We start from the raw sequence: 117,065 nt of genomic DNA, 5'->3' as shown, positions 1-117,065 counted from the left end.
GGCAGAGTATGTCAGGTGAGTGCTGGGCAGGCTGGCTGGGCTGGCCCCCAGCTGCCAAGGAAGAACATCTCTCTCAGCTCCAAGTGTCAGGTACCCCAGGGCTTAGACTTTCTCTCTCTCTCTCTCTCTCTCTCTCTCTCTCTCTCTCTCTCTCTCTGTGTGTGTGTGTCTCTCTCTCTCTCTTAGACTTTCTTTCTCTCTCTCTCTCTCTCTCTCTCTCTCTCTCTCTCTCTCTCTTGTCTTTTTGAGACAGGGTCTTGCTGTGCAGTTCAGACTGGCCTTGAACTCACTTTGTAGCCCAGGCTGGTCTCGGACTTGTAACAATCCTCCTACCTCAGTCTTCGGACTGCTGGCATTACAGGCATGCTAGACCTCCTTCTTGATCTCCTACCACTGTTCTCTTCCTGATCTCAGGTAGCCCAGAGCTCTAAATATCACCCAGCGTTGATGACTCCCAATTTTTTTCTGTATTTCTCTATCCACACCTTCCTCTGCACATAGTACACAGTGGTACTTCAGTTCACACACTTAATTCTGGTCTCAAACCAAGTTAAATAAGAACTAAATCAAGTAAAGTGGTTAGGGGCAACCCGCTCGGGACCCTTCTGTCTCTCTTCAGACAGAAGCTTCCTTTCTCTCAATAAGTATATTCTGCTCTTAACCTCCGTTGTTCCTAAATTTCATTCTTCGATTTTAGAGTACACGAGCTTGTACTGGAAATAGTAGGTTGGGCGTTTCATTCCCATGTATCATGTGGAGCTCTTCCACCGAGATCACTGGACAGAGGTGAAAGTTTGCTTTTCTTTCATACACTCTGGACTGGGACTCATTTAGGTAACAAATTTTTATGCTTCAAATTTTGCTTTGTCTTTGCCAGTTGTTTATAACTATTTGTGATAATTGCTTGCTGTTTGCCCATTGTTTTTAATTGCTTTGTCTCAGATAGTTTTATTAAAATAATGTGAATCTAAGTTAAAACATGAGAAATTTATAATGGTATTTCTTTAATGGTGTATTATAATTATTTTGTTCTTATACAAGTTAAATTTAAATTGGTTGCTAAAGTTACTGGTACTCCTTGCTTGACTGTATTTAGACAATAGCACTAGAGAAAAAATATTAGAACACCTCTCACAGGCTTTAATGTAAACTTTTAATGGAAATATCCTGAAGATTGATACCCAAAATAGTTCCCATCCCCCTAGGAAAGAATCACAGCTACGTAAGAATGCCCGCTTTCTACATGACTTGATTCCCCATTTGTCCCTAATGTAATCAGTTTTACCTGAACGATTGATCTTATTGGCTAACTATAGTTATGTCCCACCTTGAACCCATGCTTTTACTCTATAAAAGTCCTTGGAAAACACAGAGTCCTCGGCAACCCAATTGGGACCCCTATGTCTCTCTTCAGACAGATGCTTCCATTCCCTCAATAAATATATTTTAGGAGCTGGGGATTTAGCTCAGCGGCATAAGCGCCTGTCTTGCAAGTGTGCAGTTATGAGTTCGATTCTTGGTACCGATAAAAACGAAGAAGACAAATAAATAAATACATTCTACTCTTTTAAAAAAAATGCTTTTTCAGGGCTGGAGGTTTAGCTCAGCGGCATAAGCACCTGCCTTACAAGCAGATGGTCGTGAGTTCGATCCCCGGTACCGATAAAAATGAAAAAGACCAAAAAAAAAACGTTTTTTCAAAAAGTATGGTGATTAGGTTCAGTGTTGACATTATGGGAAAATTTGATTTATTCCTGGCCAATTTGGTATGCAATCAGAATCGTACAAAGAATTAAGCACATGAACCAAAGTACCACTCACTGTATTCAACTGCCCACCTAATAGGCCCAGAAATTTAGTGTATCCAAAGCTCCTGTTCTTCTACCCTCAAGCCGGCTCCTCCTAGACTTCTCTATCCCAGCTGGTGGGGGGTGCTAAGCAGCAAGATCTATCATCTGCTGAGGGTGTAGCTCAGTGGTAGAGCACTTGCCTAGCACGGGAAGGTCTGAGTTCAATATCCAGCATCACACAAACAAACAAAAACTGTTGTACAATTGGAGTGTCCAAATCCCGCGTTCACATCACTTATCATCCTGTGCTCCCAACTGGTCTACTGCTAACGGGGTATTTTCCCCGTTATGCAAGAAATGGGTGCTCAAAAATACCAGACCTTCCCAGTGTGCTACGTTAAAAAAATAAATAAATAAATAAATATATATATATATATATATATATATATATATATATATATATATATATATATCAGACCCAGGTGGTTAGAGGAGCAGTGCGCCTCCAGTGTTGCGCCCATGTCCTCTAACTACCACGCGCTGACCTGCGTGGCCTGCGTACTGATCAGGCTGTTGGAGAATGATTGCTCCTTCGGTACTGAACCAAACCCCAAAGCACCAGATGCTAAGAACCTGACACCTGGCTTCTCGTAAAATCCACTCAAAACCTTTGGGGAGAGCTAGGGACAGATCTCAGCGGTAGAGCGCTTGCCTCACATGTGTGAGGGGTAGGGTTCTATCCCCAGTGCTCCCTATACAGAGACAGAAAGAGAAAAAGTCTAGGCTCAGAAAATTAAGGTGTCTCGTCCAAGTTCAGTCATTAGGTTTTCTCGGTTTTTGTAATTGCAATGGCGCTTGCTGGTTGTCTGGCGAACGCCAAACTATGTTACAATGAGACCTGGAAGTCATTCACTGAGCCCAGGCGATGCGTCAGAAATGAAAACACAGTGGAAAGAACGCAGACGTCTTGCAATGGACGACGCTTCCGGCCTCCGCCGCTAGGCCTCTAGCGCATGCGCCGTGCTGCCCCAATTGCCCCTCCTCTGAGTCGCACGGTCTCCCTCCCATGGGATGCACCACTTCCGGTCTGGGACCCTCCACATCCGTAGGCCACAGTGGCTTCCCAACCCCCTCCCCTTCTTTTTCTTCTTTTTTTTTTGTCTTTTTTTTCCTTTTTATCTGTACCAGGGATCGAACTCACGACTGCCTGCTTGCAAGCTGAGCTAAATCCCCAGCCTCCACCCCCTCCCCATCTTTAGGAAAGAAATGAGGGCATTTGTCCTTCCACCTCCCACCGCCGGAATGCTAACTGCAGCCAGAAGAAGATGCCACAGCGGCACCATTTATCTACCAGAATAGTACAGTGGTCCTTCCTCTCATCACTGAGAGCAGCCAAATCCCATTCCCTAGGCAACTGATGTAAAACAAACTCTGCCTTCTTACCAACGCTCCCACGGCACCCCTGCCGCCCAGTGCCTCCCAGCCCCAGCCAGCTCTCTGAAAGTCCATATGCTAAGCCGCTGTGTAGACTGAGCACAGTTTACTCAAACAGTCCCCAGCTGCTGGGCAGATAGGTTGAGAAAACAAAAGGGCATTCATAAATAAGAAATGCCACAGCCAGGCTTGATGCCGCATGCCTGTAATCCCTGCACTCAGGAGGCTGTGACAGGAGGATCCTTGAGAGACTAGCCTGGGCTACAAAGTGAGTCCAAGGCCAGTCTGAACTGCACAGTGAGACCCTGTCTCAAAAAGACCAAAAAAAAAAAAAAAAAAAAAAGAGAGAGAGAGAGAAAGAAAAACCAGAATATGGGGAAACAAGCAAAAGCACTATTCAGGACCGCATAGTATATGAATTGTGCCATTCGAGGTGAGTGGGTTAGGCTGAAGTTTCTTCCACTGTTGTTCATGGCCCATACACAAGGAAGGCACACTGACTATGACTGTGTATCACTAGTTCAGAGAAAGATCAAAATTCCAAGGATGGTGCTAGCTGGAAATGGTGACATATGCTGTGATCTCAGCACTTGGGAGGCTGATACAGAAGGATCACTACGAGTTTAAGGCCAGCCTTGGCTACATAGTGAATTCAGTGTCAGCCTCAACTGATACCCTGCCTCAAAAACAGTAATAAAGGAATCAGGAGAAGCCAGGAATGGTGACGCATGTCTCTAATCTAGCACTTTAGGAGGCTGAAGCAGCAGGATGGCAAGTCTGAGCCCACCCTGGATAGCCTAGGAAGACCCTGCTTCAAAATAAAAAATAAAATGGGCTGGGGATGTAGCTCAGTGCAAGGCCCTGGGTTCAGTCCCCAGAAGCAGAATAGAAAAGAAAATAGCAGGAGAGAAAGTTCAGTTGGCAGATGAGTTAGGGACATCCACCACTCCCCCAGGTGGACAAGGTGGCTGAGGCCAGAGACCCAGATGATGGACCTCCCTGGTGCCGTGTCCCAGAACACAGAAGTTTCCATGAAATGAGAGCCCAGAGTGACTTTGCAGCTCTGCCCAACCCGACGTGTGCAGTTGAATTCTGCTTGTGAGGACCAGAAAGCGGGAGGGGGAGCAGAGGGCAGTTCAAGTAACATCCAGGTAACCTCATGTTCAAGTCACATCCAAAGTAGCTCATGACCTTAAAAAAAAAAATAATAATGCTTCAGGCCAAAGTCAGATGCCAAAAGGTCTTCCCACTCCCTGGGCAATTACTCCCGGCCCCTTTCCTGCTGTGGGCTCACGGTGATGAATTCCTGTGGCAGCCACAGAAATCATTGCTAATGAATTTCTAATGAACTCATTTGGTGTTAACGCGGTGTGTAATTCTGCAGGACACTCATTATAATTCAGCCTTATTAAGCCGTTAGTTATTGGAACTAGTATTGCTCTAAGCTCATAAACAGGAGAAATGTAATTACGTGGAGCAGGCAGTTCAATGACAGGATCTTCTGATGAGGCTAAGGAGTGGCTGTCCCTGTGCTTTTTGCTCTTCGGGGTGCGCTGCTCCACAGAGGTGAGTGAACTGTGCCGGGTCTTCAACCTCAAGTGCGGTGGGGTCAGAGCTCTGTAGGTCGTATCTGCATGCGGGGAATCTGAGCTCTGTCTCCAAGTGGTTTCCTCCTTGTAAGCTGCTAGAGTCTGAATTTCATAGGGATAGGTTCTTGCCCCAGGTGGGAAGGCGACTGCACCACACCTCAGGGTTCGGTTGGAGATAGGTAATCTCATCTGATCATCTGGGCACTGCAGGATCGTGATCGTCATTTAACTTGCTCGACAGATAAGGAGACTGAGGTTCACAGCAGTGAAGCAACTGATCTCCCAAGGTCACAGGATGCCACCCAGGCCAGTCCCCTTTCCGGCTCACCTCTCCTGTGTTGCTGGCTATGTTTCTTGTGCCTGTGTGACAAACACTTCCACCCACATCCAACATTTCTTGAGGCTGCAGCTTTTTCTGAGACCTTCTACATGCCTTGACTTGCCTTGAATGTTACTCTGTTTTCCACTGTTATAACAAAATACCTGAGGCTGAATAATTTAAAAGAAGTTTAGCTAGCTCATGATTTATATTTTATTACTTTTTAAAAATTTTAATACCAGGGGTAGGACCTATAACCCACACTTACCAGGCAAATGCTCAAGCTGCTAAGCTAAATCCCAGCCCTAGTTCATGATTTTAGAGGCCAGAAGTCCAAACAGTGTGACACCATCTTTGCAAGACCCCCCCCACCCCGTGCCTTGTGACAAATGATATAATGATGAGGATACATGAGACAGAAAGAGGTCATACGTGAACAGGAGTCCACTGAGCAGCAGAGGGTAGCCTCGCTCTCTTAAAACAAGGCATTCAACCGGGCATGACGGTGCACACCTGTAATCCCAGCAGTTAGGAAGCTGAGGCAGGAGGATTGCTACAAGCTTAAGGCCAGCCTAGGCTACATACTGAATTCAAAACCAGTATAGGGGCCGGGAATTTAGCTCAGCAGCATAAGTACCAGGTGCAAGGTCATGAGTTTGATCCCTGGTACAAAAAACAAAAAACAAAAAAATAAATAAATAAATAAAACCAGTGTGAACTACATAGGTCCTGTCTCAGTAAACAAACACATTCTCCAAAAAAACTACCTGAAGCGCCATGAGAACTACATTTGGCCCTTTCAAGAGTAGCACTCTCTAGGGGCTGGGGAGTTAGCTCAGCGGCATAAGCGCCTGCCTTGCAAGCAGGCAGTCGTGAGTTCGATCCCTGGTACCCGTAAAAAGGAAAAAGACAAAAAAAAAAAAAAAAAAAAAAAAAAAAAAACCAGTAAAAGGGGCTGGGGATTTAGCTCAGTAGCATAAGCACCTGCCTTGCAGGGGGTTGTGAGTTTGATCCCTGGTACCCATAAAAATGAAAAAGACAAAAAAAAAAAAAAAGAGTAGCACTCCCCAGCTCCCAACCGATCTGCTTGCCTGACACAAAGGTCCTCTTAATTTCCACCACACTGAGGACCCACACAGGAGCCTTGGGGAGATGCAGCCAGGCATGTGCAGTTTGGCTGTGCACGTGTGGGTTAGAAGCAGTCAATTCTGGTTGCTATTGGTGTCTCCAGTAAGCAGTGCTCTGTGAGCAAAATGCATACTGCTCATGTTCCTAGAATTATTCGTCCAAAGTGAGTGCACACATGGGAAGTGATGCGCACGCACCCGTGTGTTTGTGACTGCAGGAAGCTATTCTCTGTGTGTTCTTCTCTATGAGTCTTAGGGAGGTGTCATGGTGCATACGTCGGATACAGCACGAGCTCCTTCACGGAGGACAGCTGTGCCTTCCTGTGTGTGGCTCTGTTTCTGTTTGTATATAGAGACGTGGGCATGTGTGAGAGCCTGTGTTTACGCAAAGGAGGTGTCAGTTGGATGCCTTAGGCTACCAGTAAAAGAGAAAAAAAGAAGCCAGATGTGGTGGCACATGCCTGTCATCCCAGCACTCTGGGAGGCTGAGGCAAGAGGACAAAAGCCCGAGTCTAAAAAGTGGTAGAATGAAAACCTGGGGACACAGCTCAGAGTGAAGGCCCTGAGTTCAGCCCCTGGTACCGAAAACAAAACAGAAAAAAGGGGAAAGGGGAAAAAAACTTAGATCATAAATAAATAATTACCCTCTCACATGACTGAATCCCAGCGGTAGAAGGGGACTGACTGTGTGGATTAATTGTGTCATTACAAGTGTGCCTTCCGTTCCTCCACTCCTCTGTGGCTAATAACGCATCCTCTTTGCTTCCATGTCCTCATTCGCACACTACACTTTAATGCCAGAATGACTCTGCTTGTGGGGTGACTTTCCCAAAAGCGCCCCGCCAACATCCGCTGTGTCCCATTGGCTAGACCTGGTCACGACCAGAGCTAAACCACTCTCTCAAGGGGCTGAGATCACTGAGTTGCCTCGTATTTCTCAGCACTGTTTCTGAAGCTGAGAAGAGAATCAGGAGGGAGAATGTTTGTTTGTTTGTTTTGGTTCTTTGACTTTTGTTTTTCTGGGACAGGGTCTCACTGTGTAGTTCACGCTGGCCCTGAGCTCACCGTGTAGGCCGGGCTAGCCTAGAATTTGTGGTGGGATTTCAGGCATGCATCACCACTCTGCCTCGAATTGGCCTTTCAAAAGCATCCTGGAACATGAAGGGCTGAAGGTCAGCTGGCAGAGTTCCCTCAGGAAGGAAGGAAGGCAGACAGGCGGAATGGCTGCTGGATAGTGCTGACTTTGAAGGAACGTGTTCACTGGATCCAGGCCCAGCCACACCCAGCTTCCAGCCCATATTGTTAAAGGTTTATTTATGTTGTTTCATTTCATTTCATTCTGAGACAAGCTCTCACTAAATCGTTAAGTTGCCCAGGCTGGATTTGAATCTGTGACCCACTTGCCTTGACCTCCCAGATGCTGGAATTACAAGTATGTGCCACCACACCAAGCCTCAGCCCCAACCCATTCCGCTCTCTGTTTTTCGAGACAGGGTCTTGCTAAATCACTAATTGACCCAAATTGGGTTTAAACTTGCAATCCTCCTGCCTCAGCCTCTCCAGTCTGACATGGGACATGGCTGGCTTCCAAGAGAAAGGAAATAATAAGCAACTAGTCTTCTTCAAGTCATGGATCCGAAAGCTAAGAACATTTGTTTCCACCACAAAGAAGGGAAGAGACACTGAATTTCCTTTCTGCTAGATGGAGCGGGATAAAAGGACTGGACGGCAGCCATCCTGGAAGGTGTCCACTACAAAGGAGTGAGACTGAAAAAAGGATGGGTATGTGTGCACACACGGGTCCCCACCTGGGCTTTATGTGCGGCGCTGACTGTGGCGGGTGTATATGAGGGTCTGTGTGAGGTACCCGTGTCCATCTAAAACACAGGCCTACGTGGGCAGGAGGAATCTACACACACCAGGAAATGGACAGGGGACTACTGAGCTGAGCTGGGGGCTCCTGTGCTGGGAAATGGGGAGACGTTGGAGGGGCTGATCCTCCGCAGCTGTGATTTTCTGGGAATGACCCTGAGACACCAAGGTCTCGCTGAGGAGCCAGTCAGGACTGGCAACTTGTCCTTGTCCAGCTTGAGAGGTCGGAGTCTCCAGTCCCGAGCCAGGCAGAAACCTCGGCCACCAACATAACCTCACCAAAAGCGCTGTACCAGCGGCAGGGAGGAGATCACCACATTTAAAAAAAAAAAGTCCCTGAGAAACTTCTGGCCCAATGTTTCCTACCACTGGCCACCAAGTCAGTGGGAAACTTCACTGCCACAGCCTCCTTCATGGCCACTGCCCCTGCCCACGGTGCCTGTGAACTCCTAGGGCAAGAAGCAGAGATCAAGGCTGCCCAGCCCAGAGGCCTCTGAGACAGGAAGTCCTGAACACCCACTGGGCTTCTCCGACCTTCACAGCTTGTTTTCCGGAAAAAAAAAAAAAACATAGGTGAGTGTGGGGGCACACTCTTGTAACTCTATCACTTGGGAAACTGAGGCAGGAGGATCACAAGTTTGAGGCCAGGCTAAGATACCCAGCAAGACCTCATCTCAAAACAAATTTTAAAAAGAAAGGAAAATATGATTGGGGGGGGCAGACTGAGGAGGAGATGTGAGCATGGTACTCTCACGTCCCAGCTGCTAGGCGACCTCTGTGGCTCTTCAATCAGCTGCAAGGACTTGGTGTGTCTCTTAAAACAAAGAAGAACACAGAGCGTAGTGGCACACTCCTGTAATCCCAGCACTCAGGAGGCTGAGGCAGGAGGATTATTGCAAGTTTAAGGCCAGCCTGTGCTACAGAGTTCACAACCAGCTTGACTACATAGCAAGACCCTGTCTCCAAACACACACACATACACAAACACACACCAACACAAAGAATCAAAGATGGCCTACTGGTATGATGGCCACACGTGGAATCCCAGCACATGGATTTCTACAAGTTTTGTCAGCCTGGGCTACGTAGTGAATTCGAGGACAGCCTTAATGAATGGCATAGCGAGACCCTGTCCAAAAGATAAAACAAAAATACACAAAGAAACCCATCGTCCAAAGAAAAAAGAACTAAGGATGGCCTACCCTAGCATGTGCCAGGTCCTGGGTTGAATCTCTAGCACTACAATAGAAAGAATAAAGAAGACTTTTTTTGAGGCAGGGTCTCATCTTAAACTCACTATGTAGCCCATGCTGGCCTCGAACATGCAGCAATCTTCCTGCCTCTGCCTAACAAGTTCTCATTCTTTTCCCACCTAATATCTCGTGCTGAGTCTGCCATAGCGCACATAAGCACTCCCTACTAGAGGAACATGGAGGTCATCGAAAATTTTGTGTCACAAGAACTTCATCTGCGGTGGAAAATGCCATGCATTATTTTACCTCGCATCTGTAATGTCCTGTCTGTTGGACAAAATGCAGGGAAGCTGAGTAGCTGGGGCAGAGCTTTTGCTGGGTGCTGGTGGAGTATCCTCCACAGAGGTGCCAGCCTACCTCCTCCCAGCAAGGTCTGAGGAGTCCGCCTGTCTTTTTCACCCTGGGACTCCTGTTTGGTTTTTGTTTTAGAGACAGGGTCTCTCTGTGTATTCCAGACTGGCCTTGAACTGTGTTAACAAAGGCTGTCCTCGGGGGTGTGAATTTAGCTCAGTGGCACAGTGCCTACCACAGTTTAATTCTCGTACCAAAGAAATAAACAAAAGCAGGCCTTAAACTTGCGGCGACCCTCCTGCCTCAGCCTCCGAAGCGAGTGCTGGGATCACAGGCTCGCATCGCCATGCCAGCTCTGGGGCTCATTCCAAAACACAACGAGGGGCAGCCTTGCCAGGAGAAAGGTAGAACCATCCCAAGAGAAGTGGGGATGGGAAAACACAGACTCATTACCCGTGGATAGGCCTGGGTCTGTGCCGAGCAAGGGTCCAGCCGAGGTGGACTGCTCTGCCTGCTAGGGCAGGAAGGGCCGGGCTGGGAGGTCGCAGGTGGCCCTGGTGCAACCGGAGCTCTGGGCAATCAGGGCGCTGGCCAGAGAGGAACCAAAGGTGGGTAAGGCCGTGTGGCCCGGGACGCAAGGGCTGAGCGCCCTCTGCTGGCCGGCTCTGTATGCCGTGCCCAGAGGGGACAAGCCCGAGGGACCGGGATACCTCGACTCTGCAGCTGCTTGGGACCCACCGACCCGAGTGAGAACCGAAACACTGATGTCTCTCTACTCAAACACACTTTCTCAGCAGGTGTGATGGTGCAGACCTGTAATCCCTGTCCTTGGGAGGCTGAAACAGAAGAATCTCCAGGAGGCCAGCCTGCCCTTAAACCCTTTCTCAAAACAAATACTGGAGGCATGACACCCAGGTATGAGGAGGTCACCTTCAGGCTGGGTGGGCAGGGAATGTTGCTCTTTGTGTAGGAGCTCGGAGGGATCCGCGGTGAAGATGCAGCAGGGGCAGAAACTTGGGTGGGGACAGACAAGAAGGTCGGACTTAGAGGTGGACAAGAGAATGAGAAGAGCCAGGGTCCAGCAGGGTCCAGGGCACCGTGACCCGGGGTGTGGGCTGCACACACAGGACTGAGGCAGCTACTGGACTCTCCCAGGCTGGGCAGGGCAAGCCTTGATTTGTGTTGTCCAAGCCTCACACCGGCCTCTTGCTTCACGGGGGAGGCTGCCAGGGAGAGAGAGGCCGGAGCAGCGGGCACACAGGCTCAAGGGAGCGGGTGGGGCAGTCGATCCTGATGGAGCCTAAGGCACGTGGTGCAGGGCCTGCCGGGTCCCTAACCAGAAAGAGCAAGAACCAGAAATGCTAAGACCCCAGGCTCAGAAACTGACCCCGGCCCTGAGATGTTGCTGTCTCCTGCGCTGCAACCCCTGCCCGCGCCTCTTCTCTACCTTCCTCCTCCTCTCCGACACACATGCAGGCGACTGGCCTCTGGGACCCAGCCAGGGCTGACTCAGAGCTCATGGGAGATGCAGGCGCATTCCGGTGCACCCTCCGGCCCCGATGTTGCTTTTCTCTCCAGACCCCTGGCTCTCAACAGGGGGCGATGTTGTCACCTGGGGAGCTTTGGCAATTTCCAGACAGGCTGCTGGTCCGAGGGGGTGGGGCTAGCCAGGGGTGTGGTCTGACACCTTGCAAGGCAGCGGACAGCCCCACTACAAAGACCCAAGGCCACATTGCTGAGGTCAAAGCCATGCCTGGTGTCTGAAGCTGTAATTGCAGCATTTTGGGAGGCTGATGTCTCAGGACTACAAGTTCAAGCCCAGCCTAAGCAATTTAGTGAGATCTTATCACAACATAAAAAATAAGGCTGTTGGGGCCAGAAATATAGTTCAATGGCACAGCGCCTGCCTGGCAAGCAAGAGGTCCTGAATTTGATTCCCAGTATAAAATAAAATAAAATGGTTGTGGATGTAGCTCAGTGCAAAAGCCCTGGGTTCAATCACTATATGAGAAAAAGGTGCTGCCGCCTACAGCCTGCCCTGGGAGGGACTGTCCCCTTCCCTGAGGCCCTGATCAGCACAAGGCCAGGCCTCAGGCCTAGCTGCACTATCTCTCACCATCTTTTCTCGAGGTAAGCAGCACTATCCCACGCAAGGCCACACAGGAAGTGCTACGGGAGGTGAACTGGCCTCTGTATGCAAGGGTTTCCACAGCATTTCCAGCGTTGTTTGCAGTGGAACACAATGTTTCAAGTGGCATCTTACTGTGAAGTCCAACCTATGTTCTGTTTACTTTGAGACAGGGTCTCAATATGCAGTTCAGGCTGGCCTTGAACTCACTTTGTAGCCCAGGCTGGTCTCAGACTTGCAGGGATCCTCCTGCCTCAGCCTCCCCAGTACTGGGGTCATAGGTGTGGGCCACCACAGCCAGCTTGTCTGACCTCTGAAAGAGAAAGGGTAGCTACCTAGGCCGAACAGTGTGCAAGGGCAACCGAGCCTCACCCCTTCCCTGTCCACTAGGCCAGGGCCATGGAAAGGTTACACAGGTTGTATACTGCAAAACTCTCAAAATGCCATGCCTCTGGGCCACCTGTGTTAGGAGGGGTATGGCCGCCCTGCCTCGAAGCAGGGCCGGCAAGCAGGTTTTGTCACGGGTGTGAACGCGCTGCTTGGTGAAGTGCCAGGGTGGATGGGGTGCAGAGGAGCAGGCCGGGCGGTATCTGCCTTCCCCAGACACCTAGGAAACGGAATGTGGCCAGAGATGTCTTGCTCCTCCGGTTCTTGTGACTCAGTGGGGGCTGAAAAAGGAAGCTGTCAATCCCTCCTTGTTGGTAAAAAGAAAAAAGGCAAACCAGACCAGCAGCACACATTGATGCCCATCTCTAGGGAAGGACCTCACCGGCATCTTGCCGGGTTTCCTGAGGGTCCCCCACGCTGGGGCAGAGACAGCCTGAGATCTGTCCTCTTCTTACCCCCGTGGGGATCACAGGGGTCCTGGGTGAGTCCTTGAGGAGGGGGAAGCTGCCCTGCAGCTCAGGAATCCCTGGGACGGCAGGGCTGTCCTTCACTGTGTCCTCCAGAACTGCCCTGCAGCCAGGCGCTTCAACATGAGCCTAGTCATCCTGGTGAGGGCCCTCCTTGTCCTGTAGACAATGGCAGTGCTAGGTATTCCCTTCCCATAGTACTAAGCCCGAGTGCCCAGCCTGGAGGTGCAGGCTGCAGGCCTCCCCAGAGGGAGGGCACCTGGAGGAAGAGAGGCCAGGCTCAGTGGGCGCCTTTGTTCCTCCTGCAGTGCGCACCATCCAGGGCCCATTGAAGGAAAAATGTAAAATGAAAGGGAAATGAGTGGGTGTGGTAGACCGCCTGAGACCCCACCACTGCGGCAGGCAGGTGGAGGCTGGGCTATGTGTGTAGTTCAAGGCTGGCCTGGGCTACAGAACCAGAAGCTGCCTCAAAAAACCAGAGAGGAAGCTACACAGCTATAATCCCAGCACCTGGGAACTGTGCCTTCCCAGGTGAGACAGGGTCCCTTCAGGGTAGAATGGCCAGGGACCCCTTTGCTTCCTATCCAGGCAGCTAATACCCCCTGAGCCTCTACTGTGTACTTCTGACAGGACGGTGGCCGGTCCCTGTCCCTGCCATCCAGGGATGCCAGTCCCAGGGAGTGGTCTACCATGCTGGCAGAGCACTAGGACAGGGGTCGAAAGGGGCCTGGAGAAGCCCTCCAGGAGGATGGAGAGGCTGGGCTTGAAGACAGTAAAGCCTGAGGCTTGGTGAGCTGATAGAGGGAAGCAGGGATTCCTTTTCCTTCTTTTCTTCCTTCCTTTCTTTCTGTCTTCATTCTCTGCCCTCCTCCCCATTCTCCTTTTCTTCCGTGGAGTCTCTCTAAGTTACCCAAGCTGGCCTTAAACTCACACTCCTCCTGCCTCAGCTGCCGAGGAGCTAAGATCACAAGCAGGTACTGCAGCACGTGGTGCTGGAAACTGCTTATAGATTTCAGAGCCTGTCGCTGTCCTCAGCTCCAGCTCCCAGTAAGCCCAGGCTGTCCTTCAGCAGAGCCTGGACAGATACACAGGGCACCCCCAGCCGCAGGTCACTCCCCAGGGCAGGCAGCTTTGGCACCTTCCATCACGCTGTCCCTGGGCTTTTTCAGAGGAGAGACACCATAGGCCCTGGGCCCATTTCAGATCCATGTCTCCTTCCCTCTGGGCCAAAACTGCTGGCTCTGAGCAGCCTTCCACACCCCAATGTAATTAACCTTGGCTGCTGCCACCTGTCCCTGCACAGGGGTACAACATCGGTCTCTGAGAACCTGGAAAGCTGTCCTGGTACCGTCACCCAGTGAAACACAGGTGCCTCCTCCAACCTCCCTGCTGGGACACCAGCTACCCAGAGGCTCAGTGAGGCCCTCAGCCCAGCCCTGGAGCCAGGGGCAGCACCCTGAGAGGCCCAGGGCTGCTGCTGATTCTGGTCCAATTTCCCCAGAGTCCATAACTCATCTGAAGCCAGGAAGCACTCACTGCACCAGACCCAGCCAGCCCTGGGGCTGGGGAGAGAGCCCTGCTGCAATGGAGGAGACCGCGTAGACAGAACCTATGGGACAGGAATGACTGCTAGAAACCACCAAACCGGAAGTGGGGTAACAGGTGGGTGTCACCATGGCCGGGCTCCGGAAGAGCAAGAGGTCAGGTGAGGGTAGAAACACACTCAGGGGAGTTACAGGAACAGAAAAAAGCCACTAAGGCTAAGCAAAAAGTGTGAGGGCGTCAGGGGGTGCAGGGTAAAAAATGGGCAAGCAGCCCAGTGTAGTGGTGCACATCTGTAATCCCAGCACTTGGGAGGCTGAGGCGGGAGGATCCCTGTGAGTTCAAGGCCAGCCTGTGTACAGTGGGGGGAAAAAAGAAAGAGTAGCCTGCAGGTTTTACATTTTAATCTAAGGTTTAAGCTTTTATTCCAAAGCAATTAAGAACATTTCTAAGAGTCTCAGCTACTCCACTAGCTGAGACAGGAGGATTGCAAATTTAAGGCTTAGCAAGACTGTCAAAATAAAACAAAAAGAGGGCTGGGGACACAGCTCAGCGTAGGGATGAGGCAGGGTACCGTAGGGAAGGGAAGCATTGAGTGGAGGCCTCGTTGAGCTTTATTAAAAATGAATAAGGCACTTTTAACCCCTGCAGCCAGACTCCAGCAATTAGAAAGACAAAGGCAGCTGGACCCTGAGAAATTAGAAAGACAAAGGGAACTGAACTAAAGAAATCAGGGAGGCAAAGTCAGAGAACTCAGGACCAGGAAATTCCCAAATAGCGCAATTAACATAGGAATTGCAAACTTTCCCCCGACTTAATCCTTCCACCTAAACTAGCAGTCCGTGAGGCCCTACCCATAATTCTACCCTCCACCAAGGGACAGAGAAAGATTGCAGGGCCAGAAGAAATCCACGGATAGGGTGAAAGTGCTGGAATTACAGGCGTGCATCACCACAATTGGCCTTGATTTATACTTCTAAAAGCCTGGGAGGCTGAGGCAGGAGAATCATGGTAAATTGGAGACTAGCCTGGGCTACAATGTGAGCTCAAGGCCAGCTGCATAGAAAGACCATGTCTCAAAAAGACCAAAAAAAAAAAAAAAAAAAAAAAAACTGCATAGTGAGATCCTGTCTCAAAAAGAGAAAGAAAGAAAGATTAGGACAGGGTTGGAAATGGTAGCACACACCTGTAATCTCAGTACTCTGGAAAGCTGAGCCTAGAGTATAGCAAGTTAACCCGAACCTGGACTATTCGGCAATTTAGCAAGACCCTTTCTCAATATAAAAAATAAAAGTGTTAAGCATATAGCTTACTCAGAGACCCTGGGCTCCATTTTTAGTAGTATAACAAAAACACAAACAGCAGCAGCTCCCAAACAAAGGGCGCTCCGGCTTTCCCCTTCCTGTGTAAGGAATGGACTCCCCAAGCGGTCCCAAGGCTGCAGAAAAACACCGTCCGGTCAGCCAGACGGGTAAAGGGAGGAAGGCAGTCCCGCAGGGCTGCTGGGATCAGGACCTGTTCAACTGGTTACTCTGAAGTTCTCTGCGGAAGGGGCCGGATTTAGCTGAGGGTCAGGCTTACATCTGACTCCTTCCCAGATCTCTTTAGACTTCCCTTTCGTAAAGCAAAAACAAATGGTAGCTGAGCACAGAAGGTGTTAATCCACCAGCCCAGCCTGAGCAATGTACTGACTCAGCTTGACTCTTGTCTCAAGATATTAAAAAAGGGTTGAAGATAACAGCTCAGTGCAAAGGCCCTGGGTTCAATCCCCAGCACTACCCTCCCACTCAAAAAAAGAGCCAAGCATAGTGCATGCCTGTAATCCTGGCACGCAGGAGACTGAGGCAGGAGGATCACAGTGAATTCAAAGGCAGCCTGGGCTACAGGGTGGTTGCAAGGCCAGCCTGAACTACGTAGCAAGACCTTGTCTCAAAGAAAACAAAACAAAAAAATCACCCATGAGGTTACAGAATACTATTCTTTTTAAGGTCACAAAGTTGTATGGACTAAGCATTTCAGAGTTCATTCAAACAACAGGGGCCAGGAATATAGTTCAGTGGCATAGACGCCTGCCTGGCAAGCACAGGCCCTGAGTTCCATTCCTGATACCAAAAAACCCACAAAACTTCCCCTTGTTTCCAACACACATGGGCCATGTGATTGTCACGTTGGGAAGCAATTCTGGAAATCTTTTTTTTTTTTGCCTTTATGCTATCATGACTGCCTCAATGTCCTGAATTATTTTAAAATGTTTACCTTTCGCGGTGACCTAAACTTTGAGGAAGAGCCAAGTCTCCGAGCTGCCGGATCCAGCAAATAGGTGGGTGAGAACACAGCGTCATACTTCATAGGCCTACTTGCCTGGTGGATGCAGTAGGCAGTAATGTTCACTGTGTTTTTGTGTTTTGTTGTGTGTTTGAGTCAGCTCCCAAGCGCTGGGATTACACTCATGCACCACCCCACGCCCAGCCATTCACTGTATTTTTTATCAGTGCAGTAGATTAACTAATGGTCAGTCTGGAACACTGAGCTGAACTGAGTCAGCGTGGTGCTGGGGGAGGAAGGCCCACCTGAGGATTGTGGCCAACAGCATAAAAGGGGAACAGGAAGGGAAGAGGGTGTGCTGCTGATTCTGCTGGAGAAGCTTATCACACTGGCTTTCTGATATTAACTCAGCTTTCTCATCCTCAGAGGAGCTCAGGTCCCTGCAGGCACTGAGGATGGCAGCAGTTCTCTTTGGGGAAGCTCTGGTCCTTACCTTGAGCATCGCTTTCTGGCTCTAGAGCAGATCCCTCAGCTGCTGGCACAGATCTTTCATTCCACTGGCAAAGACTTTCTAGCTTCCACCACCAACCTTTGGGCCTTCCCGGGGCAGATTGCTGATACAGATTTGCATGAGAGACAGCGGTGGGCTCCAGACCTCCAGCTGGACGTGTGGAGGACACTGCTGTGGGATCCAGGGCCTCAGCCGGATTCTTAGTGTCTCCAGTGTGTGGACAGCTCTCCTGCACTTTTTGCATTTGATGCTTTGAGTACTGTACTAAGTATTTTCCCTAGTAAACCCCGACTACAACACACTTCCTAAAGACAGTCACAAAGAAGACTTCTAGAACTGCTTTCCGAAAGTGGCAAGAATGCTGGGAGTGGTGACACATGCCTGTAATTCTAGCTCTCTGGGAGGCTGAGGCAGGAGGAACACAAACCCAGAGCATAGCCTGGGCAATTTACTCACTTAGAAAGACTGTCTTTAAAAAAAACTAAACAGTGTGGGGGTGGGGGGAGTAGGAATACAATGCACTGAGGTCTTGGATTCAATCCCAAGCACATCAAGAAAACGATGACACAAACTTCATCGCCATAAACTGGTTTCCTGGGGACACGTTCACATTCGGTGCACCCCCTCCCTTTGGTTGTTTGAGACTGGGTCTTGCTAGGCAGCCCAGGCTGGCCTTTAACTCCCGGCAATCTTCCTGCCTCGGCCTCCCCGAGCTGGGATTACCTGTGTGGGCCATGGTGCGTGGCTTCAGGCTCATTCATTTGCATCTTATCCAAGGCCGCTTTTGCAACAATGGCAAGACAACAGTGGCAGCCCAGGACATTTGCTCTGCTGTAAACCAGAGCTGTCAGCGATGCAGCTCTGGGAGGAGGAGGAGGAAGAAGAGGAGGAAGAGGAGGCCAGGTGGATAAACCGCATGGGGGAGGGATGAGTTTCAAATACAGAACAGGCAGGCTCTGCAGGGACCACGCCGAGCAGAGCAGGAGGGACCTTGGAGAGCTCAAGGCCAGCCCTTCATGTTTTAGTGGGAAAAGCTAAGCCTGGGGATGGGGCAACCTGCCTGCAGCTGACAGCCAGGTCTGGGTTCTGAGTTCCTCTTGGTGGCTGATGGGGCCACCTCAAGGGGCCTCTTCTGTTCAGCTTCAACTTCTCCCCAGGGAAAAGGGGAGGCATCTGCAGCTTGACCTCTCCCGCTTTCCACCTGGCACTGCACCCAGTTCTGCTGTAGGAGCAGCCCCCCCACTACCCCCCATGCTGGTCCAGGGCAGATCACACTCAGCCAGCCAGGTACCTTTTTCAGAAGAAACTCCCAGCTTCCTAGGGCTCTGAAGCAGCATCTGATTGTCTGTGCTGGGGAAACTTGAGCTTCTTTCTGGCCGATAAGGAGCCAGGAGGAGCAGCTGGCAGGCAGCTCTGGGGTGGTCCATGGTACCCCCCACTTCACCACCACTCTCTCTTCTCCTGGGTGAATGGAGAGGGCAGCAGCAGGGGAATTCAGAAGACCTCTTTCTAGTCTTGGGAAACAATGAAAGGAATTGTTTTTTTTGTTGTTGTTGTTGTTTATTTGTTTTGTCATTTTTTTTCCCGTCTTTTTCACTTTTATCGGTACCGGGGATCGAACTCACGACTGCCTGCTTGCAAGGAAGGTGCTTATGCCGCTGAGCTAAATCCCCAGCATTTTGAGTCAGAGTCTTACTATCAACTCAGGCCGGGCTCGAGCTCACTTTGTAGCCCAGGGTGGTCTCAAACTTGCAAAGCATCCCCCTGCCTCAGCCTCCCAAATGCTGTGATTATAGGTGTTTGCCATCTCCCAGACCTAAACAAACCTCCCAGCCCCCTAAATCCTAGGTGTACAACGATTGAAAAGTGACTTTCCTTGGGGAGCTCATAAGGGGACACACTACATGTGTGGGGGCAGGGAGAGGGAGGGATTGTCCAAGCACTAGGAACGGGAGGACCCAGCAGTCCTCTGACCTAGACCCAGAGCCTCCCAGGGCACGCTGGAAGGGTGGCAGGAGGAGGGGAAGCCTTGGATCTGATCAAGAGATGTGCGGGGCTCCAGGTCAGAGAGCTGCTGGGTCCTGCCCTTCCTGGGGCCTGCATTATAGATAGCTAAATGAGATAGAAATGTAGTAGGCAGTCAGACGGGGCTGGGACTTTGAGGGAGCCAAGAGTCCATCAGGATGGTGGCTGGAGGCCCATCTGAAGATGCTTCCCTCAGGGATGAAAGGAAGCCTGCAATTACTTCCGAGATTTCCTGCTATCTTGTTGTGGTGGGCCATCCTCACACACCTAGGAAGACTAGGAACAAGACTGAGACTGCTAAAATTAAAAGACAAGGCCAAAACTATAGATTATTGATCAAGATTAATGATGCCACTTATGTAACCTTGCTCCCACTGGATCACTATCACCTAAGCAATTATACTTGCAGTCGTGTTGGTTGATCATAATTTTGACCCACATTGCACCCACTCAGATTTTGCTCTATAAAATTGCCCTTGAAGCTGGTGTGGTGGCACATGCCTGTAATCCCAGCACTCAGGAGGCTGAAGCAAAAGGATCCTTTTGAGTTTGAGACCAGCTTGAGCTACAAAGTGAGCTCAAGTCCGGCCTGAGCTGCGTAGCAAGACTCTGACTCAAAAAGACAAAAATTAAAACAAAAAACCATAAAGCTACCTTTGAGAGGTGGGCTTCCTGGTAGCCCATTGGGGACCCCTCTTATCTTTTGGGAGCTATTCCAATTCTCCATTCTTTTCTTCCAATAAGCTTGCGTACTCTTTTTTTTTTTTTTTTTTTTTGGTCTTTTTCCTTTTTATCGGTACTGGGGATCGAACTCACGACTGCCTGCTTGCCATGCAGGTGCTTATGAGGCTAAGCTAAATCCCCAGCCCCCTAGCTTGCCTACTCTTAACCTCTGTTGTTTCTTAGAATTCACTCTTCGTCTTTGGGGAACAGGGACTTGGTGTATTTGCCATCCAGCATTTGCCTGTACCATCTGGACACTGGCTCCCCTCCCTGCTCCGACACATGCCAGGCTGTCTCAGCACCCACTGTCCCCTTCCAAGCTTCCCACAGGAAGTGGCTTTGGTTTCTCCAGACTCAAGAGATGTGGGCTCTGGAGCTCTGGTGTCTATTGCGCTTGGAGGGCGCCTCTCCAGCCCATCTCTCCCTGCGATGCATAATTTGCTGTGGGCCTAGTACATCCCTCACCTCCTCCTGGCTTTGAGGAGGCCGCATGGTCAGAAGGGCACACCAGGGTCTCATCTTTACCCCTGGTCCCCACCCCAGCCTCTGCCTGGAGGAGCCCACCCACACAGGGCCACTCTGCCTCACCCCTGTGACTCTGCCCTGCCTGCCTTGGCCACTTACCCCAGGGCCTCATCCTTACCTCTCATCCCAGCCTGGGCCTCCCCTGAAGCCCAAAGGGCAGGGACATTCTGTCTCCCTCTCTCCCTCTCTGACAGGGGCTCCCTATGCAGCCCAGGCAGGCCTCAAACCCACTATGTGCCTGCCGCCTCAAACCAGAGATGCACCGGGATTAGCCAGGGATTAGCCCCTCACCTGGCCGCTTTCCCTCCATACATCCTCTCCCCCTCGATCCCTTTCTCTTCCCTGCAGCTCTGGACTCCCCTTCTGCCTTGAGCGGGCCCAACCCCCAGCTGTTCCCTTCTAGCCCATTCCCCAGACCCCTGCGCCCCTCTGTCCCTCCACTGGTGCTTGTCTCGTGTTTTACCTGCACTGGCTTGGAATGCTGTCCTAAAGCTTTCGATTGCCCACCCAAACGGCCTGCTTTTCCTCGCACAGCCCTGGCTGCCTGCTGCTCAGAGCCTTGGCAGGTGTGTCCTCACTGTGCTTGGAAACAAAACAACCGCTCTGGTGGAGCGGAGCCCTGAGGAGCCAGAGGGGCTCACCCTGGGATGAGGGCCGAGAGCTCTGGCAGGGCGGCCTCCTGGGTGGGTCACCTTGGTTCTGACAGCCCTGGCGTGGTAGCAGCCCAGGTTCTCCTGCCCAACCCCAGGCGAGATCTCTCTGCACAAGAGCCTCTGTAAATCTAGCACTCAGGAGGCTGAGGCAGGAAGATCTCAAATGGAGCCGAGCTTGGGCTCCTGAAAGGTTCTTGCCCTAGTATGAATTACTGCACAATTATGGTGGTGGTCTAACATGGTGGAAGGCCAAAGCGTGAACGCTTACCTTTTCCTCCTTCTTCTTCAGCCCTAACTGCAACTCCCCTTCCTGTTTGTGCACAAAGAGAATTAGGATTATTTCCAATCAGTTCCTCACATCTCATCAATATCGCCCCATGCGCCACTTCCAATCAGAGGTCACATAAGCCTTTGCTGCCTCTCTGTATCTGGAGGAGGAGACAGCCCAACCACCACGGGTTGTGTGTTCCTTTCCACATCCTCAATAAACCTGTTCTTTTCTTTTTTGTACTTTTTGCTTCTCTGTTGCACCAGAAAACTCTAATAATAGCTATATAGTGAATTGAAGGCACATAGATGAGTCTAGTTGTATGTACAAGATATAAATGTAATGCATGTTACAGAGTGAGATACTGTTGCAAAACATGAAATAGAAAGGGCTTGCTGGACATGGTGATCTCAGCCCTCAGGACGCTGAGGCCAGCCTGGCCTACGTGGCATGACCTGTCTCAAAAAACCAAGAGACAGAGACTAGGGATGCAGCTCAGTGTGAGGCCTGAGTTCAAACCCCAGTACTGCAAACAAAACAAAAAACAAAACCAACATGGAGAAGGGACCTCTGCAGGTCCTGAGCATGCCAGGGGGTCCCGGACAGAATGCACAGCTCCAGGTATTTTCTCTCAGCTCTCTGACTACACCACTTCTGAGCTTCCTGACCCGGCTGTGAACCATTCCCCAGGTCTGGAATAGTCTTCCCTCTCCTTCCTTTGGCCTAACTCTGTTTATTTTTTAATTCATTCATCTATTCCTCATTCAACTCACACCTGCACTGAATTTACCTTCTGCCAGTCACTGCCAGGGCTTGAGATCCAGGAATGGACAATTTGCATCTGCTCCCCGGAAGCTCAGGATTTTTATGATAGAGACAGTCAATTAAGCAATTTCACTTAAAACATTTAAAACTTTCACTTAAAACACTGGGAGGCATCTGCCTGGCAAGTACAGGCCTGAGTTTGACTCCCAGTATCAAAAACAAAAAAAGCCTCTGGGAAACTGTCACAGGAGGATCACAAGTTTGAAACTAGCTCTGGGTACCTTAAATATTAGAGGCCTGGTATGGTGGCACATGCCTGTAATCCCAGCAAAATAGGAGGCTGAAGCAGGAGGATCATTGCAAGTTTGAGACCAGTCTGGGCTACAAAATGAGCTCCAGACCAGCCTGAGCTGCACAGCGAGACCCTTCTCAAAAAAGTGGGGAGGGGACCAAAACAGAGGTAGCCAAGGGGACATTCCTGAAAGACGGAACACAGCGTGAGCACACTAGGGAGACAGAAGGGAAATGGGGCCCCTGGAGAAAGCTAGCCGAGCTGAGGGAGAGCAGGCACGGGAGGTGGACGGTGAGCACTGGTCCCCTTCCCCCAAGTTCAGACAGGGGCCCAACCCCCATCCTTCCCCATCACAGTCGCTGTCACAGAAGGCTGTTGGCTATTCCTCAGTTCCTCATGTGCAGCCCACTAGCTCTGAGTGTTGTATTGTTCTCAACCCACTGCCTTTAAGATCTTTATCACACAGTGCCAGGGCCTCCAATCACCTCAAAACTCAGATGAAAAATCCAGGCCTAGCTCAGGGCGCAGCCTAGCAATGTTGTGAGTGAAAGAGAGTTTTTGGCACGGTTAGAAGACAGAATATAAAGTAAAGTGGCCTTTATTTTAAGAATGTGGAGAGAACACAGGACCACTGAGATCTGGCTTTCTCTCTCTGCCAGACACGTGGTAAGGGGGCATACATATAGCTTAGGTTTGGGGTGGAGCCTGAGGGGCATTACTGATGCACAAGTAGCTCATTGGAATTTATTTCACGCCACAGGTAAATTGTTTAGAGGTGGGGAAGGTGACCTCCCGCCTCCCAGTGCTGCAGCGTCCCCTTTAAGACAAAATCCTTTCAGTAAGTTTGATCCCTGGTACCAAAAAAAACCCCCCAAAACAGGAATCATCCATGGTCACAGCTGTCTTGGCTTCCATTTCTCTGTTCCAGGACACCCAGAAAAAACCCCAGTGCTTTTTCCTCCCAGACACCCTGGTTTGCCACCAAGCCACCCGGGCTTCAGGAAATGGTACAGGAAAATGCAGTGTGTGCTTTGGGGCTGGGGGCCGCCCAGCAGCAGAGCAGGTGTGGAGCATGCACGAGGCCCTGGGTTCAATCCCAGTACCAAGAAAACTTTACAAAACCCAAAACCAAGCAAGCAATAAACAAAAAACTACACTTCGTTGCACAGAGTCTCTAAACTGAAAATATTTAGAGACCGTAGATGTAGACAGAAGCTCTCTCTGGGTCCCTTAATCTGGTTAAAAATAACAGTATCTTTCAAATCGCAATATTAATACATGCTAGTGATATATTAACATGTACGTAACATAAAACAGAAACATAAATATTAAATAATGTTAAGCTGAGTGTGATGGTACGCCCTTATAATCCCAGCATTCTGCAAGGCCTCAGACAACGGGATCACAAATTCAAGCCCAGCCTGGGCAAATAAACAATGTAGCTCAGACCCTTTCTAAGAATGTTTTTAAAATACACAAAAAGCTGGGGATAGGGCTCCAGTGCAAAGGCCCTGGGTTCGATAAGATCCTCCAAAAGGAATGCTTTTAAGGGGCCCAGATCATTGCTGATTTCTTTCTCCCAGGCAGAAACTAAAGCACAATTTAGTGACTGGTAAGTCACAGTGGAAATCATAGACGGTGTGTGGAATGTTGGAGTCATGGCAGCCTATGTTGGAAGGGGATTTTTTTTTTTTGCTTATATTTTTTATGTCTAGGGAGAAAAAATTTTGCTTCTGCTCTCTTATGGTTAGTGATGGGGGCTGTAAATTAAACTGACAAAAGACAGATTAGCAAGGGAAAAGAGACTTAGTCATGTGCCCACAGAAATTCACAGAAGTACCCAATTCAAGAAAGTGGTTAGAACTGGGTGTGGTTATGCAAATGTCTATAATCTCAGCAACTCCAGAGGCTGAGGCAGGAGGATTGCTGTGAGTTTGAGTCCAGCCTAGGCTACCAAGTGAGTTCAAGACCAGCCTAAACTACATAGTAAGACCTTGTCTCATTAAAAAAAAAAAAAAAAAAAAAAAAAAAAGAAAAAAAAAAAGATACATGGATCTGGGAGAACAGATGAGGATAAGATAATTTTGTGATCAGCCTGTCTAGGTGCCAGTGACTTCTAGTGTGGGTTTGGGGCACTTTCCCTGGTTGCTCCTGGGGCAGATTCAGGAAGTTCAACTTCTTTTGGGAGGCTCTGCCTTAGGTGATCCCGTAAGTGCCTTCTGCTGAGGATGATTTGCATGCTACTGCAGTGTACTTAGAATTCCTTCACTGAAAAGTCCAAGGATAGATTGCGCTTTGGTTCACGCAGAACATAAGGGGTTCAATCTCTTTCATCAGACTTGTTTCGGTGAAGCACATTGCTTCTGCGGTGCTGGGGACTGAGCCCAGAGCCCTCCCACTCTGCTGCATTCCCAGCCTTTATTTTTTATTTTGAGACAGAGTCTAAGTCACTAAATTGCCCAGACTGGCTTTCACCTTGATCCTCTTGCCTCAGCCTCCCAGAGCACTGGGATTCTAGGTGTGTACTACCACGCACGGCTCTTTTCTCTCTGACACACAGGTTAACTCTCAGGGATGGCTTCTTTCTTGGCAGTCTCCTCTCCAGTCAGTCAGATGGCCTTGGGCTCCCCCAGATATGCATGAGCCAATGTGACTTTTCCCTACAGTTCCGAGAAAACATTCCTAGAATTGAGTTTCCTGGGATCCGGCAGGTGAGGAAATGGTTTGATGAGCCCCACCTGCCCCCCAGGCCAGTCCTGGAGCCAAAGGACAGAAAGTCAAGGTCAGAGTCCCCCGGAGAAGGCAGCTCCCGAGGAAGGAGCAGAGTGGATGCTGGGCCGGGGGCAGCCACAGATGTCCTTCCTGGGGGCCGTCCACAGGCACAGCACGGATGGCAGTGTCAGATGGTAGAAGCTGAGAGGCCCCTTCAGAGTGGGCTCATGCAGCCCTGTGTGTAGCAGCTGCCTTCCGCCACCCCAGGAAGCCCTGAGCAATCGCTGGCAGATGCCCAAATCCTGGGCATCCTCGGCGACCTGAGGAAGGTCTGCTTCTGGGATCCCCTCCCTCCTGAGCTCCTCAACAGGAGGACTCTGGGTCACAGCTGCCCACCAGGCGCCTTGAGCAGGATCCCCTCAGCCAAGTCTGGGCTGGCTGTCTCAACCTCCCACTCAGGCTGCATCCTCTCTGGGGACGTGGTCCAGGCACAAGGACACCCTGGTCCCACCATGCTCTAGGAAAACGCTGAGCTACCCGGGCCTGGGAGCCAGGAATGCGCCTCCGGTCACACCAGCCTGCCGGGAATTCCCTGAGCCTGGGGCCCTTGCATTGCCTGGAAAGCCCTGGCCTCTCTCTGCCCTGCTCTGTGGGTGGCTGAGCCCACTGAGGCACAGGCTCGTCCCCAGGGGCTCCTGCCAGCCCTCATCTCTCGCCTTCCATTCTCATTTCTTCCTCAGCAGAAGGCACCAGTAGAGAAGCAGCGTTAGAACCTCCAAGCCCAGAGCATGCATGCTGGTGGCTCCCAGTCCAGAACATTCTGTGCTTGGCTCTCAAGTGTTTAAGGAAGAATTTGAACCAACCTAAAAAATTCGTATGTTCCACTTCTCCAGGGTCACTGAGTTTGCCTGGCATGTCCGGGGGCAGTTGAGGGTCAGTATTGCCAGAGACAGAGTGGGCACCCTCCACGCCACACCCCTCAGACACAAGGGCTGCAGACTTTCTCCCCTGGGCCAAATGCCAGCTGGCTTTTCTTCACCGATGATGCTTTTTCTCTGGTGCTCTTTTGTTTTTGAGACACAGTGGGTCTCACTATGTACGCTGGCCTTGAACTCACCATGTAGCCTGATTTGGCCTTGCACTTGCTACAATCCTCCTGCCTCAGCCTCCTGAGTGCTGGAAGAACAGGTGTGTGACACAATCTATGACTTGTTATGGGTCTGAGACAGGGTGTGGTCAATAGTCAGGGTTGGTTTTGAACTTGCCTCGTCCTCCGGCCACCTTTTGAGTAGTTTGGGTTTAGTGTGCACTCCTCTCTTCCTTCCTTCTTTCCATTTTCCCAGTGTGGACTACTGAACTCAGGGCCTTCATACTGAGCTATACCCCTAAGTGTTTTTTATTTTTTACTTGGGGACAAAGTGTCATCCACTTGCCCAGGCTGGGTTCAAACTTATGATCCTCCTGCCTCAGCCTCCCACAGTGCTGAGATGACAGATGTGTTCCACCAAGCAGGATTCCACTTCTATTTCTTTAGTTTGCTCTATTATTCCACCCAGAAATAGGAAATGGATGGCTGAGGGCATTATATTGCAAGGAAATTGAAAAAGAACCTACCTCTTTGCAGGGGACACTATTCTTCCTAGGGGTTTCTATCATGGGTCTGGCCCCAGTCAGCCTTTGGGGTGCAGTCCCAGGCCTGCCCACCTCCGAGTCCCAAAGGAAGGAGAGGCAGGAGCAAGTGCATGCCAGGGTGCACACACCCTGCTTTGGGTACAGGATAAATGCAGGGGGTGGGGTGGGAGGTGAGCTTCCGGGAGCCCCAGAAGGTCTCCCCTGATTTTGCCCTGGGGGAAATAAACCCCAAGCGTGCCCAGCCCAGCACCAGGCAGAGTGAGTGGAAGCCTCTTGGGTTTGGGCTCAGCCGCGTCCCCCACCCCTGCCTCAGGCCTCGGGGGACCCAAACCCAGGCAGCCAGCCTCGGCCAACCTGTCTGCTTCTGCTTCTGCTCTTCTAGCTGCAGGTTCCTCCTGTGTTAAGTCCACTGTGAGCAGGAAAAACTGTAATAGCTTAGCTTTCTTTCTATTGGTACTGAGAATTGAACTCAGGAGCTTGCCACTTGCCAGGCAGATGCTTGTGCTGCTGAGGTGTATCCTGGGCCCTGGCTCAGCTTTCTAAGCACGTTTTTTGCGGTTCTTGGGGGTGATCCCAGGGCCTTGTCCACATTAGGCCTGCGCTCTGCCATGGAGTTATTCTCCAGCAAATTCAGTCAACATGAAATTTGACCCTGTGCTAAGAGGCCTCATGCTTATAAGCTAACCTCATTTCATCGTAATTTTTTATTGGGTAAAAGTGTATGTAATGTAAATTTTATCATTTTAATTCTTCCCAGTCCTGAGGATCAAACCCAGGAGATTTTATCATGAAGCTACATCCTCAGCCCTTTTAATGTCTGATTTTGAGACTGGGTTTCACCAATTCAGCCTCTGGAGTAGCTCGGACTACAGTTAGGCAGCCCATTTAACTCTTTAGTTGTGCAATTCTGTGGCCCTGGGTGCATTAGCATTGGTGTATGGTCAGCCTTGCAACCACCATGATGCTATGCAGTTCAGGCTGGCCGTGAACTCGTTTTGTAGCCCAGACTGACCTCGAACTCACAGCGATCCTCCTGCTTCAGCCTCCAAAGCACTGGGATTACAGGCATGTGCCACCTTGCCTGGCATCTTGGGGGTTTTTTGGTCAGTTGGTTGGTCTGGTTTGATTTGGGCTCAGGTTTCAGTTCTTTGAGACAAGGTCTCACTGTGTAACCCAGGCTGGGTGTGAAGTAATTAATTAATGTATTTATTTATTGGTACCAAGAATTAAACCCAGGGCGTTGAGCTTGCCAAGCAGGTGCTGTACCACTGAGCGACATCCTTGGACTTATTTTCTTATCTGGGGGACAGGGCCTCACTGCGTAGTTCAGGCTGACCCTAAACCCACTATGTAACCCATGCTGTCCAATTTGTAGCAATCCTCCTGCCTCAGTCTCCTGAGTGCTGGGATTATAGACGGCTGCCACCACACTTGACTGTAAGTACCTCTGTCTGACATTCCTACACTATCTTTTTTTGTGCCTGCCTTAATTGATTTAGTGTGATGTTCTCAAGTTTCATCCATGTTGAAATAGGCATGAGACTTTTATTGTTTTTAGATCAAATATTTTCTTTCTTTTTTTGGTACCAGGGATCAAACTCATGACTTCATGCTTGCCAGCCAGGGGCTATGCCACTGAGCTGTATCCCTGGCCTGGAGAGTTAAAAACTGCTACAGTTTACCAATAAGCAAACCAAATCTCAAAATATTAATTTTCCCATAGGGCTGGGGATTTAGCTCAGCAGCATCAGCGACTGCCTTGCAAGTGTGTGATCCTGAGTTCGATCCTTGGTACTGATAAAAAAATTAATTTTCTTGTCTACAAAGTAGATTAAAAGGAATTTGTTGGGTCAGGCATGCAGCTCAGGGTAGAGTGGGTCAGTACAGTGTGAGAAGCCCTGTGTTCTAGCTCTAGCTCTGGAAATGAAGGTACACAGTTAGCCAGGTGTGGTGCTCCACGCCAGGGAGCCCAGCACTCTGGGAGGCTGAGGCAGGAGGGTAGCATGTTCCAGCCCTGGCTGGGCACTTTGGGAACTTAGCAAGATCCTGTTTCAAAATAAAAAATAAAAGAACGAGGCATGGAGCTCAATGTGAGGGCCTGGATTCAACCCCTAGTTCCACCACACACATAAAAAAAGTCTATTATGTTGGTTGGTGCCATTGGACTGTGGGCCTGGCAGGCATTACTTCTTTCTGAAACTGGACAGCCTTTTCTTCCTCTCAGTGAACAGCGGCAGTGGACCCAAACCCGGGGCTGCAGACACTGCTGAGCTGCAGCACCCCATCCTGAAGCCTCGGGAGGAGACATTTAGCACCTTAACCACACACAGATTACTCAGTCACGGCTGTGACAAGAGCCGGGTGGTCCCCTGCTCCCCACAGAGCCCCACAGCTGCTGCACAGCTGTGCGGTTTTGAGACTCCCCACAAGGCCCCTCCCACCCGCACCTCTCAGAGGCTGTGGGTGGCTGTGGTCCTGCAGCTTGCTGCCGGTGACCTTGGCATCCTGAGTGAGCTGTCCTCCCCTCCTAGCTGAAGACCAGGACCTGTGGCTCCCAGTACTGCCCCTCCTTAGGGCTTTTCCTCATAGACACCTTGGCCCTGGGGGGGACATCCTTCCACGCTGTACAGAGCTGTCTAGTGGCTTCAGGCTCCTGGATGCCAATAGTTTCTCTCCCTGCCTCATCCCAGCCATGACAACCAAGAATGTCCCCCAACACCTGCTCTGTCCCTGGCGAGCACTTACCCACGTGGTGAAGTCGCACAGTCTGGCATGCCTCAGGTCTGAAGAAGACTCCGGAAGCCAGCCCTGGCTGGGATGAGGACTGCTGGGGCTGCTGCGGGCTTGCAGTCTCAGGGCTGAGCTGTTTGGTTCTCCAGGTGCTGGAGGTCCTCAGCTAGTCTCTCTCCCCAGAACTGTTCTCTCTCTCTCTGTTTGTGAGACAGGGTCTCACTGTGTAGTTCAGGCTGGCCTGGACTATGTATCCCAGGCTGGTCTTGAACTTGTGGTGATCCTCCTGCCTCAGCCTCCCAAGTGTTGCGATTACTGGTGTGTGCTACTGTGCCTGGATTTTTTTTCTCTTAAAAGAGCATCAATATATTGGCCCACAATAGAAAACTCTGCACAACACTTCCTGCTTCCAGCTCCCTGGTGGGCTCATGGGGGCCTTTGTTTTGTGCATATCATGATTCTTTTTTTTTTGTCTTTTTCCTTTTTATCGGTACTGGGGATCGAACTCACGACTGCCTGCTTGCAAGGCAGGCACTTATGCCGCTGAGCTAAACCTCCAGCCCCCCATATCATGATTCTTTTTCCTTCCCCCCTTTGCATCCTCCTCCCCTTCTTCTTCCTTTTTCCTTTTCTTCTTGTACTGAGGTTGAACTAGGGCCTCATAGGGAACTACATCACTCATTCTTTTTGTTGCTGTTGATTTTTATTTTGAGATAGGGTCTCACCAAGTCACTCAATTACCAGCTCTGTGTTTGAACTCAACTCTGCTGCCTCAGCCTCCCAGACTGCAGTGTTTACAGATGCACACCACCATATTCAGTTACAATTCATCTTCTCCCCATGCTCCTTGGCCTCCCAGATCACTGACCCCAAAAGTGTCACTAGTGTACCCCCTACATACACACCTCTGAGTCCACTTCCCGGAACCCAACCCTGAAACCATGCAGGGTGGGTGGTGGCCACACGTGAGCCCTGAATTTGCCAAAATTTGCCGATCAGGGTCTAGAGAAATCATAAACCAAGTTTTCCCACAGTGGCTCCTAGTACCTGTACTAAGAGACAAAACTGGCTCAGCAAGGTGCTGCTCCTAGGAGGCCCCAGGATCTAGGGTCCGGGGCTCACTAAACCCTGGTTTCAGGGGAAGACAGTGCCGGAGGCACCAGGAGACCCAGGAAGCTGCAGAGGGCAGAGAACAATCAGTCACTGAGTGGAGAACTGGCCTGGGGAGTAGAAGCCTTGTTGGCGACATCTGTGCAGGGCGGGCCTCTTTCTCTTCCATGGATGAAGTTCCTACTGTGTGCAGGTTAAAACACAAAACAGGCAGGATCTAATTTAGTCCATAATGTGTTAACGGTTCTGATCCTGTTTTATAAGGAAGGTTTTTTTTTTTTTTTTTTTGGTACTGGGAATCGAACTCACAACCATGTGCTTGCAAGGCCAAGCTGGTCTTGAACTTGCAATGATCCTTCTGCCTTAGCTTCTTGAGTGTTGCTTTGCAGGGACAATTAAATCAAAACTTAGACCAGAACTCTCTGGAGAGGTTGAAGCAGGAGGATTATGAGTTCTGGGCCAACCTGAACTACCTCAGGAAGATGTCTCCAAAAACTAAACCAAACCAAACAGAAAAGCTCGCAGAAATGGCTCAGCCTGATTACACATAGGCAGCAATGGGGAACTAAGGGGAGTCAACCCAGGAGTTTCTGATTCTATTGTCCATGCCCCTGCTACTCCCATGCCCCCTGCTATGAGTGTAGACTTAGAACCTGCAGTTCCAGGGCCCCAGGGCTGGATGTCGCCCAGCTAGGCCCTTAGAAATGCAACTGAGGCCAGCCGCAGCCATGCTATGCACACTCTGCACAGCAGGATGCAGGCAGGGTCTCAGGCCTCCCTGGACCAAACCTCTCACTTCACCAATGGAGAAAGCATGACCTAGAAAAGTGAGGAGTCTGAACTCAGATGCTGGTGGGCGAGAGGAGCGAGAGGAGAGCGTGGACTGAAGCCTCCAATGCTGTGCTCTTCCTCCCGTTCTCTCTCAGGGCCCCACAGACTCAGATTCTGGTGGGGGCTGCTCACTGGCCTTAAAACAGCTCAGTGGCTCTGCCGGCATGCATCTGGGTGGTGGCTCTGGTCCCAGAGTATCCCGTGCTCCCTATGTCACTGGCTCCATTACAGACTGGATCTTCTTAGGGAAAACCACCCACTCCTGAAGAACCTTGAGGACCCTCTGCCTGCGGAGTCCAGATTCCCCTCAGCCTGATGGGCCAGCTGACGAGCAGTGCCACCTGCAGGGCCCCATTTTCCCACCAGGACTGTGCAGGAAGAGGGGACATTCCCAGGGACTCGAACAAAATCTGTGTGCTTAGTCCATGGCACTAACTTAGAGAAAATGTGTGCCTTATACTGTTTTTTTTTATTGTTTTTGAGACAGGTCTCATTATATAGTATAGGTTGGCCCTGAACTCACTCTGTAGCCCCAGTTGGCCTCCAACTTGCAGCAATCCTCCTGCCTCAGCCTCCTGAGTGCTGGGATTACAAACATGCTCCACGTCACCTAGCCACACTTACTTATTTTTCTTTCCTTTTTTGGAGACAGGGTCTTGCTATATATTCTAGGCTGGCCTCAACTCACAGAAGCCTCAGCCTCTCAAGTGCTAGGATCATAAGGTGCCACCATGCATGGCTTGGAAGCTTTCTGTGACCACTCTGAGGCTCCCTTTCCTGCCAGTGTTGTTACAAGGATTTATGTGGATGCCTGTAAGACAAACCTCACCGAGACCTGCCAGCCAGCAGGGTTTGCTAGCACTAAAAAACCTGAGTTTCAGGAAGCCCCCTGAGAGTCTCACAAGCTGAGCCCATTAGCCAGGTTGCACTCCAGCAAAGCGGGGCTTGGGATCCCTGTTTAAAGAATCTGTTGACCTGGCAAGGTTAAGATAGACACAGAGGGAGTCTGATTGATAGGGTCTTGCTGTGTAGACTATGCTGGCGTTGAACTCTGTCTTCCTGCCTCAGCCTCGCAAGCGCAGGAATTACAGGTTTGCACCACCATGCCTGACTCTTTGTGCTGTTGTGTTTTTGAAGTTTCTATCTGTAACTCCATTTCCCAGTGTAGCTCTGGTCAGCTTTGAACTAGCAGCCTCCGGAGTGCTGAGACTACAATATGGGCCACATAGCTGGCAGAACGATGTATCTTGTCTAAGAAACTAGCAGTTGTAGATAATTAATATAAACTTCTACAGAAAAGTACACAGAAGTGCACAGGTGGTTGTCTCTTGATCGCAGGCGTGTGCCACCAGGCCTGGCAGAATGCATCTTTAAAAGCCAAAAATACCTATGTAACCCAGACCAGGAAACAAATCCTCAGAATCCCAGAACACCTCGCTCATAAGCCCTTTTGAAAGATATATTTTGCAGTCCTGGGAGTAAACCCAGGACATTGTGCCTACCACGGAGCTTTGCCCCCAGCCTCGCTGCCCTTGAAGTCATAGGTTGGATTGTTCTCTTTCATCCTCACCAAAGATCACTCCCATCCTGACTTCAAACAGCAGAAATTTGCTTCAGTACCTGATATACCCAAGGTCATACTGCATGAGCAGAAGAGCTTTTTAGGAGATTCTCAAGAGTGATATATTCAGAAGTGCTAAGACGGGATAGGTGGGGTGGGGGGACCTGACCTGACTTGGTTTTGTTTTTGTTTTCTGTACTGGGAATTGAACCCACGGCTGAGCTGCACCCCCAACTCTTTTGATTTTGAGACAGGTTCTTGCTAAGTCGCTAATTTTCCTACACTGAGACTGAACTGGTGATCTTTCTGCCTCAGCCTCAAAGAGTGCTGAGATTACAGACCTGTGCCACCACACTTGGCTCTTATCGACAGGTTTGTTTGTAGTTATCTGCCACCCTCTTGGTTTAGGAAGCAGGCAAGCTGATTGTAGAAGAGACGTATTGGTTCTCTAGCCAGAAATAGGCTCAGAACAGGAAGAACAGCTCATTCAGTGCCCATAACTTGACAGTTATATCCTAGGCCTGAGTCTAAAGTCTGATTCCTATGTTATTTTCTGTCTATAACTCCATTTCCCAAGAGACCATGCCGGGGGTGGGCATGAAACTAGTTTTATTTTCTTTTTCATAGGTTTGGGGGATGAACCCAGGGCTTTGCTTTGTGTCACACTCCCCTTTTTGCCCCCTCCCAAAATCTTACTAAGCCATTCAATTTAAATTACCTAGAATGTTTTTTTTTTTTTTTTTTTTGTCTTTTTATTGGTACCAGGGATCGAACTCACAACTGCCTGCTTGCAAGGCAGGTGCTTATGCCGCTGAGCTAAATCCCCAGCCCCTTAGACTGGGTTTAAACTTGGTATCCTCCTGCCTTAGACCCAGAGTGCTGGGGTTTCAGCCATGTGCCATTTTCATCTCTGAACTAACATGCTGGATTAAGGTTCTATTTAATCTTTTACAAGTCTGATTATCTGAGGTTGGTACCTCTCAAGTAGGCCCAGCCCCTGGCATCCACATGAGTCTCAGTTTCTGGATTTTTTTTTTTTTTTTTATATATTTTTTGTCTCACTATTCAAGGTCTCACTATTCATATACAAAGTGGCCTTGGGCTCACTTTGTAGCCCAGGATGATCTCAAACCTGCCTGCTTCAGCCTCCCGGGTGCGGGGATTACAGACTGGCCAGTTTCTGGATCCTGTGAATAACTACTGGGCCATCATGACTGTGACTGAGGTCTATGTTATACACTTTCTGTAAGTTACATAAGTAAAAAGCAAGTCTTCTTGGTAAATACCATTAAGCATAAGTGAGCTTGCACAATATATGCAAAATAGCTTATCAGTGAGGGAACCAGTAAGGAGCATGCCTAGCTCATACTCAGATGACAGAGCCAGGCAGTCATAGGGAGGCTCCTTCACTTTCATGAGTTTTTGGCCACAAAATTGTTGCACCCTGCACAGTATGAAATGTAAGGTGTTTGTGATGAGGATCTGGGGAAGCTACCACCTGACAATCATCTGTCCATCCAATCTTCTATCCATCTGTCCAGTCCTCCAACTATTACCCACCCAACCTACCATCTAGACAGCCACCAACGCCGAGTGATTCTCCATGACCCGAGAAACAAGGGTCTCCTTTACTCTAATTCCACACTAGGAGGAGGCTGACTGCTGCAGTAACTTAAGGCACAACAGCAAATGTAAGAGCCAGATTACCACTAGATTTAAAGTTCCCCGAGGGCTGAATACACCCTCCTTTTTTTTTTTTTTTTTTTTTTTTTGAGACAGGATATTGTTCTGTCATTTAGGGTGGCCTTAGAGAGGATCCTCCTCCCTCAGCCTCCTGAGTACTAGGATTATAAGCATGCACCACCATGCCTGGCTTTTTAAAATTTTTTCCCCGAGACAAGATCTTGCTATGTGGTTGAGTTTGGCCTTGACTTCACCCTACAGCTCAGGTTTGGCATCACTCTCAGCAATTCTCTTGTCTCAGCCTCCCCAGAGCAAGCGTTACAGATGTGTACCACCACGCCTGGCCTGAAATACAATTCCTGCGAAATAGGTTCAGTAGATTCTTACATGCACGACAAACCAAGACAGTTAGAATGTGAGTAGAGAAGTAGGGGCATCAGAACACTGAAAAGAGAGATTTTCTGTACCTGTCACATAGCGGAGGCCAGGAAAGCACAAGGTTTAGTCAGGGAAGCACGTGCGTCCCTTTCTCAGTGCATCCGGGGAGAATAAGCAGATTGGGGACTACTGCAGCTCAATCTAACGTGCAGGACGGCTCTTCACACCTGAGCATTGTCCTTTTGCGCGCCGTAGCTCCCCAGAAAGTAGACTGGACCTTTGTTTCTAAAAAGCGAAGTCAAGGGGAAGGTCGTTCCTGTCAGGAGGCTGGCACGACTGCCACGCGGTCACAGGGGCGTCGCGTACATCACTTCAGCCCCAGCACGCGGCAAAACCAAGAACAGGGTAGGGGCCCAAAAAGTGTTTGTCGATTTATTTTCAAACTTTAGCTGCTATTCTCAAAGAAATCTGGCGTACCCACTTTCGGCCGAAAGCAGGTCGGCGCCTAGAAATAACATTTATTCTAAGGCTTTCTGCGCAGGGATTCTTGGGAAGCGGTCCCCCGCCTGTATTTTCCCGTTACTCCTCCCCTCAATCGCCTTTCAAAGAACCAGCACGCTGCATGATTCCCTCCTTTCTCCCACCTCGGAAGACCTGGTTGATAATGGGCAGAAGCTGCGGCCAACCATAAAACTGCATTTCGTCTACCAGCCAATAGAAAGAGGGCAGAAGTAGACAGCTCAGTTAGGCGACCTGTCACGCCCCCTTTAAGCACACCCTCACCCCGCCTCCCAGATTCGGCATTTGACAATTCATCTGGCCAATGAGAAGTTCCTACTCTGTGTGGAAGGGTTGGACTGAGTGGATGACAGACATCCCGTTCTGGCCAATGGAACCTCAGAGGTGCGGGAGGGGTGTAGGACCGAGCCAATGGCGCGGTGCCAATAACGAGCATGAGGGAAAGGGCGGGACGAAAGTGTTCGCGGGAGGGAGGGGAAGGCCTAGGGAACTAAGCAGCGCTGCCGCCGCCGCCGTGCCGCCGCCGCCGCCGCCGCAGCAGCCCGAATCGGAGGAGGGAGAAGCCAGGAAGAAAATGGCGGCCGTGGCTGCAGAGGCGGCAGCGACTGCGGCGTCCCCCGGGGAGGGGGGCGCCGGCGAAGCCGATCCGGAGATGGAGCCCATCCCCGGCAGCGAGGCGGGCACGGACCCCCTCCCGGTCACCGCCACCGAAGCGTCGGTGCCGGACGGCGAGGCCGAGGGGCGGCAGTCTTCGCCTCAGGCCGACGAGCCGCCGCCGCCGCCGCCGCCGCCGCCGCCGCCGCCACCAGGGGAGCTCGCCCGCAGCCCCGAGGCGGCGGGGCCGGAGCCAGAGCAGGAGGCGGAGGAGAAGCTGCCCGAGCGGGCGGCGGAGCCGGCGGCCACCCCGCCTCGGGAGGGGCCGGACCTCGCGCCGCCACCGCCGGCCCCTGAGGAGCGCGAGGAGGCGCCGCGGCCGCAGCCCGCAGCCCCGGCGCTCGTGCCGCCTGCGGGCGGGGACTCGGCGGTGTCGCAGCTGATCCCCGGCTCGGAGGTGCGGGTCACGCTGGACCACATCATCGAGGACGCGCTCGTCGTGTCGTTCTGCCTCGGGGAGAAGGTCTTCTCCGGGGTGCTCATGGACCTGTCCAAAAGGTACCGCGCCGCCTGCACGCCGGCCCCTCCCGCGCCCCTCGCCCCCGGTCCCGCTCCCCGCTCCCTCCGGGCCGGGATCGGAGCGAGATGCCGAGGGGGTCCGCAGAGATCGGGGTGGATGCGCGCGGGGAGCCCGACCGTCCTCAGATTCACCTTTAACTTGAGCGACGTGGAGGAAGGGGTGCTGCCTCGGGGTCCCCGACAGCCCACCTGTCACTCCGAGCGGGAACCTTTGTCGGTGTGCACCTTTCTTGTTTCTGATGGATGTAGTTCCCCGTAGGTAACTGTTCAGCAGTGGAGTTCCTTCTGCTCATTTTAACGATAGTTTCACGAAAATGTAAAGAAACGGGATATCCAGGTGTTTTAGCCCTTTCATGTCAAAGTAGTGTGGCCTCCAAGTGTTGAAGTGACTTCTGATGCTGTAGAGACAGTTTCAACCTACTGTATTTTAAGGACGAGGAGATTCGAGTTCACCAGGGAGCCTCTCAACAGTACGTTTTCATCTCTTGATTTAAAATGGGCATGGGCAGTGCGTTAAGCAGGTGAAGCGGAGTTTTCAGTGCGGAGTTAACCTTTTTATTCTCTTCTTTTGCAGATGTGAAGTGCAGGGACTCCCACTCACGGCTTTCCATTCTGTTTCCTGCAACAGCACACACTGATGGTGTCTCGCCTGTTTGGAAAATGGCTTGTGTTTTACTTTTAATTCCTTGCCCTCCCATCAGGACACGAGAAGCCTTCTTTTCCACTTGGGGAAAAGGCCATTTAACTCATTGAAGTATGGCATTTGGGGAAAAATAGGGGTCCTGCACAATTGCTCTGTATGCTTTTAATGTTGAGGGTTCTTTTTTGTTTTTACTTTTTATTATTTTGTTTAATTTTGGAGTAGAGTTTTTGCACTTTTGCTTTCATAGAAAGCAGAATAAGACAAGTGTGCTTTCTACTGATGTATTTATTTACTAGCAAGAGAGACACTCTAGTGTGTATGCTATTGAATCAAACAGAAGAGGAGGCCAGTGATTGTGAGAATCTGAATTTCAAATCTGCAAAAGAAAGGTGCAAAAAGGTAAGTTTGTTTTGAGAATGGAGTGGAATGGATGGTGCTTTCCTGTTTTGAGGTGATCACTGTGTCAGTGTTTTTATTTATTTGTTGTGTTTTAGACAGTGGTCTTGAACTCACTGTAGTCCAGGCTGGCCTTGAGCAGCATGATCCTCCTGCCTCAGTTTCCCACTTGCTAGGATTGCAGGCTGCACCACAATGCCTTGCATTTTTTACTGGGTCCGAGCTGGCCTAGAACTCATGTATTTGTCAGTGGTTTATTTTTTGAAAACTTTGGTAATGAGTTTTACAGTTCTACATTTTGGTCTGTTTTGTGAACAGGCCTTTTTTATAAACAGGAATTTGTTTTTTTCTTGTTTTGGCAGTGATGGGTTGGGGAACCCAGGGACTCCCTCATGCTAGGCAAGTGCTTTACTCTACTGAGCTATAAGCCCAGCCCTAGACAGCAATTTCTTTTGTTGGAGGAGTTTTTTTTTTTTTTTTTTTTTTTAATAGAGATTGGATCTTGGTAAATTGCCCTGCCTGACATGAGTTCAAATTGATAACCTCGGTGTAAGTGGTTTTCCTGCCTCTTCCTCCCAGAATAGCTGGGATTGTAGTGATTGGGACTGTGGGCCTCCTGTGCCACCATCTTCCCTGAGCTTGGAGGAGTTGTGGTATGTTTATGTGTTTGTGTGACTGTTTGCAGTACTGGGCATTGAGTGCAGGGCCTTTGCACTGAGCTACATCCATGGCCTTTAAAATTTTTTTTTGGTACCAGGTATTGAACTCACGACTTTATTATAATTGCCAGCAATTGCCAGCCAAGTGCTTCAGTTGCTGAGCTATATCCCCGCCTCCCTTTTTAATTACTGGGAGAGGGTCTGGCTGAATTGCCAAACTGTTCAGACTGGGCTCAAACTTGTTATCATCCTGCCTCAGCCTCTCAGTGAGTGTACCAACCTGTCCTGCTCAGGAGGAGTCTTCATGTGAATGTTTTTCTCTTCATCAGTGTTTTGAAGAGGAAGGAGGTCCCTGAGGCAGGATTGCTGCCAGTTTGAAGCCAGTCTGGGCTACACAATGAGTCTGAGGCTAACCTGAGCAACCCAATGAGACCCTGTCTCAAAAAAAAAAAAAAAAAAAATGTTTTTTTTTGGGGGGGTACCCAGGGATCGAACTCAGGATCTCATGCTTGCAAGGCAGGTGCTTACACCACTGAGCTAAACCCTCAGCCAAGATCTGATTATTAATTTTTTTTTAACTATTATAAGAATCCTGTCAGTTTATTGTTTTTGTTTTCTTGCACAGGGATGGAACCCAGGGCCTTTTATGCCTGCTAGGCAAGCACTGTACCACTAAACTAGAGTTTCATCCCAACTTTTAATTCCAGAAATGACTTGTTGAGCAGAGTGCTGTGGCCCTTCCTGGGTGCTTTGAGAACAGCATATATGAGACAGTCCCTGGCCTCCAGAAGCTTTTGTGGGATATAGTAGTCACAGGAAGGGGGAGGAAGTCAAGCTCAGTGGCTTTACAACAGCTAGGAAGGAATTACTGTTGAATGGATGATTAACTAGTGGAGAGTCCCCTTTACCTGACTCAGTATAGTGTGGGAAATGGACTTTGCTGGTAGATTTTGTAATCTGCTTGTAGCTTTTTTTTGGAAGCAGGGTTGGGAGGGAGCAGGACCTTAGGCTCCCTAGGCAAGGCCTGTACTCCTGGGCTCACACAGTCCTGCTGGGGCTTCCCTGCAAAGACCCAGGAGATACTTTTTATTCTGCCTCTGTCACTTTAAAAATAATTTGTATCCTGTTGAAATTGGCTATTGAGTTAATACCACTGGATACATGTAATAAGATTTTTTTACTGAGTGTCTATTTTGTGTCAGGCATTTATATCTTATTTTATTTCTTATATTTAGGAGGAAATAGAGATCCATTTAATTTGGCCAGTTTGTCAGTGGCAGTAAGGATTTAAGCTTAGGTTGGTCTGCTTCTAAAACCTGTGCTTTTTCGACTCTAATTTTTTTTGGGTTTTTTTTGTGTTTTTGAGGAGTATCTTGCTATGTAGTTTAGGCTAGCCTTGAACTCACTTTGTAGCCCAGGCTGGCCTCTCTACTTCAATTTTTTTTCTTTTTTTTGTCTTTTCCTTTTTAACGGTACCGGGGATCGAACTCACGATTGCCTGCTTGCAAGGCAGGCGCTTAGGCTGCTGAGCTAAATCCCCAGCCCCCTACTTTAATATTAAAATATTAGTTGGACAGACAAGTTTTTCTCCTTAGCAGAAGGTGACAATTTGTGTATTTCTGAAATGTAGTGCTGACCTGGATTTTAGTGGCCATCTGGGATTTTTTTTTTTTTTTTTTGTCGGTACTGGGAATCGAACTTACGACCACATACTTGGAAGGCAGGTGCTTATGCTGTTGAGCTAAATCCCCAGCCCCACCATGTGGGTTTTGATTCCTGCCCATCTAGTAGGATAAATGGGAAAGAATTAACTTTTGGGAGATTGTCTATGTCTGCCTTTTTTCACCCACAGAAAGGCCCAGTTACTGAACTCATGGCCTTGTGCTTGCCAGCCAGGTGCTGTATCCCCACCTACTGCTTTTATTCTTAACTGCTCACTCATTGTTCTGGGGAGTGAAACCTGGAGCCTTCATACTGAGTTATGTCTTCTGCCCTCCAGTTTGGTTTTTTTCGGACAGTGTCTCACCGTGTAGTTCTGACTGGCCTTAAACTCACTCTGTAGCCCAGGGTCACCTCAAACCAAGGTGGTCCTCCTGTCTCAGCCTCCTGAGTGCTGGGAATATAAGCATTGAACTGTATTTTTGATGGTGACCTCCTCAAGATAAAATCACCTAATGGTAGCTTAGTTCATGCAAGTATACGCCATGATGTTCTCAACAGTGACATATTTCTTTCTTGTTTTTCCTGTACTGGAGACTGAACTCAAGGCCTTGCATGTCAAACGAGTACAGTTTCACTTAGCTACATCCCTGGTTGGGATTTTGTTTTTTGGAGTCTCACTGTGTAGTCCAGGCTGGCCTTGAACTCTTGCTTCAGCTCCCCAGCCTTTCGGGTACTGGAATCACAGGCATGTTCTGTCACACCTGCATCCCCAAACCTTTTTATTTTTCATTTTGGGGTACGGGGGATTGAACTCACAACCTTGTGCTTGCCAGGCAGGCGCTTATGCTGCTGAGCTAAATCCTTTTTATTTTTGTTTTTTGAGATCGGGAATCTTGCTAGGTTGCCCAGGCCAGCTTTGAACTTAACGATCCTCCTGCCTTCGAGGTGTGCCACTGCACCTCGTAATGGTACTGTGCTTTTTCAGAACCCGTGGCTCAGCAGTGTGTGCCTGTGATTGTAAAGCCCAGATGGAGACGGTTGTGCCACCTTGTTTTGACTGCTACTTTCTCCTTTCCTCGAGGTGTCTTTCTTGGGCCAAAAATGACTTGGTCCCCCTTAAATGGAAGGTTATTTTGAGTGTCCCGTTAAAAACAGCTTTTGTGTAGCATAATACATATCTGAAACTCAAAACCTGCAGATGAACCTCCCATTCTCAGTTTACACTAGGCACGTGCCCTTTCTGGTTTGGGCGATTGCTGTGTGCTGGAGAACCCCGGCCTGCAAGGCCGGGCAAGCGCTGCAGCCCTGAGCTGCATCCTCAGCCCTCGTAGTTTAAGTTGCATGCTCAGGAGTGGTGTCTGACTGGTAGTGTGGTGTACTGATGAGCCCTATAAGTTCTGTTGGAGTTTTCCTATGTCCCTTTCTTCCTTACTCTTTGTACTTTCAGGCTTTTTGGTTTGGTTTTATCTTTTGAGACAAGATTTCCTTGTGTAGACACAAGGGTAAGTTTGAAATCAAGATCCTCTCGGGTGGGGGATATAGTTCAGTGGTAGAGCTTTTGCCTTGCACACTCAAGGGCCTGAGTTCAATTCTCCAGCATTCAGGTTATTTTGTCTTTTTCATTTTTATCGGTACCAGGGATTGAACTCACGACCACCTGCTTGCAAAGGCAGGTGCTTATGCCGCTGAACTAAATCCCCAGCCCCCCCATTCAGGTTATTTTAAGGTTATTTTAGAATAATAAATTCAACCCTATGGTACTTTTTTTAGATCCCTAGCTCTTTAAATTTTGAAGCAGGGTCTGTCCTTAAGTTCTCTAGGCTGGGCTTTATTCGTTCTTCCCGGCTTAACTGCTTGAAGTGCTGGGGTGCCTGTGTGTGCCACCATGCCTGGCCTGTGGCACCTTTCTGTCGGACCTTTTCTTACGGGAAGTGAGCCTGCACGAGTACCTCAGCATCCATCACTGTTTATTTTTCAGTCAAATTCGTTACTCCCTTATCTCCTGCACTGGTTTATTTGGAAGCAAATCCCAAGCATTTCCGTAAATATTGCTCCATAGATCTCAAAAAAGACAGACTTAGCAAACTATTCTGTCATAATCACACCTAAAGTAGTTGTGACAACTTTTTAATATCTTGAGACATCCAGTTGATGTTAAAATGCCCCAGATTATCTCAAGATTAACTCAGCCCAGTGCAGTGGCCCACGCCTGTAATCCCAGCTCCTCAGGTGAAGGCTGAGGCTGAAGGATGGCAGTTTTTTGTTTGTCATCCATAGGACCTCAGTGTGGGATTACAGCGAGAAAGGGATACTTCAAGAATGTTTTGTTCATCTGGATGTGGTGGCGCTTGCCTGTAATCTCAAGACTGGGGAGGCTGAGGCAGGAGGATCTAGGAAAGTTCATGGCCACCCTGGACTGCCTGGACTACTTTTGAGACTGTCTCAAAAAAACCCAAAAAACTCTAACCTCAGCAGCAAACTGAAAGGGCAACAGCCCTGGTCCTGCCAGTAGAAGTGTTTATTTCTTACCTGTCTGCAAACTCTGAGGCCTGTTCCTTAAAAACAGTGCTCACTTTGGTAGTTCAGGTATTTCATCAGTTCAGCTTAGGTGCCAAGGGCAAAAACTTTCAGCCTGAGCCTTTGAAAAGGTAGTTTCTCACCTTAGTCCATTCTGACTTGAAGGGCTATTGTGTACTGAAACCAACGGTTTCACTCGAAGCAGAGGATTATTTAATGTTTATTTTCATCTTTTTTCAATTCTTATCTCAAAAATAGTTTGAAAGCCTGCTTGGAACCCTGGACAATCTTAGTCCCTTTTTCTTTGCCTGACATAAATTAAGGAGTCCTGAAGTACTTGTGCTATAAGTGCTTGTGAATTTTCATTTCGTGGCACACACATACTAAAGGTTGCAGCTGGTGGAATCCCGAAGTCACTGCTTTCCTGCTTTACCTTACTTGTGTGTACGTGGGGATACTGTTGGCACTGAAAATAATTGAGATGATTTCTTTAGAAAGCTTCACATTTCACTGTGTAGGTTCTTAAATTGTAGAAAATTACTTATTTTTAAAGGAAATATAAACCAAGACCATGATTTCTTTTCTTTGCAGAGACCATGAACCTATGGTGCAATAGCCCTACTTTTGGTGGGAAAAATATACAGCCATTCTGGTGGAGCAGTGAGTAGTGGTATCGGTAGCTCTTACTAAAGTCTCCAGGCTGAGAACTGAGGCCTCAAGGCGCGTGCTTGAATGATTGTGCTGAGTTGTCATGATTTAAAACACTGCAACATTCTTTTGTGGATATTCTGCTTACATCTCATGGAGTCGGTAGAAGGCTCATTGCTAGTAAAAGTAGCCAGGGCAGTGCTGGTCACTGCGGTGGGGACAGGATGACCATGGGACGCCTGCAGCTGTACCCCAGAGTGAGTCTCCTCCCCCCCCGCCCCCCAAAGTCCTCACATTAAATCGGAGTGAGTTCTGATGGCACTGCTGGCATGCTATGCTCATCTGACTGTTTTAAGTGATTATTTGTTGAGTACTAAAAGTCTAGCTTCAATCTGACAGCAAAGAATTCTGGTATTAAAATACCACCAGGCATGGTGACACTTGTCTGTACTAGCACTTCAGAGGGTGAGATGGGATTGCCATGGGTTTGAGGCCAGCTTGACCTTCATAATGAGTTCAAGGCCAACCTAGCCTGCATAGTGAGATCCTGTCCCAAAAAGTGTCATAACTAATGTATTATTTCTGAGTAACTCTATATTGGTAAATGAAATATTTTCATAGTGTGTTGTATGTATGTATTTTTGTCTTTTTAAGATGTTCAGGCTGGTCTTGCACTCACAGTGATCCTCCTGCTTCAGCCTCCTCGGTGCTGGGATTACAGATATGTGCCACCATACCCGATTTGTTTATAGTATTTATGCCTATAAAAGTGAATCATTGCTTCATATTGGCCCTGTTCTACCTAAATTCCCAGATGAAGTCAGACCCACATTACCAATGGGACAAAAGTTTGCTAGAGTAAAAGATCTCAGAGGAAGATAAGTGGAGGTCAAGTTTCATTCTGGGTGGGTTTAAAATCAAGCAAAACACTCTTGGGCTGTGGTCCCTCCCTAAAACATACATCTGTTACTGAACTTATCCCCCAATTTGTATTTAAACAGGTGATTCTGATGTAGATGGTTCTTGGGCCATTTTGGAGATACCTGGGTTTTAGGGGGTGGTTCAGCCAAAAGAGTAGAGTAGCTTTTTGTCCCATTTTAAATGACTGGTCAGGTGGGCTTGTGCACCCTTGTGATCCTACCCAGGGAGGCTGAGGCAGAAGAATCACTGTGAGGTCCAGGCCAGCCTGAACTACATAGTGAGACCCTGTCTCAAAAAACAAAAGTTCCTGGTTGATTTAGATGAGACATAATTATAAACTAAGCAGTATTTGTGGGATGTGCAACTTGGGTGGCACCCCGGATCCTAACTGTGCAAATGGTAATTAAACCTCCAAATGGACTCTTGGATTTGGTTGCCTGCTGTATGTTTCAGGAGTCCATAATTTTCTTTTCTTTCTCCTTGAACAAATTATATAGTTGCCTTATTATGAGACACTGCGTTAGAGCTTTTATGTATTTATTTTCTGGTTTTTTTTTTTTTTGTTGTTGTTGTTGTTTTGAGATAGGGTCTCCTGTGTAACTCAGGCTAGCCCTGAACTCAGTGTAGCCCAGCTTGGCCTTGGACTCATACTGATCCTCCTGCCTCAGCCTCCTAGAGTGCTAGATTTTGTAGTAATATGTCACCAAGCTGGGCGAGAGTGTTTTAGGGCTTTTAAAGCTTCCCTCTATGATACTTAATTTCACCTGTTATATTCCTACCATTTTAGAACTTTGCCAAGCTTTACTTTTTTTTTTTTTTGTCTTTTTCTTTTTTTATCGGTACCGGGGATCGAACTCACGACCCGCTGCTTGCAAGGCAGGCACTTATGCCGCTGAGCTAAATCCCCAGCCCAAGCTTTACTTTTTTTTTGTCCTTTTCCTTTTTATCGGTACCAGGGATCGAACTCACGACTGCCTGCTTACAAGGCAGGCTCTTATGCCTCTGAGCTAAATCCCCAGCCCCTGCCAAGCTTTACTTTGTATAGTAATGGTTACTGTATATTTCCTAATTTTGCTTTTGTTTTTTGAGATGGGATCTCGTCATGTATTCAGGCTGGCTGTCAACTCACTCTGTAGCCCAACCTGGCCTTGAGCTTGCAGAATTCTTCTGTCTCAGCCTCTCAAATAGGCCTTATATGTTTTATGTATTAAAATAATTGGATTTTCCTGTACATTCTGAATAGATAGGACAGGGTTTTGTTAGACAGCGCTCGCTGTCTTTAGATTCCTCCCATAGTCCAGGCTGATCTTGAGCAGAGACCTTTTGCCGCAGCCTCTTGAGTGCTGGGATTATGTGGTATGCTGCCGTGCCTGTTAGTTGCTTTCTTCTGTGTGGTCCTGGCTCTGGAATAGCAGTGCATTTTGCCTTGGCTGCCCGGATGCTAGCAGTAGTGAAGTTCCTTTGTTCTAAGAAGTATAAATTGTCAGCTTCGAGCCTCCTGAGCACAGGTCAGTGTGCAGAAAGTATTAGGTAATGCAAAACAGTTTGAAGACTGGATTGTTTTTGACAAAAATAGGAACAGTGAGATAAAATCTAATCAACGTTATAAAAAGTTACTCTGGGGCTGGAGATTTAGCTCAGCGGCATAAGTGCCTGCCTTGCAAGCAGGCAATCGTGAGTTCGATCCCCGGTACCGATAAAAAGGAAAAAGACAAAAAAAAAAAGTTACTCTGTATTTAGAGAAATCTCTCCTTGTGTCCCCCAGGCTAGCCTTGAACTTGCTCTGCCTGTAGTCCATGTGGCCCTTGATCTGAGAGCTCTCCTGCTTCAGCCTCCCTAGTGCTGGGAGTACAGGTGTGCACGACTACATCCAGCAAAAAAAAAAAAAAAAAAAAAGCGCCTGTTGAGAAATACTTAACCCTTAGGGTGGTGGTAGGCCGCCCTGCCTGGGACTTCACAGGGCTGGATAGTGAAGGATGTGAGGTCATCATGGAAACAAGGGTGTCTTGGTATCTTGGAGCTGGCACCAGGGCAGTTCTTTTATGTCTTTGATAACTGATACATGTTTACATTAAAGTTAAAAATAAAATGTTTTTTTTTTTTTTTTTTGGTGTGGGGATTGAACTCATGACCTGAAGCGTGTCAGGCAGGGAAATATGCTGCTGAGCTTAAATCCCTGGCATAAAAAGAAAGTCTTAAACCAGCATTTACCCTCTTGGGAAAATACCAAATAATGTTGTTACAGGTGATGTACAAAAGTGAAGTTAAGATACATGTTCAGGATATTTTTGTCTTTGAGATGATTTTGCTATGCAGTTCAAGCTGGCCTTGGGCTTGGGGCAGTTCTTCTGCCTTGGTCTCCCCAGTGCTGGGATTACAGGCATGTGCCACCAGAGTCTCTGTATGTGTCTTTAGATAGGTCACCACACCTGGCTTCTGTAATTTTTTTTTTTTTTTGTTATTTTGAAACAGGGTCTTAGTGTGCTGGCCTTGAGCTTACTTTGTGGCCCATGTTGGTCTCAAACTCTCTCAACGATCTTCTGCTTCAGCCTCCCTAGGGTGGGATTACATGACCTGGCTCTTTTTGATTTTTGGTACTGGAAATTGAACTCATGACTTCTGCTTGCCTGGCAGGCGCTGTGTCACTGAGCTACATCCCCAGCTAATGTTACTTTTGATGACATAATCTAACCTGTGGGTTCAATCCTCAATTCTGGGGTAGGGGGCAGGGAGACCCCCAGTTAAATCCTTGACCTAGTTTGCGCTGATCTGAGGGTGGCCTGTAAGTTTAATCACTCCATTTATTATAAATGTGCTTGCACTCACTTTCACTGCTGGAATAGTAAGATGTTTGGTGAGGGCTCTTCCTCTTGTTTCCTCTTCTCTCCCCTAGTGACTTTCTTTTTTTTTTTTTTTTTTTTTTGGTACTGAGGATTGAACTTGCCAGGTCCTTTGCAGTGCTTTGAAAGTAAGGCACAGCTCCTCTGGTGACTTCTCTGCTGATGGGAGGGTGGGTGTGGTCCTTTGTTAGGGAATGGGACAGCAGTTGTCAGAGTGGGGTGTGTGTGTCCCAATCCTTTCCCACTAGCCCTTGGGGCAGTGATAGGCTTTGTCATGGAGAAAAGGTTTCACTGGGGAAATTTAGTACTTCCTGTAAGCTTTTGAAACACTAAAAAGGTTCACCTTGGAGAAGGACACATTTCAAAGGAAGGAAGGGAAGATTTTCCTAGTTCTTGTTTGTGCTTACCTAAATGGTAGCACTAGATTAGGGTAGGTGAGTGGAAGCTTGGCCTATTTATTTACGGGTAGTCTTGATGTGTAGCCCACCTCAGTCTCCCAAGGGCGCGACTGCAGGTGTGCACCCTACACCCAGTTTAAAGTTTCCAGCAAAGTGACTTAGACACAGCTGCAGCACTGCAGTCAGAAGCCTGCAGCCCCCTTGGTTTGAGAGACTAATTCATCATTCCACATCCACGCTCAGGCTATACCAGTTCCCCTGCTTTCCCTCTGTTTTCCAGGTGTGCCCCTCAGTTTTATTGCTCTGTGTGTGTGTGTGTGTGTGTGTGTGTGTGTGTGTGTGTGTGTCTGTGTGTCTGTGTCTGTGTGTCTGAGTGTCTGTGTTTTCCTGGGGATGGAACCTGGGGACACCACCACTGAGCTCCATTAGCAGCCCTCTGCTGCGTTTGAAATTCATTTTAGATAGGCTCTTGCTGAAATGCCCAGGCTGGCCTTAAATTTGCCATCTGTCTGCCTCAGCCTTCTTGGAGTTACAATTTTGCACCACCACGCCTAACTGAGTTACATTTTTGTGTACTTTTTTTGTTTCAAGTTTTGGTGGAACCGAGATGCACTAAATAGGCCGTGTACCCAGTGGTCTCATAGGCTAAAGCGTGTTCTACCGAGCTACAGCTGCAGAACCTTTTTTATTTATTAAATATTTTGGAGATAGAGTCTCATAATTCAGGGATAGCGTCCCCTCCCCCCTTTTTGTATCAGGAATCCAACTCCAGATCTAGTGCCTACCAGGCAGGTGCTGTGCCACCAGGCAGGTGCTGTGCCGCTGAGCTGTATACCTGGCACCCTATTTTTTTTTTTTTTTTTGAGACAAGATTTTACTATGTAGTTCTTCAGACAGGGTTTCACTATGTAGTTCAGGCTTGCCTTGAATTTGAAGTGATCCTCCTGCCTCAGCCTCCCGTGTCAGTCACTAAGCTAGGCCATGCTGGCCCCTGAACTCCATAGCAGATGCTCTTACCTCAGCCTCCCAAGTGCTGGGGTTACAGGAGTGCACCACCACGCCGGGCTGGTTGCTCTATCACTGTTGATTGTAAACATTTTTTTAACCTTGTAGACAGTAGGTTGAGGGTATTCTCTACTCCTTGACACCTGAGCATTTGTTTCCTTAAGATCAGAGATTAATCTCACAATTCAGCTTTCAGATTCAGCAAGCATCAGGGAGTCCTTTGTCTAATTGCTTCCTCATTTCTGTATGTTATCATTTGTTATTTATGTTATCTTTTTGTTGTTGTTGTCTTTTTCCTTTTTATCGGGACCAGGGATCAAACTGCGACTGCCTGCTTGCAGGGCAGGTGCTTATGCCGCTGAGCTAAATCCCCAGCCCCTGTTATCATTTTTAACAACAAAAGTTTTCTTCAAGGGTTTTTTCTTCCTCCAGTAAATGATCATGTTACATTTAGTTGCAGCACATTGTAGAAATTTTGAAATGGGAACTATTCTTCGGTTTGGGTTTGACAGCTGTTAACTCTGGCAGGGTTTAGGGTCTCAGCAGCTCATCTTAGGGCCCGTGATGTTAAGTCAGGGTGCTGTCCTGCTTCCTGTGTTTACAAATCTTGATTAAAACGACAGGACAGAACGTGATGCTTCAGTAGTGTTTAAGTGGGCTCACCCTATTGGGAGACTGCTCTAGGACTTTTTTTTTGAGACAGGGTCTCGCTGTGCAGTTCAGCCTGGCCTTGAGCTCACTTTGTAGCCCAGGCTGGTCTGGAACTCATAATGATCTTCTGCCTCAGCCTCTCAGAGTGCTGGGATTACATGCATGAGCCACCACGCCCAGCTCTCTAGGACTATTTAATCTGCGTGTGACAGTGTGGAGAGAGACAGACAGGCTGTGGCTGGGAATTGAACTCACATCCTTCCCACTGATATATTCCAACTCCACCTTTCAGGCCCTTCTCTTAGTTTTGTTTTGACGCAGGGTCTTGTGAAGGGCCTGAATTGTCCAGGCTGGGCTCGAATTTGCAAGTACTAGGTGTGTAGCCTGTGCCATCGACGTGTCTGGCTGGGCTTTTTTATCTTGGAAAATTAAAACTTACTGAATGCCAACTCCCAGTTTTCTTCCCCCCTCAGGCCCTGGTAATCACCATTGTACTTTTAATTCTGTGATCTACTGTAGTGACACCTGCTTATCCATGATCAGTATGTTCTGAGATTCTCTAAGGGACTCCTAAAATCAAACCTCATTTAGATTTTGGGTTTCTCCTGAATATACCTATAATAAAGTTTATCTTTTTTAAGGAAGTGGCCCAAAGGTCACTTGAGTGACATTTACAAGTTCACACAGTTTGAAATTTATTTGGTAAATATGCCTAATATTAATATTGCTGGGTTAATAAATTACATTTTCTTTTTTTTGTCCTTGTGAGACAGGGTCTCACTATGCAGTTCGGGGTGGTCTCTAAGTCACAGTGATCCTCCTGCTTCAGCTTCCTGGACGCTGGGATCATAGGCATTTGCCACCACGCCCGTCATTAGTTACATTTTCATAGTTACCATCATTACATATACTTGGGAAGTAGTCAAGCTGATATTGTATTTATTACATATTTAAAATCATAAGTTGTTTTATGCCAGAGTCTTGCTTAAACCTGGGATCTTGCTGCCTCAGCCTCCTGGAGTGCTGGGGCTGCATAGGCAGGCGTCACCACGCCTGGCTGTTCAGCTGTTTGGGTGCTGGGGATTGAATGCAGGGTGTTGGCTTATGCTGGGTGTGTGCTCACTCACTGAGTCATGCTCCAGGCCCTCTAAGTCATTCTCTTCTTAACATCACTTCAGTACTAATTCCATTTTACAATAAATCTACCTAAAATAATTTCCAAAATCATCTTGATAAGTTAGGTAATCCTCCTTAAATACCCAGTTCATGGACAAAAAGACAAAATACTAAAACATTAATTACTGGGCATAAGTTCAAGTCTGCATATTCCAGGAATACTTTCACAGAGAGACCAAAGATAGGATCTTGTGGTGATAAGATGATCCTTGGTGCCACGTGGAGAAACTGCATGTTGAGGATGTACCAGTCTATAGAAACTGGGAGATTGTGTATTCCTGTATTCTCTGATACATATGAAATTCTGGCATATCTTAGTTCACAGTTATAACTATATGCTACGATAAAAGTGATTCCACAGGTCACCGAAACAATGGAAAGGGACATGGGTTTGGGGGCTGCTGTGCTTAGGACAGCTTTTAGCACATTCATAGTACTAAATGTCTTCCAGACTGATCCATGTTGCCAGATACCGTGATGTACCCCTATAAATCCCAGCATTTGGGAGGCTGAGGCAGGAGATCTCTGAGTTCGAGGGCGGCCGGGACTACATAGCCAGACATGGCCAGAAAAAAATCCGTCTTGCAGTGTGTGACATGATTTTCTTCTATAAGGCTGGAAGGTAGTGTCACAGTCTATATGCACATAGCTGTACATGTGTCATGTACACATGACACATGCCACCACACTGAGTGCCAGTGGACCCAGGGTTGCTGCGAACCCATCGGTTCCTGTGAACCCTGGCTGCTGCCACAGTGGATGTGAAAATATTTCTTAGTGGGGCTGGGGATTTAGCTCAGCGGCATAAGCACCTGCCTTGCAAGCAGGCAGTCGTGAGTTTGATCCCCGGTACCGATAAAAAACGAAAAAGACCCCAAAAAAAGAAAATATTTCTTAGAGATCTCACTCTCTGTTCTTTTGGAAACATACCCGGAGATGGGGTCTCTGAGTTCTGTAGTAATATTATTTTTAATTTTAAATATCATTTTTATTGTAATTAGCCAAATACTGAATTAATTATCTCGATATTAAATTTCGACAATCACCATTCTGGATAGAGGAAATGTGAACCAAATGAGCTTGCTTCACAGTTTTCCCTCTGTGACTGAAATTGCTTTTAATTGTAAGGAGAGGTAGTTTCTAAGAACATCTGCTTGAAATGAAATCTTAATTTTCATTAGTACAAGTTTGTGGTTCATAATTAGGGGGAGCTGGTCCATGTACCTAACATGGTTAATTTCCATCTTCCATCTCCTTCCCCTTTCCTGCCGCCTCTTGGTTCCTTTCCTAAGTGGTTAATTGCCTATAATTTTTTCCTGCTACCGGAAAGTGTTGTCTTTTGTTTTCTGTGGATCTTTTGTTTGCTGGGAGAGGGTCCTGTTTGTTGGGAAGGATGGTTCAGGCCAGCCAGTGCCCTGCTTCTGTCTCTGTTAGCCCTCGTGAAGTGTTTTTCTGAGCATTTAAATTCCTCAGGACTTACGGTTAGAGTTGGTGTTTGCTTACAGCCTGGAATACTTTTCCTTTTATTTCTTTAAATGTAATGTACAAGGTTTGTAAAAGATTCCCTTACTGCCCTTGCAATTTGGCTTAAAAGAATGGGAGAGGAGAACAGGAGGATGGGATGCACTGCAGCACTGGTAAACGGGAAGGAGAAGCGTCTAATCCTAGGTTAGAGACCAGCTGATTGAGGTTGCTCTGAAATCTGTGACAGCAATTACAATTCCAGCATTTTTTAAAAACATTTTAAAATAAGTCAGAATTTCTGTGTCTGGCTTAAAGTGGGTAATCACTGGAAACCTTTCTGTGCGTTTGAAGTGTCCTGTGGAAAGAAATTTGTACGAAGGTTGAGAGCTTCACTCTGAGAATTGATGCATGTGTAGGAGTAGGATTGAGTGGAAAAGCTGCAAATCTTGAGCAAGAAGTGTAACTTTATAACAACTTTTTTGAGGCAGGATCTCACTGTGTTGTGCAGGCCAGCCTTGAGCTGCCTTAGGTAGCCCAAGCTGGCCTTGAACTACAGTGATCCCCCTGCCTCACTGTTCTGTAAAGTTTTTAGAGACGAATAAAAGTTTTTTGATTAAGACTAGAATGATCAATAAAACTCACACATCTTAAATAGAACCCAAATACTGGGAAATAATAGTTCATTCTTTGTAGCACTGAGGATTGAACCTAGGGCCTTGAGCTTGCTGGGCAAATGCTTTACCCCCCTTGATGTTGCCAAGCCCTTTTAAGTTTATTTCAGGACAGGGTGACCTTGGACCTGCAGTTCTCCTGACTGTCACCTGTTTTTGTTGTAGTGTTTTTCTTTGTTTTTCTCTCTTTGGAGATAGGCCACTGTCTCCAGTTGGCCTCAGAGTTGTGATCCTGCTGTCTGGCCTCTCAAGCGGTAGGATTTCAGGAATGTGGCCCCGTGCTGGCTCCCAGCAGTTTCATCACTGTATCTTGCCCTGACACAGTAACTATTACCTGCAGTTTTTTGTCCACTCAGAATTCTGGCGCTCACTCTTGTTCCGCAGGCAGGTATTTTTTAAGGCTTTATTTTGAAGAATTGCTGATGGATAGGAAGTTGCAAAGACCACGCAGGGGTCCCTCACAGCTTTGCCTGTACTCCTGCCCTATAGGGAGTCTTTCTTCGTGTTTGCAGCCTGGAGATTGAACTCAGGGCCTCCTCCATGCTAGGGCAGTGCTGCCCTTCAGCTGGGCATAATTACAGTCAGCCTTCCCAGCCACGCCCCAGAGGGTTTCCCCTCCATGCTAGGAATTGAGTGAGCCCAGATCCTTGCACATGCTAAGCAAACACTTAACACTTCAGGTGTCTGAGATTCTTTTAAAAAAGGACAATTAGGAGACACTAGTCACTACCTATCTACTCACCCATTAGAACTTTCCTCTGGTGAGTCACCCTTTGGGCACTGACCCAAGAGGGAAGTGCCTTCACCCTTGGAAAGCTAAAGGTGCTTACTGAAAACGCAGATCATAGCTTCCCTGTCACAGTATAAGGGAAGGAGTTAGGAACCTTTGTTTTGATGTGTGCTCGAGTGACTAGAGAAATTGCTTTTTTCTTTTTCTTTGAAGATAAGGTCTCACTGATTAGTTCTGTCTGACCTTGAGTTTGTTTATGTACCCTGGGCTGGCCTTGAACTGGTGATCCTTCTGCCTCAGCCTCCCAAGTGCTGGGATTCCAGGCATGTGCCACCATACCCAGCAGGATTTTGGATTTTAAAGGGACCTTAATCTTGTTCATACTTTTGACTCTTACTGAGGATACCTCTAGGCATGGTGGCACAGGCACTCCAGAGAGCTGAGGAAGAGAATTAGAATTGCTGCAAGTTGGAGGCCGACCTGGGCTATACAGTGAAACCCTAAGGTTTAAGTTTTATAGGTTGTTGTATGTCACATTTTCTTTTTCCTTTTTATTTTTTGTACCAGAGATCAAGCTCAGGACCTTCAGTTTGCCAGGCAGGCTCTGTGCCTCTGAGCTGTATTTGTCCTCTCCCCCCCCTTTTTTTTTGTGTTTTTCATTTTTATCGGTACCAGGGATCGAACTCATAACTGCCTGCTTGCAAGGCAGGCGCTTATGCCACTGAGCTAAATCCCTAGCCCCCCTCCCCCATTTTTTAAAACTGTAGTTATAACTATATCTTACATGTGGATCTTGTCTTACATATATGCATGTCAAATACTTGTTGTAGTTAAGTTCAGTTTCACTGGTGTTAGGTGCCCTGATTTTATATATATATATATATATTTTTTGTCTTTTTCCTTTTTATTGGTACCAGGGATCGAACTCACGACTGCCTGCTTGCAAGGCTGGCGCTTATGCCACTGAGCTAAATCCCCAGTCCCCCTGATTATATTTTTATCACACTCTGACCCTGAATTTTCTCAGGTTAATAACCCCGCCCAGGTGTGCGTGTTGTCTGAAGGGTGACAGTGTGATGCTGAGACCTCTCGAGGACATGCCATCCTTCTCTCCCCCTTTTATAGTGCTGGGACTACAGCAGGGCCTCCTGTGTGCCACTCAGCTGCTTCCCAGGGCTTCCCTTCTGCTGAGTTGGACTTCTGCCCACCAGGCCACCGTCTCTGCTCCTCATGGCTCACGGCATAGAGCAGCGAGAGTCATGGGTGTGCACCACCCCTGGACCCCTGGGCCTCCTAAAGGGATTTATTTTTCTGGTCCTTGGAGCATCTTTGATAAAAATATTTTATGTTTGCCAGTTCCTCACTGTTCACGTTTACCGATATGGCATCCTTTTTCTTTTCAGCTTCTATTCATTATCACACAAGTAAGTGCCTTCTTTCTAAGCCGTGAAATCCACTCTGTAGTGTAGTGCTTCTGTATGTGATGTCAGGGTTTGATCCCCAACACTGCAAAGCAAGAGCAAGAAATGCAAAGCAAAAAATACTTCATTTGGGTTTGGCTCAGTGGTAAGAGCACCTAGCATGTGCGAAGCCCTGATTCCATCTCCAGTATCACAACAAGCAGAAAAGAGCTGTAGAAAAGCAATTAACTTTCATAAGGAAAACCAGCAAGGGAAAACCAATCCAGATGAGAAATATTAATGTTCTCACTAAACTCCATAGGATAAGTATGTCAGATTCCACAGCTTTACTTGATCAGGCTTATAATTGGCTGGGGTTTTTTTTTTTTTTTTTTTTTTTTTTTGTCTTTTTGAGACGGGGTCTCACTGTGCAGTTCAGGCTGGCCTTGAGTTCACTTTGTAGCTCAGGCTGGTCTCGAACTTGCAATGATCCTCCTATCTCAGCCTTCAGAGTGGTGGGATTACAGGCATGCGCCACCACAACCAGCAGGATCATATTTAAATGGAGATTTTTTTTTTGAGACAGGGTCTTCCTGTGTAGTTCAGGCTGGCCTTGAACTAAATTTGTACCCCTGACTGGCCTCGAATATTTGTGGTGATTCTCCTGCCTCAGCCTCCTAAAATTACAGGCACGAGCTATTTTAACTGGCTATGACTAATATTTGTTGACCTATCAAGAATTTTCTAAATCCTTTATATAGGAAGTAGCTACTCATTTATAGAGAGAGAAAATAAAATCTGAGGGGTACAGTTGGGAAGCTACAGTTGACTTCAAGCACTAAGAGCACTATGGATTAGAACTGGGATGTAGCTGCCTAGTGAGTCCCTGGACTTGGTGCCCAGCACTACAAAAACAAAATGAAAATTGCAGTTGAGTATTCCTAGGAAGGGGAAGAATGTTGTTTATTATTTCATTTAGTTATAGAAAGATGTAAATGCATAACAGGGGCAATTGATAGCCTCTTGTGAATTAGAAAATTGTATTTATTTAGGTACACACACAGGAAAGGCCAAACGCTCACAGTGCCTTGCAGTGAGTCAGGAAACAAGTTATTATTAGCTGCTATGCTGATGAGAAGCAGCTTTCTGCAAAGCCTGTTTGAGTAAGGGAGTGTTTTTCCTTTTTTTTGGTACCAGGGATTGAACTCATGACCTCATGCTTACCAAGCCAGCACTTGAGCCACTGAGCTAAATCCCTGGCCTGCCTTTCCCCCCAGCTTATCCTGCCCTAAGTCCAGAGGGTTTTATGTTTTGTCAGTATTTGCTGTAAGCTCCACAACCATGGTTGGTTTGTGGAGCTAAGTCTCTTCCAGTGACTTTGGGTAGGAAAGCGTTTTTACGTGGATACCTGGTAAATGTAAATTGACCTTGCCCAAGTTTAGATACCTGATGCCCAGATCTTGGCTGGACAAATGTGTTCTGAACTTCAGAGCACAAGGACGTTTTGGGGAACCTGGGTGCCAAATACACTTTTTCCAGAGAAACACGCTCATCAATGCCAGGGTCCGCTTTGAGGGCTCTGCCTACCTGCCTGGCTGCCTAAAGTCAGCCTAAGTTCTAAGCACCTTGCACCTTGTAGCAGTGGTCTTAGCATTGCGGTACATAGATAGGTACAGTTAGAAGCAAGTAACACTAAACCGGGCATGGTGGTGCAGGCCTGTGATCCTAGTACTTAAGGCAGAGGCAGGAGGAACTGTGAGTTGGAGGCAGGCTGGATTGCATAGGGAGACCCTGTCTCAAAACACAAAGGGGAAGGCCGGGCATGGCATGGTGGTGCATGATTGTAATCCCGCACTCTGGAGGCTGAGGCAGGCAGATGGGCTACAAAGTGAGCCCAAGGCCAGTCTGAACTGTGTAGTGAGATCCTGTCTCAAAGAAAACAAAACAAAAACACACTAAAGGGGAAGCTGGAGATGTAGTGTAGTTCAGTGGCACAGTGTCTGCCTGGCATGTGCCAGGTCCTGGCACTTTGTAGCCCAGGCTGGTCTCGAACTTGCAATGATCCTCCTGAGGATCAAGGCCAGCCTGAACTGCACAGTGAGACATTACAAAAAAAAAAAAAAAGCGGGCTGGGGGTTTAGCTCAGCAGTGTAAGCGCCTGCCTTGCAAGCAGGCAGTCGTGAGTTCGATCCCCGGTACCAATAAAAAGGAAAAAAGACCAAAACAAAACAAAACAAAACAAACAAACAAACAAAAATCAAATACCAAAGCAGGGAAGTGAGAGGAAGAATCAAATGGTGCCTAAAGGTAACACTGACGTAGGCTGACTTCATGTGGTGAAGTACTTTTGTTTTTATGTGATGGCAATTGAGCCTTGCAAGTTTAGTGTAAGGGTCAGGTTCTTGATGTTTTGCACAGGCAGATTAAACTATTTATTTCTAGGTCTGTGAGATGTAGTTATTGAACTGATTTATTAAAAATTGAGAACTGTATAAAGATTTACATTCTGGGCTGCTGTACAAGCAGGTCTGAACCTATGAGAGAGTTTTAAAGTCAGCTTAATTGGTCTGACTAACATTAAGAGGAATGGCCCAAATAGGGGGAAAAAGCCCCCTAGTATCATAATATAAGGAGATTTAAGTATTTACATGTGTTTTGTTGGCTTACAATATGAACATAATTCTTTTGGGGGTTTTTGTTTAATATGCATAGTAATACTTTATACCAGTTTTAAGTTCACAGCAAGATTGAACAGCAAGTAGATTCTCCATATTCTCACTCCATAAGTTTTTTGTGTGTGTGAGTGAGACAAGGTTTTGCTGTGTAACCCAAGCCTTGAACTTGTTGTGATCCTCTTACCTTTGCCTGGCTCCTGAGTGCTAGGATTAGAGACCTGCAAAACTATGTCTGGCTCTCCCTCCCACTCTGACACATGTTTCCACACTCATGAAAAAAATGTTTTTTTTTTTTTCCTTTTGAGACAGGGTTTGGATGTATATATATAGTTCAGACTAGCCTTGAACTCATTTGTAGCCCAGGTTGGCCTTGAACTTGTACTCTCCTGAATGCTGGGATTGTAGGTGTTCACTCACCGCCACACTGCGCCTCACACTTACACATTTAATGCTTTAAGATACCTTTTTATAGTGAGGTGTAGTGCATGCCTATAATCCCAGCACTTGGGAGGCCGAGGCGGGAGGATCACTGCAAGTTCAAGGCCAGTCTCAAAGAAAAACAGAAAAAGTTTGAGGTTCTGGGTAAGGTGGTACACTTTTTTTTGGTCTTTTTCCTTTTTATTGGTACCAGGGATCGAACTCTTGACTGCCTGCTTGCAAGGCAGGCGCTTATGCCGCTGAGCTAAATCTCCAGCCCCAGGTGGTACACTTTTATAATCCCAGCACTGTCTGAGGCAGAGGCAGGATGAAGGCAAGTTAGAGCCTAGATTGGGCAGTTTGACGACTTAGTGAGATCTTGTCTCAAAATTTAAAAATAAATAAAAACTAATCAAAGGGCTGGGGAAGTGGCTCAGTACAAAGACCTTCAGTACTCCCTCCCTAGATAGGGAACAAACAAATGAGAGTTGAAAACCAGTTTTATACTGGTCTGCTTTGGAGGTCATTTGAGTGAGGTTTTGGTATTTCGTGCTTTTTTAGGGGTTAAGTGGGAGACTTAAGAGTTTAGGGAAAGACTAGGGGAAGAACTTTATTTGACTTTAGCAATTAACCAGTGTGACTGAGGGGCCAGGGATTTAGCTCAGTGGCACAAGCAAATGGCCTGGCAAGTGTGAGGTGTTGTGAGTTCGATCCCCAGTAGCAAAGGTGATTGAGGTGGGATTTTCCTGATTTCGTATTTTGGGGTAGTTAAAGTGGGATTTGCATTGAAGCTTTTGGTAATACAAAGTTGCAGCATCCTGTGGCATAAATGTCGTGTTAGGGCCATCCTTTTGATTCAAGCCTGGAAAGCTCCATTCCCACATTGCTTAAGCCTGCCATTTGTAGTATTGCTGTTTTGGGTTAATAGTAAGACCAAAAGAAATAGAGGTCATAGAAGCAGAAGAAGTAGGGGCTGGTACTCAGTAGACCTTTGTGTTTTTGTTTTGTCTTATTTTAATGCAGAAGTTTTCAGCAAGGCCATATGAGTAACGTGAATGAAGTGTTACTTAGGTTTAAGACTCTGAATTACAGATAAGAATTTACTAGCGTCTTTTTTCTTTCTCTTCAAGGTTCGGGCCTCATGGGATCCCCGTGACAGTATTTCCCAAAAGGGAGTACAAGGACAGACCGGAAGCCACGCAGCTGCAGAGTCACACATTCCAGGAGGGGACGGAGGGCAAGCGCGGGGCTGGGCCCGGCGAGCCCTGCAGCCCGGCGGGAAGCCTGTGGACCTCCAAGCCGCCGCCCCTCTTCCACGCTGGAGCCCCTTACCCCCCGCCTTTGTTTATCAGGGACACTTACAACCAGTCGATACCTCAGCCCCCTCCCCGCAAAATCAAGCGCCCCAAGCGGAAAATGTACCGCGAGGAGCCCACTTCCATCATGAGCGCCATCAGGCTGCGGCCGCGGCAGGTCCTGTGCGACAAGTGTAAGAACAGCGTGGTCTCCGAGAAGAAGGAGATCCGCAAGGGCGGCGGTGCGAGTGACTCTTCGAAATACGAGGACAGAAAGCGGAGAAATGAGAGTGTGGCTGCTGTGAACAAAAGACTGAAAACCGACCATAAGGTGGACGGGAAAAACCAAACTGAGAGCCAGCGCAGGAGCGCCGTGGTCAAGGTGCCCGGGATGGCGCACGGCCGAGGCCGCGTGGTCAGGGTGTCCGCCCAGGCGAGCGCGGCCAAGGCGCAGCTCGGGGCCAAGAAGGTGCTGCAGAGCAAGAACATGGACCACGCGAAGGCGCGGGAGGTCCTGAAGATCGCCAAAGAGAAGGCGCAGAAGAAGCAGAGCGAGACCTCCACCTCCAGGAGCGCACACGCCAAGGTGCACTTCACGCGGCGGTATCAGAGCCCCAGCTCAGGTTCCCTCCCGCCCCGCGTCCGCTTAAAACCGCAGCGGTACCGCAACGAGGAGAACGACTCTTCCCTGAAGGCGGGACTGGAGAGGGCGCGCAGCGGCAAGGTGGCGCCCAAGCCCCCGGCGCGCTGCACCTCCACCCGCTCAGCAGGTGAGGCCCCTTCTTCCGAAAGTGCGAGCCCCTCCGAAGGCCCCGAAGAGGCCGGCAGTGAGGGTCAGGCGGCCAGTGGAGTGCATGCGCCCGGTGGGCAGGATGCGCTGCGGACGCCGGGCTCCGGAGGCGGCGGAGGCGCCGTGTCCGTGTTCATGACCCTAACCCCGAAGGAGTGCGACTCGCCCAGCGCTTCGCTGTGCAGCGCCGATAGCTCCGAGGGTTTGCGATCCTCCAACTCCGAGTGTAGCTCTTCCGAAAGCCTTGACTTTCCTCCAGGCAGGGTGCACGCACCTTCCGCCTCCTCCACCTCCTCCTCTTCGAAGGAAGAGAAAAGGCTCAATCATTCCTTGAAAATGAAAATCTTTTCCAAAAACGTCTCTAAATGCGTCACACCAGATGGCAGGACCATATGTGTAGGGGACATTGTTTGGGCCAAGATCTATGGCTTCCCTTGGTGGCCCGCCCGCATTCTCACTATCACGGTGAGCCGGAAAGATAGCGGGCTTCTGGTCCGGCAGGAGGCCCGCATTTCTTGGTTTGGGTCCCCAACCACTTCTTTCCTTGCCCTGTCGCAACTCTCCCCTTTTTTAGAAAATTTCCAGTCGCGCTTTAATAAGAAGAGAAAGGGCCTGTATCGCAAGGCCATCACCGAGGCCGCCAAGGCGGCCAAGCAGCTGACCCCCGAAGTGCGGGCGCTGCTGACACAGTTTGAGACCTGAGCAGGACAGCGAGGTAGGCGCGACCCAGTGGAAGGCACCGGGGCCTTCCAGGCTGGGCAGGAGGCGTAGCTTGGCCAGACCGAGGGCAGCCTCGCACTCCGGTGGCTGGCTTTTTATACTTCCTTACCTGAGAGCCATTTCTAGACTGAGAAGCTTGACCCTTCTGAACAGGCAGGCACTGAAATTTGCCTTAAGGAAGTGAGATTTTCACAGTATTTTCTGATTTTCAAATCTGAAACCATCCCAAGGCACAGAAGCCATAGCCTCAACTGAAAATGAATTTTTGCAGGGACTATTTCCGTACCTGTTACTGTCCCCCCACACACTACCGTCTGTCACTGTGTGACACAGGTTGCGTATTGGAGATTTTAGTATTAGATGGTGAGCGGGGCGGAGAAGAGAATATTTAATGACTACTTGTTTTTTAAGTTAATGAACACTTAGTCTTTCTGTGCGTATAACGGTGTAAAAGTTTGATGCCGGCTGTGACAAACTGAGCTCCTTGCTGTTTATTCTGGTGACAGCCTGGGGAGTAGTAGTATCCGGGCTTCCCACTGTTAGAGCTGTTAGAACAGGTTGGAACCATCTCTTTTTTTGTCCAGTGGGGATGTAATTAACTTTCAAACTTCTGGTTTGGGAGTTTAGATAGGTTTGACTTTGGATATGTAAATAGCTGTTACTAAATTTGGTCAGATTTCTCCTGACTGGCTGTTCCTAAATTCTTAGGATACGTCCTAGTAAATTACACTTTGTGAATTACTTGTCATATGTGTAATTGTTGCATTTTGGATGTACCTAATTTGATAATTTTAAAAAAATATTTCCATTTAAGGTATCTGTTTGCAGGTCAGAAAATGAGAAATGTAATTGTGTAATGCTCTGAAATGTAAAAAAACAAAAACAAAAAAAACTGTAAATAAAATCGACTAAATCCAAATTATTTGTGTGTGTTTCTCAAAAAGCTTTGAAAAATTTCAAGATGGTAGAAAATTTGTAATAGTGTTTTAGAAAAGGCAGAAGACCAAACTTAGTTTACTGTTGGCCCTATCCGGGAATCTATTATCTGAGAATACCTGTAAGTCAGATAATATGAACTGAACCAGTATATTCTTAAAAGTGAGGTTTTATAGGCTAGAGATGTGATGTGCTTCTAGATTTCACACTCCCATCAACCTCCCAGAAATGAGTAGGGTTTAATTTTCATTTTTAGCCTTAATAGTTCACGACATAGTACTTTTTCCTTTGTATATTTGGGTCATTATAACTGTTTCTTTCCTGTTTTGTTTTCTGCCTCAGGTATGACAGCTTTTGGGGCTGGTAACTTAGCTTATTTTTCTATGTGGTCCATGTATCTGTAAGATTTGATTCCTTATTTTCCACTCTTAGCTTTGTCCTGTTAGTGAAAAATGCATGATTTCCAGAAGGCAAGTTTATCCCAAGATTTTTAAAAGCTGCCTAGAACTTTGCTATATCTGACTTAAATTTGAAATGATTTGAGTCAGTTTGACATTTTTATTAGAGATTTGAAATTTTAAAAGAGGTAACTTTTTATGGATTTGTAAATTGAATCTGAAATATTAGTTCCTATGGAATTAATAATGAAGATTATTAGACAAACTTCCTTTGAGTTTGGACTTCTTTACCATTTTCTGCAAAAGCAAGTAGAATTTCTTTTGGAGAACTCAGTCAATGCTTTTTGATTCTAAAACACACAGTTTTTACAAAGATGTTTCACTTTTATAGAACATATTTCTTTCCTGCAAACAGAAACAACTATTTTAAATTTCTTTATTATAGGTTGAAAAAAGTTCCCATCATGATGGAGGGATTAGAAGGGAGATTATCAAAGATTTTCTGAATGTTTTAAGTTAATGAATTTGCTCATTTAAGTGTTTTTGAAAGTTTGAAATCTAAAGTTCAGAAAGATTTGAAAATCAGAATGCTCAGGCTTTGTGTAATCTGGGTGAGAAGATACTGGTTTTGAAAGTGGATATTGCTAATAGTCAGGTTCTTGGGCAAATGCGCTTTTTATGGCATAAATTGTAATGGATTTTTTTCAGAAGTCAAGGGAAAAGGAAGAAAGAAAAGGACAAAGTCATGATTGTGGTATACAAAAATACTCAGTTTTGTAGTCCACACCTTCGAAAAGTCTGAAGCAGAATCACAAGTTTACTTGATCTAATTTTGTCAAATGATCGGTCCATTTGAACTTGTAGTCTGGCATATTTCACTGAAATTTCAATAGGAGGACAAGTCTTAAAAATTCTAATATTGAAACATCTTCTATACCCTGATATAGTAGCCTTAGGTTAACAGGCGTATTCGAGCTGGTGTTATGGTGGTGCAGGGTCGCTGAGGCCGAAGGATTGAAGGTTTGAGCTCAAGCTCACATAACCAGTTATCAAGACCCTGAATGAAAACAAAACAGAACAACAAAAAAAGAGCCGGGGAGGTTAACTCAGTGCAGAGGTCCTGGGTTCAACACTCGCCGCTCCGCCAAAGTTTTACATAGAAGTTTCTTAGCTGGGTGAGTTTGTCCAGTGTCTGCTACAGGTGGTGATAGCCAGCTTGTAACTGGCCACTTTTGTTTCTCCAGAATGACAAAAGGCTCTGTTTGCATAGACAAGGTCTGAGGTCAAAAGAGAGAGTACCACAAAGGAGCAGAGAGAAACCAGGGAAGAGCCAGCTGTGAATGCTAACAATGGTACTTACAGAAATAACCAGAAATTTAAAACATCAGAGTATTTTTCCTTTTTAATGTTCTACAAGTCGCAGAGCAGGAGGCTGACTGGTCATTTGTAAGGGGCATCCTTTATTGATTGACAGACGTGCAAGCCAAAGCTTAGAGGCGTGAGTGGGTAGTGTGTGATTGACTAGACTGCGGTCTCTGCAGGAACTGACACGTGTCCCTGCCTGCCCTAGTGAGTGAGTGTTTTTTGTTTCTTTGAGATCGACTGCCCTGTGTAGTTGAGGCTGGCCTCAAACTTTAGATTGTCCTGCCGCAGTATCCCAAGGCTGGAGTCAGGTCCTAAGTGGGTTCCATGGGAAAATGTGTAGTAGAGAGATGTGAATGGGAGACACTGTGCAGAGAATATACAGTGTGTACTGTGATTTCTGAGGAGTTTCTAAATTGTAAAATACTGCATTTGGCAAATGTCTAGAAAAGTTGACAGTAGAATCTGGCCTGTAATCCTAGCACTGCAAGCTGAGGCAGGAAGGTCACCAGGAGTTGGAGGCCAGCATGGGTTCCATAGTGAGTTTCAGGCCAGTCTCAAAAAACAAAACTGTAGGTGTCCTCACTGAAGGAGTTTTGTTCAGTGAATGAATGGATAGTACCGCAAATCCAGTGATGGTCTCCAGTGAGGGGAGAGAGGGAAGACTCAGCTCCTGGGTTGGGGCAGCTTCATTTTTGGCTTTGATGTTGTGAAGTCCCAGCGGCTCACTGTCCCACATGGACACTGGTGACACGGGACTCAGTTCTGCCGGGGAAGAGAGAGCGAGGCTTCATTCATGACCAGGTTGTGAGCTTCAGCTCCAGGGCCGCTTGGGGTTCTGCCTCACAGCTCACGTGTGCTTACTATATTCCTACTCAGCCAAATTGGTGTAGCCTTAGAAAGGGTGCTATTGTCCTTAAATGTGATTTTACTTGTTTTAATTTTTTCGAGACAAGGTCTCACCATGTGTAATTCAGGCTGGTCTTGAGCTCTCTGGGTAGCCCAGGCTGGCCTGCAACTCCTGGTGAGCCTCCTGTCTCAGCCTCTGGAGTGCTGGGATTACAGGCAAGCGCTGCACACACAGCTTTGTGTAATCTGTTTTTGATAGCGTCTTTTAAATTGCTATGCTGTTGTAGGAAGTGTTTGGGGGGTAAGTCACAGTAGTGCTTGCTTTCTCCAGCAGTTGGCTGGACCAAGCTATGTGCAGTGCCTGCCCTCCAGGCAGGACTCCTGTACACAGCAGAAACGTTGCCCACAGTGCTAATGGATCTCCATTTTTATTTGTTTGTTTTGTTTATTTGAGACAGGGTTTAGCTTTGTATTTCCAGCTGGCCCTGAGCTCTGGCAGTAATTCGTGCTTTAGCCTCCAGTACTGGGATTACAGGTTCTTTTTTTTTTTTTTTGTACTGGGATCCAACTCATGACCTTGTGCTTGCCAGGCAGGTGATTAATGCCTCTGCGCTAAACCCCCAGACCTACAGGTCCATTTTTAAGAACTAGAACTGCCCATTGGTAAAATTTTGAGATGATTTATGTAATTGTATTTACCAAGGGTAGGTTGTAGTTAGAGCTATTCCCTTCCACAGCCGTGGTAGGGCACGCCTGTAATCCTAGCATTCGGGAGGCCGAGGCAGGGGGATGGCTGCAAGTTTGACGCCAGCTTGAGCTACAAAGTGAATTCAAGGCCAGTCTGAACTACACAGTGAGACACTGTCTCAAAAAACAAAACAAAAAATCGCCAGAAAACTATTCATTCCAATAATTAAAACAGTATTTTAGACGATTTTATGAGTAGAGAAACCATTTAAATTATATTAGTACTAAAATTAAGTTACTAGCTAAAATTCGAGTTCTTTCCATTCCATCAGAGTTGTGCTATGTACTTGAAATCCACCCCCGCTTTTTTTGTACTGGGGACTGACCCCAAGGCTTTGCAATGAGCTGCATCCCCAGCCCCTTGCTAATTTATTCTGAGGCAAGGTCTTACTCAGTTGCCTAGACTGGGCTTGACCCGGGGACCCTCCTGCCTTTGCTCCCAGAGCAGGGGCTGACAGTGCTGCTTCCTCACTGCTCGCTTTATTCCTCAATTCAAATTCTCATTCCTTCCTGAAGCATTTCCTTGCTGAATTTACATTTTTTCTATGAATGATTAAAAGGATAAAGAGATACTGTGCCCTTGGACCCTATAAATTTCTGCATCCTGCGTTCGTTTTTCAGGCAAGAGACTAGAACGGCATGCAGGGCTTGTTGCCTGACTCGGGACCTTTTCCTTTGAGCGCATTTTTTCTTGTAACCGTTTTATAGAAGTTCGACGTTACATACAGACCAGTCTTTTTTTTTTTTTTTTTTTTTTAAGACTAGTCAAGTGCAGTAGTGAGAAGGGGGGAAAGAGTAGAACAAGGAGTTCAATCGGTACTGACTGTGAACAATCAATTGAGATAACTCACTACCTTCGGACCAGCCTTTACAGACCAGTCTTAAAACTTGGTTTAAACAGGAATTGGGTACTTTTGTTCAAGGTCCTGATAATTTTGTAAGGTCTTATTTTGGTCATTTGTGTAACATTTTCCCTTCATCATCCTAAGAATGCAAGAATGGCAGTTTCCTCCTCATATTCCTCAGAAGCCTGAGTCTTAACCAAAAACCATGAATAAAACTCCATTTTTTTTTAGGCTGGTGTCAGTATTTGGAAGGGAAGCCAAATTTTTCATCACTGACATTATCGGCTTTTGTGGTTACACATTTTTCCCTTTCCTTGAAAATGGAAAAAAAAAAAAAAAAAGCACAGCAAGTTTTAGTAAGGGCTTTTTTCTTTTAAGATAATTTTGTAGCCTTCTGTATCCCTTGCTTACTTCTGTCAGCACAGAGATTCACTTAAAACCAACTGAAAGCCCATGTTGGTGGCCTGGGTCTGTAGGTCCAGAACTCTGGGAGGCTGAGGCAGGAGGACTGCAGCTTTAAGCCCAGCCTGGGCAGTTTAACAAATTAGCAAGATCCTGGCTTAAAAATAAAGGGCTGGGGGCTGGGGATTTAGCTCAGTGGCATAAGCACCTGTCTTGCAAGCAGGCAGTCGTGAGTTCGATCCTCGGTACTGATAAAAAAGGAAAAAGGAAAAAAAAAAAAAAAAAAAAAAGTACAATTTCTTCCTCAGGTAAAACAGTTTCTGGTTTTCTGGATTGTCTCCGTAGAAATGTGAAGGCATCACCCAGTTCAATATCAAAAGATCAAAGTGGATACCTAATGCAGGGCACTCTGGGAAGCTGAGGCAGGAGGCTCACGCATTTGAGCCCGGCTTGGGCCACTTAGTGACTTAGCGGACCCAAAGCATCTGGGATGTAGTTCAGTGTGAAGGCCCTGGGTCCCTCCCCAGCACTGGGGGGAGCTTGTGGGAGGTCACCTCGCCAGCATTGCAGGTCTGCGCCTCTTGCCGGCAGGCTCTTCTCAGGGTAGAGCCATTCTTTGACTTGAGGCCGGTGGTTTAAAGCACAAGCTCTGAGTCAGCTGGCCTAGCGCCCGAGCCTGCCCTGGATCTGCCAATTAGCAACGTTGTGATCTCCGGCAGGTCACCTGGGTGTTGCCACCTGGGAACTGGAGGGTGACAGTCCCTCCTTGGAGTCACTGGTGGAGGTCGCTGGTGTGCTTGGCACAGACTGTGTACATGCCTGGTATCACTGCTGCCCCTGTGTGTACAGCAGAGGAATCTCACTCGGACAGCTCGATATCTTTTTGGAACACGGACTCAGTGTAAATGAAAGGAATTATTTAGGTTTTAGTATTATAGTGTGATTATTCTGATAACCACACTAATTATTCACAGCTACCTAGAAGTGGTGTGAATTCAGTGGTTTTCACTGGCTCTTGTGAAGGGTAACTGGGTTGGATGTCAGGGGGATTATTTATGGTGAAGGGAAACTGATTATTAACACCATATTCACCTCATGATAACATTTCAGCCAGGCCTGGAGGTGCACATCTGTGACCCCAGCAGTCTGGGAGGCTGAGGCAAGAGGACCAACATTTGAGACTACCAGCCCATATACAGGGTAACAACTTAGTGAGATTCCCCTCTCAAGAAATCTCTGGGAGTGTAGCTCAGGGTGAAGGTCCTGGGTGCAATCCCCAGGACCACAAAGACAAAAACAAGCCAAACTAGAGCGGCAGAAAGCTGGGCCAGCTTTTGCATGTGCATCTAATTGGTGCCATGTAGAGCTCTCATGTACCCTCAAAAGTGCAGAGCCTGGCACAGTACAAAGTGCCATCGGCTTGTGAGGAGGGTGGGGGTGCCTTGGGGACCAGAGAGGACCAAGCTGGCACCTGGTGCGGGCTGCAGGGGCCGAGTTCCTGAGGGAGACCTGGACAGAGGCTGGAACAGCAGAGCTGCTCTGGAAGCTGCTCTGGATTCCCCCGAGCTGTGCTCCCCGGGGCTCCCATCTGCCTGTCTTGTTTTAAATGTTTTGGCCAGTCATAAAAGGCAGTGATCTGAGTAGTACTGTACTGCCCCAGGTGTATTTGGGTAGGCTGTTGTTTCTGCTTCACACCAGGGAAGCACCTGACATGTCAAGGCCTTGATCTGTGTGTGGCAGGCTGGGTTCTCAGAGTGTCGTCACTTCCTGATGGCTCATTTTTGAGATGTGGTTGACTGTAAACGCAGGGTTTCTGCCACATTTTTAGCAGGACATTTAACTGGAAAAGGCATGTCTTGTATCTGAGTCCTGACATGCTGGGAAGAACTGTGTGTGCTTTGCCTGGAACAAGAATACCTGGGCAGAGCAGTGGCACTGAGGTTGGAAAAGCAGAATGTCTGGCGTAACCTGATCCTGTGTGTCCGTCTCTTCCTTGTAAATGTTCTGTAGTGTACTCAGTAAGGCAGTGGGTGTTGAGTGCTTGGTGAAATAGTAGGTGCAGGTGAACAATCTTGGTTTTTCATGCTGGGCTTTGCACCGAGCACAGGACCTCCTGTTTCCCTTCATCCACCTGCAGAGGAGGCCTGGTACTGACTTGCCCTGGCCTGACCTGTGCCTTTGGCGCTCTGCAGCCTCCACAGAATAGCGCTGCTTCTTACTTGTGCTTTCTCTGAAAGAACCAAATAAGTGACTTCCAGGAAACTGCACCTTTTCATAGGCTGTCCCTCTGTTCCCTGCGTCATGCCAGGACTCCCTGCTCTTCTTAATGGATATCCTGTACGGTGGGAAATCCCTAGGCCTGGAAGCCTGGAGGGGAAGCTTAGCTCACGCATTTGCGCAGGAGCCACTGCCCAGGGCCAAGAGCCGGGACTGGCATGTGTGTCTCCATGGCACTGTTGGGGCTGCAGGTGTGTAGCATGCGATGAGAGATCATTGTTTGCTGCATCTTTTTCACTCAGCTTGCTGAAAATCAAAAAGCAGATCCTTTAGAGTGGTGGTTGTGCCGGGGATTTAGTTCAGTGGAAGGGCGATTCCCCTGCGCTGTGCTCCCCGGGGCTCCCATCTGCCTGTCTTGTTTAAATGTTTTGGCCAGTCATAAAAGGCAGTGATCTGAGTAGTACTGTACTGCCCCAGGTGTATCTGGGTAGGCTGCCAGGCACTGCCGGCGCACATGCAGTCGTGAGTTCAATCCCCAGTACAAAATGATAAATAAAAATAAATTGGTTGTTGAAACAACGGTTTTATTTAGAGGAGAGTTCTTTAAAAGATAAATTCTGTTCTACCTTCAGATTCCTTTTTTCTTAGGCGTGCTTGCTATGAGTTATAGTTAATACATTTAACTTCCCTTTGTAAAAACTACATTACTAACTATTATTACTTTTGTACTGGGATTCAAACTGAGGACCTCATGCTTGCCAGGCAGGCACTGTGCCACTGAGTTGTATGCATAGCCAACAGCTATATTATTGAATTTCCCTTTCTGCCTGTAAGCTTGTCGAGGGCATCTTGGTGGGCCGCTGGCATTTTGTAGCTGATCTGACTTGGGCCAAAGCACGCCCTCTCCTGGCCATGCTGGTGCCACGCGGCTCTTGGTCTCTAGTACTGGGGCTTATCCAGCCGCAGAGCCCTCGAGTTACCCACAATAAACTCATAAAACGTCTCCCGAAGTTTGCTCTTATTTTTAAATTACTTTTTTTAAAAAAATGGGTTAGAAAGAACTCAAATGACTGCTCTATTTTGTTAACTTGGTTTTTTCTACCATAGGTCTCAACAAATGGCAGCTATTACATCAGACAGTGACGAGTCCTGCTGCTCCCTTGCAGTGTCTGACAGACCACTGTGGATTCAGACTGGGAGCAGTGAAGTTAACAGTGAGACGGGCAGGTCTGTCTTTTTAAGCCCTGCCACGCAGTGCAGCGGGCATCTGTCATCACTCAGTCGTGCCTGGAGTAGACGAGGCTAGCCTTGCAAGCGTGCTCTCCTTTTTCTCTCGTTTTTCTTGACCTTGGTAGCTGGCTGTGCATCACGAGGTGATAAAGTGTTACAAAGAAAGCACGTTTCAGTGGCACTGCCTGCTGTGTTGCCAAGGAGGAGCTGCTTGTGAGTGTCCGTGACCAAAAGGCAGTGTTTCCTAGGTGGAGGAAGCTGAGCACTGCAGCTGGTCTGCACGGAAGTCAGACACGGCTTTGTCTGTTCACTGTTTAAATTCTTCTTCACTTTTATATGCTCTCACTTTGTAGTTGTTACTTTTTATGTGTATATGAGAATACAGTGGCACCTTGGCTCACGGACTTTACTCTTTCCACAATTCTGGTTGCAAACCGAGTTGAATGAGAATCAAATCAAAGTGAATGGTTAGCTTGAGAGTTGATCTGATGAGGAAATTTGATTTGGTTCTCATCCAGTTCGGTTTGCGACCTGCATTGTGAGAGCTGAGTTTGTGAACCTAGTCATCACGGTATGGAAGAGTACACAGGTATTTATTTCATGTATTCCTACTGAGTTAATCTCAAAACATTGCCATTAATGTAAGGTTCCAGAGGGTGGTAAAAGATAATATCGAAATGCATTTCAAATTTATTTCTTTAAGCACATTTTTAAAAATAGACTGCTTTGATAATCCTTAAAAGGCTTATGTTAGACTCCTGCATAGGTTTGGGAAAGACTCAGGGATTCTGTTGTTACACTCCTTTTGAACTAGCAATCTGTATTGCTTCTTTAATAAAAGAAGGAAGTATTTAACCTTTCCCCTGTGGTAGGGGGTGTTTGTGTGGGACAGAAGAGGCTGTGGCTGGCTTCATCTGGATAGGGCGGTAGCTTCCGGAAGGTGATCTCTTGAGGGAATAGTGCTCTTGGTTTTGTGTGCATCTCATACTTGGCTTTCCTGTTCTGATCTCCAACTGAAAAGGCCTCATTACAGTTTAGAGTGATAAATAGGAGGAAATGAATGCTATTGGTATTGGTGTAATATAATGGTATTGGTCTTTTTTTCTCCTTCAGTTCATCAAATGGAAACATTTGCTTCTAAAGTTCTACGTAAGTCTAAATTGATTAGCACTGCAATCATATTAGTTCAATATTTTACTTTTAGAAAGTGGAAACTTTTCTCAAAACCCAGTATTAAAAGTGTGAATTATCCTTTTTCTGTACTTACTTTTCACGTTGATGTGTGTGCCTTTATGGCGAGAGTCTGTATTCTTTCTTTTCTTTTTTTCTGGTACTGGGAATTGAACTCAGACCTTGTACTTGCCAGGCAGGCGCTTGTGCCACTGAAGTCATTTTTCACTGTACTGTTCCGAGGGATGTCATAGGCCTTAATCCAGGAAGTGAACGCAGTGCGGCAGCGCTGGGCAGTTAACGTGAAGTCAAGGGTTCTGTCGAGTCCAGGAAAGACCTGGGATGTCTGAAAGTTAAGTATGGGGAACGATGGGGTGGTGTTTGCTGTCTTCTTTTTTGCATCCCGTTGTTTTGTGTGTGCTCATCCCACTGATGCTGTGTCTTTGGTTTACAAATGGATTTGACCAGAACCCCCTTATGTTTTTCTGGATCACTCCTTTTGGAATTTAAGCTTGTGCTTGTAGTTAGGGTCCCAAAGTGAGAGGTGTAACGGAGGGTTGCTGATACGGGGTGCTGCGATCGTGCTAGCGGGCAGTGTGTGCCCAGAGTCTGCTTTTTGTTGGAAGCACAGTGAAGAGCGTTGTGCCGACGACCAGGTTTGCTGGACCTGGTCAACAAGGGACGCCGCGGTCCGTCTGAGCAGTGTGAGCGGGGCTCTACCCAGATAGCGTTCTTGCTGGCTGCTGCTGTGCAGTGCCTGCGCATCACTGTCCCAGGAGAGCCACCTCCACGCCCCGCTTTTTTTTGTTATGCAGTATAGACTATGGTCTGTGGCTGACTTTTACACAGCTGGTTCTGTATACACATTTGCTTCCTAAAATTCCAGGGTAGTCGGGCCTGGTGCTGCTTCTGTAACCCCAGCACTCGAGAAGCTGGGGTAGGAGGGTCACCAAGAATTCAAGCCTTCTAGGACCACATAGTGAAATCCTGTCTCAGAAAACCAAAGCAAGCCAAACCCCAGCAAAACGAAAAAAGAAGCGAGATCACAGACCAGCCGTGCTCCAGGAAGTGGTGTTTCCTTGCAGGCCAGACCATCTACCTGACTTATGGTGGCACCGAAAGAACAGCTGATGCAAGATGCTGGGCATTGTGACACGCACAGGTCACCCCAGCATTTCGGAAGCAGAGGCAGGAAGATCACAAGTTCAAGGACAGCCTGGACTACTTAGCAAAAACCTTGTCTCACAAAAGAGGGGGAAGAAAAAAAAAGGAAGTGAAAACAAAGGACAGAATTAAAATTCCCTAGTTATTAGGAAGATATTCCTAAGTAGCTATTTAAAGACTCAGATGTGAAAGTGATAGCCATTTCACTTTTATTGGCCAGTTTTACTTCAGAAATAAATGGTTTTGTTGGTTTAGAATGGCAGTAAGCTGCCTTTTAGTTTAATTGATTTAAAAGAAAAAATCAAGTGTGATCCCACAGGCTGTGTGGGGCTTAACTTAAACAGCAAGGACTACCTTTTTCCTCCTTTAATGACCTGGGTTTAACTCCATTTTCTCCCTTTTGTTTACTATATTTCAGCACAGAGACATTAGCAGCCTGCTGGTTTCATGGACCTGTACCACAGTGACAGAGCAACAGCACATCGGGACTGAATGAAATCGGAGATTTTTAAAGCTGTACTAGGAGAGAGATGTTAAGGCAGTGATTAAACTAACAGTCTGTCAAGGGGCACTCGCAAACCTTACTAAACCAGAGAAAAGGTACTAGGGCCTATGTTATATGAAATAAACTTTCGCAATGGTTGAGGCGAGGTGCAAAGTGACACGCACACACAGATGAGAACAAACTTGAGTAACAGGTCAAGAATCCCTGATGGAACTTCTTTTGAATGTGAAATTATTGCAGTACAATTTGGACACACCTAAAAGGCACAGAAGGTGCAGAAGCGTGGAAGTATCTCTTGTATTTAAATCGGCCTGTCCAGCAGTTGAGCCAGGAGTGAAGGCATTTCCCAGATGGTCTCCTGTGCAACAGCAATAGCCGCTGAGGCCCAGCCTGCGTGTGCTGTCTCGCCGGCACAGCATTACCCTCCGTCCTGCTGAAAGGATGCCAGTGCCCAGCCCTCCACACACCCGATCTGGCTCTTCTGTTTGTTTGATAAAGCAGGGCTGTATTATCTTGAATATATGTTTGCTTGTTAGAACATATTAAGATGTATTTATTTGCCACTAGTATTTAACATTTTGTGCACATTTTCATAACTACATTCTTAGCTTTCATATTTTGACTCCAAGTGAATAGGCTAGTGTTGATCTTGGAGCGAAAATGTATACTCCAGGAGCAAGTTCTTAATCCTACTGAGCTGGAAGAGCTTCCCCATCGTCTGTCCCTACTGATGTGCCGTGTTCAGAAAAGGCGGCGGCCGCAGAGATGCCTGGTGACCTTTCTCTCCACAGCGAGCCCTTCCTGCTAAGTGCGAGAACCCGCCTGGGTGTCTGGGAGACTTGGCCCCCGGCGTCAGTACCGACAGCCTGTACTTTTTGTGCATCGAACAAGAATTCTTACTAGACCTGCTTTTTCTTACCTTTGCTAAATACATATTGTGGGAAACTGTAATTTTTCTTTTTTAATGAACAGAGAAAACACAAGAAAACCAGATGGACCTGTTACTAGTACATTTTTAAGGCATTTTATATTTGATGGTGCCGTACTTTTAATAATAAAACTGAAGTTTTTTAGTGGCAATACTGATTTATTTTTTAAACCAGAAAATTCCATATTGATTACTTATTACAAAAAACAAAAAAAATGCCAAAAAATGAAAAACTACAGAATTCCTTTGAAGCAACAAAACAGGTAACAAAACACTTGGCTCTGGTGTTCAGACTCTCCACGATCATCCAGTGCAGGTGTGGAGTTACCTGACAGCCCTGTGCTCAGGATTAACCAGGTTCAGGGTGAGAGTTTCAGACCACTTACTGTAGCTGACTGTGACATGTTTTACAACTCAAGCAAGCAAGCAGCCTTGAGTCTAGTGAGCCTGATGTCAATTGTAATTACACAGCAAGTAGCTTAAAAAAAAAAAGGCCTGACTGCATTCTAAAATAGTCTTTTGGAAAACTCTATCATGAAGTACATAGATGTATTTTGTCAGCTTGGAAACCGTCCGCTCAGGAACTCCAGCAGCAGGGAGCTGTGAGCATGGTTTGTACTATGGGGTGCCCTCCCGACGCCTGGCACCAGCAGTACCTTTCGGGCTCACTTCAAGAACTCCATAACTCCCAAGCCATGGTGACACCACACATGGACTGCAGGTTGAAATTTTACATTAAGCTTTAGAATTCTTTATTTGTGTAGAGTGATGGAAGAAACTGAGAAATAATAGTATAAAGACAAAAGAACTGGGAGAGATCAGGTTTTAAATATCTATTTTTCCTCATGGCAAATTCTCAGAGGTGTTTCGTTGCAAACCATGTATTCATTTTTTAAAAATGAAACTTGGTATTTAAAAATCTAGGCCTACCACATTACAATTTTACTTCTGTTGCTTTAGTTGCTTAATATTTAAGCTTTGCTTCATGCTACCTTTTGTCTGTACTTCAAATCTTCACGAGCCTATTTCATTTTGTAGACTTGAATGACAAAAATTGTTTCTCATCCTAAGTATGCTCAGAGTTCAATGTTGAATGTTGTGTAACCTTTATCCAATAAAATCTTTGATTTTTTTAAAAATTTAGTTATTTAACATTTGTTTTACTTCATAGCAGTTGGTTTTTCAGTTTTTAGGAGTTTGCTTTTGTTACTTTCTTTTGAGGAGTTCATTTTTAAATATTATCATTTCTTAGCTATTAAACTCAAACCGCTCTTTGCCCCTGAAGAAGCAGTGTGTTTGCTAGGCCTCAGGGCCCTCTGTGGGGGAGAGGAGGGGGTTGGCCAGTTCACTCAGAACCCTGTGCGCACCACAAGTGCTTTTTGGATGGAAATAACCTTCCCCTCAGCAGTTGGATATAATTAGATGTCTCCTGCCTGGTGGTTTATTTTGCTGAAACTTGAAGGAGTTCTGTCTACCCGTATGGGTAAATGGATGCTTCCTTCAAACCCATTATATCTGACAGGATGTTACCATTTTACCTGAGAAACAGAAACACTTGATTGCAATGGGAAAAGACTAGTCTCTTAAACCCTGTCAGACAATTGGGATTCTTCAGAACTTCCCCAGAAATGGAGGTCTGTGCACCCCTGTGCCCCCCACTCCTCAGGCAGCAACCCTTTAGAAGGCTGCCTGTTTTCCCGAGGCACACACAGGGTCTCAGATTCACACATTCTCCCACTTCACTTTCTGTTCTTTTTTTGGTACTGGGCATCGAACTCATGACCTTGCCCTTGCAAGGCAGGCCTTATGCTGCTGAGCTAAATCCCTGGCCCCCATTTCACTTTCATCTCAGGGTAAAACCTGGTCCTAATGCTTTTTCTTTTGCAAGTTTTCCACTAACGATAAAGGAATTAGAGAGAACCCAGGAAAGCCAGCCCCGTGCCGCTACCTGGAAGGTTTCCGAGGACTCCTGATGATGATGTGCGTACCGTTTGCACAGCTGCAGGACGCAGGGAACAGGCACTAGATGAGATGGGTATAGCTCGAAATACTGACACTGGTCTTGCAATAGTAGTTCACGCTGGCCTTGAATTTGTGATGATCCTCCTGCCTCAGCCTCCTGAGTGCTGGAATTATAGCCTGGTGTGGAAGTATAATTTCTGATTCATGCTTTGGAATCGTGTGAGTTGTACAAGTTCCTATTTGTCATTTAGTTCAGGTAAAAGTACAGCATTTTCCTACTTTCCTTCCTGATAATTCAGTTGTCCTTTGAGTGATTTCTACCCCCACCCCCAGGGTCTCGCTATGCTGTTCAGATTTGACCTATGTAGCCCAGGTAGGCCTCCAACTTGCAGCGATCCTCCTGCCTCTGCCTTGCAAGTGCTGCAATTATAGGTGTGCACTACCATGTCCAGCTCTGCTTTCTTAAAATGTAAAAGGGCTGGGGATGTAGCTGAGGTGCAAGACCCTGGGTTTAATCCTCAGTCCCCCATTCTACTCCACTGACATTTTCAAAACAGTATGTGAATTTAATGATAGCTCAGAGCCATGGTATAAAATAAATTATCCGTGTGCACTTTACAGAGACAGCTGTAAGTATGCATTTGTTGAAGCAAAAATCCTAATTTTCTGGGTGAACCTTCGCAGATGCTCCAGGCAATGAAAAAATTGCTCATGTGAAATAAAGATGCAAAAACTTGAGAGTAGGTAGAAACTGATTTAAAGGTGGGGGGCTGAAACTAAAGGACAAGTGAGGGATATTAAAGGACAAGTGAGGGATATCTGAAAGCCTCAAGCTACGTCCTTGTCATAGCCAAGATGTGAAAATGAACTTTTAAAAAAGCTGGGGATTTAGCTCAGTTGGTGTAAGTCCCTGCCTGGCAAGTACAAGGTCATGAGTTCAACCCCTGGTACCAAAAAAAAAAAAAAAAACACCCAACCAAAACAAAACAAAATGAACTTTAAAGCTAGGAGACAGAAGCTGATACGAGAGTTTGAGTGTCTGCCACCCTAGGACATTCTGTGTGCTGACATGGGCCAGCCTGGCTTACAGCGGCCCTCGGACAAGTGCAATCAGAGCTTTACGGCTGTCCCCAAGTCACCACTGAGAAACCAGCTGAACTCCTGCACATTTGCCAGCTAGCACCAGACAGCAGGGCCTGATGCCATCACGCTGCAGAAAGCTGACCTGCGTAACTGGGATCGTGAAGCACAGGGTGCTGCGGCCGCCCAGGGCAAGAGGGAACAGATGGTCCTTGGCCTTGAGGAGGTGAATTCAGCTGCTCTTTTCCACTGTTGCCCACTGTGGTCTCTGCGATGTGGCAGCTGGCTCTGCAGGCCTCCTAAAGTGACACGGGTAATAAAACATGTTTGGAGATGACCGGCTCCTACTTATCTTGGATGGTGGTAGATGGCCACCCTAAGCTGCCTCTTCTTGAAGCTTTAGTACCAACTTAGTCACTGGCAGAGTAGCAAGTGCTGGTGCTAAGCCAGAAACCTCACTGGGCGCTGCTCAGGATCAGCGGCTACTCTGTGACAGCAGCAGGGAAACGGCAGTCACGGTGTTAAAAAGAAGCGTCTCAGGGTTGTCAAAGCCATTCTAAGAGAACAGAAGTATTTTGCTCCACTGCGGTGTTGGAGTAAGAACACAGAGTGCAATTACCTTAGAAGTTCTGGGGTTGGAGTTTCCCTCAGTGGTTGGGCACGTGCTTACCACCCTGGCACCAAAAGAAGTAAATGCTGGTCTACAGTCTTTTGGTGGGGGAAAGAGGGCATCATACAATTTTAAAATCATAATACAGTCCAACTCACCAAAACAGGGTTAACTTTGTATTGCAAACATACACTGAAAGTAAACAAAAAAATCCTCCGAAAACTAAGCTGGGTGAGATAGCACACACCTGTAATTCTTGCACCATAGGAGGCTAAGGCAGGATGACAAAATTTGAGTCCACCCTGGGCAACTTGGGGACTGCATAAGACCCTATCTCAGAATTGGGGGGGGGGGGGAAGGCTTGAGCCTAGGGCTCAGTGCAGAGGCCCTGGGCTAAATCTCAAGTATTGTAAAAACAAAAAAAGCTGTAACTTAAGAGGTGGACTGCCTGGGTTTGATACATACAGCCACAAAAAAAAGTTTGCAGCATTAAAAAAGGTCATCAGTCCTCTCACTAAAGTATGTCTTTGCCATAGAAGGCATTTTCATAATTATTCATATTAAATGAATTTTTACTTTCAGTGTATGTTTGCAATACAAAAGATTTTTTTGAGACTGGATCTTGCTATGTAGCCGGAGGCTGGCCTTCCTCCTGCCTCAGCTTACTGAGGGCTGGGATTACAAGTGTGCACTACCCCTTTCCAGCCCAGAAAGTATGGTTTTTTGGTTGATCAAACCTGGGTCTTGTCCATGTCCCCTTCCCACTGAGCTACATCTCCTATCCTTTTTTTCCCCAAGAGTTTAGAAGGAGCCTAAGGTTAGGGTTTAAAAATCATTGGTCCAGCAGAAGGCTGGCTGCACAGGAAGCACCTAACCAGGTGGCTTTTGGCCTGTACGTGTGGGTGACTTTTCAGGTTTTTTTTTGAAAGCTGGATGCCAGGCTTAACATAAGACGGCAAACAGAAGTTAACCATGCTCTTTTGACCTCTCCGCTTCTCTGATAAAACTCCATAAGGAACAACACTTCAGTCCGAAAGCCCATTGTCACAAATCAAGAGTTCAGGTAACTTTGTCCACCAGCATCCCACAGGGGCTTCAGGAGCAAATCGAGAGCATGACTTCACCGCCAGGGGGGAGCTGATCACTGCACGCCTCTGAGAGAATCACATGCCGTTTGTTCCTCAATTCATCCTGCACGTGACTCCTGGGACACCCAAACCAGAACTGAAAGCTTTTCACTAGCACCATGCATGACTATGAAAAAACAAAACTCTTCCAGAAACCATAACAAAACCATGGTCTTGTTCTGGACTTACTATCATTCCGAAATAAACAATTTAATCATTTATTCTGGCCTTTCGAGACAGGGTGTTACTATATAGCTGAGCTGGTCCTGTGCAGCCCAGGCTGGCCTTAAACTCCAGCAATGCTCCTGCCTCAGCCTCCTGAGTACTGAGTACTGGGAATATGGGCATGTGCCACCATGCCCAGTCTATTTTTAAACTGAAATTAAGATTAATGATTGTTTGCTGGGACGGAGGGTGGTACACACCTGTAATTGCAACTACTCAGAATGCAGGCAAGAAGACTAATTCTGAGGCCAGGTTGTACAACTAAGTGATTCAAAATGAAAAATAAAAAGGGCTGGAGATGTAGCTCAGTGGTCAAGTGGGTTCAGCTCCCAGTACTAGGTAGGGGACTAATTTCTGGTGAAAAGCACTGGTTTCATAATTATTTGCATGGGCCTGAGATAGGTCTGTAAGATACAAATTTTGAATTCTGGTACATTCTACTCAAGACAAATCTGTAAGGAAACAACTAGAACTCTCAGACAGATCTGTAAACTCATGATGGGCAGCCCTGCTTGAAGCCAACACTCCCTCCTAAGCCACAGAAGTCGGCTTCATCTGCTGGGGCTGGGACAGATACAAAATGCAGAGGCTGGCCCAAATGGTCACAGAAGCTTTATTACTGGGGAAAGTGGGGGCGCCAGCGAGCCGACACGCAGGCTTGAAGTGAGTGTCGAGGCCAGCCTTCAGCAGGGAGGCAGCAAGCTTCTGGTGACCCTGCTGCCTCGCCCGCTCCTTGGGAGAGACCTCTGCCGGGCTGGTGGCTGTGGGCTCAGGCCAGCCTGGATGGGCAGGCACAACAGCTGCAATAGCTCCGTGAAATGGAAAGCAGATGTGGTGCCTGGCGCTGGAAGCAAAACGGCACCCTCACGAGGAAGGAGCAGAGAGGTGGCACTGGGCTCTAATGGGTGGCTGTTCTGTCAGGTAAGATGCTCTTGACAGTTAAACACTGGCAGGGCCTGGCCCCCTGCGAACAGCAAGCAGTACACACTTTCTTTTAAAACTGGTTATCTATTATTGTTTGGATTTTGAACAAAATTGATGGAGTAGGAGCCAGTAGAAGAATCTTGCTTGATCTGGAAATTTTCTGTGGAGAGGCCAAAAGGTCGGAGAACCAAGTTCCCAAGATCTTTTAGTTTACCTGCAAAGTAAAAGCAAAAACTCAGATGAATACAGGGTGAACAGAAGCAAGAGGCCACCAGCTGATCTGGTGCTCCTGCCCGACTGTGACAGGAGAAGCAGCCCTCTGCAGTCAGACATCCGCCTTTGATATCAAGAGGCCTTTCAGGAACACAGGTGCACAAGCAAGTTCCTACGGAGCACAGATATTAAACATTCTGCGAGCTGGCTGGCGTGGGGTGGGCAGAGAACAGGGATCTTGTGCGATCTCTGAAAGAATTTAATTTGAACCAGGCACCAATGGACAGGGAGCGTGTTCAACAGGACAGACAGGTAGCAAGGTGGGCACACCTGTGGCTCCACCACACCAGGCCTGGTGGCCTATGGCTCTCACACCACAGGAGGCCAATGAGGCCTTGAGAACTGAGTTTTCACAGTGAATAATCTGTGGCAGTGTGAAGAATGGATCAGAAAGGGGGGGGTCCAGGGTGGTTCTGGCAGTCATACAAATTAGCATAGCAGGGCCAGGGATGTAGCTCAGCAACACGGCACCTGCCTGGCAAGTGCCAGGCCCTGAGTTCAATTCCCAGCACCAGAAAGAAAAACAAAAAATAGGCCAGCATTAGGGAAAAGACTATTTATTCAGTGAACAAACATTCTAACAATGCTGGAGGAAGCAGCCTGACACCACCATGGCCAAGGGAACGTAAAGGAACACAGCTGAACAACACTGTCTGGACAATTCGCCTTTTGCTTTTTGTGACAACAGCAGCAAGTGGGCAGCAATCTTCAGTGCAGATCACGTTCGTCAGGCTACCCAGCCACTCCTGAATGCTCCTGCCTCTGACTCAGAGACTGAAGCAGATTCCTTCCACCCCAAATAAGACCATCTGGCACAACAGCCTATCTGCTACACCCTGTGTCCACCGCCAAACACTATGTCTTCCCTGGCTGGACAGTCATGGCCGGGTTTGCTTGCTCTCACTTACAGCAAGCCTGGCACCTTTGCTCAGGTGCAGGTGTCAGCGAGGCCCTCATTGTCAGGATCCCATCCCCAGCTATGCTCGGACAAGACGGATTAGCACTGGAGACCAGTGCTCTCTCGGACCCACTTCTGATCCACGGTAATTTCTCTGCCTCCAAGCAACACTGCCACAGCAACCCAATGGCTCATTCTGCATGACTTTTCTTCGGAGGCACCCACTGCAGTTCACCTTGAGGATAATTAGGGATGCTGTTTGTTGTGTCTCCTTAAGAGCACCGCAGTTTCAGTACAATGACACAGCACCTGTGGGACCTTCTCCTCCACGCAGAAGAACCAAACTGCATACAAGGGAACCCTAACCCTGATGCCACACAGCGAACTCTCACTTTCCTCTGAGCAAAAGGCAAAACAAGAGAGCACAAAGCACAAAGAAGATAAAATTCCCAATCCAAGTTCTTTCTTTTTTTAGCTCTGGGATGAACGCAGAGGCTGACATAATCCTTACCAAGAACTGTCAAAGTAGCAAGAGCGAAACAAACGGGGCACTGAAAAAAGTATTGACATTTCCTCACCGGAGAACAAACGCAGCAACTGTAAGGAAGCGTAGGAGGGAGGTGCGAAATCTTGCCCACCATACAGTGTGCAGGGAAGAATGCCAGGCAGGGCGGCATGAGAAGCGAGAGCAAGGAAGGGAGGGAGACAGGACTCAAAAACAGCAAAACAAGGCATGAACAGGACTGGCCAGGCGTGATGGTGCAAGCCCGCAATCCCGGCACTCAGAAGGCTGAGGCAGGAGGACCACTGTGAGTTTAAGGTCAGCCTGGGCTACATAATGAGACCTTATCTCAAAACCAACCAACCAACCATACGCAGGAAAATGCCAGGCAGCTTAAACAGAATGTTAGGTCCCCGTCCAGGAACCTCACTCCTCTTAATCAAACAGCCTGTCCATGAGAGGATTTCTGATTCCAGCTATGCAATGCTTTGGTGAATAAATACGGAAACTAAGTATCTGGTCAAATGAATCCATTTCTCCCAATCCCCTTTATATCCCACCTCCTTATTATTTACCCCCATTTCCTGCCTCTGACAGCTTCTCAAACACTCAGGGGGACTTCAGTGCCATCTTTGAAACAAAAGCTCCCTGATGTTACTGGTTCTAATGATCACATCCTCATAATTTAAGGGTTACTCAGTGAAGACACGTAACTTTTTTAATGGAATCGTTGGAAGAGTGTGGTGGTATTCTAGCTTGACAGCTGAATTATTTTTGCATGCCTGAAAAGTAAGAAAAACTTCCAAGAAAGACAATGGAAACATGGTTTCTGAAAAAGCTGACGCCCTCTCTAAGTCACACTACTCTTATAGAGTAAAATGGCGAAAAGAATGGTTACTGCCTCCGCCCCACTGCAAACGACGGGTCTCAAAACTACGGGAACTGCTGTGCTTTCTTCTAGTAAATCAAAGTACCTCCACCCTTGTTTCCTGCCAGTGTACAGTCAAGAGAAAGAAAGGAGAACTTACCCAACATCTCTTCTTTCAGCCTTTCATTACGTTCTTCGATTTGCTTAGGTAATCTCTGAGGGAAAAGCCAGAAACAAGGATTGATGAAAAATTCTTTGCCTTTATTTTGAATTTTGGAAACATTTAAAACTCAATGCACAGAGATCAGTTTGGAGATATAAATACAGAGGTGCACACCTATAATCCCAGCACATGGGAGGAGGAGGCAGGAGGACAGCTGAAGTTCGAGATCAGCCTGGGCTACAAAGTGAGCTCAAGGCCAGCCTGAACTGCCTAGCGAGAGCCTGTCTCGAAAAGACATGAAAAAATAAATAAATTCAGTGGCACCACAAACTCATGAATCTGATTCTTTCCACCATTCCAGTCTCAAACCAAACTCGTCGAGAACCAAATCAAATTGAATGGTTAGGCTCAATGTTGACTTTAAGGGAAATCTGATTCCATTTGCAACCAGAATTATGGAAAGAATTAAGCCTGTGAACCGAGGCATCACTGTACTGTATGTTTGTGGGTAAGCTACACAGAAGAGGTTTATCTGGTGTACTGTTAATAGTGTCAGTTCTTAGCAGAATGCCTACCATAAAGGAGGACCTCAAGGAAAATTTGGTAAATTAAATATAAACAACATTTCTTGAAAGCCTGGCATGATGGCACACACCTGTAATCCAGCACTTGGGGCTGAAGCAGGAAGATCCCAAGTCTGAGCCAATCTGGGCATGCTAGTGAGTCAGTGAGACCCTATCTCAAAAACAAGCAAAAGGACTGGGGGTGTATCTCAGTGATCTCCTAAGCCTGCTTTTCTCAGAAAGCTTAAAATCTGATAAGAAAAACGGCTACCAATAATTTAGACCAGATTTTAAGAGCTTTATTCTTTTGCCTCATTTTGTAAATTAAATCTTCCTACCATTCAGAGAGATGTTAACAAGTCTGATAAAGATGAAAATTAGTTTTAAATTGCTTTTATAGCTTAAGCTATCAAAATCAGCCTTCTCTCACTACTCCATGTCCACATATATTTTATTTACGTAGATATTTAATTTGCACCTGAGATAGAAATACGAGGTTTCGAAGCAAAAAGATTGGTACTGCCAAGGCCAAGAATAGCAGGCACTTAAAGAAAGGTAAGGTTGGCTCAGGCTGTACTCAGCTGGAAATGTGCAGGGCATAAGTCTTCCATGGGATGGAGGATGGTAACCGGATGAGAACCTGAGACAGACCAGAGCTGTATCGCCTGGAACACCGAGAATCACTCTGGCCCAACTGGAGTAACTACAGTATATAGAGTTCCCCTGAGCCATGGAGATTTCAGGGTTACACTCGCCACTTTCAGAATGGCTGCTACATGGCACACGGTCATGGTGCGTTTGCAGCCACCACTTCAAAGCCCGAGCTCCCATACCGTTTGCTACGCTTAAACATGGACCTTAGTTATGCCCCAGTGGATTACTTAAGATTCACCGAGTATCAGAGTAGAAGGAAAACCACTTATAAAAATATATAGGTCTTACCATACAAGCTTCTCTTGCTTGATGCACTGATGGATCCTTTTCTAGTATCGCTTTATAGTCTTCCAGAGCTTCATCTAGTTTGTCTGTCTTCTCGTACAACTCTGCTCTCCTCAGGATCGCCCTGATGTAGCTGGGGTTTAACTGAATTGCTGCAAAAAGAGAAGAAATGATGATTTCACAGAAAGAAGAGACCCAGGAATCTTTGGTAGTATCAAATTCACTCACCGACCATCTCCCAAGGGTCAAAGTCTGTGCTTGTGGTTGGCAGACTTTTTTTCTGTGCAGAGGAAAACAGTAAAGATTTTGAGACCTGTGGGCCACAGCCAGCCTCTGCTGCACTGCCCAGCAATGCCTGTAGCATGCCCACAAGTGCAGACCCTATGCAGACCTGCGGTGCCCCTGTGTTTCAATGCACCTTTGCTTCTGGACACTGCGGCTTGGGTTTCAAGTTGATTTTCATGTACTGTGAAATATGATCTTTCTTTTGATTTGATTTCTAGTCCAGGCGTCCTCTGCCTGTGGGTGGTATGGAAACAGGTGGCCATGGACTTGGCTCTCGGCTTTAGTTTGCCGAACTCGGGACTGTATCCTAGTCCCACTCTTCGTTTCCTCGTCCTCCACCCCATTCCGAGCAGGCCTGACACAGGGGTGAGGTGCACAGTGCAGGAGTGAGGCAGGATGTGAAGGGGAGCTGAAGGGGGACTGGCAGCTGAGTCCTACCACTCTCTTTTTCCCCAGGACTTAACTCCCAAGGTCACATTTCTAGCTGAATGCTCACTGTCCCTTCACAAGACACTTCAGGACCTTTTTCCTCTACCTAGCAACTACTGCCCTTATAATCTTTTGGTGGGTTTTTCTCATTGATCTCAGACAGGGTCTCACTACGTAGCCCAGGCTGGCTTTGAACTCACAGTGGTCCTCCTGCCTCAGCCTCCCAAGTGCTGGGATTACAGGCACATGGCCCGGCTACCTTTGCTGGGTTTCTGATTCATGTACACTCTATTTCTCCTGCTGCCTTCTGAGCCATTTCTTTTCCTATTAGACAGGAATGTCCTGGTTCTAAAATAGTTTTGTCTCTTGATATAATAAGCTCTTAATTTTCATTCAGTCATGTTGTCAGCAAACACTGGTTAGTAGCTCATCTATGCATCTAATTAGTATGTCAGGAGGATGGTGGTAAATAGCACAAAGTCCCTGTCCTAATGAAGCTTCCCACTGTTCTAATACAGTGAGAGCAGGCAGCCACCCAGGGAAACAATTTCAGAGTGCCACGAGGAGAGACAAGGCGGTGTGCACACAGTGGAGCGGTGACCTCTGCAGGGGTGCTCACAGCAGGAGCACAGTGGAGGCCAGTCAGCGGGCCCCACAGTGGGTCGGGCAGGTGCTCTGACAGTAGAAAGACCGTGGCCAGTTACCAGCACAAGAACAGCAGGGAGGTGAGGCTGAAGGCACAGGGAAGGACCAGGCCACGGAGGCCTTCCGGGTCAGGGGATGGGAGCAGGAGCTGGACCTGAAGCACGATGGCTTCCAAGTGAGTGTGAGCCATAATGGGGTTTGCACATTCACTCAATCGTTCATTCATTATGGCACTCAGAGTCAAACTCAGGACCTTGTTTTTGCAAGGCAGGCGCTATGTCACTGAGCTACATCCCTGGCTCCTGGTTTGCACACTTAAAGGACAGCTTTGGCTGCAGGGAGTGAAAGCACTGTGGCCAGAGGGGGGGGCTACTGCAGGGATCCCACTGAGACTAAGATCCAGGGGCTTCCAAAATGTTGACGTTGATAAGAGAAGTTGGCAAAGGAGAATAAGAAAGAATGGCCAGCAGCCAAGTGTGGTGGCCCATGCCTGTAATCCAAGCACTCAGGAGACGGAGGCAGGAGGATCATCCGAGTTGGAGGCCAACCTGGGACACACCATGAGTTCAAGGCCAGCCTGAACTGCACCCCCTCTCAAAACAAATGAACAAACAAGTAGGCCTGCAAATGGAGAACGCACACAGGATGCCTCTAAAATGTAATGGAAAAGCCAGGCATGGTTGTGCATGCCTGCAATCCCAGCACTCAGGAGGCTGAAGCAGGAAGATGGCCACTAGTTCGAGTGACTTCAAGGCTAGTCTGAGCTACAGATTAAAACCTTGCCTCAAAAAGACAAAACAAAACAAAACAAAACAAAAACACAAAACAATCAAAGAAACAAAAACAACACCCAACAACAAGGAAATATTAATGAAAAGAAAGCAACACCTGGACGTGTCTTGGTGACTTTTTAAAATTTCAAGGATAAAGAAAAAGGCTTGCAAGTATCCAGACAGAGACAGTAGGTTATCTAGGCAGAAGTCAGACTGATTCCAGATTTTTCTCTCACAATTCTGAATTTTTTCTTTCGATCAAACTCAGGACCTGCTTGCTAGACAGGCGCTGTGATGCTGAGATACATCCCTGGCTTCTCTCATAGTTCTAAATGCCATAAGATAGTGGAACAGTATCTATAGAACTGTAAGGAAAAATAATTCTGAACCAAGAAGTGTATACTCTGCTAAGTTATTATTTCTACATGAAGGCAGCTGGAAGACATTGTCAGATTCCATGCAGTTAAGAAAGTATATTGGCTGAGTGTAGTGGCGCATGCCTGCAACATCAGCACGTGGGAGGCTGAAGCAGGAAGATCACTGCAAGTCCGAGACTAGCCGGGGCTACAAAGTGAGAGTGAGACTTCCCAAAAGTGCAGAGCGAGACCCTGTCTCAAAAAGACGAAATGCACAAAGGAAGTATATTGAACAAGAATTTTCTCTGAAGAATCTGCTCAATGATTTTACTATAGTTAATGGAAAAATTTGAAATAACTAATGAATAAGGACACAATTACACGAAAGATTTGATGACAATCATTAAAACTAGTTAAGAAACACTTTTCTTTTACAGTTCAGGCTGGCCTTGAGCTCACTTTGTAGTCCAGGCTGGCTTCAAACTCATAGCAATCCTTCTGCTTCAGCGTCTGAGTGCTGCAATTACAGGCACTCAGCCTAGAAGCACTAAGTCTAAAATTGCTACATGTAGGATTATAAAACTAAATGAAAAAATTGGTTTGTAAAATACATCTATATTTTCAGTTTATATAGTTTTCTTTCTTTCTTTCTTTTTTTTTTTTTTTTAATTGAGACCAAGTCTTGCTATAGTTCAGGCTGGGATTGAACTCACTACATAGCCCAGGCTAGCCTCAAATTTGCAGAGATCATCCTGCCTCAGCTTTCTGAGTGCTGGGACTATAGACATGTGCTACTATCCCCAGCCAGTTTATATAATTTTAAACTGTCAAAATACATGCGAAATATTCAATGTATTAGACAAGTAAATACTACTTTTCTCATGCAATAAAGATGCAAGTTACTATTTTTTTGTTTTTTTTTAAAAAGACTAGTCAAGTCCCCCACTGCTAAATTTGACTGGCTTAAAAAAAAAAAAAAAAGACTAGTCAAGTGCAGTAGCGAGAAGGGGGGAAAGAGTAGAACAAGGAGTTCAATCTGTACTGACTGAACAATCAGTTGAGATAACTCACTACCTTCGGACCAGCCTGTTTTTGGTTTGTTTGAGACAATGTCTTCCTGTGTAGCCAGGCTGGCCCCTGCCTAGCCTTCCAAGTGCTGGGATTACAGGGGTGCACCACCCCACCTGGCTAACGATGTGTGTTAAACCAGAAGTGTGTTAAAAGTGCTTTATCACTGTGGATAGGACAAGAACAGTAAAGACATTCTAAATGTTAACATGGCTAAACTGGAAAATGGTACAGTTTTATCTCTTAAAAAAACTAGCAAGTTCATAAAGTAAACAGTGATATTGTAAGAAGAAAACTTCCAAACTATGGTTGAAGAGGGGTGGCTGTGTTTAATCTACTAAACTGGGAAATGAGGAATTAGTGCCACAGATGGTAGATCATAAGTCATTCGTCCTTGAGTTGCAGACAAAAATAGTACATATGCATTCCAAGTGTCTGGAACTGAAAAAAGGTAAAAAAAAAAATAAATAAATAAAAAGCAACAAAAGAAAAATATTAAGGAGGCATTAAATTAGCACAAAACATACTGACAGAAAGATAGAGGTGAATTATGCTAATAAACTGGTTAAGTCCCAACTAATAAAATCCAAATTGAGTAAAAAAAATTATTTTCTGATGTATAATACAATGGTTAAAAGGGTCATAGAAACTCTTTAGCTTATAGAAATGGAGAGCAACATTTGTTTTAGGCAGAAGCAAAGAAACTGCAAAATATTTCACCTGTAAGAGACCATGCCATTCATGTTTAAGGTTATTGTTTAGTATCTTGACATGGGTGGTAGTTTTACTATTATAAACTGATACATATTAAAAACATATTTAAAATTAGTACATTTTATGTACTCAAACTTCCCTAAGTAATCCTTTATTAAAGGGAATAGACATAGCAAAGAAAGAAAGAAAGAAAGAGATAGCTTTCAATTGTTCTTTGCATATTTATTACCACAAGAGAAACTGGCTGAACTACCCATTCAAAAGTACGCTTACTCTGAGACAATTACTATCAGTCATCTGAAAATGCTGAACTATAAAGGCCCAGAGGAAGCATACACAAGTTCTAGTGCATCCCTGTGGAAAAACCCTGTGTCTGGGGAGCTGAAGTACTGCTTATGAATGCCATCGGTACCAAGAAAAAGGAGCTTGTACCTTTGCTGCAGTCATTGATGGCTGCCTCCTTCTTGTCCTAAAAGGAAACACAGACATTAATACATATTACGCTAGTTCTATCTTAGTGGCTCAAAGGCCCACTGACATGGTCATTAATAATTGTTCATGGAGATAGACAGTGCTTTCCAAAGAAATCTCATGAAAATATGCATAAAATCCAAAATTAATAATGGACCTAAAAGCCTCCTGGAAACAAATATTCTAGTAGCTTCTTTTCCTTGAAGATTGTTCTAACTAACCTAGTACATTTTTAAGGCCTGTTATGGTAGAATGTGGACACTGAGAAAACTTTGTGATCAATAAACAGAGCAACTGACATATGAAGAAATCGATTAATTACCCTCCTCTTTGACTAGCTGTTATATCACATATAACATGGATCTTCCAGAAAGCATACAGAGTAGACAGTCTTCCTACAGACAGACAGTATAGCTTTTCATGTAATCTCGATTACGAACATGAACTTATCCACTGATGAGACAAAAATACTGACAATTCACCAAATTTATATAGATATGCACACACACACACACACACACACACACACACACATATATGCATATGTCTACATCAATCCAGATAAAAATGTACATAATAGGGGCCAGGGATTTAGCTCTGTAGCCTAAGTGCCTGTCTGGCAAGTGCAAGGTCATGAGTTCGATCCTCAGTACCAAAAAAAAAAAAAAAAAAGTACATACTATATGATGCCAGAAAAATCTGTATAAGGCAAGGTACATAATAAACACAGTACTTTAGCTGGGCATGGTGGTGCACATGTGTAATCCCAGCACTTAGGCTGGAGGGTCACTGTGCATTCAAGGCCTGGGCTACATAACTGAGTTCAAGACCAGTCTGCATGACACAGCCAGACCCCGCTCACCAAAAAAAAAAAGTACTTTGGAATAAATCCAGGGACTTTGCACTGAGCTACACACATCCTCGGCCCTTTTAAAATTCTCTAAATTGAAGAGGCTGGGCTTAAACTTGTGATCCTCCTGCCTTAAGACTCTAGAGTTAGCTGGGATTACAGATATGCAACACAGCGTTTGGCCTCCTTTTCTGATTTTAAATACTCTGTTCTTTTGGGGATTTGCCTGCTCTTCTGTAGCTCACCAGACCAGAGCAGCAACTCTGCTCTAACTCAGGTTTGCTATTTCCCTCCTTATATAGAAAATACGAAGTTTGGCTAGTTATATTCAGTCAGTGATGCTGAACTTGTGAACCTATCTTTCTGAAACTGTAATTCTTAAGTAGTTTACCTAGCATTTCTTGGAAAATACAAAATACGCTCATTCAGCTGCATCAGTGTACTAATCCTGGAAACTTTCCAGTCTGTTAAGATCTTAAAGTATCAAAAGTGCAACTTAAAAACCAAAAACACACTAACAAGACTATCTTTGTATAGAAAATAGTAACAGAGCAATGCTCTTTGAAGTTTGCACACAAAAGACTATAACACCATACATTTTCCTGACTCAAAAGCTCGGTGCCAGGCATGCAGGTGCACACTAAGCTCATGAGGAGGCGGCAAGAGGATCAAAAACTCAAGGCCAACCTGGAGTGCATACTGAGTCCCCGCCCCCAGATATCAGAAAAACTAGTCTAGAATGATGGGCTAAGCCTAGAAGTATCACTAACTTAGCCTGTTGTAGAATAGAGAATCCCAAAGCTCCACGAGTCAAATGGACCTTTTCCTCTGCCAATGAAAGCACCCTGGTTCACAAACTACAGCATCAATGTCCAGGCTGACAATGTGGCTAGAGGGAGAAGCAGATGCAAAATGATTAGAATTTATTTGCTATGTATAAAAACTGTTAAATGTAAATTCTGATCACTGGTAGACTACATTAGTAGCTTTTTAAAACTTTCTTTGTTTAGTGAGACAGGGTCTTGCTATGCAGTTCAGGCTGGTCTAGAACTCAAGGCAATCCTTCTGGCTCACCCTCCCAGAGTGCCAAGATTGCAGGCGTGCATCTGTAATCCCACACCCAGCCTGTATGTTTTGATATTTTAAAAAAGACAATTTTTTTTTTTTTTTTTTTTGCAGGGCTGAGAATTGAACCAAAGCCCTTGTGAATGGGCTCAACTGCTGAGTCACATCCCCATCCCTTTTTAAAAATTTCGAGACAGGGTCGGTCCCATTAGTTGCCAGGCCAGCCTCTAATCTGAATCCTCCTGCCCAGGTTTCCAAGCCATCAGGATTATAAGTATGCACCACTCCCACCACACGTGGCTAAATACAATTTATTTTTTATTTTTTTTGTCTTTTTCGTTTTTTATCGGTACCAGGGATCGAACTCATGACTCCTGCTTGCAAGGCAGGTGCTTATGCCGCTGAGCTAAATCCCCAGCCCCTTAAATACAATTTAAAATAGACTTAAAATAATTGTATTATTTTTCCTAACACAAAATGTTGGTCTGTAAATTCTGTAAAATTATTTTTTGTCTCTTGCCACATCAAACACTCCAAAAACAATTTACCTTGGAGACCAAATCCAATCATGTAAGTTCTAGTTACAAACAAAACCCTTTTTGTGTGCCCAAGTATTCAAGCACACATTTTCCTCCCCACCACAGGGTCCTTCTAACAAAAAAACGTGGTCACCCAAATTGGGTTGAGCAGAGGCACTGGAGAATTCAGGCACTATCAAGAAAGTGATGGTAAACACCTGATCTAAACCACACGACCAACCAACCAACCAACCAACCAACAAAATCAACTTCCACCTTGCTCGAGCCAGCTATGTTATTGCTTAAATGTATGTTAGCTACATAACTACAGATTAGGTAGCTATTCTAGAGGCAGAAAGCAGTAGCTAAACAATGGCCATATATTTTTTTTAATTGGTACAGAGGATCGAACTCACGACCACACGCTTGCAAGGCAAGCGCTTATGCCAATGAGCTAAATCCCCAGCCCAATGGCCATATTTTCTTTTAAAAAAAAAAAAAATCTTTTTATTTAAATACAGCCAAACTAATTGACTAAGAAAACTAGACTCAATGGCGACGAATTTTACTGTCAGTGCCCCTGTATAAAATAAATGTATTTGTACTCATACCTACTCTACACTCACCCTCCATAGCAGTTCTGAATCTTTTGGAAATGCAGAGAGCATCTGAACCATTCTTTGACATCTACTTTGCATTTTGAGACAGGGTCAGTCCCCTGTCAGTCATTAGTTGCCAGGCCGGCCTCTAATCTGAATCCTCCTGCCCAGGCTCCCAAGCCATCAGGATTATCAGGACTGATGGGTACCAGGAACTGAACTCAGCACTTCATGTTTGCCAGGCAGGCACTGCATCACTGAGCTAAATTCCCAGCCCTGTACTTTGCATTTAAGAGAGATTTTCATTCTAATTGCTAGATATTTCACAGCGTGTTCCCATTTTCACAAATAAAAAGCAGTCTTAGGAAGACATGTTTAAGTCTAGAGAGTTTTGTTTATTTTTGTCTTTTTGAGACAGGGTCTTGCTGTGCAGTTCAGGCTGGCCTTGAATTCACTTTGTAGCCCAGGCTGGTGGTCAACTTGCAGTGATCCTCCTGCCTCCCCTTCCCGAGTGCTAGGGTAACAACAACACCTCGCTTTAAGTCTAGAGTTTTAACTAGTATTTCTCTGTGCCTTTAAGTCTTCATCTAGAATTCCAGAAGTCTAAAATAAGCAGCTGTTGCTATTCTTAGACCTGCACTACTTGGCTCCGTGCTTCATTAACCTGCCCTAGTTCAGTGGAAACTTGCCATCCTTCCTTCCATGCAAGTATTCACTCAATCACTTTACAGAGGAAGGTCAACAGTAGTCCAGAATATTCTTCTATTCTCCTTGCATCCTTTGCATCAGGGAAGTACACATATAGGAGAAGAAAAACAGAAACTTTAAGCCCCTGTGTTGGTTTTGGAGAGAACTATACTAGGCAACACTGCACGATCATGTGCTTTGTAAAAAGAAAAGGTCAAAGACACACACCTGTTTCATCCTTGCAGCGGCTCTATTAGAAAACAGAATGGATCTGTCTTTCTGGAAGCATGCCGGGCACATCTGAAGGGCCTGACTGTAGGAGCTCTCAGCTTCTGTGTAATCTGGGATGACAAGGTAAAGAACAAGCAGTCAGCGTTTTATTTCTGATACTACTGAGTTCCACAGACTGTCAGGACGCACAGCTTTCCATGCTCAGGACGAGGGTTTCGATTCTTTCCTCCTCATCTCTTGTCACCGAGACAGTGTTCTTCATGCTATTCCCCAGGGCATCTGAGAAACAAAGGCTGAACGGCGTGGCAGTGAGGAGCACACAATACATGGGGTTGCAGCTGCCCTTCAGCAGATGGAGAGCCTTTGAGAGCTCAGTGACAACCAACAACAGCTGCAGCACACCTGCCACAGGAGTCGCCACCACTGCCCTAGACACTCAGCTTTTACTTGGGTTAGTAGTTAAGAAAGGCATTTTGAGAGGGGCTAAGGAACTGAAGATGATAGAAGTTGAAGTGTGAGATCCATAACTCAGAATAAAACAAAGTAATCCACGGCCAGGGGGCGGCTCAGTGGTAAACCATTGGTTTGGTATGTGCAAGACCTTGTGTTTAACACCCACCACCAGAGTGGGGGGAAACCCTACATACGTATTTTCATTGAAACTATTATGCTTTCATGAGTCAATCTGACTAAAACTGTATCTATGCAACGTTTGCAGAGATCCATTGTGGAGCTGAAATACGTAAAAACACACTTAAAGATCTTAAAAGAGAAAATACAAGGTAATTTATATATTCATTATACACACAACTGCAGTCAGGATACTAGGAAAATACTGTCTATTTACTCCCTTGTATTTGAAACATTTAATATTCATAACCATGAGACCCATTAGCTATGGTCCAGGAATATAGCTCAGTGGCATAGCACCAGGGAAATGTGAGGTCCTGAATTCAATTCCTGGTACTAACAACAACAACACAACAACAACCCACCATTAGTTCTATTAGAAATATTGCCGGACATGGTGGCACACACCTGTAATTTCAGCACTCGAGAGGCTGAAGTAGGAGGATTGGGAAGCTGAGGTAGGAGGATTACCATGAATTCAAAGCCAGCCTCAACTACATAGTGAATTCAAGGCCATTCAGAACTACACAGACCCTTGTCTCAAAAACCCCCCAAACACATCATTAGTTCTACTAGAAAAAAAAAAAAATGATTGCCAAATCAGGATACAAGAGAAAAAATTTAAACCTAAAAATAGAAGAAAATGTTAACACTCCTAGAATTTTTAAAGCACATGTACTTTGAGATCTGACAGAAAGCTGTTAGAAAGATCAGTAGTTTTTCCAAATTACTGGAACAAAACCCAACTGATTCCTAAATAAATGCAGGAAATGCAGGACATGAAAAACATTCCTCTACTTAAGGCATATTAACTTAAGAGTGGGGAATGTAGTCTTTTCCTCAGAAGTATCATCATCAGGAGCTTAGGTCTTCAATACAGGACATTTGGAAGTGGAACCTCTAAGATTCAGGGCCTGGTGGGAGGCCCTAAGGTCACTGGAGATGCTGTCTAGAATGGAACATGGATCTCCTGGGTTGAGTCCTAAGGACAGCAGGTTGTTATAAAAGCTGGAGTTCTAGTCTCTTTGGTTTCCCATTTTGAGATGTAATCGGTTCCTCTTGCAATAGTCATTCCGTTTGCTATGGGACACTGTTACAGTTTGTGTCTAGATAGCCCCCTAAAGCTGCATGCAGTCACGGGGGCAGGCTTCAAAGTTTGTGAATAATTCACGGCTCAATGCTGGGATTATGGGTGTGGCCTACATACAATATAAGGAGCAGAAAGAGTCCTCTCTCTGGGCTCTTCCCCTTCTGCTCTGGTTGCATGCACTGTTTTCTGCCACTATGAATTACTGCCCTCTGCTGTGTACCTGTTTGCCTTGGGGCCAGCTGATTACGGACTGAACCCTCCACAAACTATGAGCTAAATAAACCTTTCCTTCTCTAACTTTGGGTGTCAGTTATTTTGTCCCAGCAACAAGAGAAAAGTAACCAAGACAGACACTCACCAGAGGAACCACTATGTCCTTTGCATTTGTAGACTCCTAAATTGTGAGCTAATTAAACTCTTTATAATATTGGCCCTCCTCAAATGTTTGGTTTTAACAACTAAAAGCTAACAGCTTTAACACAGCCAAAGAAAAAACAAGTACATTCCTAGGCTGGAGTGGCTGGGCCTGTTTTAGAGCACTTGAGGAGTGGGACCCGTTTACAGCAATACAGTGAGGTCAGTGTTTTCCAGAGCAGCAGCCGAAGTTTCACCTGATTGGTGGAGCGATAAAGGAAAAAACAAAACAACTATGCTTGTGCCAAAGAGACATATGATAACTAATTAATGTCAATTGAGAATGATTTGGAACTGGTTAAAAAAAAAAAAAACCCAAATTTCAGGTATGAAGGCAACAGTGTATTGGGAAGAGCTCAAGTTTGCTAGCTATTTCCAAATATTCTCTGCTATGTTTTCATAGACTCTAAAATGATATGGTGAATCAAGACAACCAGACAATGTTAAAATTTATCTTACCTCCTTTCTTAAACTGTGCATTTCCTTCTTCCTTTAGTCTAGTGCTCTCTTCTCTTCTTTTCTGAAAGAGATCAGAGTATTATGTGCTTTATCCCTTAGCACTTGACTGCTTTGAAACTCATCAAATTTGGTACTTGATTTTGTTTTTCTTTGTCTTTTTGAGACAGGGATTCACTATGTAGTCCAGGCTGGCCTCAAACTTGCATGGATCCTCCTGCCTCAGTTTCCTGATTGCTGGGATTACCAGCATGCGCCACCATGTCAGGCTCAATATGTCTTGATACAAAAACTTGTCCTAATCCTCATCCTTTGGCATTTGACACATAAGTTAGAACTTGTCAGTGTTTATTTACTACCTAACTACTCACTACCCTTTCCAATCAAAATAATTTCTTTGGTACTTGTTGATTTTGGTACCCATGGTGCCTCCCAGAACCAACTAACAGCTAGTGCTCAGACACCACTGCAATTTTTCACAATATTTTAGTGAACAAAGAGTTAAAATTTTTTTTACATACAAAAGACAGTGGTAGAAAAGCCTGCCTTGCAAGGGCAAGGTTGTGAGTTCGGTATTCGGTACAAAAAAAAAAAAAAAAAAAAAAAAAAAAAAAAATATATATATATATATATTTTACAAGTCACTTACCATAGGCAGTAAGTTAATTTGGAGAACTGGGTCAATTTTAACTAAATCTGTGATAGAGAAAACACATGACCATCTAGCTAATCACTCATTGCATTCTTGATGTTTAAAATAAAAAACTAGATGCTTTTTAGCATGTCTTTTGCTTCCTGTTTCTATCTTTTACATGGAATGGCAATTCCAGTTTCAATTATTATTATTTTTGAGACAGGGTCTCACTCTGTAGTTTGAGCTGGCCTTGAACTCACTTTGTAGCCCAGGCTGGTCTTGAACTCTCAACGATCCTCTGGTTTCAGCCTCCCAAGTGCTGGAATTATAGGCATGCACCTATAATAGAAGCACCCAGCTTCTGTTATTATCTACTTTAAAGTGAAATGCAACATTCCCCCTGGTTTGCATAGCACTATAAAGGAAAATTCTGGCTCTACTATTTATTGGTTCCAAGTTTCAGAATCATCCTTAGCCTTAGTTTCATTTTGAAAATCAATGTTTAATAGTTTTGCCTTTTTTTTTTGTCTTTTTGAGATAAGGTCTCTCTATGCAGATCAGGCTGGCCTTGAGCTCACTTTGTAGCCCAGGCTGGTCTCGAACTCGCAATGATCCTCCTGCCTCAGCCTCCCAAGTGCTGGGATCACAGGTGTGAACCACCACACCCGGCTAATAGTTTTGTCTTAATAGTTAATGGGTTGTGATAACGTATATAAAGATTCCAATACAGTGATTTGTGAATAAGGCCTCAATGAGTACATTATGTTTCTGCAAAGTAAGTAATTTAATACATAGTGACAAGTGTGGTTTGTGTCATGAATAAAGGTAGGGTGGGAAGGTGCACTTGTAGGACGAGCTACATTTACAGGGTCAGTGCATGCCAGGGATTTAGCTCAGTGGCTCAAGCGCTTGCTTGGTAAGCATGAGGTCATGAGTTCAATCCCTGGTACAAAAAAAAAAAAAAAAAAAAAATCCACCTAAAAAACCATAAAATGCAAGGTCAGTGCAGTATGCTATTAACAGGCTGGCACAAGGAAATTTGAGGAAACTGAGATAAGTATGTCTCTTTTCTTAGTGTCCTCTAACAACTCAGAAATTCACACAAATGAGCCAGTGTGGTGGCAAATGCCTGAAATCCCAGCACTTGGGGGGCTGAGGCAGCCTGAACTATCCAGTGAGACCCTGTCTTAAGAGTTCAATCTCCAGTACAAAAAAAAAAAAAAAAAAAAAGGAAGGTATCACACAGGTGGCCGCACACATCAAGTACAGAGGCATCTGTGCGTGCTTTCTTCCAGGAGCATCATGACAACAAAACTGGCAGAAGTGTCTACAGGCCTGCGGCCCACCTTTGGACAGAAGTTTTAAAACCAGATAAGCAGAAAAGAAAGAAGGAAAAACATTACACACAAGATAGATAACTATACTACTAATCTGTTCATCAAAAAGAATGGCTTGTGCTTTCATTGTTTGATCACTTTTGCATGCCTATGTCTTACAACCTGAACCACTACTTTCAAGGTAAGATTATGCAATATATTAACCACTGTTAATTTCCTACTATTTTGTCCTGAAATTCTGTATCATTTTTATTCTTGTGTTTAAAAAAAATGAACAACAACAAAAACAAATAAGCTCCAAAAATCTCCTTTCACTCCTGAAGCTTCCGATTTAATTAAAAGTTCAAAGGGAAGAAATATAGTTACCAGATTATTTCATTGAACAAGAGAGACCTAGAGTTTAAACAACTCTCAAGATCAGGAACCAAAGTAAAAATACTGTTTCTTGGAAGAAGACCTGTTAATCTATTGATGAGACCAGAGTGCTTCCCCAAAAGTCTTGTTATTATACTCTATATAAAACAAAGCACTTGATTTAACCTTATTAAACAAACTGAAAGGTACATATAAACAATCTATTAAATATTGTGGTACCTACTATGCAAGACATACAATAATAATTTTAAGATATAGCTGAGGAAGGACTATTTAAAGGAATACAAAGCTGGGCATGGTAGCTCACTCCTGTAATCCCAGCACTTGGGAGGCCGAGGCAGGAGAATCATTCACAAGTTCAAGACCAGCTTGGGCTACAAAGTGAGCCTAAGACCAGCCGGAACTGCATAGCGAGACCCTGTCTCAAAAAGACCAAAAAAACCCACCAAAACAACAACAATAACAAAAAACAACCAAAGGAATACAGAAAAAATAAAATGGTAGTAGTACTGTTAGGAAATACAATTTATAATCCTTTTTATCTTGGAGTTCCGTAAGAGAGGTGGCTGGACTATAATGTTCTCTATTTCGTTGGTCAGGGGTTTTGAACGTAAGCAAAAGTATCTTACGCAAAAAAATGTTAGGAGCAGATTTACTGGAAAGCTATTTGCAGGTTCACACATAATGGAAGCCTGAAAAACAGGATTAGAAGAAGGCAGTAACCAAGGCAGCTTTGTCAAGAGCTGTCGAGACACAGATAGCACACGTTCTTCTGGTGAAAGAATCTCGTCATGACAGGGCGGCAATGACAGCAAATAAACCCTAACTTTCCTTTGTTCTGCTTCACTTGATGCAGACACAAGATCTTGGTCAGCAGCATCCAATAAGCCACTCATAGGTCACACAGCTTGGTGTTAGGGAATGCACTGAGGGACCTGGGTTGCTGACACTAAGATCACTATGCAAGACTTTCTCCAAATGGGAAGAGGGAATGCACACTGAAGAGCTACGAAAATCTCATGAGAAATGCAGCTAACAGTTATTTTGCTTTTTGTTTTTTTTTTTTTTTTTTTGGTACCAGGGATTGAACTCAAGACCTTACACTTGCCAGACAGGCACTTATGTCACTGAGCTAAATCCCCAGCCCCGCTAACAGTTATTTTAAAACAGAAAGTCTTCAGAGAAGAGTATTTCATCAAGTCAGTAGAGCTTAATGTCAGTGCTTCCTGAACTTCAAATTTTTTCCGCTTTCACCCTAATCTCAAATTCTTTTCTGTTCTATAATCTGCTCTTATGAGCCAACTCATCCGGAATGTTCTGAGCTCGGATGAGTCACTCAGACTGCCAGATCAGGCAGGCTCGTTCAAATTGCGTGCGAGCATGTTTGAAGAGACCACTCCTGGATGTCAGGCTGATGTGACTGAGTATCTGTTACCCTACCGATCACCAGGGCTGAGTTAGAGGCTCTGGCTGGCTAAGCAGCTGTCACCTCTCCTTCCTGACTGCTCCATGTGTGTTCTCCCTGAGCTACGTGCTCAGACACACAGAAGAGGACTGTCCTTCCATCAAGGGTACTGAGAAACTGCCCTGCTAGAACCTTCAGAGAAGCTCACTTATTTTTTGGTAAATTTATAACATTAAATTTCTGATAGGCAAAGATAAGAGCCATAGGCCCCACAAAGCACTTTCTAATAAGAGCTAACCTGAAAAAAGCCCACTATTTATTCCGAGTTAAGAGACCTGAACACTGCCTCACCAAAGAGATCATTCTCAGATCAGTTCTTCTGAGGAAGGTGTCTTAATGTTTTGGCCGCTGAATCACAACTCCACCACCCAGTAAGCAGTACATGCTGGAAAAGCGCTGTGGCTTCCCTCTCCACAATTGACGCTCAATGCAATTATCAATATCATGTTGAACATTTCCTTGGAAACAGCTAAAAATAACACTTTTGAGGAGAAAGCTGAACTATCTCCTTGCTGTGCCAAGAGACTGACTTGCTGAGTACAAAGACTGGGTGGGGTTTATTCTGCTCCCTGAGGCACTTCCTCCAAAGGCCAGCACACGCACTGGGTAATGTTTCTGATATTCAAGGACAGGCTTTACAGTGTATAGGTCGTTGCGTGCCAAGTGCCAGCAGCCCTCACAAACACACTTGCTGGCAGTGCTGGCGTTCTGCAGCACTTTCATTTATAAATCTTTCTAGGTGGTATTCTAATGTGGTCAGGAGCTCTCTTACACCTCCACAGTGCCTTTCAACGTCCTACAGAGGGGCCTCACAGGGAAACATCTGCTCTTGAATTATATTTCCGTAGAAATGGAAACCGAAGCCACTTGACAAAGCCCTTTCCTTAGTACTTCTCTCCTTGCTGAAAACTCAGGGAGAACAGTGACACTGTAAGTCACCATGAGAACTGCCACGGCAACCTCCAGATAGGCAAGGCCCTGACTGGAGTTTATTTCAGCAGTTAAAACTGCAACCTTTTCCCCCCAAATCCACTTTATTTCAAAGAGAAAAAGAGAAACACAGAAGAAGAAAGAGATAAAAACCTTTGTTCTTAAAAAAAAAAAAAAAAAAAAAACTTGCAACCTTTTCAGTTTGGTGTTAAAAGTGCTACACCAATAAGCATGTTACTGCTTATAATTTGCTGTCATGTGTGTTAGTTAACTTGTGTTTTCAAGTCAGTCTGGAGAGGTGATAACGGAGGTCTTTCTACAGATGACAAACTCAAGATCCAGAAAGTTCTTGTTCAGTAAACTGGAGGCTGTATATTTAGTAATTTGCTCTGTCCTTTAATAAACAAGTTTCAAGATTACTATTCAAGTATCACTACCAACAATGAGCCAACCAAGTAGTTCAAGATTCGGTGGCAGTTTTTTTGACTGTAGGGGTACACAATCAAAAGGGTATATATTGGATCCACCAAAGTTAGTAGCTTTTAGTAGCTTTACTTTTTCTATGTAATTTGTAACAGATACATTAATTTTTTTTTTTTTTTTTTTTTTTTTTGGTCCTTTTGAGACAGGATCTTACTAAACAGTTTGGGCTGGCCGTGAACTCACTTTGTAGCCCAGGCTGGTCTCAAACTCAAAATGATTCTCCTGCCTCAGCTCAGCCTCTTGAATGCTGGGATTATAGGAGTGTGCCACCATGCCCGGCTTGTAATTGGTTTTAAGGTTTGGTATTCTTCTCATCTTTTCTGATTTATTTTGAATGTATAAAATATTTACACAGTTGAAAACTTATAATATGGCCAAAGTGAGGAAGTCATCAAAACTTTCCTAAAAGTAATTATGAAGCTGGCAAAATTATAAAACCAACCATTTCAGTCCCCTGAAAACTAACCAAGTCTTAGAATGATACCTACTTATGACAACTAATAATGTGCAAGAAGGAACCATGGAAACGGTGGTGTGGCTGCCAGGGTCCAGTCTCAGCCCTCCCTCATAAGACAACTTGGCACAGTAATTCTGACAGCAAAGCAGCCTGGAGGAGGCTGACTTGATTAAAAGCGAAGGAAGACTAACTGATCCTCAACGGTACTGTTGGCCAGAAGTAGTGATTCAAGTGGCAAGAGGATGGAGAATGCCAACTGCCTGAGGTTGCAGTGCTGGACGAAGCAAGCGTTGAAGCACTGGACAAGGCAGGGATAGGCAGTCAAAGAGGTACCTGACTGAGTCTCCAAATATTCCTGGCTGACTGGAGATCAGGGCAGACCTGAAAACTGTCCAGCCTTGAATGAGTGTCTGATTCTATACACATCTACAGACAGTGGGAGGAAGGCTTTTGGCTGAAGTGTTCGCAATCTCTGACCATTTACTGGTTAAGTACAAGCTACACAGAAACTGTATTAACTCAGAAAAAGGCAGTATTAACAATAACAATAAGAAAAACAAAACTCTAGTGACCAAAGCCATCAGTGGGGCTACATAACACAGGGGAAACAAACTGCAGCTCTAGTCCAGGTAAATTACTAAATAATAAGAGAAGAACACCACAAATGATTGGCGGTAAGCAGAATAAAGTCCTTTCAGAGGCAGTGTATTACCTAAAATGTTTAATGTCAACCAAAAATAACAAAACATGCAAAAAGAAGAACGCAACAATCAGTAACACACAATTGATAACAAAGGTCAATAAAAGCTGTCCCTTAGGAGTTGGAGGTGTGGTTCAGTGGTAGACTACATGGCTCAGCACAGGAGAGACCATGGATACAACCCCTAGCACCAAACCCCCCACAAACACTAAACATGGTGCATACATGTGATCGCCACACTCTGAGAGGCTGCGGCAGGAGAAGCCAATTCGAATCCCAGACTGGGCAATTCAGTGAGACTGTTTCTCAAAATACAGTGGGAGGTGGTACTAGTGCTGCGGCACAACTATGATGTAAGAGCACATTTATAAAATAGAAAACATACGTGTCATGATCAGTTAGAGGTCTCTGATCAAGTTTCTGTTCTGTTGTTTCTGCTGAACTCGATTGACTCTGAGAGCGTCTGACGCCCAGCTGTACACCTCTGATGAGCACTGAGTCTGAGTAATGTCTATATCTTAGGGCACCCTGGGCTAATTCCAGGGCCGCTCCCCAGAACATTTCTATATTATGGTAAATATCTTCAACTATGCTTACTCTTAAGGGCCTCTCTCCTGTACCAGCAGTGTTTCTATATTATGATAAACAATTCCTTTATTTCAACAAATCTGTTCAAGACTAGCCTGCCTGCCAATATATGACTCAAGGCATGCAACCAATTACGCAACATTTTGTCACTTGCTTTGTACCTCCCACTTCTACATCCTATATACACTAAACTCTTCCTAAATTCAGTGCTCTTGCGTTTGAGGAATTACCCCGCAACAGTCCACTGGTGAGAAGATCCAATGCTGCCTTCTTATCTCTTTGGTGCAAAGAGTCTTCCTTTTGGTTTGGTTTGGCTTGGGAATTTTCCTGCAATAGTGGTGACAGGAATGAAGCTCAGGGCGCTAAGATGAATCCCCAGTACCACCAAACTAACAACCAACCAACCACACCACACCATACCACACCATGCCAAACTAAACCAAAAGCTGTCTCACTATCTTCAGATACCTTCAGATATAAAAATGTGAACGCAGCTATAAAAAAAAAGTTCAAAGAATTACAGAAAACTGTTTAAAGACTGAACGAGCATGATGGTAGTTTAAAAAAGAGAACCAAGACAAAGAAACAAATTATAACTTTTTGCTGTTGTTTTGTGGTGCTGGGGACTGAACCCAGGGCTCTTGGAATGCTACGCACCACTCTATCACTGGGCATCTCCAGAGTGACAAATTATTTCATAAGAAAAAAGAAAAAAGGGTTGACAAAGTTCACTAATGGAAATGACAAATTCACGAAGATCTCAACAGCAGATCTGAATCTGTACAGGGAACAATATGTAAATAAAGTCAGAGTACCAGAAACTGTCTAACCAAAGACAGAAAGAAAAACAAAACAAAACAAACAAAAAAAAAAAACCACTGAAGAAAAATGATGAGACATCACAATTTCTGACACAAGTTACAGGACAAGGCAGGATCCCCCAAAATTTGAAGAAACACAAGTGTAGAGTTTCAAAATTCTGATGAAAAACTTTAAAGATCCAAGAAGCTTACTAAACTCCAAGTAGACAGAGATCTACATCTTGAAACATTAGAGCCTTACTGCTGAAAAATAAAATCTGAAGGCAAAAAAGAAAAAAAAAGGCAAGAGAAAAATGGTATAAGAGAACAATAAACCTATTAATTTCTAATTCAGAAACAATAGAAGACAGATGGCAATGTTATGACATTCAAAATGGTGAAAGAAAAACCTGGTCAACCAAAAACTGTATTTTAGCACAACTATACCTTGAAATGAAGGCAAAATAAACATATTCACAGCTAAACAGACTGAGGGAATTTTCTGTTCATAACTTGGCTTACAAGATGTAACTAAATACTGTAATGCCCTCTGTGCAGAAAGGAAATGACACTAGATGGTAACTCAGGCTAGAGAAAGTAACGAAGAGCACCAGAAATGGTTCGACTCTTTCTTCCCTCAATCTCTTTAAAAGACAAAAGATTATAAACAATATGTAGAAAAGTAATTATGACACTATAAGAGTAGGGTTTACAACACATACTGATGTAATGTATGTAACAGTATAGTCTAAGTCACATGAAGGAAATGAAGCTATAGTTAAGTTTCTATATTTTATTGGTGTGAAGCATTAAACTAAAGTTCACTGTCATAAGATGAGTATTATAAAGCCTAAAGCAGCCACTAAGAAAATAGCTAAGAAGCAAAAACAGGATTAGGGTTGCAGCTTAGTGGAAGACCACTTGCCTAATAGACCTGAGGCCTTAGGTTTGATCTCCAGTATAGTTTAAAAAAAAAAAAAAGAGGTTAACACTTAATAAAGTCTGAAAGTATTAAAATGACATGCACATTCATCTAACATAAATGATGGTACTAAAAGAGAAACAGTCACAAAGAAGGTAGGACAGCCAGGTGGGGGTGACGCATGGCTGTTATTCCAGCACTCAGCAGGCTGAACCAGGAGAACTGCTGAGAGTTCAAGAACACCCTGGCCTACATAGTGAATTCAAGGCCAGCCTGAACTGCAGAGTGAGACCCTTCTCAAAAAAACAAAAAACAAAACACACAAAAAAATGACAGTAGTAAAAGACAAAATGGCTGAAGTAAACCTAATCACATCAATAAACACATGAATATACTAAACACCTCAAAGAGCAGAGCTGATCAGACCATACTTAAGAAATACAATCTAGTTCCCGAGAAATGGCCATGCTGGAACTGGGAGGAGACTACCAAAAAGCCTTCCAGGCAGTTCAAGCCATGTGGGGCCCAGGAAGAGAAGTCAAATAAGGCCTTCTGTGAGCCTACCAGTGCGTGGGCTGGGAACAACCCTCCCCTCTCCAAGCAACTGGCTGGTTTGAAGGACACGCTGAGCTGATAGCAACTAAGGTACAAAAAACAACTGAAGGATAGGGGTTTAGCTCAGCAGCATAAGAGCCTGCCTGGCAAGTGTGAGGTTCTGAATTTGATCTCCAGAACCACAACAAACAAAGAAACAAACAAAAACCCCAATTAAATGCTTGTATTGTTTAGCTGATTTTGCAGACCTGGGGTCAGTGGTGTGAACACCTATACGGAGGGTGACAGTATGCAATATAGCAAATATGGGGGATTTCCTTCTACCTTGTCTTCGAAATCCAATATTGTTCTCAGCTTTGTTTTGTTCTGATTGTTTTGCTTTACTCAATGTTCTGTTTTGATTGGTTTTATTCTGTTTTGTTTTGGTTTGATTTTGCTACACCTGATGGAATGAACAACCATTGTGAAGATAACAAGATATACTATGGTAGCTACTTAGACTATACTGTTACTGTCTTCCTAGTACCCTGCTTTGAAGTTCTGTACAGTTTTGCTGCTTTGATTTGACTGGCTTTTTAATTTTATTTTGTTGGATTTTATTATCTTTAAAACTAAAAAAAAAAAAAAAATCTAACCATATGTTGTAAGACAAATATTTTAGACTGAAAAACAAAAAAACTAAATAAAAAGAGAGAAAAAGACATTTTGTGGAAACAGTAACTTTAGTTGCTGTCTAAAGTACTATCAACCAAATAGGTTTCTCAATAAGATATGTTACTGGAGCCAAAAGAAACATTTCATGAAGTTAAAAGAGTCAACAAGTCAGGAAAATATAAGTTGGAAGTGTATAGGTACCAAACAGGAGTCACCAAATACACAAAGACAAAACTGATAGAATTAAAAAAAATAGGTACTATGATAGTAATTGCTGGATATTTCACTGTGCCACTCAGAAATGGCCAGGATTACAATTACCTATGAAGAAACATAAATAAAGCGAATGTACAGTACTTCATATAAAGTATACACTCACAGCTAGTACTTAGATACATGCAAAAGAACCAAATTTTCCTGTCCCCATGTTTTTGCTAAAAATTCAATCCTTCTTCATAAACTGAATGAGCTATATAACTGAGGTTGCCAAGCTTCTAAGAACTGTAGATTCTCTATAAATTTGATTTTACAAGTTTCAGTGAAGAATTTTATGGTCTATCCTCATTTAATTTTGAAATAATAGCTACAACTAACCATTTCTGGTTGTTTTGTGTAGTAGTCACTCAATTCCTACACCTTTATGAGACAGGTACTATTATCATTAGTGATATTATTTTGGGAGACAAGGTCTCACTATGTAGCTCTGATTTTCTGTGAACTCAATACGCTGTCCAGGCTGGCCTCAAACTTTCGGCAATTCTTCTGCTTTAGTCTCCCAAGTATGAGGCAGGTACTATTATTATCCCTCTTTACATCAAGTTAACTCACGGAGCTAGTGCAGATCTGCCAAGCATTCTAAAGTTCATGTTCTTACCACAAGACCACGTTACCCTTCTCAGGTGTGGAGGTAAAGAATTATTTGTAGGATGCTGAAGCTGAGTAATGTACAAAAACTGCTAAAGAAAGTAAACACAGCACTTTTATACTTCATGCTCTTAAAGAAAAACCGCTTCTAATTCCCTTGTGGTCAAGGACATTGCTACCTTTTTAATCTAAGCAGTTCATCAATTATAATCAGTTATAATCTAAGTCTAAATGAAATTCTTTGTTTTGCTAAACGTCACTACACATTTCTAGATGATAGTCTTGAATAGGTAGGAGAACACTCTGAAAAGGAAATAAATTTCATCTTGGTTGCTATTAATATTTAGACCATTAGGCAAAGATATACTTAAAAAATGTTGCTGAGATATGATAGCCATTTGGAAATATAAAAACTTAGACCCATAGGTCACAAGGCATACATGCGAGCAAACCAAATGGATTAGGGACCTAACTGTAAAAAGTAAAACCATGCGCGTACTAGAACAAGGGAATTCCTCTTAGCATAGGGAATGGCTTTCTAACTCCCACTCAAAACTCAGAGGCAATCCAAGAAAAGATTAATAAATCTGACTACAGGAAAATTTAAAAAGTCTTCTCTGACCAATGAAACATTCCACGATAAAGTCAAAAGACATCTGACAAGAAGACATCTCTGTACATCCATCTCTGTAACAGCATTATTCACAGTGGTCAAAAGGTAGAGGCGCCCCAGGTCCATCTTCAGAGATGAATAGATCCATGAAATGTGGAATGTATGCACAACCAAAATGACAGAAACTCTTTTTTTTTTTTTTTTTAAACCGGTACCAGGGATCCAGCTCACAACCGCCTGCCTGCTTGCAAGGCAAGTGCTTATGCCGCTGAGCTAAATCCCCAGCCCCCAAGGATGGAAACTCTTACACATGCTATGACATGGACAAACTTTGGAAACATCATGCTTTGTGAAATAAACTAGACACAGAATGATAAACCTGTAACTCCATTTATATATAGTACCTAGAATAGTCTGATTCATACACACAAAGGTGGATGGCACAGTGGGTATCAGGGGCTACAGGAAAGAGGAAATGAAGTGTTACTATTTAAAGAATGCAGAATTTTGGTTTGCAAACACTATATTCTTTTTTTTTTTTTTCGTACTGAGGATCAAACTCATAACCTTGTGCTCACCAGCCAAGAGTTTGTGCCACTGAGCTAAACCCCCAGACTATATTCTTTAAGAAGACTAATTTTGTCTCTTTATTGTGGGTATTAAAAAGTTTCCTGAATAAATAATTTGATTTCCATAAATTCCCTAAATCTGCAATGAATACAGGTTAATTTTCATTTATTGAAAAGGTGAACAGAGGGCCTGGGGATTTAGCTCAGCAGCATAAGCACCTGCCTTGCAAGCAGGCAGTCATGAGTTTGATCCCTGGTACCGATAAAAAGGAAAAAGACAAAAAAAAAAAAAAAAAAAAAAAAAGAAGAAGAAAAGAAAAGGTGAACAGGAACACCACAAATGTCTTTTCTGAATAAAATTAGAGAATTAAGGATTTAAAAATTACACATTGCTCTGAATAGTTCTATAAATATGAATTACTTTATAATGCTGGTTAGGATTTTTTAAAAAATGATGTAATACTGTTAAGTGAAGATTCCCTGTAAAGCAAGTAACCATGGACTGGGTATATTCTTACTTTGTACATTCATAATTTTCTAACAGAGGAATTTTATTTGCTTATATAATTCAAACTGAATGTCTGATTCTACAGTTACATACGTAGTCTCCTCCCCACAGTGACTTCATATTAGTTTTCCATTAGTGCCTTATATTAAATAGCTAAGTACAAAGAGTACTTACATTCCAATACTATAGTGCGTTAAGAGTTTTACATGGATCTACTCATTAAAATATTAGAAGAAACATTCAAGTAAATTTTATTTAATGGGAAACTCACAAACTCAAGCCAGAGAACTTTAAGTTAAATCTTGTACAAGCTGACAAAAACGCAAGAAAGTGTTCTTCTATTTTCTTGTCAATCAAGAAGCAAACATTCTCCAACAGACTCCTGATGATGCAGTAGCTGGTTAGAATATTTTACTTTAGATCACTAAATAAAAGATAAATTTCCAACATACAGACTTGGAGTTTACAAGTGTATAGCTTTCTATCATTATTAAATGAAGACCTGTATTAAGTGCATTTTAAAATAGTATTTTATCCCTGATTATGATTTTGAAATTTTATTTTTCTTTGAAATAAAATGGATTTGAAAAATTTATTTGAAAATTTATAATTAATCAATTATTTATTTACTTATTGTCTTTTTGAGACAGGGTCTCACTATGCAGTTCAGGTTGGCCTCCAGCTCACTTTGTAGCCCAAGCTGGTCTTGAACTTGCAAATATCCTCTTGCCTCAGTTTCCCAAGTGCTGGAATTACAGGCATGAGTCACCACGCCCGGCTTAAAAATAGTATTTTAATTAAGCCTGTCGATAGCATGTGTCTAACACATGGAGAAAAGAGCCTTATGTCAGCAAGTTACTTTCTGTATTATAAAGCTCTCTGTAGCTCTCTGCTTCCCTCTGCTGCTCTGTGAAGTAACTGCTATAACATATAACAGCAGGATGCAGTGGCCCATGCCTGGGGTGCCTGCACTCTGGAGCTGGATGCAGGAGTTTAAGTCTACATGCAGCCTATGCAATTTAGTGAGAACTCATCTCAATATAATACATAGTAACATGGGCTGGGGATGCAGCTCAAGGTGAAGCCACAGGTTCAACCCCTAACCTAATACCACAAAAAACAAAACAACAAAAGAATTCTAGGTGTCAACTAATTTACGCACAGAAAAAGGCAATTTTCTCAAAGGTTGGGGAAAAAAAGGCACATGCAACAAAACTCTTTGCTTAATCCTATGTAGCTGGAACAGGAAAACTACTCTTGGAATGCAAAAACTGAAAGGGCCAGGGACACTAAGTATGTAAATAATTCTGATGGGAATTCTTTTACATTAAAAAAAAAAGTAGGTTGTCTTTGAAATCAGACAATATTTGCCTGACACAGACTGACAGAAGCCATTTTCCAGATTAAGACAGCTAACTAAAAAATAAACAGGCCTCCTCTGACACTGGGTGCTCCTAAAGAGCAAGGAATCCAGGGTCCGGCAGCATGACAGACGCTGAAGACAGCACAAAGGCCTGTTTCCTCCCAAATGCACACCTCACCAAGAAGCTACTGGACCTCGGCCAGCAGTCATGCAACCACAAGCAGCTCTGGAAAGGAGCCAATGAGGCCACTTGTACCCTCAAAAGGGGCATCTTGGAGTTCACTGTGATAGCGGCAGACCCAGTGTCCCTGGACATCATTCTCATCTCCTGCTGCAGTGTGAAGACAAGAATGTGCCCTATGTGTTCTGTGCTAAAAGCAGGTGCTGGGGTGGGCCTAGGGTCTTCAGGTCAGTCACTACTTCCTATTCTATCACTATCAAAAAAGGTGCTCAGCTGAAGTAGCAGATTCAGGTCACCTAGCAGTCTATTGAAGGGCTCTTGATGTAAGCCACTGGCCTTTGCCCTGTTCTCCCTATGACTCTACGTCCAAAGTTGCGTATCATACTATCTGTGTAACCATGCAGTATTTTTAGTAGCTTTGTTATAAAACATTGTCTAAATCTGAAAACAAACTGGTCTATGAGGAATTAAATCTTAGAAATATTCTCTTGATTCTATACACAGAAAATTCTATTTTCCAAAACTAAATTTAATAAAACATAATTTCCTATTTCAGCTCTGCTTAAATTCTGTCCAAGTATTTTTAAACCATAAGCACAGATCTGGGTAAAAGAAAACCTATGTAGTTAGGTGGGGGGCACAAGGTCCCAGCTCCAGGGAGGCTGAGAGAGGACTGAGTACTGAGCAATAGCTGTGATGAGGCAAAGGAATGGAGAAAAGCTATCAGTAAACCAGTCCACTGATGGTAATGCAGTCAGTGTGCTAGTTAGGTACCTTAGTCACCTGTATCTGTGTGATTCTCTGTCCCAGAGGAACTCCTGATACGGTTCTTCCTATACTAAGATTACCAGAGGATGCTTTCTAACAAAGCAGATGCCTAGCTGCCACTTTACAGGCCTGGAGTGTCAGACGTGTCTCAGGGCTTGCGCAGTTAATGCATTTCCTGTGACTGTCAGGAATCATAAAACCTGAAAACCAATGATCCACACAAAGGGATCCTACTTAACAAATATAGGAAATGTTAAAGGTCACACTAAAGCTTTGTAGCAGCACATAATGTAAACACATCCTACTAACTTCCTAATGTTTTAGAGCCAAGTAACTCTTACTATCCTAGTTTAACTTCAGGATCAGAAATCTAAGAGGCCTAACAGTCCTTAAATTCCAGGCCTTTGATTTAATCAGTTGCTGATAGCATTCATTAAATCCAACAGTGGCTATCGTAAGAATGTAAAATGGCAAAAGGAAGCCCACTGGAAATGAAATGACAGAAAAAATCTTGTTAATGAGGTTAATAGGAATATGCAGGTCACTAAGGAAGAAGCTACTGAAAATGTTTCGGAAGCAATCAAGAGTGTTCTCTGTAGACATGCCCATAGATAAAACAATGATAAGCTTATGGAAAGAAAAAGGAGTCTTTTCCATCTGTTTTAGTTTGCTGAGGGTACTAGGAAAAAAAAATGACGTGGACTGGGGAATCTATTATTCTTCACCGTTCTAGTGGCTGAGCACTTGAAGATCAAGGTGTTAGCAGGTTTGGTGCCTGGTAAGGGCTTGTTCTTTGCTTCCTGATGATGACTTTTTGCTGCTCCATCTTTCAACACAAGTACTCTGTGCAATCAAGATTAAGTTTCTGCATGAATTCTGCAGGGACACAAACCTTCATACCACAGCACTGTACTTTAAACTTCTGTTACTCTGTTGTGACCTTTTATGCTTATGAGAGAAACTTTGTACATGGCATCCCCCAGGGCCTCAAACAATGCCAGGCATATGAAAAAAAAAATATTTCTTGAAAAATGCATGAGAGAAAATATCTGTAACTTGTAAAGCCAATTACTGGTCTCTCAGAAAGATAATGACAATGATGGTATCACTCATTCAACAGCTTCTGCAATGAAGAAGACTATGTGCAAGTGGTCCTCAAACTTAGGTATGCACACACGAATTACTTAGCAAACTTGCTCATGAGATCTAAGAAACTGTGTCAGGACAAGTACCACATAAAAGGTCACTTTCTTACAGGATCATTACCACTATATTGCAGGAGGTGTCACAAGTCCCAAGAATATAATAACATCTGCTGTGCTCTACACATGTCCCTCCACAATTCAGACAGAAAACTAATCCCCACCACAGTGGTATAAGGTGACAGGAAATTAACCAAGCCGCAAGACTGACCTCATCAGTGAGACCAGTGCCCTTATACAGAGAGTTGCCTGTCTCTTTCACTATGGGAGGATACATCGGTGCCACCCATGAGGAACAGGCCCTCAACTGATACACACTCTGCTGGCATCTTGACCTCTGACCTCCCAGCCTCCAGAACTGTGAGCAATACATTTTTACTGTTAATGAATTATCCAGTCTAGCTGGGTATGGTGGTGCATACCCATAATCCCTGCACTCAGGAGGCTGCGGCGTGAAGATGACTGAGTTTGAGGCCACCCTGAGCTACTTAGTGAGTTCAAGGCCAACCTGATCCACATAGTAAGATGCAGTCTCAAAAAAGTAAAAACAAAAACAAAAGAAAAGAATTACCTGAAGTGTTTTTATTGTAGCAGCCCAAGCAGACAAAGATGTACCATATGGTACCAGTAAGTCTCACCAGCTGCCAGATCTACCCTTCCCCTCATTTAATCCTTTAAGACTCCTTTCTCTGCTTTACCAATCTAACACATCTCAAATTTCAGCTGAAATCTCTTTATGTTCTCTTAATATAAAGGATGACCAAAAATACAGTGAATGCTTGTTTTTTAAAAATTTACTACTTATGTTTTAAAAATTTAAAACATACATTTCCATTAATTCTCCTCCAGATACTCCCATGTGGTTCAAACTTGCTTATTCGCATTGTTTTTGCCACTTTCTGAAGCAGTTCTGGACTTTCTCTTCCATGTCTTTAGTTGCATTATCATGGCTGCTTTGGTGCCCAGAATACATTCAAAACATTTACTATGCATGGACCTTTCGATGCTGGGGAAGAGCCAGAATTTGGATGGTACCAGATCTAGCGAATAAGATGGATTGGGACACACTAGTGTTTTTATGAGCATGCCTTCTAGAAGTATTCACTGATTTTTTTATCACATCTTGTAAAGCCATGAAAGAAGACTTGCGAAACTGCTTCCGAAAGTGGCGCGAATAATGAGGTAAGTGCGTTTGAAGTGAGGAGGGCATATTTTGAAGCAGATTAATGGCAATGTATCTTTTATGGTAATAAATACTAAATTTAAACATTTGCCATATATTTCAATCACACTTGGTAGTCAAGGTTTGTAGCAGTAACACAGAAGAGAGTATACACACTGTCCTCTCTTAAGAGATTTTTGCGTTTTTACCAAACTTATCTGTTTTCTTCCTCTATTATACTGCTTTTTTAGCTATTCTGGGGAATGAACCCAGGGCCTCTGCATTCATGAACTGTAGTATCTTCAGCCCTTTACTTATTTATTTCAAGAACCTGTCTCAAAATGAAACATTAAAAAGGGTCGGGGATGTAGCTCAATGGGAAAGGCCCTGGATTCAGTTTCCCAGTACCACCAAATCAACTGATTAATGTACTCACTTCTTATAATTTGGTACATATCCTTTTAAACTTTGATGTATGAACATACTTTCACATGCTTTTAATTTAGAAGAAGAAATCAAAGCAATCAACTGCTTAACTCATTTACATTATATTACAAATATCTTGTGGTACCTAAGATTTTTTCTTTTTAAAATTGTATTGTATACTGTACAAATAACAAAAATTTACAATATGCTAGAAAAAACTGTTTTTCTCTTACTCTCTCATGATACTTCTGATACCAAACTTCAGATGTTTTTCTATACCAAGCAATTCTCTAAATGAATCTTCTATAATCCAGTTAAATTCTCATACTAACTACACCTGGAGGTAGTTTCCTATCCCACAAGTTCAAGACTGAATCTCGTTAGAATTCCTACTTCAGACACTAAAAAAAGGTCCGTCCGTATTGTGAAATGTGCTTCTGATGACCAGTTCCCACCTTTACTATGAGCTGGATAATTTGTGAAGATGGCTCATAGTATTCAAGGAAACACTTTACTAACATTTACTGACTTATTACCAAGGATACTGATGAACATCAAGATGAACAAATGCACCTGGAAAGATGCAGGAGGAGGAGTTGAGCTCCCCCATCCTCTCTGAGACCACCGTCCCAGTATTCTATCCATATGCCCAGCATTCAGAAACTCATCAGAAATCTGGTCCAAGAGCTGTTACTGAGCGTAATTTCTAGCACCTGCCACTGCCCTCTTTCTGGAGTCTTATGAGTAGGGTTGAAATATCCACTCTGGAAGCCCTTGGTCTTTGACTGATCCCATCTTGAGTTATCACTGAAGTAGCAGCATTCAAAATCAACTATTTTGCATGAACCTTGATGCTCTCAAAAGGTTTAAAAGATACCTTATTGCTTAGGAAGTTCCAAAGGCTTCAGAGGCTAGATAATAGGAACCAGAGATAAATATCAAATAAATTATACCACAAATATCCTGTTCAAATTTTTTAGCCTTCTAAAATCATGAATGATGCTACAATGTGTCTACCCATGACACATTTCTGCATGCCCCTACCGATTTCCTTAAAATACATGTCTAGAAACAAATCAGATGTTGAAGCCTGTGTTGTCCAATATGGTATTTACTAGCCAAACTATTTAAATAAAAGAATATTTATAGTTTTTCAACTGTACCAGCCATATTTCAAGTGCTCAACAGCCCGATTTAGCCAGTGACTAAACAGTACATTACCTTCCTTAAAATCAGCTACGGAATAAGAGTTAGAACAATGGATCCCTGGTTTGGAAGGGGAAAAGGAATGACTGGTGAATGCACACAGGGGAGCTTCTGATATAATGTAAATGTTCTACACTTTGATAGGGATGTGACCTGGACCTGCAAGAACTGATACACTATTTTATATGTAAATTATACTTTGATGTTTTTTTTAAAGGAGGGGGCAAAAAAGCAAGAAATATTGTGATAATAAAACATTGAGTTTTTAGGCAATACAATAATTATCTTAAAATATTTATAGAACTTAAAAAATGATTTCCCACCTTTTTTTTTTTTTTTTTTAAAGAGTTACTAGTACTCTTTTTTTTTTTTGTCTTTTTCATTTTTATTGGTACCAGGGATCGAACTCACTACCACCTGCTTGCAAGGCAGGTGCTTATGCCACTGAGCTAAATCCCCAGCCCCATGATTTCCCACCTTAGCAGACCAAAATGCTATACTAAATTGAGTGTAAGAACAGTATGCACTATCTTGAGCCAAACTGTTCAACAGTTAAATCCTGATGGCACTAGAAAACTGACACTATCAGGGCAGTGCTTATTAAAGTACCAGAAACGGCTAAATATTTACCTGTTTCTCTTCATCTGGCATATTTTTTTCCAGTTCTATTAAATATTCTTCATCTAGTTCAGATGAATTCACTTCGTCCTCAGCTTTGTTCTGAATCTTGTCCACTCCTGATTCCTCCTCAAATGAGGCACTGCAATCATGAAAACATTCTTCTTCTCCCTGGTCCTCATCATCCTTGAGCAACTTGCTCTGGGAATGCTGATCTTTGGGATCGGGAATGGCAGGCCTGGCACACTCTGCTTCCTGGGGCTCTGTAATCTTCAAGCCACTGAACAGATCTTCTGGAACCTTACAGTTCTCTGACTTCTCCATACTGAATTCAGTTAGTGAGGTGAGGCTGAAGCTCTAGGAAAGAAAAAAGTATTTATTAATGTACTTACATTAAGAAGAAATTCTGCCTTTCATATCTGAACAAACCTCTGCATCAAAGTTCAATACACACTCTAACTTCCTTCTGTTGGTAATCATTACATAGTAAATGGATTATCATTCACAATCCCGTAACTAATGGCAAACCTTATTTTAATGGATACACCTTTCATGAAAGCTGATACCCACACGACTTATGAGCAACCAAGGAGAAACTTGATTTTTTTTTTTTCCCTCTTGGTGCTGCCTTTCACTGGCCTGTACCTCTAGCTCCTAACGAGACCGATTTGAAGGTGACTCTTCCATACTCCAAGCTAAGATTTTGTCCAGGTAGGAAAAAACGCGGGTGGCGAGGAAAGAGGGTGTGGCGGGTTGGGAAAAGAAAGCCAGGTTAAAACAGTAGCAAGAAAAATGAAATGGTCCTGGTCCTAACTTTTACTCAGAATGAATGACCACGTCGTGAATAGACACTTCCGTCTTGGCCAGCACCACCTCCCGAAGCTCTGAAGTAAGTTTTTAGTTGAGCTCAAAATAGGATCTGTGCCAACACGGTGATAATTGATTTCATAGAAATGCGCACGATAAAACCAAAGGAGCTGAGGGAGGAAGGCCAGCCCAGGAACAGGTAGTCCTAATCAGGATCCTAGTGCGGGCCAAAATCCGGCACTTAGGAGAGTGGCTCTCAACTTTCGCTGCATAGTACCACTTGGACGGGTTTGGAAAATACTGCCGTCTGGACCCTGTCGTGTTTCTGCTTTTACTGGTCTGGAACCGGGCCAGGGCACCTGTAGTTTAACGTGCTGAGTCAGACCATCCGCAGTCCCGCCCCTCTGGTCACAGCAAAATCACGCCAATGACCCGTGCGTGTGTCGCCACAACAATCCGAATTCACCCTAGCCTGTTTCAAGAAAAGGGAAAGCACCAAGGGACTAATACGAAGCCTTCGCCTCTAAGCAATGTCTTATTTCTCCTCACCCCCAGACCACGTAGAAGAACACAGGAGCTTGAGGACCCAGAGTTAGAGAAGTATTAACCTGCGCTTCCCAGCACGGTTCTCCCCCATCTACGTTTCTCACTGCCAAACCGTCAGACCTACCGCATTACCCACTGCCTCACAGCTTTCTGCTTTCACCTTCCAAACCCGTGAGAACTACTTCCGCTCAATCAGACGCACTTCCGTTGGCGTCCACTAAAAGCGACATCTTTGGCAAAGCATCCTGGGAAATGTAGTGGTCGACGCAGGGAGACTGGGCGTAGAAATCGCTATGTGACGTAATTGTACGGACAAAATAAATGAGTGACGGCTGCCATCTTGAGTTACGGCAACACTCCGCATTATTAGTACAAAAGAAACAGTCTGTCCCTATCGCTTTATTCTTCACCTTGAGCTTTCTCGTGCTAGCAATATATAGAAGAACTCCGAAACATAATAAATAGTTTTTTCCAAGATCCAGCTTTTTTTTTTCCTCCAGTCGTTCTCAAAATTCCTTTCAAGGGATCCACCGCAGGAATTATTTATGTCATGCCTCCTGGTGTACACATTATTGTTGATGAAGATCTCAAATATGACCATGATTATCATCAATTATTAGGAGCAATACTAATTTTACTATTGCTATTGTTCTTAGTGATTATTAATGCTATTAATAGAATTAACATTTGTGAAGATTTCATTCATCCCCCTAGAAGACTGACAGCCAAAGTTTGTTGGAAGAATGGATGCTGCATATGAATGGATGCTAAATATGATGCTAAATACTGGGACCAGTGGTGGTAAGGCAGGAGATTAGGGTTTGGTGAAATCAGGGGTGAGCTACCAGCATGACCTATCAGTCATGGAGAACAGTTGAATCACGGCCAAGATGCATGCTCAGAGCAGCTTAAACAAACAAACAAAAAAAACCCACACACAAAAAAAAACAGCTTCAAAATCCTGCGTGGGTCAGCCAGGATATGACATCAAAAGAAGATTAAAAAAAAAAAGACACCAACCCTGGGCCTCCTTGCCCCTGCTCTTCTGTTTGCACAGTGGCCCATCCTGTGTGCAGGTCATGTCTTCTGTTTTTCTACTTTTCCTCCCAATAAACATTAAACTGTTACTTTTATCAGTTGTCTCCAGTTCTTTGAATGAGACAAGAGTCTGAAGCCAACACACACCACAGGGACCAACAACAGTGTGTAGGTATAGCAATGAATCAAGAACGCAGCAGGAGAGCTAGGCTTTTCTTTCAGGGGGAGAAACTCATAGGTTTGTTGATGACAAATGTTCATTCTGCAATCATTAACTCATTTTATCTGTGGTCTGCTCTGTGCTGGGAACAGGACAAGGACTAGAGGGAAATAAGCAAGTCTCAAATGGCTGAGAATGGTGGAGGATACAAGAGGAGAATCTTCTTCCAGGGTGATCCCAGGGTCACTAGCATGATAACTGGATGGCTATTCAGACAGTTAAGAATGTGAATTGTGGGAGGTAGGCTGGCACTAGGGATAGGATCATCAAGAGTCCAAGGCCAGCCTGACTACATAGAGAGTTCAAGCCAGCCTGAGTCACTAGCAAGAACTTATCTCAAAAAAAGAAAAAAAAAAGTAGATTACAGAGAATCTGGAGTCTGTTGACCCGGGTTTGAGTCCCTGTTAACCAGCTATGTGATCTTAGACACATCACCAAACCTTGACAATGTAGCATGGATATCATAGTGATACCTACTCCATAAGGTTTTATGAAATTTAAATGAAATAATGAACTGAAAGTCCTTAGTACAGACATTAGCAGACAATATTAAAAAGCACATAACTTTTACTTAAAATAAATTGCTCATGTGGACAATCTGTAGGCAGAGATGAATGACACTTGCCATCCTGGGTGACTTATTACACACAGGCTGTGCTAGTGTTCAGGATGC

At 45.3% G+C, this 117,065-nt stretch overlaps 2 protein-coding genes, 1 long non-coding RNA gene and 1 pseudogene across 10 annotated transcripts; 2 read left to right on the top strand and 2 right to left on the bottom strand.

Annotated features, from left to right (window-relative positions):
* Nucleotides 1–17,197: 17,197 nt before the first annotated feature.
* On the bottom strand, nucleotides 17,198–35,846 carry LOC134471601 (uncharacterized). Its single transcript, XR_010041079.1, has 3 exons — nucleotides 34,953–35,846; nucleotides 21,170–21,211; nucleotides 17,198–18,489 (listed from the first exon to the last, which is right to left on the bottom strand). It is a non-coding gene; the product is annotated as an uncharacterized LOC134471601 (long non-coding RNA).
* Nucleotides 35,840–74,125, top strand: Pwwp2a (PWWP domain containing 2A). 6 transcript variants are annotated; one of them, XM_063230732.1, is made up of 5 exons: nucleotides 35,841–36,534; nucleotides 54,340–54,360; nucleotides 58,559–59,493; nucleotides 69,097–69,216; nucleotides 71,972–74,125. In XM_063230732.1, exons 1-5 carry the CDS (start codon nucleotides 35,957–35,959, stop codon nucleotides 71,983–71,985), a joined length of 1,668 nt encoding a protein of 555 aa, XP_063086802.1. In that variant the 5' UTR covers nucleotides 35,841–35,956; the 3' UTR covers nucleotides 71,986–74,125. The 6 variants fall into 6 exon arrangements, with proteins under 6 accessions (XP_063086801.1, XP_063086802.1, XP_063086799.1 ...); XM_063230731.1 differs by lacking the exon at nucleotides 69,097–69,216 and having other exon boundaries at nucleotides 35,840–36,534; nucleotides 58,559–59,978; XM_063230733.1 differs by lacking the exon at nucleotides 54,340–54,360 and having other exon boundaries at nucleotides 35,842–36,534.
* A 4,459-nt stretch (nucleotides 74,126–78,584) lies between these two features.
* Nucleotides 78,585–115,400, bottom strand: Ttc1 (tetratricopeptide repeat domain 1). 3 transcript variants are annotated; one of them, XM_005005151.4, is made up of 8 exons: nucleotides 115,259–115,400; nucleotides 113,794–114,138; nucleotides 94,405–94,465; nucleotides 91,809–91,921; nucleotides 87,823–87,859; nucleotides 83,124–83,272; nucleotides 81,616–81,670; nucleotides 78,585–79,128 (listed from the first exon to the last, which is right to left on the bottom strand). In XM_005005151.4, the coding sequence occupies exons 2-8, from the start codon at nucleotides 114,103–114,105 to the stop codon at nucleotides 78,995–78,997; spliced, it is 861 nt and encodes a 286-aa protein (XP_005005208.1). In that variant the 5' UTR covers nucleotides 114,106–114,138; nucleotides 115,259–115,400; the 3' UTR covers nucleotides 78,585–78,994. The 3 variants fall into 3 exon arrangements, with proteins under 3 accessions (XP_005005208.1, XP_003473373.1, XP_013011653.1); XM_003473325.5 differs by having other exon boundaries at nucleotides 115,197–115,334; XM_013156199.3 differs by having other exon boundaries at nucleotides 115,138–115,271.
* Nucleotides 108,054–108,726, top strand: LOC111757806 (NHP2-like protein 1; annotated as a pseudogene).
* Nucleotides 115,401–117,065: the final 1,665 nt, after the last annotated feature.

This window comes from Cavia porcellus, unplaced genomic scaffold (genome assembly GCF_034190915.1).
Source record: "Cavia porcellus strain 051 isolate PalLab524CR breed Dunkin Hartley unplaced genomic scaffold, mCavPor4.1 scaffold_19, whole genome shotgun sequence".
Classification (NCBI taxonomy): domain Eukaryota; kingdom Metazoa; phylum Chordata; class Mammalia; order Rodentia; family Caviidae; genus Cavia; species Cavia porcellus.
The sequence above is the reverse complement of the archived record's forward strand: the minus strand, read 5'-3'. Positions and strand labels throughout refer to the sequence as shown.

What these genes read in the sequence shown, in the direction of transcription:
- Pwwp2a (XM_063230729.1), top strand. Translation starts at nt 35,957, where the DNA reads ATGGCGGCCGTGGCTGCAGAGGCGGCAGCGACTGCGGCGTCCCCCGGG. An exon ending in CTCATGGACCTGTCCAAAAG is followed by an intron (nt 36,535 to 54,339) that starts GTACCGCGCCGC and finishes TTTTCTTTTCAG; the next exon opens with CTTCTATTCATTATCACACA. An exon ending in TTCTATTCATTATCACACAA is followed by an intron (nt 54,361 to 58,558) that starts GTAAGTGCCTTC and finishes TTTCTCTTCAAG; the next exon opens with GTTCGGGCCTCATGGGATCC.
- Ttc1 (XM_005005151.4), bottom strand. Translation starts at nt 114,105, where the DNA reads ATGGAGAAGTCAGAGAACTGTAAGGTTCCAGAAGATCTGTTCAGTGGC. An exon ending in TGCCAGATGAAGAGAAACAG is followed by an intron (nt 94,466 to 113,793) that starts GTAAATATTTAG and finishes GATCTCTTTCAG; the next exon opens with AAAAGAAGAGAAGAGAGCAC. An exon ending in GCTGAAAGAAGAGATGTTGG is followed by an intron (nt 79,129 to 81,615) that starts GTAAGTTCTCCT and finishes TTTACTTTGCAG; the next exon opens with GTAAACTAAAAGATCTTGGG.